At 45.9% G+C, this 133,790-nt stretch overlaps 1 protein-coding gene across 1 annotated transcript; it reads left to right on the top strand.

Moving 5' to 3' along the window:
- The first annotated feature begins 15,784 nt into the window (after positions 1–15,784).
- CHSY1 (chondroitin sulfate synthase 1) lies at positions 15,785–72,128 on the top strand. Its single transcript, XM_040493809.1, is given in 3 exon segments — positions 15,785–15,823; positions 15,825–16,292; positions 69,095–72,128. Coding segments are annotated over 3 exon segments (2,085 nt in total). The 5' UTR covers positions 15,785–15,799; the 3' UTR covers positions 70,688–72,128.
- The last annotated feature ends 61,662 nt before the right edge of the window (positions 72,129–133,790 follow it).

Below are 133,790 nucleotides of genomic sequence, written 5' to 3'. Positions count from 1 at the left end.
CCCGGCAATGTCGGGCGTTGGAAGCTGAGGTCAGTGGTGGGGCGGTGAACGCAACGCACAAGAGCACGGGCTTTGGGGTCAGGCCGACCAGGGTGGCCCCCGTGGGTGTGGTCCTCAGCCCGAATTTGTGCAAGGCACTTTAGCTTTCCACGTCCAAGTCCTCTGCTAAATGGGTGTGATTGACCATCGCTCTCTCATAAGGTTGTTTGCACCATACCTGTGATAGTAGTGACAGTAACGGTTATCGTTTGATTCTCTGAAATATGCACCTTTGCTTTTGCAGAGCTAGAGCCGAGGTCAGTTAATCTGGTTAGAACCCTTCCATAGCATACTTACAGATTTCCCTGGTGGAGGCTCTCCTGTAAATGAAAAGGGCTGCCCACTGCACTCTTGACCACACCAGTCTGTTGAGTTAATGGAAAGAGAACCTTGGGAAAAGTAGTTCTTAGCCCGTGGTAGATTCGGGGTTAACTAGCTCAGTTTAGGGATGTGTGTGTGCGTGTGCGTGTGCGTGTGTGTGTGTGTGTGTGTGTGTGTGTGTTATCCAGTATCTGGGTCCTCATTGGCCATATGAGTCATAAAAGTGGCTGGAATCATGTTCAGGATTAACAAAGGGATTAACCAAAGTAATCTTTAGAAGGGCGATGATTTTGGAATGACAGACTTGTAGTGGAGTGAATTTGAGGTAGGAGAGGAATGTAGACTCAGTAAAGGGATTTAATGGGACAGCGTATGTGTGAAGTACAGAAATGCTTACTGTGTGGGTAAGATTTGGGATTCATCCAGCCACAGAACAAACCAATGCAGGGAGGTCCCCTGAGAATGAACTTTTAGAGGAGTCAGTGCTGAGCAAGGCCAAGCTGGTTACTGTTGGTTTTTAATTTGTAACCAATACCTTTGAAACTTTGGCTTTTAAATCTAGTGCTGTTCTAAATGTTCAAGCATTAGATGTGAGGGGAAAACATATATGGATACTTGTTCCTCTAAGGGAGGAAGTACAGGATTGGGAAAGAAGATAAAACAGCAGTTGAGAATGTCAGTGCTTTCAGCACATTGATCCCGCGTTCCTATGTGTTTCCATTAGGATCTTGTTTAAATCCAGAGCCCAGCTTCTGCCAGGAAGGGTCCTGAGTGTCTGAAAAGCTTAGAGGATAGCCACTTAGGACAAATTTAAACTATGGTAGTGATTTAGGAACCCGCAGATAAAAATTTTCTCCCGGATCTCCCATGAATTACCTGGAATTTTATGCAAATTGTGCTTTTGGACAAGAGAAATGTCCACATCTGAAATTGAGGATGAGCTGTATAAATTGTTTACAGAATGGTTTTTTTTTATTTTTTTTTTAAATTTTTTTTTTCAACGTTTATTTATTTTTGGGACAGAGAGAGACAGAGCATGAACAGGGGAGGGGCAGAGAGAGGGAGACATAGAATCGGAAACAGGCTCCAGGCTCCGAGCCATCAGCCCAGAGCCCGACACGGGGCTCGAACTCACGGACCGCGAGATCGTGACCTGGCTGAAGCCGGACGCTTAACCGACTGCACCACCCAGGCGCCCCCAGAATGGTTTTGAAAGTAAGTCCACATGACTGCCATTGGGTGAAATCACACCTTTGGAGATGATTACCAAAGTAGTTCAAATGCTAGATTGCCCACCAAACAAATACATTTTTCACGGATTCAGAATCAATATATACAAACCAGTAGGGGTCCTGGTACGCCAGAAAATGTAGCGCAAACTTGACCTACCCTTCTTACACTTGGAGAGTCCTTTCCCTAAGCCCATGCTTGACCCTCTTACTTTTGGTCTCCTTTAGCAAATCTCCTACCTCATCTTTTTTGGATGTAGGACTTGTATCTCACTGTTTATTAACTTTCAGACAGTTGAGATAAAGTAGAAACCCAGTTTGCCCTCTGGTGCCAGTTCTTCCTTTTTTGTGACCACTCTGCCTTTCTGGTCAGGGAAACCTTTCCGGGGAAACAGTGTACCTGCTCAGGCATTCTGTCGGCTTTCTTGCAACTCTTCTCTTTTCTGTCTTGGATCCTAAGAAGTCCCATTACTTGAAGCTTTGGAGTGGACTTACCTTTCCGGTTCCGGTCCTCTGCTTCTCAACCTGTCAACCGTCTGTTTAGACTGGCTGCAGGAGATGGCACAAGACGATTTTAGTCTTAAAGAACTTTTGGGGAAGGCCTGAATTGGGGCCGAGGTTACAGTGTGTAACTTATGATTATGGCTTTTGCTGTGCTTTGCAGCCCAGGCTGAAACTCCACACTCGGCTCTTAAAATGGAAATTTCACACACAGTTTGGCATAAAAGTCGGCCTGAATCTTAACAGCACTAGGTAGTTTGGCAATGGGTGTGCTCAGTTTTACATCTCCCCTAAAAGACACACTCATTCTTTATCTTAAGAAATACTCTAATGTTTTTAGTTTTGTTTTTGTTTTTTTTTTAATGAAATTATTGTTTGGCTTATGGCTTGAAGGAGATGCCAACATTTTTAGTAAGATGGCTGTATGGTGTACTTTTATCCTAGGATATTGAAAATGTCAGAATTTAGGTGTAGGGACTAGTAACTGTCTGAGATCCAGAAAGGAGCTTAAAAAGCCTTTTGGAAATTCAGTGAGATCTGACTTTCTGCACTAACGTTAGTGGACTTTAATGATGGAACAGCCCCATCGTTATAGACTTTTATTTTCCGGACCTGCTAAATGGTTGAAGTGGGGAGAGGGGCCACCAAGGGATGTTAGCAGCGCAGTGACAGCTGATGGCAGGCAAGAAACAGATTTTATTTTATTTATTTTAAAAAAAAAAATTTTTTTTTTCAACGTTTATTTATTTTTGGGACAGAGAGGGACAGAGAGAGACAGAGCATGAACGGGGGAGGGGCAGAGAGAGAGGGCGACACAGAATCGGAAACAGGCTCCAGGCTCTGAGCCATCAGCCCAGAGCCTGACGCGGGGCTCGAACTCACAGACCGCGAGATCGTGACCTGGCTGAAGTCAGACGCTTGACCGACTGCGCCACCCAGGCGCCCCAAGAAACAGATTTTAAAAAGGAGGCAGAACAAAACTCAAAGTGTAGTTGATCAGAGACTGAACAGGGCTAACTTCTTCCTTAGGCCCTGAGCAGACACCATAGCTGTTAAGTCAAGGAGTAAAAATATGGTTCGTAAAAATATTCAGTTACAGGGGTGCCTGGGTGGCTCAGTCAGTTAAGTGTCTGACTTCAGCTCAGGTTATGATCTTGTGATGATTTATGAATTCAAGCTCCACATCAGGCTCTGTGCTGCACGTTCTCTCTCTCAAAAAGAAACATTATTATTATTTTTTTTAATATTTAGTTCTAGGGGCGCCTGGGCAGCTCAGTTGGCTAAGCGTCTGACTCATGATTTTGGCCCAGGTCCTGATCCCACAGTTCTTGGGATTGAGCCCTGGGGTGGGCTCTGCACTGGGTGGTGCGGAGCCTGCTTGGGATTCTCTCTCTCTGTCTCTCCCTGCCCCTCCCATGCTTGCTTTCTTTCTCTCTCAAAATAAACATTAAAAAAAATTATTCAGTTGCACTTAAGATTCATTCCTTTGTTTAACAAATACATGCATGGCTCCTCTGGGTTCAGACCCTAAGTATTAAGGACACAGTAGTGAAGATGTTTGTTCTCATGGTGCTTTGCTTCTGTTCTAATGGAAGGGAAGACACTGAAAAGAGGGTTAATGATGGGTACTATGGAGAAAACAAAACAAGGTAAGGAAAGGGTGGGGTGGCATCTGGAGAATTTGGTATTTTGGGTGCAGTCTTAACCATGGTTGTGTGAATATCACTGATGAGCAAGGGAGGAGAGGGAAGAGCTGGTAAGTTACAACTTGATTCCAAGTTACAACCAACTTGGAATCAAAGAAGGCCGATAAAAGAAAGCGGATGAGGCCTGATAGTGTCTGGTCTCTTATTCTCAGTGAATTAGAAAGCCTTTGGAGGGTTTAGACAGGAAGGGGAGGTGATTGCATTATGTCCTAAATTGTGAGTTCTGCCCGTTGTGTGGAGCATGGACTGGAAATAAGCAAGGAGATGTTAGGAGGTGGTCAGGTTGGATGTGTGGGTGGCAGGGACTGGTGTAGCAGTGGAGGTGGAAGTGGATGGTTCTGGGATATATGCTGGGGCCAAGGTAAAGTGGTGCTGATGGAATGCTAGTGAGGGGTGAGGCAGAGAGGAATCACGTGCCTCCTGGGGTCTTGCTTGAGACACAGTGTGAGTGGTTGTATCATTTATTGAGATGGGGAAAATGAGTCAACAGGTCTGGTTTTGCGTAAGAAGTTTGAAGAAGGCTTTTAGACACACAGGCAGAAGTATCCTTAGCTTCATAAATGTAATGAATTTACAAAGAAATTAAGAAAAGGGACCCCTGAGTGTCTCAGTCGGTTAAGTGTCCAACGTCAGTTCAGGCCATGATCTCACAGTCGGTGAGTTCAAGTCCTGCGTTGGGCTGTTTGCTGACAGTGTGGAGCCTGCTTGGGATTCTCTGTCTCTACCCCTCTCCCATTCGCTTGCCCGCTCTCCCCCTCTCTCTCCCTCTCTCTCCCGCTCTCTCTCCAAATGAACTTAGAATTAAAAAAATTTTTTTAAAAAGTAAAAAACAAGAAATTAAGAAAAGATTTATATCTGAGGTGGTTACAGTGCTAGAGCTCTGAAGCTGTCTTAAACTAAAATTGCCTAAGGGTTCTGCATAGCTGGGGTTTTACAAATATATAAAGAAATTCATTTTGACTCATATCCTAGAGTATTTGTTTTCTCGGCAATTTCACTTCAGAATGGTACCTTGATTCCTCCGAGTGATTTGTTAGGTCATTTAGTGACTGATCATCAGAACCCTGTGTTCTTTGGGTCTTTTGTTATTAGCTACAGTTCATATTATTTCTATATTTTATTCTTTGTTCTTAGTTATGGTGTTTGATACACAGAAGTTCATGTAGTTCAGTCTTTACCTTTCTGATTTTAGGGTCCCCCCCCCACCAAGCTCAAGCTCAGAAGGTTATTGCCCTGGAGAGATTGTTAAAAGCAACATTTTTTTGCTGATTCTAGAAGGGGTAGAAATAATCTTAATCTCATTTTTTTTCCCCCAAATAGTACATTGTCTCAGTACCATCTGTTGAGTAATCTCCCATTTCCCTACCAATATGAAATGCCATCTTCATCATACTCAGAATTCCTGGGTATGTTTTTGGACTTCTTATTCTGTTCACTGATCTTTCTCTCTGTTCTTGTGCCAGTACCACCCATTGAAATTATTGGAAGTTGAATAATTTTTTAATATCCGGTAGACAAGTTCTTCTTTGTTCCTCTTCTGTTTCAAGCATTTCTTGGCTACACTTACCTGTTCTTGCTGGGAGAGTTTTGATACCGTTTGGGTTTTCTTTTTAATTAATGGTTTGATAAAAAAAACAAAACAAAAACCATACATACTTTGCTTTTTAGTCCTTTCTTATGCCCAGAACGCTAAGCTAATCCAACACCTTTCATTTGTCTTGATTCTTACCTCCCCTGGGCTGAAGGTGGGGAACTGTTTTGTTCTTTCTTTACTTTCTCAGAGGAAAGAGGTGGATGGTTTCCCTTCTTTGCCCTGGGAGTGATAAAGGGCACCATTAAAGATTAGCATCAGTCTGTAGGGAACTGTGGGAAGAAAGTTTGAGAAACACTAGCTGGAGATATAGGAATCTTGTTGCAAGATGTTGTTATACCAGTTAATGGCCTCTTCCTAATGCTTTCAGCGAAGGCACCCTGTTCTTTTACCAATCTTAATGAGCAAACCTCAGGGTTCCTTTCCTTATTCTTGAACCCAGTAAACCGTGCTTATCTCGAGACAGTTTAGAGCAATACTTTCTTTCTCAGATAGAATTCAGTTTGGCAAAAATTTACCGACTGCCTTCTATAATCCGAATAATCAACCTGTAAATGAACTTACGGAGCACAACCCATTTCACATTGTGAATTGCCTGTATAAGATGACCGCTGGAATACGTGATCCTGATAAAGAGTTTAGTTTTCTATGCTGTGCTTTCAGAACTTGATGCCCTCAAATAGAATGTTCCAAGTTAGGGATAGCTGTGGCTGTCGACAGAAGATGATACAAGGTTGTATTTTCACTTCCCCTGTCCATTCATTAAGGTGGTCTTTATTGGAAACGAATTAATAATTCTATCCTTGCAGGGTTTGTCATCCAGGGAAGGAAAGAAATGGAAATACTTCATGATAAGGGCTCACTGGGTGCCTGGGCTCACTGGGGTGGGAACACAGGAGAAAGAGGCCTGTGCTGATTTATGAAGGGGATCAGGAAAGGCCTCACCCACACTCTCCTGCCCCCTTTCCCTCACTTGGTCTTGAAGGATGAATAGGAGTTTTTGAGGCAGAGACAACAGATTCCCAGAAATGTGGAATAGCAGGAAGTAGTGAAGGAACGAGATTGTTCATTTTGAGGCTGGGACCTGAAATCTAGCATTTCCTCTAGAATTTTTCAAAGGGATTTAAAGATGTGCTTCAAGATGTATGTAAGGAGTGGAAATTTCTTTTTTTTTTTTTTTTAATTTTTTTTTCAACGTTTTTATTTATTTGTGGGACAGAGAGAGACAGAGCATGAACGGGGGAGGGGCAGAGAGAGAGGGAGACACAGAATCGGAAACAGGCTCCAGGCTCTGAGCCATCAGCCCAGAGCCCGACGCGGGGCTCGAACTCACGGACCGCGGGATCGTGACCTGGCTGAAGTCGGACGCTTAACCGACTGCGCCACCCAGGCGCCCCAGGAGTCGAAATTTCAAGTGTCTTTGGTGTCCTGCGTGAGGAACTGTGGACCTTAATTGATTTCCCAAGTTTATCTATACTGTGATGTCTCTCTAGCCACAAAAAATCAAGTGGCTCGAATATGTTGACTGAAATGAAGAGAGATTCACAATATACTTAAATTTAAGAGTAGGTTATAAAATTGTATGCCTGGTATGGGTTCCATTTTTGCTTAAAATCAAAATAATCTTATGTTTGTGTAGTGTAGAAAAGAAAGTGTGAAAGCATCTATACACAATGATGCCGAGGAGTTTTCATACTCTTCTTGGCCCTCTTCTGTACTTTTGTGTTTTACTATAGTGAGCAATTATTTTGTAATAAATCTATAGAGCTACAGTTAAAAAAAAAAAAAAGAGGAAGGGGGGAGGAGGGGGAAGAAGGGGGAGGAGGGGGAGGAGGGGGAGGAGGGAAGAGCCCTTTGAAGGAAATGAGTGCAGTTTCCAGCGAGTTAGGTTGTAGGTACCTGTAACTTGGGCACAGCAGGCTCCCTGGGGCTGGGGTCAGAGGTCATTTTTTGCAAGTAACAGTTAATCCTGCACTGAAAAGTATTTATTTGGTTACTGTAACTGTATTTTCCTCAGTTACTCTAACTTCCCAGTCCCCCCCCCCCCCTTCCATATGTGGATGTCGGTATCCGTGTTTCCATCTGCCAGTGTCTTTTTGTGGATGTGGGTGGAATTGGGAGGAATAAAAAACTTAGTTACGACATATAAGTCCTGAAACTGTCCATCTGCTTACCTTAATTCAGTGTCCTTTCTGAAGCATTTATAGCGATGGTATTTGTTCTGTAGCTGAGGACCTTGGTTTGTGGATGATTAAAAATATAAGGTGTCCACTGCTCTGATTTGATGCAGTCCTAGGCTTGCAAACCCAAAGCCTGAAGACTAATGAAAATGTGGTTATTAATGCCATTAAAACGATTGCTTTGTAAGTAGAACCCAGGTGTGAAGGCGGCTTTTGTGTTGGGGTTTTCTGTGTTTCCAACCTGCTGTGGGGAAAATGATTGGGCAGGATTTACAGTAGCGAAGGGACCTACACGGAAGGAGGGTTTCAGAAGCTACCATTTGAGTAGAGTCTTCTGACCTTCAATTAAATCCAGCTTAGACTCTGAAGAGGTGTCCTCAACAGGCAGGTTTCTGCCAGGCAGACACAGTGGAAGTGGCTTAAGTAGTTGTAAGTGTGCTCCCCGTGTCTGTGATGACTCTGTTTTCTCAGCCTTATCAGTGGAGTATAGTCTGCAAAGGAAATGTGGGTGCTAACCTGGAAATAACTGTGCGGGATGAAAAAGCCAGTAGCTGGCCAGCAGAGCCTTTAGAGTCAGACCCCATTTGCATTCTGGCTTCGACTTTTATTAGCCTTGTGATCTTGGGCAAATTACTTACCTGGCCCTGAGCCTCCGTCCCCTCATCTGGAATATGTGGGTGGCAATACCTCAACACACCCCATTGAACTATCACAGACTGAGTTACTTTGTTTTGCTTAAAGTGTATTTATTTTGAGAGAGAGAGCGGGCGCAGGAGCATGTGTATGCAAGTGGGGGAGGGGCAGAGAGAGCCCAAGCAGGCTCTGAGCTAACAGTGTGGACTTGAACCCATGAACCATGAGATCATGACCCAAGCTGAAGCTGACTTGGACACCTAACCAACTGAGCCACCCAGGTGCCCCCATAGGCTGAGTTTCAAATGCCCTTAGCATGGTACACCACACTAGGTAACTGCTTGGTTGCTGGGTGGCCGTGGGCTGCTGTTCAGTGGTTCGATACCAGGAAGTGCCTTGATAACTTGTAAGGGGGTGGGCCAAAATAGGTTCGGGTGGTTTTATTGTTTGCATTAAGCAACACTTTTTGCTGTTGTTGTTTGGGTTTTTTTGCTTAGAATTAAATTTGAAAACGAATTTTGTTCATGCGTGATTAAGAATTAGTTGCATATTTATACTTTTAAGTGCACAACAGCAAAATACAAACTATATAAGGTAGCTTTCTGACATTTGAAGCTTTGGAAATGTATCACTAGGTTACATTTTGCCTTCTGTTATTAACACTCCGAATTTTGATTCTTAGGTTCCAAAGAGGGCGTTTTTTTGTGGTCTGTACTGATGAGTATTCCCATTGTTTGCTGTGAGCCTGGGCTCAAAGGGCAGGTTGCTGTTAGCTCTTAATACCTTGGAGCTGCCTCCTGGGCTAGTGGCCAGGCCATTGTGGAGGTGGGAAGCTGTAATCCACCCGCCAACGGCTTTATTGAACGGAAAAAAGTCTCCTTAATGCTTGCTTTCACCTTTAGTGTGCTTTTTAAGGATTAATGGTAAAGAGTATAATTTGATTTCTTTTAAAAAATATTTTTCCCACGATTTGTATTTCTTTTCTATTTCCCCATGTAATTCTAAAAAGAACTGAGATTGCTCACGTCATAAGGTGTTGCAATAAGACAGTTAAAGACTTTACAAGAGGAAGCCGTGTATCCGGAAGGCAGACAGAGGAAGGAAAAGCTACGGCTAAGGGTGCTGGCTGCAGGGCTGGTCCCTCATCCTAGGACAGGGCAGAGGTAATGGACTGAGTAATGCTTGCAGCCTCCTGCCAGAGGGCACTCCTTCAGGGCCAGGAGAGGCCTTTAGCCTTCACTTGGTAGCCTTGGAAGACCTCTGAGTTTTCACTAGGCCTGGTCAAGTTCAAGTGCATGGCTGCTCTGCCTGCTCAAGTGCATGCTGTTCTCCACATACTTTTTGGGAGGGTGAGCTGAGACTGCTTGCTGCTTCATCAAGCTTGCGCTTCCTGTGACGATGCTCACCACGTTTGCCCTACTCTCTCTACCGTGGCCCCGCAGAGAAGTTTCTGTCAGGTCTCCCTGTCTGGAAAAGTTACTTCACTTAACCCTGAGCAGTGGGACACAGTCCTGTGACTTCTCTTGGTTGCCTGCTGGAAGGCGTGCTGCCGATTTGGGCCACTGTTAGCGGATGTAGAGACCACGTGATGGCAGTTGGTCTCATCACGCGGGCTCCCTTGTTCTAGTTGGCATCTTTTCAGAGGACTCCCCTTGGTTGAGTGTTTCCTGTGGGCACAGCGCTGAGCAGGCAGCCCCTCCCAGGCAGGGTTTTGCCTTCCCTGGTATAGGTACCACTTTCCTGCCTTGCTCCCACGACCCTACTTTTATTTTTCTTCAGCCTCGTTTTCTCGCTTCTGTTATCGTACTGTATGCCTTTTAGTTAGGTTAGCTGAAATCTTTTCTGTAATGCAAGAATGGAAATACATACATTCAATTCCTATTATCTATCAGTTCTACGAGGGGAAAAACTATATTCTCCCTTCCTTCCGTGACTCCAGGTTCTGATATGATTTGATCGTGAGTCCTTTCATTTTTTTTTTTTTTTTTTTTTAAAAGTTTTTTTTTTTTTGGGACAGAGAGAGAGAGAGCATGAATGGGGGAGGGGCAGAGAGAGAGGGAGACACAGAATCGGAAACAGGCTCCAGGCTCTGAGCCATCAGCCCAGAGCCCGACGCGGGGCTCGAACTCCCGGACCGCGAGATCGTGACCTGGCTGAAGTCGGACGCTTAACCGACTGCGCCACCCAGGCGCCCCGATCGTGAGTCCTTTCAAATGTATCACTGTAACTGTCTGACAATGTATTTATTTATTTATTTATTTATTTTTATTTTTTAAACTTACATCCAAATTAGTTAGCATATAGTGCAACAATGATTTCAGGAGTAGGTTCCTTAATGCCCCTTACCCATTTAGCCCATCCCCCCTCCCCACAACCCCTCCAGCAACCTTCTGTTTGTTCTCCATATTTAAGAGTCTCTTATGTTTTTAAATGTATTTAATCGTGATTTTGGGGAAATCACAGAAGAGCTCCTCTTTTTGTAAGAATTACTATAGCTATTCAAATTCAGAAAATGTGCAGGAAAAGTACTCACTCAGTCTTACTGAGTTTTTGTCCACTGGATAGAATAGAAAAATGTTTATTATAAAAGTAGAATTTTCTGTTGTCATATCTTTTCATTTCTTTGGATGCTTTTTAGCTTAAAGCTTTTCTCCAGATTAAAAAATTTTTTCCCAGTTCTAAATACACCTTTCTGTTGCAGAAAATTTAGAAATGTAGAAAACATGAAGAAAATTAAATGCCTTCTGATCCTCCAACCACAAATAACCATAGTAAGCACTTTGGGGCAAAGTTGTAAAATATTTTATTTTTGTATATGTACTTTTGTTCCCTTAATAGTCCACATCACAAGTATATACTCTTGCCTGCTTTTTGCCCATGGATTACGAATGTGTACTTAGGACAGGAGTCCTGCTATAGATGCAGTTTTATACAGAAATGTATTTTATGTAGTTTTTCTTAAAATGGTAACCGAATGGGAAGGGGGACTATATGAAGTCTTAAGTCAGCAAAGGCAACCCTTAGCGAAGCTAATTATCATCTAGCTGCATTACTTAACAGTGATTTAACTTGGTGGAGGGATAGCGTTTAGAAGCCCCGAGGAAGGGCTGATAGCTTTCTTGGCTCTCTCAGATTTCAGTTGTCTTATCTGTGCCTTTAGCTAGAGTTGGTTATCGGTCCACTGAAACTTGAGCTAGCTGGCGAGGGCCTCTGCAAACGTTCTGTGGTTTCAATCAAGTGAGAGCTCTTTGCTCCTGGTAACAAACGTGTCAGTGGCAAGGTTGACATTTGCTTATGAAAATTAAGGAACTGGACCTGGTTCTCTCACGGAAGGAGGGCCAGCCTGCTGCTTGAGCAGCGTGCTTCCTTCACTTCTTAGCCATTATTACAGCCCCCCCCCCCCCCGGTCCCCCAGGATGGTGAATCATGATCTCTGTTCCAGAAGCCTTTAACTGGATGGAGCTCTTGAAGCCAAAGGCACCCTAAGTGAAAACGGTCATCATTTCTTAAGATTGGAGGATTTACAGAAATTCGTTCTGAGAGATTTCCCTCAAACTGCCAGTCATTTAGACAGAAAAGGGCAGCTTGAGGTTTTTCCCTGGGTTACCTAAAAAGGAAAAGATAATAATTGGGTGGAGTTGCCATAAAACTGCAGAGAGGCTTTTAAGGATGGTTTGAGGTTAGATTGTCTGTTTTTAAAATTAATTGGCTTCTCTTCTTAGACAAATTACACCATTTCAAGTCACAGTGCGGGCATTAATCGCCTGGGTGCCGGTTGTACCATCGGCACTTTCTCTGCCTGCTCTGTCCGCGGGGGCACGGGCGCTGCGGGCCCGGGCCGGGAGGGGTTTCCATCCTCAGTCTCCTACAAAGGATTCCAGCATTAAGAAGTGAAAAAACTTTTAAAAGTTGAAGTCTCCTTAGACTTATACCCTGATGTTGTCAGAGATTGACAGCAAAACGGAATTCTAATAGCTGGCTTGAGTGTCGGGTTTTCAGCCAGCAACGTGAGAAGCAGCATTTTCCACAGCGCCTCCGCGCTGGCGTGTGATCCTGTGACGGGCTTTCCCGGGTCCATCCCACGCTCCCTTGTGTCCTTCATTTTCTCTTTCACCATCTTATTTGCAAACTGCTGTCTTCCCCAGTAAGTCACCCTTCTGTTATGCTTACTGCGTGCCAGGCCGACGTCTGAGCACTTGAGATAGAAGGGTCCGTCTGACCCTCACAACATCCCTATTAAGGTAGGTGCCATTATTACCCCATCCCCCAGCTTGCAGATGAGGAAAGGGAGGCACAGGGTGGCTCACCCAAAGTGGGGCCAGGACCGTCACCCCACAAGCCTGATTCCGGAGCCTGTCCTTTTAGCCGTGACACAGCGTGTTGTGTCTTGAGTAGGTTATTCTTTTGAAGGCGGATGTTGTCTTACTCATCCCATGTCTCAGTATCATGGTGCTTTAATATCTTAACAGCTTCTGAGCTCACCCGACCCCAGTACTTTAGTACTTACTGGTTTGAACTTGGTCTGTTTTATTAATCACATTTTAGTTCAGAAGCAGTTGGGTAGAAGCTGAAGTTAGGTTGATTTTATTCACTATCAATGTGTAATCAGTTATGAGATAATGCAGACTGTTTAGCTTTAAACTACATTTCAGAGGGACCATGGACGGTAGTATATTTGAACTCCAGCAGGCCTGTGAATTTTACCTCTTGTTTTCTGGTTGGGTCTGATTAAGTCCGGTTCTTCATGTAGGAATGGCAGGAAATGGTAGAGTGTTATGGAAAGTGATTAGAAACTCACTTGGAGGTGTCTCAGAGACAGAAATGGTTTCTGCTCTTTTCTGCGTGGAGGTGTGCTCACACTTGCACACACACACACACACACAGCACTTTTAAGTCACTTTTTTTTTTTTTTTTAATTTTTTTTTTTTCAACGTTTATTTATTTTTGGGACAGAGAGACAGAGCATGAACGGGGGAGGAGCAGAGAGAGAGGGAGACACAGAATCGGAAACAGGCTCCAGGCTCTGAGCCATCAGCCCAGAGCCTGATGCGGGGCTCGAACTCACGGACCGCGAGATCGTGACCTGGCTGAAGTCGGACGCTTAACCGACTGCTCCACCCAGGCGCCCCTTAAGTCACTTTTTTTAATGCAAGTGAGCAGGATTTATTGACTTGTTATGTGCCAACCACTGAAATTATTTACTTTTTCAAGTAATATGACTCCCAAACAAAAATCATTTCTCTTAGAGGAAGGAATCAGAGGCTCCTTGCCCTGGATGGTGGTCCTCTTAGTACATCTTCATTGTCACCCACCTCCTGGGGCTGGGAAGTCATCTCCCCTCTAGATTACCACGTCAGGAGGGTGTCTTTCAGTTATTATACATTCTGTGTAGACTCTGGTTCATTCTCATGCTTAGAATTTTTTTTTTAATGTTTATTTATTTTTGGGGGGAGGGAGGGAGGGAGAATGAACGGGGGAAGGGCAGACAGGGAGACACAGAATCCGAAGCAGGCTCCAGGCTCTGAGCTGTCAGCAGAGAGCCCGATGCAGGGCTCGAACCTGCAAACCATGAGATCATGACCTGAGCCAAAGCTAGACGCCCAACCGACTGAGCCACCCAGGCGCCCCCAGTTCATTCTCATTTTTAAATAGACTTATCTCTTTATGGAAAGGGTTGGTTTCTCCTTAAATTAGTTGCTACATTCCTGCCATGTTTACTTTTCATCCATTCTTTTGGGTGCTTATCCTTTGTGAAAATGGGAGTACAGCATCTGTAGTCCCATCAGGTACCATATATGCTGAGTTTTGTAAATGGCATAAGACTCCATAGGTCCATTTTAAATCCACAGGCATTAAGGGAAAAACATTACTACGACTGTCTTACATCATTCTAAGATGCACATTTCCCCCCACATTTTAACATCTCTGAAACAGGATGCGTTTTACAGTTGCTGGCATCATGTGATTATGATTGGCACTGTTTTTTCCTTGTTATTGGCACAAAAAACAATTGTGTGTCTTACAGTCGACTTCCTAGCTTTGATGAAAAACGATATGTATTTAATCCTTGGATTTTTTTGAGAAGCATGTTTGACAAGTTCATCGAATTCCTCTTCTGCTTGAATGAGAGAAATTTGAAGTCATTTTGTATTCCTTACATTTGGGTTAGGAGAAGAATTAAAAGCCAGTAATTGCTTTTTTAAGTAATTCATTGTAGATCATTTATAAAATTACAAAAATAATACTGTACTTTAGAAATTTAGTTTTGCAGATGAAAACATTCTGGAGATGCATGGTGGTGATGTTGAAGAACAATATGAATATGTTCAATGCCTCCCCACTCCCCTACTTCTGTACCTCTCCTCTGGGGGTTGGTATATGTCTTTTACAAGAATTTCTCTCCCTAAGACCTTTCATGTAAGATGTGTGGTTTTCATTGACCCTTCAAGTTCACTTTTCACTATAATACATATGATTGTAATGGATAAGCAAAATAAAAATATATTGGAGAGAATATCACCTGGGAACAGACCTTTTTTGATCTGCTTCATTTATGTTCTGTTTATTGACTGCTTCATTTATGTTCTGCGATGTTTTTCCTAGAAGTAGTCTGTATAAATGCATATTTGTAGCTGGACCGCTTCAGCTCTTACTACATAAAATGAGGAAGGCATAAGGAAAGTTGGAACACGATGGCCTTAAATCAGTTGTGCAGGAGCAGGATTCTTTGTTTCCTTTTTGTTCATTTCTAATCTCTCCTCTGACAATGGGACGTGCAGTTACCCTTGGCACCCCCCCCCCCCCCCCCCCCCCCGTCCAGGCTGCTGTGGCAGTTCCCACCCAGTGGCCCCAACCCTCTCCTCCACCCCCGAAGACCGTGGAATACTCAGCGTTCACCCGTTTCTGTGCCATCCCTTTCCTCTGCTGCATCCTGGGTCTGTATCTCATCCTTGACATTCACCCTGTCTCCAGGAAGCATTCTCTGCATTGTGTGTCTTGTTTGTGATCTTTCTGTGTGTTTGCTCTTGAAGGCTGTGTGCCTTTCAGAGCACTTGTTTTAATTCATAATAGTATGTACATTTGTGTGTGACTCCTTTGATAAACGTCTATCTCTCCTGATGACTGCTCTATAAGTTGGCATCTGTGTTTTGTTCGCCCTGCATCCCCTGGCTTAGCACATACTTGGCATTGATATGCATCCAAAGAAACTTTGCTGAATGAAGAATTTGATTTTTAATTGTCTTCTGGAGTGGAGGAGTTTATAGGTGGAGGGTTGATAGTATCAGAAAATTAACCTGGGTGTTGAAACCTTGGTGCCCCGGCAATTTGGTTTTCAGCCACAGCTTAAAACTTAGTTATCCCGGAAATATTTTAACACTTCATTAATCTTTTTTTGGTGGGATTCTTTTGAAAATGAACTTGGGCCTTGGAATACCCCATAGCCTGGACTTCTGTTAAGGGGAAGCAAGCAGATCAGGTAGCTTTTTATCATTCCTTCTGAACACACAGTGCTTCAACATGAGTAGATCTGTGGATTTCTGGAAATGAGAAGCTTGAAATAAACTGTTCTCTCACTGATGCTTATTTTAATTCCAGAACATGGTCCAAGACAATTCCTGGGAAAGTCGAATTCTTCTCTAGTGAGGGTTCAGACACCTCGATACCAATTCCGATAGTGCCACTACGGGGCGTGGACGACTCCTACCCACCCCAGAAGAAGTCTTTCATGATGCTCAAGTACATGCATGACCACTACCTGGACAAGTATGAATGGTTTATGAGAGCAGATGATGACGTGTATATCAAAGGAGACCGCCTGGAGAATTTTCTGAGGAGTTTGAATAGCAGTGAGCCCCTCTTTCTCGGGCAGACAGGACTGGGCACCACGGAAGAGATGGGGAAACTGGCCCTGGAACCCGGTGAGAACTTCTGCATGGGGGGGCCCGGTGTGATCATGAGCCGGGAGGTTCTCCGGAGAATGGTGCCGCACATTGGAAAGTGTCTCCGGGAAATGTACACGACTCACGAGGACGTGGAGGTGGGAAGATGTGTCCGGAGGTTTGCGGGGGTGCAGTGTGTCTGGTCTTACGAGGTAAGAACAGAAGAAAAAAAAACGGTTAATTTCATCATCAGTTATGCGCCAATTGCAGGAAACTAGTTGATGATACCTTCTCTAAGGCTTGAAGTTGGTATTAAGTTATTACACATTCTTACCTTAGTTTTTTAAATTTGAATTCCTTTTTAGTATCTTTCAGCCTTCATTTGTAGGACATACCTTCTATACTTTTGTCCTCATACCTTAGTTAATAAATCATGGCATTTGGAGCCCAAAGAAATGATACGTTTCACTGTAGGTCACCGTGATATTTTCACAGTTACCTGGAAAATTCATCTAATCTGAGTATTGCTGAATCTGTAGATGTGATTACAATTGTATCAACTTTCCCTGTCCCTGTTCTCCCAAAGGCCTGACTTCTCTCATGTCGTTTGTTGACCCACACAGTATTGAAGCTTAACATGTTTAGAATTGATAAAATGAGTAATGATATTTTAAAAAAAGCCATTAGCATTTGGTTTTGCATTTATTTTAAACCTTGACATTTTAGACCTTTATTTGTAGTCTGTAAGTTTGCAGTAAGGTTGTTCCTTTGAGGATAGTGGGTAGGCAATCCCTGACTTATCTGGACACACAAATGCAATTTTTTGTAGGAAGTCTACTTGTAGATGTTTTCTCTTTAAATGCTCTCGAGAACATGAGTTAGCTTTTGACTTTTCTCTGTTTTTATTGGCAGATGTGCACCTCTTGCCTGCAGTTACAGGATCTGATATTAGTCAGAATGGAAAAAATTATTTAGGTTGTTGTTGTGTTTAAATTGATAAACTACTGATAGTTGTGATGAACAGAGGGAATTTCTAGACCTCTGCCCAAGAAAAAGAAACCTACTTTCTGATGTGAACTGTTAGCTTTTGTTATGAGTTAATTTTCTCAAGGGCTTGAGTGAAGAAATTGTATTCCTGCCAGTACTTGCCTTCTGCCCCCAAGACTTGCTTTTAAAGGTTTCCTAATAACTGGTTCTTTCATTTGAACTGTTAGGGAAGTGGACATTTTCAAGAATACCGGAAGTAGTTTTCATGTTGTTTTTAATTATAAAAGGTACATTCAGATGTCATTTGAGTGAAACCTCTGATCTCTGTGTGTGTGTCCTCCCCGCCCCCCCCCCCACCTCCTCACTGGATCTAGGGGGGGTTTCTGTTGCATTGGATTTTTGCAGCGAGGAAACTATTTGGGGATGTCATGCAGTTTTAAGAATATAGCTGGCAGTGTTTCTGCATTTCCTCCCATCCTTAATTTAGTAGTTGTAACCTTAACATGCTTCATTATAGTTAAAACATGCAGTGCCTTGTGTATTTTGGAATGTTTTACCCTCTCTCTCCCTGATCTCTGAGAAGCTAGCCGTCCTGCTGAATTGTAGACAATAGGCCTACCTTTGAGAGTGAATTTTTAACAATCTGTGTCTTAGTGTCGTGGCGCTGTTATATCTTACATCCTGCTAGATAGATGTCACTGGGGCCAGCGTCTTGTTTATCCAGAACTCTCAGCTAGCATTAGTGCCAGGATGTTGTTAGAAAGTATTGTCCTAGGGCTTCAGGGGCTGGGAGGTAGTTTTAGGGCTGTCCTCTCGTAATCGCCAAAGTTCTCTAAGGCCTGAACCTGGGTGCTGAGAATCCTCCTTTCTGGACACTGGAGGCCACCTCTTTGCCTGGAGGCACCTGGTGAATGATTTTATTAGTTAAAGGGATCTGGTGGAGAGGAGGCTCCCTCCCTGCCAGTTCCCTGTCCCTAGGATCTCTGGGGGGTGTGGAGGACATGTGTGCAGCCAGGGGACAGTCAGCTCTGGGTGGTGTCGCTGCTACTCTCCATGTGTTTACAGGCCTGATGATGACAGAGCTTTTCCTGGGTGCTGCCAGTTTGTGAGCTCCTTTTGCAGGGGCCTGTCCTCTCCCCAAAAGTGACTCGTCCTTTCCCTTTAAATGTGGCTTTACTTCACATGCAAATTGTGAGTTTTGAGTGTAGTTTAATTTCTCATTCTTCTCCTGTATGGCTTGTGCTTTTTTGTGTAAGAAATTTTCCCTTCCTGGAGGGATGGGAATTGTCTCCCGTATGGTTTTCTGTAAATTTAAAGTTTTGCCTTTCATGTGTAGTCCTTCATCATTGTCATTTCTAAGAATTAGATCTATTGGGACATGTACCATTTTATTAGACCTTTGATTTCTGTTTTCTTTTTTGGTAGGGCTTTAAGTGCTGTTAACCTACATTGTTAGCTAGGATTTATCATTGTGTTTGCCACTCAAGCGAGATTAATCCCTCGTGTGGATGAGAACTTTTATTAAACTTCCTGTAAATCTAGTTTCTCCATTAAGGTTCACATTATGAGAAATTACTGAGGTGGAGTCTTATGTTAAAGACAATTATGTTAAGCTTTAGGTCTTGGAAGGTACTTATTTAGCTCTTATAAATCTAGCCAGAAGGTGTAATTTTTACTTTTTTTTTGCAAATTGAAATAGTGCCTTGGCATTAAAATGCGTCATGAGAGGCAACTGTCATAATCAAAATCCAGATTCATTTCTAAGCTTGTTTTGATTCTTATTGGTAGTAATTTATTAATACATGGTTTTAAAAGACTTTATTTGGAAGTAATTTTAATTTCACAGAAAAAAGACCAACACAAAGCACATCCACACACCCTGGACTCAAATTAACCTGTTAACATTTTACCCTATTCGCATGATCATTTGCCACTGCTGCTGAGTCTCCCCCTGTTCCCGCATACAGGGACATAGACCTGTCCCTCATTTAAGAGTAACTTAACATTGTGGCCCTTTACTTTAACTAATATCAATTGTATTTTGATTAAGAGTGGGGAGGGGCGCCTGGGTGGCGCAGTCGGTTAAGCGTCCGACTTCAGCCAGGTCACGATCTCGCGGTCCGTGAGTTCGAGCCCCGCGTCAGGCTCTGGGCTGATGGCTCGGAGCCTGGAGCCTGTTTCCGATTCTGTGTCTCCCTCTCTCTCTGCCCTTCCCCCGTTCATGCTCTGTCTCTCTCTGTCCCAAAAATAAATAAAAACGTTGAAAAAAAAATTAAAAAAAAAAGAGTGGGGAAATGCTCTCATATGACCATAGTATAGCCTAAGTTCAGTTCAACACGGAGACTTCAACCTGCCATTTATTTTCCGATTTTACCTGTTTATGCAGCAAAGTCCTGGGTAACAGTTCTCCCTTCTCCATCACAGAAGCAGCCTCGGGTCAGGTGTTGGATTTGACGGTCACGCCTCTATAGGTAGCCTCCTTCTGTCTGGACTGTTTGCACAGCCTCCATCTGCATCCTTTGTGACTTTGGCATTTTTGATAAGTCTTTAAATACTTTCATTTTCATAATTTAAAAATGTAATTGCAATGCAGTAAACCATAAGGTGGTTTTTAGTAATGCTCCTCAGTGCTTACTGAACCCTCCCAGCCCAGAGTGAGAATGTGGGACTGGAGGCCGTTACTACTGATGGAGAAGCAGAGCAGGCAGACCTGAGCCCCCTTGTCACACGGGCTCGGCATGACATCTCAGTCATAGGAGGTTGCTTTTGAGAAACATTGCTGAACAATTTGAAACAATTTTTTAGGCAAATAAATGACATATACTGGCCTTTTAATAAGGGAACAAAAAGACAGTTGACCTAAGTAACCTTTTCATTTTATGTTTGACTTTTTATTGAGGTATATTATACCTGTGGAAAAGTACACAGATCATAATTAAGCGTAGAGCTCAGTGGATTTTCACAAAGAGAACATAGCTGGCTAACCAGCAACCAGATCTTGCTTTTCTTATTTTAACCCAACATTTGACTTAGTCATAAAGGTGTTTTGCATAGAAAATAGTCATTACTAGGCATAGGTGGTTTTGGCAACTTCAAAAAGTTTATTGGGGTGCCTGGGTGGCTCAGTCGGTTAAACGTCTGACTTCAGCTCAGGTCATGATCACACAGTTCATGAGTTCCAGCCTTGCATCGGGGCTGCTGACAGCTCAGAGCCTGGAGCCTGCTTTGAATTCTGTGTCTCCCTCTCTGTCTGCCCCTTCCCTGCTCACACTCTGTCTTTCTTTCTCTCAAAAATAAATAAACATTAAAAAAAATTATTGGGGGGCCCTGGGTGGCTTAGTCGGGTTGAGTGCCAACTCTTGATTTCGGCTCATGTCATGATCCCAGGGTTGTAGGATGGAGCCCCACGTCAGGCCCTGCACTGAGTGTGGAACCTGCTTGAGACTGTCTCTCTCTCTCTCTTTCTCTCCCTCTCTCCCTTCCCTTTCCCCTTGCCCTCCCTGCCTCCCTTACCCACTTTCTCTCCCCCTCTAAAATAGAATTCAAAAAAATTTAATGCCATCACATGCTTTAAAATTCAGAAGTTCAGTGGGTTCATTGGGATAAGTTTTCCCATCTCCATCTCTACCTCCTGGGTTCCCTTCAGGGCCAGCCACTGTGGTGTACCCGTAAAGGCGTACCGTATGCATAGGTAATCCATGAAGTGTGTGTATCCTCCTTATTACGTGGATGGTAGCATGTTTTACATACTGCCTGGATCTTGCTGGCTTTCACTTACGTGTCTTGGAAGATTTTCTAGTTGGTACGTGAGGAGCTTCATCTTTTTTATGGACATTCAGTCTCTTTCTAGTTCTTTTCAGAAGTGTTTCTAATTAGTCCTTTAACCCAGGGTTTTTTTGTTGTTGTGTGTTTGTTTCTGAGAGAGAGAGAGCACACATGTGCAAGTGGGGGGAGAGGGGAAGAGAGAGAGAGAGAGACAGAGTCTTAAGCATCGATGTGGTGCTCAATCCCATGATCCCACGACCCTGGGATCAAGACCTGAGCCGAAGTCAAGAGTTGGATGCTCAACTGACTGCCACTCAGGTGCCCCTCAGCAGTGTTTCTAATTAGTCCCTTAACTCAGTGTTTCCCAGCCTTTTTCACATGGTGATGCACACATTGAGGTGCTCCTGCTACCCCAACCTCTAACCACTGCACCCCCTGCCCCAGACCCAAAGGGATTGTTATCTTGGCACACCTAGAAGTTGTTTGGGACACACCAGTATATTAGGACACACCCGTATGACCCTCTGAGTTAACCAGTATTTGTTAAGGGAGCATTAATGAGCCCAGCACAGCTCTCTGAGCGGGCAGGGAACTACAAAAAGGAGAATGAAACATGAATGGCCTTTTTTTCCCCTCAAGGGCTTTAAGTCTGGTTAAGGAGACAAAAACATGTTCATGAAGCAGTTTAGAAAAATGTGAGAGCGTAAAACCCTGTGATAGTGATTTTAAGTATAAAACAGTACAGGGAAGGGTAAGATTGATGTTCTTTTTATGGGAAGGCATGTCCTCAAAGGAAATTGGAAGTTAGAGCAAAATATGTAAAAAGAGAACGTCTTCCTTTTGTTAGTCTGACTGGCCTATAAAGGAATGTTGAACATCTTTATATCAGAAGGCTGGGAATTTTTTTTCCTTAATAATGGAAGAAGTAATGTTTCTTAACCGCTGGTTGCCATGGAACTGATTTGCATTATACTGGTGCCTTCCTGGGCCTTTAGGCTGCCCATTAACCTTGCCTGCCTAAGAACTAGGCTGGCTCCTAGGTGGCTAGAATAAGATGCTCCAAATACTGATCCCTAATGCTTCCTGATTCTTCAAGGCAGAGCCCCTTGTGGTTTTATACTGAGCCTTATTCTTTTGTTCTGCAAGTTCGATGGTTCCATCTCCAAACTTCTAATAGATTATAAGGGCAAATTAGCATCTACAATGGCGGTGGGGGGGTTACCATACAAAGACACTGTCAGCAGTGAGTGGGAAGGATATGAAGAAGTGAAACACAAGAGGAAATGAGACTGAACAGCACAGCAGTCTAAGACCCACCATTGTGTTACTGATTTTTAATTTCATTCGGTATGGTTGGAGAACATACTTTGTATTATTTCAGTTCTTTTAAATTTATTGAGACTTTTTAATGGCCTAACACATGGTTTACCTTGGAGAATGTTTTGTATGTGCTGGAGAAGAATGTGTATTCTGGGGGTACCTGGGTGGCTCAGTCGGTTGAGCGTCCAACTTCGGCTCAGGTCATGATTTCACGGTCTGAGTTCAAGCCCCACATCAGGCTCTGTGCTGACAGCTCAGAGCCTGGAGCCTGCTTTGGATTCTCTGTCTCCGTCACTCTCTGCCCTTCCCTTGCTCATGCTCTGTCTCTCTGTCAAAAATAAATAAATATTAAAAAAAAATGTATATTCTGCTATTGAGTATTCTGTGGGTATCTCTTAGGTCTAGTTGATTTGTATGTTGATTAAGTCTTTTTCCTTGTGTGTTTAGTTATTCTATGCATTATTGAAAGTGAGATATTGAAGTCTCTAATATTGTTGAATTGTGTATTTCTGTCTTCTGTTGTGTCAGTTTTTGCTTCATGTATTTTGGGGCTCTGTTGTTAAGTGCGTATATGCAATTATGGGTGGACGAGCCCTTTTATCATTATAAAATTCATTCTTTGTCTTTAGTGACAAATTTTGTCTTAAAGTCTGTTTTGTCTGATAGTATAATCATTCCAGCACTCTTTTGGTTACCAGTGCATGCTATATCTTTTTCCAGCCTTTCACTTTTAGCCTTTTTTTTTCAATATTTATTTATTTTTGAGAGAGAGAAAGAGCGCACGTGTACGCGCATGAGTGAGGGAGGGGCAGAAGGAGGGAGACACAGATCAGAAGTGGGCTCTGGGCTAACAGCAGCGGGCCTGATGCAGGGCTCAAACTCCCAACCGTGAGATCATGACCTGAGTGGAAGTCAGACACTCAACTGACTAAGCTACCCAGGCACCCCTGGTCTGTTTGTCTTTGAATCTAAAATGTTTCTCTTGTAGAGAGCATGTAATTGGACCAGTTTTTAATTGGAGTGTTTAATCCATTTACATTTAATGTCATTACTGATAGGGTAGGATTTATGTCTGTCATTTTGCTCTTGGTTTCCTAGGTCATGTCTGTTTTGTTTCTTTGTTCCTACAGTGCTGCCTTATTTGTGTTAGATAGTTTTTATACATTTTCACTCTCTTGTCATTTCTTTTACTTTATTTTTTCTGAGTTATTTTTTAAGAGGCTACCCTAAGTGTTAACAGTTAACATCTTAACTGGTAATAACATAGTTTGGGTTAACACCAACTTTGCAACTAGTATACACAATCTTTGCTTTGATATAAAGCTTTATTTCTCCCTGTTCCCCCCTGCTATTATTGTCACACAGATTAACATCTTTATACATGATATGCCTATCAACACAGATTTATAATTACTGCTTAATGCAGTTATTTTTTAAATCAGATTAGAGAAAAAAATGTTACAACCTATTTATACCGTCTTTTATATTTACCTATGTAGTTACCTTTTTTGGGCTCTTTATTCACGTGTATTTGAGTTAATGTTTAGTGTGCTTTCATTTCAGTCTGAAAGGCCTCTTTTAATATTTCTCATAGGGTAGGTTTGTTAGTGACAGATTCTTCCAGTTTTTGTTTATCTGGGAACGCCCTAATTTCTTCCTCACTTTTGAAGGACAGTTTTGTTGGTAGAGAATTCTTGGTTGACAGTCTTTTTCTTTCAGCAGTTTGAATGGAGGCTTTCTGGTATCCGTGGTTTCTTTGGATGAGAAACCAGTTGTTAATCTTACCGAGGATCCCTCCAATGCGACGAGTCTCTTCTCTTGCTGCTTTTGAGGCTCTGGCTTTCAGTAGTTTGATTATGACGAGTCTAGGTGTGGCTCTCTGAGTTTATTATGCTTGGAGTTCCTTGAGCTTCTTGGGCATGTAGATTGTTTTTCATCACATTTGGTAAGTTTTCAGCCATTATTTCTTCAAACATTTTTGCCCTTCTCTCTTTCTCGCTCCTCTCCTTCTGCCACTGCCCTATGCATATGCTTGGGCTCTTTCTTTTCCTTTTTTCTTTCAATTCCTCAGACTGGATAATCTCAATTGGCCTATCTTCAAGTTTACTGATCCTTTTGTCTGTTCAGATTGGTTGTGGATTTTTTGTTTTGGTTATTATGACTTTCAATTCCAGAATTTCTGTTTGCCTCTTTTCTTTATAATTTCCACCTCTTTATTGGCTGCTTCCTTCCTGCCCTACCTACCCCCCTCCCCACATTAATGGGCCGTACCTTCTTGTTTCTTTGAATGTCTCATAATTTCTCGTAGACAACAGAACATTTAAAATAATACAGCAGCCCTGGAAATCAGATTCTGCACCTTCCCCAGGGGTTAATGATGTTACAATTGTTTTAGTGACTTTTTGGAAAATTTTGTAAAGCCTGTAGCGTGTGTGTGTGTGTGTGTGTGTGTGTGTGTGTGTGTAGCCACTTAAATCTCTGCTTGGTTTGCTTAGCGGTTAGCTAATGAATGGATGAAGATTTCCTTAGATGCCTGGAACTAAGTCTCTCAGTCTTTGCGTAGGGGCTCTGTGTACTCATTGGTGCTTGCCTTTAATACTCACCATGCAGTTTTCAGCTCTTCCTTAGCCTCACCTCCTGCCTGTACACAGCCCTACGGTCAACCAGAGATGAGAGCTTAGGGCCTTCTCAGGTCTTCCCTGGGCATGTGCACAGCCCGATGCATGTTCATGGCCTTCTAGGTTCCCAGATATATATAAAAGCTTTTCAAAGTGCCGTATGGACATGTCATACCCCTACTTTTCTTTTTAAGCTGTTTGGTTAGCCTGTGTTTTGCCCATACTGTTAGCCACATCCTCAGGCAGCATGATATTCAACAATTACCTGTGATTATTTTTAACAAATACTTCCTCCCCTCCCCACCAAGAGACTTTTTGCAATAGGAGGGCTCTGAGTCAGGTCAAATAAAGACAGCCTTACAAGTAGGGTCTTCTAGGAAACCACCAGGCAGGTCAGATAATGACAGTTCTCTGGGAATGGGGCTTTGAAGGAGCTCCAGCCCTGCCTGCTCTGTCTCCTTCCAGTGGCTGCCAGTTTGCTGGTTTTCGGCATGGTTGTGGATGTTGGTTTTCAAGGTTACCACCACATTGCTGGGGAATAGGGAATGGGAACGGACAGTTAACATGCCACAGAATTCACTCTTCTTACCAAAATTTCACTGTTTTTCTTGCATAAATGCTTCTTGGGTTACTCTAAGCCTTTGGTTAATATCCAGAGTCCTGAATAGGTGCCGGAAACTATTTTGGCCCAAGTTCTCTTTGCTTTTATGGAGGAGAGAATTTTTGGAGGTCTTTACTCCACCATTTTCATTTGGTATCACCTAAGACCATCAATTATGGAGCCTTAGCTTCACAGCTTAAATTTTGCTTTCTCCAATTAGATAAATCACTCTGAATATCCTCTTATCCTCTGCATAAGAGGTCAGGGAATTGTGCCCTAAAAATTAGGAAGATTTTCAGCGAGTCAGTTACAATATTCACACATACTTACTTTTCAAATAAATCGTGAACGTCTGCTATGATTAAGACACTGTTCTAGTTGGGGACGCAGCAGTGCAGAGAGCAGAGGTCCTGCTCTCTCCTGTTCCTGTGGGGCTGGGCTGGGGCGCAAAGAGACAGTAGAGTAATGTATGAGGTGTTTAACACATCACAAAGGGACCAATGTTTTTGGTGTGGGGTGAGCAAGAGGAGAGAGGTGTAAGCTGAAGCCAAGTGGCACAAAGGTTGAGGGGAGCAGGGGAGTGAGTGGTGAGGACATGCTTTAGGATACAGTGGGCTGGAATCTCCCAATTCATTCGGCATTCTTCACTAGCAGTGTCATCCTGGGCAGCGAGTAGCCTAACTTCTCTGGACTGTTAGCTCCTTTAAAGATGGCATAAGGGGCGCCTGGGTGGCGCAGTCGGTTAAGCGTCCGACTTCAGCCAGGTCACGATCTCGCGGTCTGTGAGTTCGAGCCCCGCATCAGGCTCTGGGCTGATGGCTCAGAGCCTGGAGCCTGTTTCCGATTCTGTGTCTCCCTCTCTCTCTGCCCCTCGCCCGTTCATGCTCTGTCTCTCTCTGTCCCAAAAATAAATAAATGTTGAAAAAAAAAAAAAAAAAAGATGGCATAAGACATTGCCTACCTTGTAGGATTGTCTCAAGCATTGAGATGCTGCATATTATCGTAGCTCGTGCTTGGCACAGAGTGAGTGCTTATGAAATACCCAAGTATCTGGAAAACTAAGCCCTTCAGAACTCATTCCCTGAGGACTTTGCATAGGTTTTGACCTGCATAAACAAGTACTTGGATATGACTTGTAGGAACACTGTGGTGTTAGAATCCTTGGTTTTTGCTGTTAAAATTTAGAGAAGACTGTTCTGACAGAACACATCAGAGTTGACCTAAAATGGAGAAGTTAGTTGCTTTGGACCTGTAATTATTTTACTGTCAAAACCTTCTGTAAGTATACAAACATCTCTGAAATGGTGTCCCCATTTGTTATATCAGAGTCTTGTGCTTGTGAGGGAGGGGGTGTGGTCTCAAGGCAAAGTGCTTTGTTCAAGTTTGGTAGGAGTGTGTTAAAGATGTTCGAGACTTTACATGTTCATCATCTTTCTTATTATAAGGTCATCACTAGACATACCTAATTTAGGTTGAGTTGACAGAAAAGGGCTCCTTAGCAACATTATCAGGAAGTGGGATCAGAATATCATTTTCCTTATCTTAAGCTAATAGCTGAAGAGTATTTTCTGTGTAGATGAAAAGATTGAGATCACATGTGCCATCAACTCAATTCCTATAATAAACTGACAGTTTATTTGAAGTGTTAGATGAGACATTTTGAGGTAATACGAGTGAAATGAGCTCTGAGAACTTATTTTCACTATGTGAAAAGGGACTAATCTTTATGAAAAAAAAATACCTCACTGCCTAATTATAGTAAAGCAACAATAAACCAGGGAAAAATAGTGTGAGCTGCACAGTAAAGTGTGGAGGGCTGTGGGACTACTGGCGCAGGGTGGAATGGTTTGGGAGGGTAGCGTTGAGGAGGCTTGCATTGTGTGGGTCACCCTTTCTCTAATTGATTTCTGGACTGTTTTCCACTGTCAGGATGGTATCCATTCACAGTTGTAAGAGATCTAGGGATGGCAACAGCAAAGCTTTATAAAGTTTGTAATTCCAGTATTTAATCATCCTTTCTGACCTGAACTGGTAAGACTATCTGGCACCTGAAAAATAACAAGTGAGGGGACAAAGGCAGGAATGAACTTGATGGTAGCAGTGTTGTGTGGGTCAGAAAGAGACCTTTGCGGTAGAGCTTTGTAAGGCGTAACGGTGTGTTGTAAGTCAGTTTTCCAAGCCTTTTTCAGTGGGAAAATTGTGTGTGTGTGTGTGTGTGTGTGTGTGCGTGTGCGTGTACTTCAAGTATTAGCATTGTCCATAGGTCTTACACTAAGTTGCTCTTTCTCAAAGGGAAGCTATTTAAAAGAGAATCACTTGAGGTGTTTGTTACAGAGCAAATTTCCAGACCCAACCCAGAACCAGACTCTTGGTAGGTGGAGTCCAGTGATCTGCACTATTTATAGGCTTCTCTGATCATTCTACTTGCTCATGTGTAAGAACCCTAGATGCCGTTAATACTCTTACAACATTGCTTATAATCTAATGAGGTTTTGGAACTAGGTGGAGACTGACATTATGTTTTGATTAATTGGCATCATCTTATTTAGCCCCTGTTCAGTGCAGAGCATTTTGTTGGTGGTGGAGAAGACAAAAAAGGAGTTTGGACTTTGGTCTTTCCAGTAAATGACTTACAGTCCAGTTGCAGGGAAGCCATACTTGGCATACGGTGTTGCCCCATCATACATGTTTGACAGACTACTGCTTTATCATTTTCCCCCTTTCTTCTCTCCTATGAGCCATGTTAATTGCCATGAGTTGCATAGCCGGATAAAAGTGAGTAAGGATGAGAGCTGATCAGCAGTAAATCTTGAGTAATGACAAGGGTAGGAGCTCTATTTGATGTGATGACAAAAACAAAGAACTTTTGGCCAGAGATAAAACTGACATGCTCTAAAGCTAAAATCAAATGATATTTTTAAAAATCTTTTTGTCTCTGCAGTTGATGATTTCACAAATGTCTGCCTATGTGGTCTAGTTATAAATCTTCTTTGAGCCTTAGCCTTTTTTATTTCTTTTTTGCCTCAACTTTTGTTTGTTGCCATGAACCATAAGCTGAGATTTGTTTAGCTAAACAAATTTCATTTAAAAAAAAACAAAAGAGGGACTTACAAAGTATTCATTAATTGCCATGGTGGTTTTAACATTCACAGATTTTTGAATAATCTTCCCTCCTGGTGGTGGAGCTTGATTTCCTTCCCCTTGACTGTGGGTTGGATTCATTTGTAATGGATGGAGTAGGGAATAGGAAAAATAGTAACTTCACAGTAGAAAACCTGGCAGACACGACCTTAACATGAGCAGTATAAAGTCATATTTATATCATGTACTCTCAGGTATGATGGGATGAGATGGCTCTTCACCTGTGCCTTAGTCCTCTCAAAGCCGTAATTCCAGTCTGGTCGTGAGAAAACATCAGACAAACCCAACTTGAGGGACATTCTACAAAATACCTGACCATTGTTCTTCCAAGTGTCAAGGTCATGAAAAGCAAGGAAAGACTGAGTGATTGTTCCAGATTGGCAGTGACCAAAGATATGACAGCTGAATGCGTTGTGGGGTCCTGGACTGGAAGAAAAGAGACATTAGTGGAAAAACTGATGAAATCTGAATAGATCCTGTGGTTTAGTTAATAGTGTTGTATGAGTGTCAATTTCTTAGTTTTAATATGCATAGGATATAGTTACATAAGATGTTGACATTAGAGGAAGTGGGGTCAAGAGATGGGATCTCTCTCTACTGTCTTTACAGCTCTGCTATAAACCTGAAGTTATTTCAAAATAAAAAGTAGTTAGACCCCAGAGATGATCTGATTGGACACACAGAAGTGGAGTGTATGGCGTTGACTGCCCAGTGCCCTGGGAAGCTGGGGTGAAGCCACAGAAGACAAGATCTTCTGTGAGTCTAAGTGGATATTGTACAGGATGTGATTTTTAGCTTATTGACTTCTAGGAAATCTAAGACAGAAAGGCCTTTGTTTGAGAGGGCTGCAGACTTCTAACCCTCATAAAGAGCTTATCATTTGAGCAAGCTTATAATGTACCGTGTTATTACTGTAAGAAATTTGTAATGGTACCATTACAGCAAAACTTCTCCCTGGCTAAAAAGAGTCCTTCAGTGTTCACTCAGCAATTTTATGCTAGCGCTCCTACCAACGTCATCCTGGTTAACCCTATAGTGTTTCGTTTCTGGGTTTTCTCCCAGTGAGCCTTGTGAGGATAAAGAAATCAGTATAGAGTTTTTTTTCTTTGCTGCCTGGCACTTATTTTTGAAGATTTTTTCTTTTGAAAAATACTGCACTACTTTTCTTTTTGTACATGTTCACACCTGTGCATTCCCCTTTGGCAGGAATATTCAGTTTAAGGGCAGAAGCCATATTTTTATTTATAATGATGTGGTCCATTTAAGGCAGAAAGAGGAGTACATTCTTATTTTTTACCACCCGAGGAATGCCTGTTTGCTTTTTATGTTGCTATGAACAGATTCTGCAATAATTTAGAATTCTTGTAGTTTTATGGGGGGAAGATGGGCATGGAAATTGAAATATCCCAGGTGATACAAACAAATCTTTAATGGTTAACTCACTAAATAAACTATCTTTTTGCCTGCTCTGTGACAGGCCCTGCTCAAGACACTGGGGCTACAGCAGTGAGCACAGCAAAGCCTGCTCTCCTGGAGCATTTACTTCTTTATGGGGACGTCTGAGGAGACAAATATATACTGGCAGGTGGTGCCAATACCTGCTTGAAGAAGTACAAGCATGGTGAGGTGACAGAGTGATGGAGGGGTCAGGGAGTGCCAGCCCAGCTGAGAGAGTGAAAGTGAACTTTGCTTACATCCAGGGAGGACCATCTCCAGCCAGAGGAAATGGGGCATGCAAAGGCCCAGAGGCAGAGATTGTGTGCATGATTAGGACAGCAAGGAATCTGCATGGCTGGAGCACATGAGTGGGAGGGTCCGGATTGTGGAAGGCCTGTCCCTGATAAAGGCTCTGTGTTCTATGCCCAATGAGCTGGGCAAGCACTGGGGGTTCGGGGCAGAGGAGTATAGGGAGCTGTTTCAAAAGGACCCCACCAGTTGGTGTTTGAAGAAGAAACTGCAGGGGAGCAAGAGTGGGAGCAGGGAGATCCATGAGCAAGCACTTCTGGTAACTCAGAGAACGGAAAACAGTAGCGCTTGGTGCAGGTGGCAGCAGTGGGAGTGGGAAGAAGTGGTAGCTTGTGATGAATTTCGAAGGTACAGCTGATAGGACTTGTTGAGGGATGAGATGTGGGAGAGAGGAGAGTTTTCTGAACAGTTGGAGGGATGGGGAAGACTTGGAAGGTCAGGCTAGAGATACCAATGTGAGTCCTCTGCATCTTGACAGTATTTAAAGCCGGAGGATGAATGACATCCATGAAGATAAAGAAAACTCTAGGGCTGAGCCCAGGGGCTTCCAGGGGCTGGAAGTCTGAAATGAGGAGGATCTGGCAGAGGAGACTGAGCCAGGGAGGCCAGTGAAAGAGGAAGAAACCTTCACCTTTGATTTACATTTGCTTAGTTTGAACTTGAAGTGTTGGAACACTCACCATTTAGACTTTTTTAATCTATTGATGACTCATGGGGTGAATAGTTCCTAAAACTGATAAACCTTAGGGGACAGCTGAGAACCGGTGGACCACAGATGGCTGGTGGTCAGTATCCAGGCAGAAACTGGAATGTTGTTTGCTTGGAGTAAGAAGCAGTGGGGCTTGTGTCCCAGTGATACAGAGGTCTTATTTGTCATGGAATTTGATGTTCATGTATGTTCATTGAAAACTACATGGTTTTACTTATTAAAAAAAAAAAAAAGCCACTCCATAGAATTGCATATGTCATCACAAAGTTGGTCCACATCCTTAACTAATTAATAATAGAAATGTAACAGGGGCTTAGCCTTTCTGTTATAATCTTTGGCCTATACTACTACTACTAATAGACAAAGAGTTTACTGATCATCAAGTGATCTAAGTCACTTTGTAATAGTTACAGTAGATCAATGAAGTTTCCAAATGGGCACTTACCATGGAAGGCAGAAATCCCTGTTAATTTCAGGAGACAGTTATAATTGAACATTGATTCAGTTAAGCCTTTGTATTAAAGAATTTGTTTTTGGAGGGATAGGTTTAAAGGACATCTTACACTTTTGGTGTGGTGAGAAAGTGTGTCTAAACTCTGCTTTCGGGGCGCCTGGGTGGCACAGTCGGTTAAGCGTCCGACTTCAGCCAGGTCACGATCTCGCGGTCCGCGAGTTCGAGCCCCGCGTCAGGCTCTGGGCTGATGGCTCGGAGCCTGGAGCCTGTTTCCGATTCTGTGTCTCCCTCTCTCTCTGCCCCTCCCCCGTTCATGCTCTGTCTCTCTCTGTCCCAAAAATAAATAAAAAACGTTGAAAAAAAAAATTAAAAAAAAATAAATAAATAAACTCTGCTTTCCCAAGTCTCAGTTTCCTCTTATCTGAAATGGGAGATCAGTTAACGCATCCTGGATTGGACAGATGGTAAAGTGCTCAATTCAGAATTTGAATCCAGGCAGTTTGGCTGCTGAGCCTACAATTCTAACTCTAATGAAATAAATTTTCTTTTTCTGTATCACACTGTGCTGCACTCTACCTTTTTATTGTAACTGTTGCTGGTATTTGTTTGAAAAGAATCAATTTAAACTTTAGACAAAGGGAAAATTTTCATGCTCCTTACATTTCTTTGGTGCAGTATTTTCAGTATACTCATAATGTTTAAGATAATATTCAGCTGAGAGCAATTAGACCGCATAGTACTCTGTCACTTTTATTTGTTAGACCCTTGCCAAGCTAGTGTAAATGTCTAGCTGAAAAGTAGTGGTTTAAATGGGTTTAAAGTGGTGGACCTCAACCCAAGAACAAACAAAAGAGGTATTTGATCTCCAATCCCTAGATTTACTCTTAGGAAGTTTTTAATGTAAGAGAGAGCAGCAGAACAAACATTCCTGGATCAGTTTGCAAGAGATCTTTAAGCTAAATCTTCAATTCTCAAGAAATCTTTAAACTAAAAATCTTTCATTTTAGTCTTAAAATTTCTCAAAAGTCACTTTAAAGATCCCGGTTTGTCATAGTCATCTAAAACAAGCCCTCTGAAAACTCTGCCCTTGATGAAGGTGTTTATTAACTGTGTAATTGAATTTTACGTAGTTTAGGAGATGGTAATACTCTACATCCACAGTTGATTTTATGTAGTGTTCTGTGGTCATCCCTGCAGGAAGGAAACAACTGCCAGATCCTTGGTCAGAAATCTTCATTCTCTGCTATAATTTTGTAGGGGAAATCCATTGATATCTTCTTGACTTACAGCGTGTGTAGTAGGTTGAATAATGACCTCCCACAGGTATCAGGTCCTAATCCCTTAAATTGGTAAATATTATCTTATTTGGAAAAAGGGTCTTTGCAAATGTATTTAAGGAGATGAGATTACCCTGGATTATCCAGTTGGGTCCTAAATGCCATCATGAGAGTCCTTATAAGAGAGAAGCAAAGAAAAATAACACAGACACAGAGAAGACAGAGACTGGAGTGATGTGGCCAGAAGCCCAGAGTGCCAGGGCCACCAGAAGCTAGAAGAGGTGAGGGGTAGAATCTTCCTTGGAGAGAGCATGGCCCTGTTGGATTTCAGACTTCCAGCCTCCAGAACATTGAGAGAGTAACTTCTTGTTGTTCTAAGCCACCTAGTTTGTGGTAATTTGTTAGAGCCACCTCAGGAGATGAATACATTACCCAGAAATGAGGCCCCTCAAGAGGACAGGACAGAGGCTCCACAGTCCAGTCATGTAGCTGTGGCCTGAGGAAAACTACTCTCTTTCTCTAATATGGGGGTGTTTCTTGTGGTTATGTTGTGGTAAGTACCTGACACATGGTAAGCATTCACTAAAGGCCTTTCTTATTGCTTGGCTGGCCTAAAGCAGTGATTCTCAAAATGTGGTCCCCAGACCAGCAGCCTGAGCATCACCTGATTCTGAAGTCCCACCCCCATCCTGTATCAGAAATCAGAGCGTCTGTGCGTGCAAATGTTATTGTGTGTCAGAGTCACGGAAGGGGCTTTTTAAAAACACAGATTGCTGAGCCCTATCCCTGGACCTGATTCAGCAGGTCTGGGGCAGGGCCTGAAAACTGGCATTTCTAACAAGCTGCCAGGTGGGTCTGATGCTGCTGGTCTAGGGACCACACTTCGAGAATCACTAGTTTGGTGGTTTAGAGAACAGTGGTTGGAGTGAAGGAGATTTTGGTTTGTTTATTTTGTTTTAAAATAAACTTTTGACTTTAGGAGAGTTTTGGATTTACAGAAAAATCATGAAGATAAAGTAAGTCCATACTTTATTCAGATGTTTTTAGTTTTTACCTGCTGTCCTTTTTATCATTATATCTCCTGAGGCTCCTATGGTCTGTGACAGTTTCTTAAGCTTTCCTTGTTTTTGATGACCTTGATGGTTTTGAGGAGTATTGGTTAGGTATTTTGTAAAATGTCCCTTTTTAGGATTTAACTGATGTTTTTCTTTTTCTCATGATTAGACGGGGGTTATGGAATTTGACAGGAAGACCACAGAGGTGAAGTGCCGTTCTTTTCACATCATGTCAGGAGTAATATTGTCAACATGACGTATCACTGTACGTTGACTCCCAGCTGAGGGAGTGTTAGGTTTCTCCTCTGTAAACAAAACTCTTTCCTCCCCTTTCCAGAGTGTGCTTTTTGGAAGGAAGGCACTAAATACAGCCTACACTTAAGGAGTGACAGGTTATGCTCCCCCAACTTGAGGTTGGACTGTCTGCAAATATTATTTAGAATTCTGCACAGGAGATTTGTCTCTTCTTTCCCATTTATGTATTCAGTTGTGAATTTGTATCAGTATGGACTCATGGATATTTATTCTATATTTTGGTTATATACTACTTTATTTAGTTGCTAAAATTGTTCCAGCTCTGGTCATTGGAAATTCTTTCAGCTGGATTTCTCCCCTCCCCTGTCCTCGCCTCTCCTCCCCCTCCACCACTTCCTCCTCCACCTGCCTCTACCTCTCCTCTCTCTTGAGTACTTCCCTTACTCTCTGGCACTAGAACGTACTGCAGGCTCATCTTGTAAATTTTCTGCCAAAGTCCTAGAATCAGCCATTTCTTCAAGGAGCCCACGTTCTTTCTATTGGAAAATGGCATTAGAAACCAAGACCTGGGTGCTCGGTGTCCGTTGCTTCTAGGCCCCCCTCATATGACAGAACAGGGAAGCTATATGTGTATACTGGCCCATGCATATATACAAGTGTATAAATATTTCTGTGTGTAACCATCTGTGTCTATATGAAACTAGACGTGTGTTGATACTGACGTCTCCAGGTCAGATCGTCAGCACACGGATCATTTTAGCCTCCTCTCTTTGCTTAACTGTCACCTCCCACCTCAGCACTGAGAGCTGTTGCTGTCACCCTCCACCATCCCTTTAGTATATTGTTCAATCCCTGTGTACACATACAGTCGTTTCTGAATCTTTACCACGTATCCCCGTGAGAAACTTTATCAATGATATGGCACTCTTGTCCGCTTTCATTTGCCTGTAGCCTTCATTTATGCTTCGTTACACTTAGGTCAGCAACCTTTTCCCCACTCCCTTTGGTGTCACTGTTCCATACATTTGTAAAACTGTTTTTGTCATTGGCTGCATTCCGTCCTGGGATCCCCTGACCTCTTTAAAAGACTTTCTTTAAAAAATTTTTATACGTTAAGGTTCACTCTTTGTGTTATATCTAAAGTTCCATGGGTTTTGATGAATATGTGTCATGTGTCTGTCATTACAGTTGAATACAGAAGAGTTTCACTGCCCTAAAAAATCCATGTGCTTCACCTGTTCAGGGTTCCTCCCCCCACTAAGCCCTCGGCAGCCACGGATCTTTTTATTGTCTCTATAGTTTTACCTTTTCCAGAATTGGAATCATACAGTTTTTTCAAATTGCCTTCTTTAGTTAGGAGTATGCATTTAAGGTTCATCCATGACTTCTACCAACTAATACTCCATTGTCTGGATGTACCACAGTAGATTCATTTGTTGCAGGACATTTTGACTGCTTCTAGTTTTTGGCAATTATGCATAAAGCTGTTATAAAACATATGCGTGTATGAGTTTGTGTGGACATACGTTATTAATTGGGTAAATATGTAGAAGTGTGATTGCTGGATGTATGGTCATAGTGTGTTTAGCTTTGTAAGAAAGGGCCAAACCGTCTTCCAGAGTGGCTGTACCACTTTGCCTTCCCACCAGCAGTGAATGAGAGTTCCTGTTGTTCTTACCCTCTCAAGCGCCTGGTGTTGTCATTGTTCTGGATTTTAGCCATTTTAATAGGTGTGTAGTGGTGTTTCATTGTTGTTTTAGGAAGAGGTTTTTAGTACCCTATTTATGGTTTAGTCCAGGCAGACATGCTTTTATTTGGTACTCTTCTAACTGTGTATAATTTGGGCAGGTGGCTCTTTCCATTTCTGTATTTTAATAATATTAAGCTTGGACAGGTTTGTGCTTGACTATAATGAGGATATGGAAAATTGTTGAATTGATCTTCCCAGAGGTTGGGTTTGATTTTTTTCCCCCCCCTCCCTGTTCTTTTTTTTTTTTCTTTTCTTTTTTTTTTGGGTATTCATGCGCCTTAGGCATGTGGAATATTAATGCAGAGAACTCAACCTTAACGGTAATGGCAAAAGTTTTTAGAACAAGTCTGAACAACTTACAGAAGATGATCACATTGTGTGTTTCATACCTAGGTGAATATTAACAAAAGCTGAGAGTGATTCTGAAGAGATGAATATGAATTGCTTATTCAACAGGCAGTTAATAAATGTGTACCATGAAATAGTGGGGTTGTGTGGCAGGGGTACTAAGGTGGTAAACTTGTACCCATCCTTGCCATTGTGGAAATTTTCTAAAGGGAGAGACGGGATATATAAACTTCTGTGATTCATTCAGCACTCAGCAAAATCAGTACTTAGCAAAATGTTGTGTGCTTGCCATGTACCTGGTACTGAGGAGTCAGGGGTGAGCAGCGAGGAAGTCCCTGAGCTCTGGCGCGTACGTACGTCTGTGCAAAGGCACTATTTCATTCTTTACAGCGTTGCTGCCCTGTACTGCGAAGACAAGAGTACAGAGAGCTGTTAGCAGGCTCTGTAGAGCAGGCAGGCCGACCTGGGGCAGGGCGGCCTCCATGAGGAAGCATCTAAAGGAGGAAGTAATGAGTTCAGTGGGTTCAGGTAGGGAGAGGGGAGATGAGGAATGTAAGGAGTAGAAGGAGCCAAGTTCAAGTTAGATAGTAGCGCCTGGTAGTGTTCTATAATCAACTTGCTTTCAGTTTGATGTTTTCCCCCATGAAAGGCTGTTTTAGTGCTTCAAATCCCAACCCTTTCCCATTTATAGGTAAATAGAGTGCCAGTGGTATAATTGAACATACTTCTTGCAGACTGAATTTTTACTGTCCAATAGAAACAGTACAGACTAATGTTAAGAGTAAAAAGCATTCCCCTCTTTTTAGCCAGAGGATCAAAGATGAGTGGGACAAGAACCTTACTTTGAAGTAGCCCATCGTCCTGCATGGGAGAGATTGTGTTGTAATCACACGTATCAGAGAGAAGTAGTACTGACATAGCCGGGAACAGGGTGTTCCAGGAAACCAGCAGCAGACTGCTTAGGGTGGAGGAGAGGGTGGCAGGGAGAAGTCCACGTGGGGGGCTCTTAACCCAGAACCTTGTTGACCCCAGGGGCTGTCCCAACCTTACAAAGATGGGGCATCCTGTCAAAGGAACAGTGAGTATGAAGTCACAGGGATCTGGGACAGTCCAGCCTGTTGTGAAAACCACACGTGGCTTAGTATGACTGGAGTGGTGAGAAATTAGACTGGAGAGATGGGTGGACAAAGTAGTTAGTTTTTATTTTAGGGGCTGAGGGCATCCACCATGAAACATGCTGTATGCAGTCTGCCTTGATGTTTTAACTAAACTTCCCTGATTCTTGTAACAAATAAACCAACAGACCTTTGTATGGAAAAACTGAGCCTTCTATAAACTGCAGTAAGGTCATTACAGTGAAGAGATTAAAGATTTCCATAGTTTATTTACTAAGGGAGGTGTATGTGCCCAGCATACATTGCCTGGTCCATCCAAGTGAATTTGTAATAAAAATCATCCCGTGGTGTGATAGAGGAAATAAGGACTGTGCATTTTCTTCGGCAGTTACAAAACTATGTGGAAAAAGCCAGTGCAGAATAAAGTATTATTTTAGTGGAATTGAAAGGTTGTGCTGTAGTCTTACCAAAGATGTTCACTGAGCTGCTTCTGCTCAAAGACAGGAGGACCCTAAGATCTACATCTTAACCACCCCCCACCAAAACGAGTGGATCACAAAATTATTTTTTTATCAGAACTCAAAATTTGAAAAACCTGTGGAAAAGTAAGCAGACTTATGATTTGTTTAGCAAAGTACAAGAATTCAGACTCAAAGAGAGCAAATGACTCAAGCAGTTGGCACCTGAGAGTGGAACTGAACCATATTTCATTGATTCTAAGATGCCAACCATTATAGGACACCACGCTATTCTGTGTACCGGTGAGAAAGAAGACACTGCTGCGCGGTAACTGTTCCGGGGTGCTTTCTTACGGGTGATAGGACACATCCTGACCTCAGAGATGCTGAGATGTGGGAAACTTGAAATGGGGGCAGTTCTCTATTCCCTATGCATACTAGCCTACTGGATTATCAGAGTGATTAACTATAGTCTGTGGATACCACGTTTTGTTCCCCTTGCCCTCAATGCTTAGTATAGTCCCTGGCACATAGTAAGTGTCCGATAACTGAGTAAGTACATAAGCGGAAGGAAGGATGGATGGGTGGATGGATGGACAGACAGATGGACAGACACATGAGGTAGGGTTGAATGTGGATAGGTAGAGAAAGTATGTGGGGAAAGGTGTTCCGAGCAGCTTGAATTTTTAGAAAAATTACTAAAGTAGCAAATTTGACAGAAAGATTGAATACTTAAATAAGTGCTTGGCCCTTAGAACTTGATGTTTACTAATTCATTTTATCATCATAACAGTTCAAGAAGATAGGTGCTATTATTCCCCATTTTACAGACAAGAACACTGAAGCCCAAGATCATAGAGCATTGACTTAGAAGCATGTAATAAGAATGCTGGCATAGAAATACTGTAAATCTGTTTACAGTTGGAAATTATTTTGATTTTAAAAAATCATTTTGAAAGAATTTACTTTTCTCTGTATTTTATAATTATGTCAGTCTGTGCCATGGCAACTCCTTGAAGGGCTTACTCAGTAGCTACTAAATATTATATACTTACCCTTTCGTTTTTTAATGTCCTCTCAAACTTAAGTTTGCTTGCGCTGTCTGACATTGTAAGCTTTTATTGATACTATACTCCAGAACACCCTTTAAATTATTGGCTCCATGAGTTATAGTCTTCACCAAGTATTTGCAGCTCTTTGTACATCATTTAATATACATCATTTAAGGGGCCCTGGGTGGCTCAGTCAGTTGAGCGTCTGACTTCAGCTCAGGTCATGACCTCACAGCTTGTGGGTTCGAGCCCCATGTCGGGCTCTGTGCTGAAAGCTCAGAGCCTGGAGCCTGCTAGAGATCCTGTGTCTCCCTCTCTCTCTGCCCCTCTCCCACTTGCACTCTGTCTCTCTGTCCCTCAAAAATAAACATTAAACAAAAATTTAATGTACATCATTTAATAAAGTATATAACATTTGTTAAAATTATAGAGGATGTACCTGGTTGAAATTGTTACTGTTTTGTGTTTTGTTTTTTTTAAGATGGCAGATGGAGACACAACTTGTAGGGTGAGGTTGATGCAGACCTTCCTTGGTATATAGTCAGTGGTCTCCCTAAAAAAGGGATATAAAAATTATATTGCTTTTAAGATATAAACAGGCCCTGGTAAGTCTGCGTTGAATGCGTTTGGGGGTGAGGGAAATAAGAGGTGCCCAGGGACATGAAGTTGCTGTTCTCCACTGCACCCCTACACTTGAGATGCAGTTCTCCTTAATCTCTCTACTTGCTTCTGTTCTGCAGTCTACTTAATTGTTATGATTTTTTAACTTTATTTTAAGAGAGCGAGTGTGTGTGTGAGAAGAGGGGGGGGCAGAGAGAGGGAGGGAGAATCCCAAGAAAGCTCCATGCTGTCCGTGCAAAGCCCGATTTGGGGCTTGATCTCATGAACAGTGAGATGCTTAACCGACTGAGCCACCCAGGTGCCCCTGATGTTTTTTTATTACAACTTAGGTCCCAGTTTCTCTCGACTCCCGGAAGTTATTTCTAATTTGAAAACTTAAGAAAACTTAAGAAAAACTTGAGATTCAATGCAATATCTTTCCAGCACCCATGTATCTTTGTATGTATCACTTCTAGATTGTTACTTAGAGTGAATTTTTCTGTCAAATGCAGTGTGTTTGTAGTGACAAGAGTATGATTTCAAGAGGCTGATGTTCAAGGTGTGGTAGAGCCTTCAGCCTCGCTTCCTCCTGAGCAGTTCAACTACGTGTGCTGTGCAGAATTACGGCTGTTAGTATGCCATACTGACAGCTGCCTGTGGCCACAGGTTTAACAAGCCTGACCAGTAAAAGGTCCTGCCTAATTGCAAACTGTTTAATGAGTAATTACAGTCAAATCTTTTAAACCAGTGTAAAAAACAGAGATCTTGTTTTTGGAGCTTTCTTTTGTTTTTTTGGCTTTTTTTCTTTTTCAATGCTTTTTACTAGAAGCCTTCAGAAAGTTTTCCCAGGGCTAGTGGGTAGATGGGAAGAGAAATTATAATTTTTTTTTTTTAATATTTATTCATTTTTGAGAGATGGAGAGAGACGGAGCATGAGTGGGGGAGGGGCAGAGAGAGAGGGGGACACAGAATCTGAAACAGGTTCCAGGCCTTGAGCTGTCAGCACAGAGCCCGACGTGGGGCTCTGACCCACGGACTGACTGCGAGATCATGACCCGAGATGCAGTTGGATGCTTAACCGACTGAGCCACCCAGTTGCTCCTGGGAAGAGAAATAACTAGAAGAGAAACCAGAAGTCCAAAACAAGTACTTGGAGAAGCTTGATCAGTATTTTAACAGCACTACCTTGTAGGAATCTTAAAGAGTCGATGTTACAAAGTTGAAGGCACTTTTTATATTTTATGTGTTGAACTTAGCCGTTTAAATGATCTTTTAAGACAGCTTGATCACATGCCAATAGATTTGTCTTTAACATAACCCTCTATCCACCCTCACCTTCCAGGAGGCTGAAGTGTGCTACTGTGTGTGTTCTAAACAAATAACGTTTGTCTGTTGGAGTGGTTTCTGATTTGTTTACAGCCTATCCTGGAAATTTAGCATAGAAGATATAGAAAGATTTATTTTTACTGCCTTTTCTCCTCCTTTGTTGACTTCATGCAAACATATCTCATTATTGTTGCATAGCAACTGACTTTGTGTTTGTGATTTTTGTTTAGCAGTTTTTTTTCCTATGGAACATTGAATTTGTATAACAATTTCCAGTCTCTGAAGCATCAGCGATGAAGATTTATAAGTTAACTCTTTTTCCTTAAAATAGAAAAAGCTACGTGGCATTCTAGGTATAGATCCCTTTGTTCCTTTTCTAAAATCTGTATAAATTGAGATTCTGTTTAAGTGTTTGACGTTTACAATGCTGTGGGTGTTCTCTTTAGTCACCTTCAATCTGAAATAGCAGCTGGCTTTCTTTCCTTGATGTTTAGACCTTGACACTTAAGGGGATTTCAAGCTGGTGGAATGTTTAGCTATTTGGATTTGTTTATTGTTTCCTCATGATTAGATCCAAGTTCTACATTTTGGGCAGGAATGTGACAGAAATAATGCTGTGTTCTTCTTTTTTTCCAACAAGTCATGATTTTGATTTGTTTTCTCATTGGTGGTATTAACACTGATCACTTGATAAAGGTGGTATCTGGCAGCTTTCTTCACGGTGAAGTAACTTTCCTTTTATAATTAAGAAGCATCATTGTGGAGAGATGCTTTAAGATGGTGTAAATATCCTGTTCCTCATCAGACTTCCAGCTGCTGTTTTTAGCAACCATCGATGTCTCTCAGCTGAATAAAGTATTGCTGTAATGATTGTCAAAAGGCACTTTTCTAATTCCATTCTTTCTTTCTGCTTTTATAATTAAAAGTAAGGAAAGCTTGTTCTTCCCATTTGCGTATGCATACATATGTTTGTCTGAGTGTAGGCTCTGTATTCCTGTTTTATTCGATGGGTTATCATTTTTTTTTCCCCTCTATTTCATGCCTCCTCTCCCCTCTGGCAGTCACCAATTTGTTCTTTGTATTTAAGAGTCTGTTCTTTTGTGTGTGTGTGTTTTTTCTGTGTTTTCTTTCTTAAATTATATATATGTATGTCATGGTATTTGTCTTACTCTGGCCGATTTGTTTCACTCAGCATAATACCCTTTAGGTCCATCAGTGTTGTCACAAATGGCAAGATCTCATGCTGTTTTATGGCTGAGTAATATTCTATTGTGTGTGTGTGTGTGTGTGCGCGTGCGTGCATGCGTGCACGTGTGTGTGCATGTACAAACATGCATATGCATACACACCACATCTTTATCTGTTCATTAATCAGTGGATACTTGGGCTGCTTCCTTGGCATTTGGGTTCTAATGTTTTACTATTATATATTTTTGTGTTTAAATCATCCCAGATTTGTCCAGTGGCAGCCCTTTCTTGCCAGTTTGTGTGTCTTTTTGTCATGTCTCTGTCATTCTTTGAGCAATTTCTTGCTTTCTGGCACAACAGAATATTTCAGGCTCCTATTTTTATTTTTTTCTGGCACAGCTCTGCAGTCTGCCATTTCTGTAAGAGACCCTGGTTCCTTTTAATGAAAAATATGTAGAAGCCAAGATCTAGGCTCTAGGTGTGCTCATTGTCGTTGGGGTGTTGCTGCTTCCAGTCCTGTTCAGTGAACTAAACCAGGGAAAGTGTGTGTGTGCGTGTGTGTGTGTGTGTGTGTGTGTGTGTGATGTGTATCCACGAGTTCACAGTGATAGCCCAAATCCCATTTCAACACTAAAGAATTTATTCTTGTCATCTCCCTTTTCATATTTTTATCTCCTTTCTTTGACAGTTGAGGAATCTTAACTCCCATTATTTATAGATACATTGGTAAATTTAGCAAAACAGCATTTCTGTTTTGATAGTATGTTCTTTGAAGATAGATTTTCTTTGAGTCTTTGCACCAAATGTTTGTCTTGGTCTTTTTCCTAGTAGATTGGGTCTTGTCTTAACCATTCTTTATTCCTTTTAAAGGCTAATATATCAGACACTTAAATGTTTGATAATTAGCATATATAGGCAATACAATAAAGGTACATTGAGGCTTAAGAAAAAAGTATTCTGTTAACATTGAAATCAAATATTGTGTATAGCTGTGACAACTAGCCAGCATCATGACTTGTACTCTCAAAATTGGAATGGATAATTTTTAAAATACTGTTGCTAGTTGGCAAACTTGAGAAGCACTTGGTGATACTAATTCTTCCCATTCTGAAGTTTCATATGGGTGTAACTCTTTCCTCTTATTTTAGCCAAAAAAAAAATTTTTTTTTGTTTCCAAAAAATGAGGTATAGAAGAAAAGCCTTTTATTCCCATTTTAGGTAGTGAGTGGTTTCTTTTTCCTTTTACCATAAATGCTATGTTAATATAAAAAACATTTTTCAGGAGTGGACTTTTTCCGGGAAGTGGACTAGACAAGATTTGTTTCAGAAACCCCCCTTCCAGTTTTGTTTCTTTGCTTTTGGTTTTATTTTGTTTTGTCTAGCCTTGTTGGTTTTAGATAAAATTTTACTGTTAGAATCAGGTTTCTCCAAAAGGGCATTCAGGTGTGTGCTGATATGCCAGGGCCAGAGGATAAACATAGCTTACATCCCTAGAACCCTAATGTTGTATCAAGTTGGGGAGCAAGAGAGACGTTTTTACAGTGAGACAGACATGGATATCATAGAGCATAATGCAAATTTGTATGAAATTTTAAGAGTAAAAATATGAAAAATGGAATTTAATGTTTACTGGAGGACTGCTTTAGCTATGTGCCCCCAGACTGTGGAATGTGCAGTCATTCTTCCCTGCCCTTTGGGTACTTCTGTGTGCAGAAAGTGAAAAAGCTGCATTTATTTTCTCATAGGTTATATTTTAGTCCTTTCTTCTTTTCTGTAGCCTGTTTAGTGATGTGGTCTAATGCCTCTGTCTTTTCTAGCTTCCATAGTACACTACCTTACATAGGACACCATATTCTTTCAGTGAATAACGTGAGAGCTGTTTATTTTCTGAAGTGTTACTTCTGTGTAGTTAGCTCACATAAATGCTTCTGTCCCAACCATTTTCAGAGGAAACAAATCTCCGTTGTGACCGTAGCACTTAGCCCAATTCCATCTTCAGAGCCCAGGGAATTAAACCAGCTGAGGAGTTTCTTACTCCCTGTCCAGGGTATTGTGAGGTATCCTGCACCGCACGGCCGTCCCCCCATCCTGTCCCTGTGGCTTAGTTGCTTTCTTTCAGGGACCACATGACTCTTTAAAAACAAACATCTGGGAGTTGGTTGTCCTGCAGCTTGGAGACCTGTTGAGTTTTCCGTCGTCTATCTAATCTCACGCCTGGCACGTGGGCCTGACTGTGCTCGTGTGGCCTCGGTCTGTTTCCTGGATTTTACCTCTTTGCCCAGAGACTGCCTGTAGGAGAGAAAGGAGAAAGGATTTGAAACTAAGCTTCTCATTTAGTCATGCAAACACTGTGTAACATCCATCAAAAATCAAATGCCCTTAAATACTATTATTTTAAGAATGGGACATGTTACTAGCTATACGTACTTGAACTAGAAAACTCTGCCATACCGTTACAAAACATCTTCAAAATTAAAGTTCTCTTTGAGCGGAATAAGTGTATGTGGGTTTGTGTATCTAGATATCAGAGCGGCTCATACTAATAGTCATCAACAGACACGTCAGATTCCTAACGTTTTGTTATCACAATACCCTTTAAATTTTTTTTTTTTCCAACGTTTATTTATTTTTGGGACAGAGAGAGACAGAGCATGAACGGGGGAGGGGCAGAGAGAGAGGGAGACACAGAATCGGAAACAGACTCCAGGCTCTGAGCCATCAGCCCAGAGCCCGACGCGGGGCTCGAACTCAGGGACCGCGAGATCGTGACCTGGTGAAGTTGGACGCTTAACCGACTGCGCCACCCAGGCGCCCCATCACAATACCCTTTAGATGTGAATATGGATCTCTCAGTGAATAGCTCAAATAGTGGCTGGTAGAGCTATTTTTTTCTACTTACCAGGAAGCTTTGTAGGCTCCGTGTAGGTTGATGGCTGCTTTATATTAAGGGGAAATACAAGAACCAGTCTTTTTCTTGAACAGCTGATGGGTATGCCGGTTCCAGTAGTACATACTGGCTTCCCCCCCTCTGAATCATCAGCGTGTATGGTGGTAATTTAGTGACTAGGAGGCACTGTAAATTATTGGTTATAATAAATTGATGTCATGCTCACAACATAGCAGGCAAAAAAGGATGAATTAGAGACAGAAATAGTAACAGGTTTTTGTCCAGGAAACCTCAAAGAATATAATGAAGTATTGCCATGTTGGTTATTTTAAAAAAAGAAAAAGGGAAAGAAAGATCCAGAAGACAAAATGTTGAAACCTTAGGTTTAATAAAACAGATTATAAATCAAAGGCTTCTTGCTTTACACTTCTGAAAATCTCTGAGCAGCTAAAGAACGTTTAAGAAATCTCTTACCAGAAGTTAATGATTAATTTGTGGGTGGGTGGAGTATACAGTATTGCAGAAAGCCATCACTGTCATTTTTAACCTCTCTTTTTGGTAACTTTTTTAGATTTTGAAATAACTTTAGAACAGTTTCAAGAATATTACAAAGAACTCCCACATACCCTTCACCCAGATTCCCTTATTAACTTTTTCTACATTTGCTTTATCATTTTTTTCTATGCGTATATATTATTTTTTCTTGAGAACCATTTGAGAGTAATTTATGGACATAATACTCTTTTTTGACCCTAAATACTTCAGCATGTATTTCCTAAGAAGGATATTCACCTATATAGATACAGTGCAATAATCAAAATCAGGAAATTAATATTGACATAATACTGTTATCTAATCCACAGACTTTATTTATATATCACCAGTGTCCTAATAACATCCTTGATCACCAGTGTCCTAATAACATCCTTGATAGGAAAAATAAAAAACAAACTAAAAGCAAAACTGAAAAAAACCATCCAGACTGCAGTTCAGGGTCACATGTAGCATTTACTCAACATGTCTCTTAAGTGTGATTTAATTCTGACCTGGACATTGTCAAAAAGTACTGACCAGTTATCTTGCAGTATCCCTTAGTTTGGAATTATCTGTTGGGTCCCTGGCTAAGTGAGGAGTGTCCTCCTCGATGTGTCATCTCAGGAGACCCACAATATCATTGTGACTCCAATGGGCAGGATTAACTGATCTCTTACTAAGTCTCCACTGTAAAATGGCCGTTTTCCTCTGTTAATTAATATATACATTATAGGGACATATTTTGAGACCTATTCCTATTTGATTCCTCCTCTAGCTGCCATCCACTAATTTTAGCATCCATTGATGATTCGTACCTGAATTGATTACTCTATTTGTCAAATGATGGTATGCTTCGCTCCACCAGATGGTAGTTTTTTAGGCCCAGCAGCTTTATAATGGGGGCTTTTGGAAATTATTTGCTTTGTTAGAAGTAGTTTGAGTTCTACTCAATACAAATTGAGTATTTGTATTGTATTGAATTAAGTAGTGTCTCTCTTGTCCTCTGTTGTCCTGTTCCCTTGGGCGTATCTCCGGCTATGGAACGGGTGGAGACGGTGTGTGGCCTGGGGGGACTGTGGACAGGATCTGCCGAGTGCCCTCTGGGTACCTGCTCTGCTCTTCTATATTCTGCACCCCTCATTTCCCTTTTTCAGGGGTTTAGGGCTCTGGAACTCAGCGCATTCCACGTTAAAGCCTGCTTTTAGGTGTTCGGTTCTTAACACAGTTGATCTGTGGTTGCTTTCTTGTTATCTTTAATTATTGGTCCTTACTTTATAGTCTTTAGCCTTTGGTCTTAACTACCTCTCCAGAATTCCTCAACATGCAAACTAGTTATTAATCAACCTTTTTAAAGTAAAAAAAAAAAAAACAAAAAAAAAAAAACAAAAAAACAGCCAACATCCTAAATTGGGGTCACCTTGTCCCATCTGTACCAGTGAGTGCTGCCAGTGGTCACAGATGCCCTGGTCCTTCACTGCAGACTGTACCCCTGAACTTCAGACCCCACCGCCCCTTCCAGGCTGGTGCGTCCTTCCTCTCTGGGGCCAGGTAGGAAGAGAACTTGTCATAAACAGTGTCTGAAGTTGCTAAAGCTCATGGAAATGCAGTCTGACCCATCACATTAGCTCACATTGAAAGCTAGAGTGTGGGCGGAGGGCTGAGGGTTGTCCTCAGCTGTGGTGTTGGGCCCTGGCTGGCTTGATGCTGACCTGAGATCACTTCTAACCCCTCCTGTCACAGCTCCATGGGCATGAAGGCAGCCTCCAGTTCTCGCTCGGGCTCAGCTCAGGAAAGGTAGAAGGTGACAGTCTTCCTTTCCTTCCTTTTCAACTGGTTAGCCTGGTCTCCCTGAGAGAATACGTCCCTCAAATCAAAAGAAAAGGGCAGTCCCTACCAGCCCAGGGCCACTAGAGCTGCCAGGGAACGCCTGTCTGTATTTCTTTCCTGCCGCTGGTCCTTGTAACCTTTTGTAATCTCCCCATTCCGTGACTCACAGCTGTAGCCTTCAGCTGAGACTTAGCTCCTTTGACTTGGTGCCTTCCTGCTGCCCTCCCCACTTGCCCAGCGTTCTGGGAAGGAGCCCTCTTCTCCACTCCCTGAGTGTAGCAGTTTAGCCTCCAAGGACATTAAGAGTGGAGGCTGGAGATCAACCTTGAACCCTTTCTTAGGCATGTTTCTTATGCAGTGCTTCCTAGTCTGTCCATTTGTCCTCCCTTGTTCCGTAGGATTTGAGAGGTGGTCCTTTCTGCGAGAGCCCCTCCATGTTGATATTCATAGAAGGGGACAAGGGGGAAGAATAGGCAACTCTTCCTGAGGTCCCTTTGTGCAGACACTTGCCTCCTTATATTCTTTATGTGGTGGGTTTTGCCAGGGATGTGCATTAGAATCCCACATGGTTCTGCCATGTGCCCCTGTTGGAGAATCACTGCTCTGTAAGAAGAATAAAGGAGATTGGTCTCCTATATCTCATTGGCTCTCCCGACACACACACAGCCTTGTAGGCACATCTGGGAGATCCTGGGAGAGCAGTGGGGTATTGTGACAGAAAGTACACAGGCCCTTTGGGGCCCACAGCCCCGGGCTCAGGGAAAGATGAGTCCTGGGGAGGCTGACCAGGCCTGGAGATTGGCTTGCATAGAGAGTGGAAACCTGCTGGCCCAACCACAGGCTGCCACAGAATTGGGCCTGTTGGACGTAGCTGGAATGTGAGGGGACCTAGGGATTACACAGAGAGGTTCTTTTGATGGAGTCGGTTATTCCCAGCAAGCAGTTCAGCAAGCAGGCAACATGACCAGAGTTCTGTATTTGAAAGACCACCCAGCAGGCCTAGAGGAAGGTAAGGCAGGGGGCAGGGAAGACAGGAGGTTTCTACTGCAGCCAGGTGGGGAAAGAGGAGGGTCAGAGCTTAGCTGATGGGCTGCACGAGGGCTGCACGAGGGTGGATGCAACGGTAAGACCCAGGGGCTGCATTTCCCAGAGTTTGGTCACCTGCAGCTTGTCTGTTTTTATTGGACTGGAGAGCAGGCTTCGCATGATCCTTCTTAAACTTGTCCATACTATTAATTTGCCCTAAATTGTAACCCGGAAAGGGACTTTCATGTTTAGCCCCCTCATTTCACAGGTAAACTGAGATTTGCTTAAGGTCATCCAGTCTGTGACACAGAGCAGGCCCTGGCTTCTCAGCGCCTCGTGGGCATCATACTGAACATTGAGTGTTACAGCACGGTAGACCCTGATTTTGTTTATAGCTAGTATTCGTTCTTTGGTCATTGTCTCTCCCTTCCTCCCTCTCTGTCTCTCTCTCTCTCTTTTTTTTACCTTGAAACTCGTAAAAATGAAAATGAAAAAAGAATTCTCAAGGTAAGCTGGCTCATGAAATGACTCCAACTGGTGAAAATATGTTGTCTTACTCATCCTAGGTTGTCACCTGAGTGGTGATGATGAGTAGTTGAAATTAAAAATATTTACTCGTGCTGTATTGGATAACAGTACAGCTTTGCCTGGCATACAGTGGGCATTCACAAAATATTTGTCGTGTGAAATGAATTGTGTGTGAAGCACTTTCTTGTACCTTATTCACAGTGATGCTTCCGAGAGCTTTTGTGACTCATTCATATCCAGTTGCTGACGCAGCTGGAAAGCTGGTCAGAAGTAGGCATAAAATGAGCACACGCTGCTGGTTCGTGGTCTTTGAGGGTTCTATTTTGAGGAGCGCTGTGTCTGTTTTTAGTTTCTTGAAACTGCCTTTTATGCACAAAACCGAAGTAGCATGAATGTATACCACAAAGTATAAGGCATGCAGAATTTGATTCATTGTGTTTTCTGCTTCTGGTGCTATTGCTTTCAGGTTTTTAATTTAGCTTGAATCAAATATGTTTGTTTTTGAACAACTCTAAGATTTTGACTTCGAAAGTACTTTTTTGGAATGAGTTCTGTTAGCACTGAAAAAGTAGGAACACAGAGGCGTTGACTTGCACAGGCGTGACATGGTGTGTTGGCGAGATACAACCTGACACCGGTCAAGACAGGTGGGCGTGGGGTCAGGGAGCAGAGAGCTAGGAGACGGGATGGTGAACCACGTGGGGAGAACAGCACAGGTGGGAACAGGCGTGTTGTTTAGGCAAGTCTGCACGTGCTGGCCTACCTCTATTCAAGGAGGCACAGTGGTGGTGAGTGGCCCTAGATCGGGGGTCAGCGGGCTTTTTCTGTCAAGGGCCAGACAGTAAGTATTTTAGGTGTTGGTGGCACATAAGGTCTCGGTCTCGACAGAAGCAGCCAGAGACAGCTGCTAAGCAAATGCACATAGCGTGTTCCAGTAAAACTTCCAACAAGCGGCAGGCCACTTTGAGATTGTGGCCCTGAGGCCATGTTGGCCAACCTCTGCTCTGGTTGCAGACCTGAGTGTTTGGGTGTTTGACTCTGCTGTTACTCTGTTGCCTTGTCGGTTTGACCCATTTCTCAAAGTTCTTTTTCTGCTCTGTAAAATGGGAATAATCCAGTTGACCCTTGAACAGTGCGGGGGGTTAGGAGTGCCCTAACGGTCAGAAATCCACCTTCAGTCAAAAACCTGTGTATAACTTTTAACTCCCCCAGAACTTAACTGTTAATACCCTGTTTTTGATCAGAAGCTTTACCAGTAACAAAGTCAATTAACACATTTTGTATACATATTATGTACTGTATTCATAACAGTAAGGTAAGCTAGAGGACAGAAAATGTTAGGAAAATCATAAGGAAGAGAAAATACATTTGCAGGACTGTTCTATACTGATCGAAAAAAATCAGTGTGTCAGTAGACCTATGCTGCTCATGGGTCACCTGTACTGAAGGCTGGCATGAAGTTACGTGAAATAATATGTAAAATACTACTCAGAAAATAATAGTTGTCCTGCTTTTTTTGTGAGGTGTCATTTTGCAGAGTTGGATTTAAATCGTAGTTTGTTCATCGGCTCATGTATTTAATATGTAGGCAAATTTATAACTTCTATGACTTACAAAAGGGCTAAACACTGTAACAGACACCTGAGGAATGCAGTGGAGCTGGGAGGTAGGCATTCCAGGATACTGGGACTCTGTTCCTTACGGTCATTTAGGGACCCATGTTCTCCTTTTGCTTCCCTGCCATCGCCTGCGGCATCCTCCTCAACTGTGTGGTTACGAGGCTGAGGCTGTGGGTACAAGAGCCACAGGAGTGGACAAGAGCCTGGGGACACAGAGCCAGGCCCGGAGGAGGCACCAGCTGGAAGGGGAGCACATCGCTTCCATTCACACTTGCGGGAGAGAACTCGGGTGTGTGGCCACACCTAACTAGATGGGGCAGGCGGCTGGAGCCAGGCCACCGTCTGTCCCCACGCTGGAAGGGAGGACAGATGCTGGCAGTCAGGTCACAGTCATTGCCATACAACTGAAAGCAGTCTTTACATCCTGTAGTGAATCTTTACATCCAGAGTAGCCTTTCCTCTATGGTGGATTTGTGGATTGAGTTCCTCAGGTTGCAAGTGCAAGGCGTCTGAATATCACTTTTAGAAATCATGGCAGTGTTGGGGCGCCTGGGTGGCGCAGTCGGTTGAGCGTCCGACTTCAGCCAGGTCACGATCTCGTGGTCCGTGGGTTCGAGCCCCGCGTCGGGCTCTGGGCTGATGGCTCGGAGCCTGGAGCCTGTTTCCGATTCTGTGTCTCCCTCTCTCTCTGCCCCTCCCCCGTTCATGCTCTGTCTCTCTCTGTCCCAAAAATAAATAAAAAACGTTGAAAAAAAAAAAATTAGAAATCATGGCAGTGTACCCAGGTCAAACGTTGAAGAAATACAATTGTGTAGTACAATTTAATTTTTAACTTTTAGGTGAAAACGCACCTAATTATGAGGTCTAAATAGGAAATAGGCTTCTCCCAAGGATTTCCATTGGCAAGAATCATTGCCTGTTAGGAACTGTTTGTTTTATATGACGCTCTTATAATTTAACTTTGTATAAATGCCACCATTTGGGATGTCCATAGATACTTTGCCTAAATTTTTCTCTTCTAGAAAATCATTCTGGCTGTAACAGTAAGGGTATAAAGACCTGGGGATACTTTCAAAATATAGAATGAAACCATCAAATCAGTCCAAATGGGAAAGTTTCCCTTAAGGTGTTTTCTTTTAAATTTATATTATGTCGCTTTTAGCTTTATCCTTTCCATAACATGGAGACTGGGGATGCATTCGTGATTAAATTTGCATCTGGGGAATGTGGAAATGCCTTACTGGTAGTTATCAAAGCTTAACCTGATGTTTAAAGAAGGAATGTAATTAATGGGCTTGCAGTCAAATTCGTCAATAATTTAAGGAAAATCTCTAATTGGATTAACACTACCTTCTTTAGGAAGAAAATAAAGTTTATGATTCTTCAGTATTTATTTAGTTACATACTTTTAAGGTAAAACAAAGAATAAAATAATTAAACGTAAACATGAATTGCTCCTTTGTATTCTAGGAGTATGCCTATAGTTCATTGTGAACTGCTAAGCTTTCATACACCCAGTGTAACATTTTAGCATGTTAGACCAATGCATTTGAAGAAACCAGGGCATTCACATTTAAATTTATTTTGACATCAGTTGGACCCTAAGATAGTAACAGTGGTTATGGCCGGGTAGTAAGAATAGAATTCTTGTTTTATTTTACCTCTCTTGAGTTTTCCTGGTTTCGACCAGTGAACAGGGGTTGTATATTAAACCTCTCCCCACTTTGCAATGGCACAGTAATGTCTGACACCCGGACTTCACATCAGTATGGGACACCAGAAAATTCCTGACCAGGAGGCTTGTAAAGAAAGAGGTTTTCATTTCTTTCAGTGCAGTTCATACTTCCAGGGTTTGATGAGTGATACATTGTTTATTTAGAGTATGCTTATTTCACAGACACATCTACTTTGTATATTTATAGATGACTTATAGATTGACTTACTTGGGTCAAGATAATGTGCAACTAGAGGTGCCTGGGTGGCTCAGATGGTTGTGTTGGACTCTTGATCTCACCTCAGGTCTTGATCTTAAGGTCATGAGTTCAGGCCCCTCATTGGGCTCCACATTAGGCCTGGAGCCTACTTAAAAAAAAAAAAAAAAAGATAATGTGCAACTTGAATTTGAACCTATGTGGAATTCTCTGGTTACTGTCCCTTACCGCTTTTGTGAAAAAAATTTGTACTTCTCCCCTTTGTTTGACATATGATTTATTCCTTTACGTTACCCTATAAGTTTGCTCACGTCTATGAAATGTTTGCTTTTCTTGTGGCTTATAATTTTAGTGTTTCTTTTTCTTTGGTTCAAAGGTCCTGATTTGACAAATAGCAGAATCGCTTGATTTTAGTTAGGAGTTAGTGTTGTTAACTATATCAGGAAAATAAATGTTCAGAAGTAGAATTACTACTCCAATAGAATGTACTTATAAGTATATACATACTGTATAGCCTGCAGAATGTATTTGGTTTTGTTACCTTATATGTGAGTATGTACATTAGAATGAATATTTGTCAGATGTGCCCAGAGTAGGTTTGTGATTCTCCCTCTTTTCAGCATTTTATAATGAATGCATATTGTTTCATAACAATAAAAAAAGATTTAAAAATAGTAATCATGTGATTTGAGTATTTCTACAAGATGGCATTTTAAAAATCACATGGCGGGGCACCTGGGTGGCTCAGTCAGTTGAGCGTCCGACTTCGGCTCAGGTCACGATCTCACGGTCCGTGAGTTCGAGCCCCGCATCGGGCTCTGGGCTGATGGCCCAGAGCCTGGAGCCTGCTTCCGATCCTGTGTCTCCCTCTCTCTCTGCCCCTCCCCCATTCATGCTCTGTCTCTCTCTGTCTCAAAAATAAATAAACATTAAAAAATTAAAAAATAAATAAATAAAAATCACATGGCTTGCAGTGTAGACAGTAAATGCTCTTTGTAAGACTACACTTCATTTGTGAAATCCCCCTTTATTTCGGTGTACTTGATCTTTGTTATACATGTTGTAGAATCTGATCGAAACTTTGAGCAAAGAAGTAGATGAGATCTTATCTTTTTGTCATCCTTTTCAGAAGTGTCCTTTTGAAAATAGAAATTTGAGGGGTGCCTGGTGCCTCCCTCAGTTAAATGTCCTACTTCAGCTCAGGTCAAGATCTCATGGTGGGTTTGTGCCCCGCATCGGACTCTGCTGACAGCTCGGAGCCTGGAGCCTGCTTCGGATTCTGTGTCTCCCACTGTCTCAGCCCCTCGCCCTCTCACACTCTTTCTCTCTCTCAAAAATAAATAAACATTAAAAAAAATTAAGAAAATAGAATTTTGACTTTTCAGAGCTACCAGTGGTTATCTCCCACCCCTACCTGTCACAGCTCTCACGGTCTCGCCTTTCCCCCAGGCAACACATGTGCACACAGAGTCAGAGGTTGCTGTTTGATTTAGAAATAGAGGCAAAATTTGAAAGTCTGAGTGTGCAGGGACTTGGAGACGGTGCGTGTGCAGTGTTTCCAGCAGGAGTGGAAAGTTCTGGGTGTGACTGACGAAACACCGCTGCCTTTCGCGTGTAGCATCAAATCTCCCCATCTCTTCCTAGCACCGGATTGTTAGTTATTTAATGGTGCAGAATATTAGATAGGAAGCAAGGACTCACTCTAAGGGCAAGAGTGATGGCTAGATAGTTGTATTGGCCACAGACTTCAAAGCACAGTTAAGACATTCTCATCTAAAGTGCTGTAGTGAAAATGTTTCATTTCAAAATAGAGTACTTTAAAGTGTTACCCTGCTCCACTGTTTCTTGCTGAGGTACCTCTGTAAAATGTGTCCACATGAACAGGGCAAGGAAGAAGCAGGCGAGTAAATCGTTGAATTAGTTGAGATAGCGTTACCTTGAATGAACTTTTTCATTCTGTTTGCCTTCAGCCTAGAGTGCTGGAGGCCCATGTGTAAATAAATGTCAGTAATAAAACCAGTTGCCCGTTCTTATCTTTAGGAATGTCTTTCTTTTCTTTTTTTCTATGGTAAAGATCACTTCACTACCATTACCAGTAATGGCTTTACTGCTGAACACTACCATGGGGCACGGGGCGGGTGCAGCTGCTTAGTCCTTTTGAGTCACTTCCACTTTAAAAGACAGCTGGGCTGGCATTGGGAGCCCACTTTGTTCTGGTGCTGGGCCAGGGCAGGGCAGTGGGCGGCTGCCCATAAGTGAGGGAGGAAGTGGGTGGAGAGAGAGAGGTGTGGAAATCCGTGCTGAATGGTTCCTCCTCCTCTGCCCCCCCCACCACCACCCCAACACCCCCATTGTGGAGACTCAGTCTGTCTGCTCACAGAGTGAAAATGATCCTACCTTTGCCTAGAGAGCGGGTTTTCTTAGAAAGTGAAGGTCCCCGTCATCTTGGTGTAGGAGATTGGTACTGTCTTCACCAGATCTTCCTTTGCCCCAGGAATGTTTGTGTTGTGTGCACATTAAATAGGGGACTTTTCGACTCTTGCTTGCTTTGATGCTTCATCTGGCCAAAATTTGGTTCCATGGAGTTTACATACTTGTTCAGAAAGTTTGGGGTAACTTTTAAGCCTTCCTTATTGATTATACCATTAAGATACCTCCCCCCTACACTCACTCCGTTACCTAAACCCCAGACTTCTGCTTGGCCCCACTGCACACATGCACGAGCCTTGCCGTGAGCATGGAAGGGCTGGCACAGAGGGATGGGCAGGTTGGGAGGGGACTTGGCACCGTGTCTGGAGAGCTCCTGGGTGGACCTTCAGGCCGGTGTCCTGGCCACGGTTCCTGCTATTTGCCCCCTAGTGTGGCCCTTGCACAGAGTATGTCAGTCATAGTTGCTGAAGAAATGAATGTTCTAGAGGGAGTACCACATATTGTCTAGTCTTTGACCCACGGTGCCTTTGGAACTCTTCCCTCCCCCTCGCTTCTGTCAGGTCACTGCTCGGATTCCCCCTGCCACAGAGGCCTGCCCCTACCCGCCACTCCCCTGTCCCCTGCCTCCCCACCCTCTGTATTTCCTTAGGGCTCCAGTCTCCTCTCTTGAGTTACCTGCCTGCCCCAGCCCTGGAGTGTGAGCTGCAGGACAGGACCTGCCTGGCCATTGTGTGTGCCCTGTACCCAGAGCAGTGCCTGCAGGAGAGCCCCCGAGCTGTCATGAAATAGCCCTCCGGGCAGCTGGGACAGTGGGGCACTGGGCAGCTCAAATCTCCTGATTTGAAAATGTGGATAATAATCGCACCACCTCATAGGCTTGAACGAGTGAGTGCGTGGGAAGTGCCCGTGGAGCTTCTGAGAGGTGTTGCTTATCCATGTTCTAAAATCATAAACTGTTCAACTTCCATTAGGTTACAAGGATTAAAAAAAAAAATCAAGTACCTCTGAAGGGTCAAAGGACACGCTTTCAGTTCAAACGTGTTGCCTAACATGTAACTAACAGAAAGGTTCTGTTGATGGTTTTGGAAGTCGGGTAGGTTATTTTAGAAGTGTAGGATGATTATGTGCTCAGTACACTAAAATTCTCAGCTGTTTACCTTTTCTCCTTTGGGTCAGTGTTTATTAAGGGATTGTGTCCCATGCCGGGCTCTGCTCTGTGCTGGAGCTGCAGAAATAGTGGGCGAGGTCTGCCTTCAAGGAACTTCAGTCTGGCGGAGCAGCTAGGGGGCCCTACGTGAGATTTTTGAAAATTCTAGATCGATCTTTTTTTTTTTTCTTTTTGTTTGTGAGAGAGAGAGAGAGAGAGAGAGAGAGAGAGAGCAGGGGAGGGGCAGAGAGAGAGAGAAGGGAACAGAGGATCCATAGCAGGCTGAGCCCCGATGCGGGGCTCAAACTCTCAAACCGTGAGATGACGACCTGAGCCAAAGTCAGACGCTTAACTGACTGAGGCCCCCAGGTGCCCCTAGAAGATCCTCTCTCAATGATGCTTTTCCTCTTTCATGTCTCTGAGGACAGAATCTACACGTTCAGGGGCTGTCTTCTGAGGTCCTGTTGCCGTATCTGTTGGGAGTTGGGGAAGCGGGGGCCAGGGAGGGGGGAGGGGTGGGCTGAGTGTGTGTCTCGCCTTTGACTGGTCTGCCCACCGAGCCCTGGACGGTCTGCCTGGGAATGTGAGGGGCAGGGTTGGCTTGAGGACAGGGGTAGCTTTGCCTGGCACATGTGGTAAGATGTAGCTTCTCTTTCCTAAAGTGTCACCTCTTCCGTTGGGTAAGGTGCTTCTCTGTGATTGTGATGTTGAAATATCGCCTGGAGCCACTTACAGTGTTAAGTGATTAATCTTTTTTGTCCTCATTTGTAAAGTAGGAGAAATAACATCCACCCATTCATTTATTCAGCCAGTGCTTATTGCGCAACTGCTTGTGTTAGGCACCTACAGCAAAAGTAGGTTTTGCCCTTAAGGGGTTTAAAATTGTAAGGATTAAAATGAGTGTGTGCGTGTAGGGGGAGGAAGGGGGGGCAGGAGGTACACTAATGAGATGTTCAAATACTCAAAAAAAAAAAAAAACTCTTCTTTTTGTATAGGGCTTTCTAGTTTGCTGTCTTCAAAGACCAAAAAATCTTAACTCATTGTGAATTGTTAATCACTTGGATTTTGTTTCCACATATCTCTTTCCACAAGGATCTGAATCCTAGAGTATTTTATATATTCCTCTAAAGGGTTTGTTTTGCTTAGAGCAGGGAGTAGACTAATGAGTGGAAGGGAAGAACAAAAGAATTGATTATAAATAACAAGTCAGAGAAAAAGGATTGACTATCTTCCCCTGGAATCTACTTTTATTAACATAAAACATTAACATAAAACATAATTTGAGGATTTTTTTTTCCTGCTAGGTTGCCTGTGAGTTTTTAAAAAATTAAGTCACTATTTTTTAGAGCAGTTGAGGTTTAAAGGGAAGTTGAGCAGACTGTAGTGTTCCCATATACCCGTCTCTCCCCCAACCCCACGATCACGTCATCAGCACCCCAACAGAATGGTACATTTGTTACAGTCGGTGGGCCTGCACTGACACATCATAATCACCCAGTCCCTAGTTTACCTTAGAGTTCCCTCTCGATGTTGTGCATTCTCTCACCATTGTAGTATCATACTGAGTAGTGTCACTTCCCTAAAAATCCTCTGTGCACCCCCTCTCCCCTAACTCTTGGCAACCACTGATCCTTTTATTGTCTCCATGGTTTTGCCTTTTCCAGGATGTCCTATAGTTGGAATTGTACAGTATGTAGTGGCCTTTTCAGATTAGCTTCTTTCGCTTAATGATACACATTAGAGCTTCCTCTGTGTCTTTCCGTGGCTTGATAGCTCATTTCTTTTTATTGCTGAATAATTTTCCGTTGTCTGGATGTACCACAGTTTATTCATTCACCTGCTTGAAGGACACACTGGTTGACTGCAGGTTTGGGAATTTATGACTAAAGCTGCTACACCTTGTGTGGACGTAAGTTTTTGATTCAGTTGGTTAAATACCAAGGAATGTAATTGCTAGATCTAACAATTAAGGGTACGTTTAATTTTGTAAGAAACTGCCACATGTCTTTAGAGGCTGTGCCATTTTGTGTTCCCACTATCCATGAACGAGAGATCCTATATTTTTTTATTTTTTATTTTTTTAAGTTTTATTTATTTTGAGAGAGACAAAGACAGCATGAGCAGGGGAGGGGGGTAGAGAGGGAGAGAGAGAATTCTAAGAGGGTCCGCATCGTCAGCACAGAGCCTAATGTGGGGCTGAAACTCACGAACCATGAGATCATGACCTGAGCCAAAACCTGAGCCACCGAGACGCCCCATGAGAGGGTCTATTGATCCATATGCTTGCCAGCAGTTAATGTTACCAGTATTTTGGATTTTGTCCATTTTAATAGGTCTGTGGTGGTATCTCATTTTATTTTGCATTTCTCTAATGTCATACGATGTTAAACATCTTTTCACATGCTTATTGGTCATCTGCATATCTTCTTTGGGGAGTTTTGAAAGTTCTTTGTATATTTTGGACACTTGTCCTTTATCAGATATGTTTTTTGCAAACATTTTCTCCCAGCCTCTGGATTTTCTTCTCATTCTTTTGACATTGTCTTTTGCAGAGAGGTTTTTTAATTTTGATGAAGTCCGGCTCCTCAATTATTCCTCTCATGGATCACCTTTGGTGCTGTATTAAAACGTCATCTCCATACCCAGGGTTCTCTGGGTTGCCTCCTGTTATCTCCAAGGACTTTTATAGTTTTGTGTTTTTACATTCAGATCTGTGGTCTGTCTTGAGTTAATTTCTGGGAAGGGTGTAAAGTCGATGTCCAGATTGATTTTTGTTTGTTTGTTTTTTCTTGTGAGTGTTCAGTTGCTCTGACAACATTTGCTGAAAAGACTATCTTTGCTTCAGCTTATATTGCCTTTGCTCCTTTGTTGGTTGCCTATGTTTAGAAAATGTTTATTTGTATCACTTCTCTAGAAATCTGATACTGTAGAATTTAAGAGCTTCCCCCCTTCCCCCGGAAACACTCCCTTTCCTTCCCCTTTCCCCATTTCTTAAAGACAAGTGTAGGAACTCAACCCTTTGTAATTGCAGAGTGAGAGCCCCTTCTCAGATTTACATGGGGTTAATTGCAGGATTATTAAGCCTGGGAGTCCCCATGCAGACTCCCTCACCACCGTGTGACAGAAATACTGACTTGAATGTGTGAAACAAAGCCATGATATCTACCATCAGGTTCTCAAGCAGAAGCTGTACTTTCAAAAGGCTGGAGTGAACGGGAATTGGGCTGTGCTCTTGCTCCCCCTCCAATGGCCTTGCTGCCCTCCTCTGGTGGCCTCGTCTTGTGACTGCAACTCCACTGGGTTGTCCTAACTCATTAGACTTTCATCATTAAAAAAATTTTTTTTTAATCTTTATTTTTGAGAGAGAGAGAGAGAGAGTGTGTGAGTTCATACCTGAGCCGAAGTCAGATGCTTAACCAACCGACTGTGCCATCCAGGTGCTCCTGGACCTTCATCATTCAAAGCCTGCTTGGATCTTTAGGTGTGTGTGTGTGTGTGTGTGTGTGTGTGTGTGTGTGTGTGTGTGTGTAAGATATTACTTGATAAATGTGGCAAGTTAAAATGGTTTAAAATGTCTTTATTTAGAATGAGATTCCACAACAAATCAGGAATCTTGACTTCAAAAAATCCTAGAAGGAAATGAACTTGTATGCCACATTTGGCCCACAGGTTCATTTGGGCTCATATTTCTCTGTCTCTCATTCTAACATTTGAATTGGTGGCTAACAGTTAAAAATTAGGAAACTTTATGGGCACCTAGGTGGCTCAGTTGGTTGAGCATCCGACTTCGGCTCCAGTCATGATCTCACATTTCGTGAGTTTCAGTCTCATGTCAGGCTCTGTGCTGACAGCTCAGAGCCTGGAGCCTGCTTTGGATTCTGTCTCTCTCTCTCTGCCTCTCCCCTACTCACACTCTTTCTCTCTCTCTTTCAAAAATAAACATAAAAAAAATAAAAAGTAGGAAACTTATACAAAAATAGCCATATTTCTACCTTTTCTGTAAAAAAAATCATATCTGAACCCACTGGGCCTGTGTTCCTATGTGTCCCTGTCCTCCAACTTCCCTAACCTGGTGCACTTCCCCAATATTGCCCCGTAAGATTGTTTTTAGTTTTATTTCTGTTTTTGTTTGTTTTTTGGCAATCCCTTAGGCTATAGCTTAAGTTGCTTTTCCTATGGTTATTTGCTCCAGGGTGAGAGCTGTATGTGGCCACAAAGGGACTAGCGTTAGGAAGGAGCACTGTGAGGGGACGCGTATGTGGTGGCCAGCTGGTGGCCAACGGTGACTGGACCCGGGCACCTGCTGTGAGTCAGGTTTTAGAGAAACACCTATACAGAGGGAGAGCCCTTCATACACTTCCCTTAAGAGCAGGCTGAGGGCCCAGGTGGTAGTGCTGTGCACTGTGTGCTTTATCTTTGTGTGCAAGCTTATCTTTTCTTTGTACTTGACCTTTTAGATTTTCCCTGCCTCGTAGGGTGCCTTTAATGTGTTCAGTAAGTATTTGGTGCCACATTTGCGCAAGACTTTGTTCTTTTGAAGATAATTGTGCATACATTCATTCTTCATAATGCTGCCACATTGCTTCTTTATCTATGGTAGGGGGTGGGGGGGGGTGGGGAAAGGCAGTGCCCGGAAAGCTTAATTGACTCCCACAAGGTCAACCGTTAGTAAAGAGCAGAGATGGAAGTTTAGATAGTTTTCTGACTAGCAGATAAAGGCGTTCTCTTTCCACTGCCGCTGTTGACTATTCAGACCACGAAATGTTCACCCGCAGACTCTATTGATTTCAGTTCGATCACTTTGCTTATTGTTTTATGTAGAAGTATTACCTTACTACGGACAGTTTTCATAATAGTTTGCCAAGCTGAGTTCTCAGGTCTTTTGAAGTGCGTCAGACTTCTCAAAAAGGTATTTGGATTTCAGATTTTGGCACTAATGGATCAAGACACAAACATACAGCTCTTATTATTTTTCTTTCTTTCTTTCTTTCTTTTTTTTTTTTTTACCACTAGAGGCCCAGCATAATTCCCATGAAAAAATTTGCTTTTTTAAATGAACTCTTTAAAATACAAAGCACCTAATCATTGAATTTATTAATTGAATGCATATTGGCAAAGCCTATACAAACGCATTAGGAGAGAGACCTAATAGGGGCATGTGGAGTGACCATATGTCCCGAGAGCCATGGACAGGCCAGTTTACGCCAGTGATCTTGGCCTAATTTATTAACACATTTTCTCTTTCATCTCTAAAGGTCCTGCTTCAGCCAGTAAATTCTCTGGAAAAACCCTACCTATAGGTATATGAGAATGTTAATTTAAATATTTAAAACTGTGAGTGAGATGGTTTTGAAACTGTTACCAGTTATGATCTCCTGACATTTAGGCAACCCATATTTTCTTTGAAACATTTTTCAGCAGAAAAGGATAAGAAAAATTCTCTGCAAAGAATTGAAATGCTGCATAAATCAGAATGAAGAAATATCCATCGATCTGGAGCAGTGATAGTCTGTTGATGCAGCTGAAATACATATTTAATGATGGACACTAATGTAAACAGTTAATGGGGAGAACCGTGACTTAATGAGAATGTTGGCCTTCCTTGCAGAGGATGCCAAGGACATTTGCTAATGAAGACTGTAGCAGTCGCTATTTGTTAACTGAAGATTAGATGTGGGTAGTTGATGGGTGTTCCCAGCTGGGCTAGAAGTTCCTGGGAATAGCGTGACCTTGATATTTGTTAGCCCCTCTCAGATTTACCATAGAATGAGTCACAGTTCTGAAACATCTCACAGTACAGGAGATGGCTTTTCCGGAGTCCAAGGTTATGGGGACACTTTTTAGAACAAAGCTTAAGAGCTGTATTATGGACACTGGAAATTAAACCATCAGTGGTGCTGTATGTGTTTTAAAAAGGCTTTCTTCCTTGTTTTTTATGCAAGAAATGACCTTGTGATTATAAAAGAAACCTGAATGCCAGATTTGTGTTTTCTCCTGCAGTACTTTTTAACTTCCCATTATGTAATATTCTTGGAAGGAATGTGCCGAGTGACAGATTATTGAACTATACTACATAATAATGAAGTTTTCTTAAAATTTAAATTTGAATGCTTTGTAACAAACAAACTACATATTTGTTGCCGCATGGAATTACTACAATGACCTGTTATGAATCTCCTATCCTTAACTATTTTTATAGCAGAATTGGAGGTTTGCAGGGCCCCTGGATGGCTCAGTCAGTTAAGCCTCTGACTCTTGATTTCGGCTCATGGCATGATCTCATGGTTGTAAGACTGAGTCCCATGTTGGGCTTTGCGCTGAGCGTGGAGACTGCTTAAGATTCTCTGTCTCTTTAACTCTGCCCCTTCCTCGCACTCCCCCCCCACCCCCCAAATAAGTAAGTAAGTAAGTAAGTAACCATTAAAAAAAGAAGAAGAATTGGAGGTTTGCTTTTATAAGACGGGAGCAGTTAACTGGGATGTAGTGGTATCTTTTAATGCTCCAAACAGTTTGACTCAGTGAAGGTAGAATCTTGTAACGTTTCTAATGCTGTATCTTCAACCATATCAGGATGGATGGGTAGAACATCACAGCATGACTTTAGAATCCTATGTGATTGGTTATGAAACTAGCACGTAGATCCCATCTTAGAATTCTTCACACTGAAGGAACCTTTAGTACGATATAGACATTCAATAAACGAGAAAACTTTGAGACCCAACAAATGCAAGTGACTCCTCCAAGGTCTTACAACTCACTAGTAGCATAAAAGCGATAAATGTCTCCATATAGTCTTATTTCTGAATGTTTATTTTAAATTGTTACATTCTGAACTTTCTCACAGAGAAATAGTAGTTTATTTCTATTACCACTAAATTGCTAAACACTTACTTTAGTCACGTAATTATACCTCTTAAAGGTAGAGGACTTCATTCCTGTTGAATCTAGGCAATTGCCTGGAGTCCAGAAATTAAATGGTACCTGCCTCTTATCTGCTTAGTGGGGAACATTGTAGTGAACAGCACGTTAGCCATAATTTGAGGAAAAGAGGGACAGTGCATAATAGAAGGTACAGATGTTCACCTTAATGATCCAACTGTTCCTCATTCAAGTGCCCCAGAGCAAAATGGCTTGATTTCATCTCACCTGCAGCATTCTTAAATGCAACCAGGCATCTTTAACGGCAAAACCCAAATGACAGCAGGAAACTAGGAACTAGTGAAGATAAAAACAAAGATAATTTGAGGAGAACTTCGCAAGGGATCCCCAGAGCAAAAGCAAATGCCTAAAATACTACAAAGGCAGACATGAGATCCAAAAGCACTAAGATCCCTTGATGTGAACAGGTGGAAAAGGTGACGGGGTAAAAGTGGAAGGGGATAGATGGAGGGGGGTGGTGTTGCGCACTCACAACCTTTTTCCTTACCTTTCCTCCGAAGCCATTTTGTAATAAGGCTTTGTATAGAAGTTGATGGCATTTGTTAAATGTGCTGAATGAACAAAAGGTGCCACTAGAAGCCGATTTGGGCAGGGTCTTAGTATCAGCATCAGTACCCTTCTGTGGAGGTGCATGGCCTCACCTGTAGACATTCTGTCAGCTCACCTGTAAAGTGCTCTTTTAGACAAGGAGCTATTTATTTAGATTTTTCTTAGGATCATAGCAGGTGTCTTTTCCATCCAGTCTGTCAGGTGGGTGGCTTCTTTGTCTAAAATGTTTATTTTGTAGTAATATTAGTGTACTAAGTAAATCCTTTGGGGGTGATACAGGAGGGGAGAGCACGAGCTAGTCTGGGCCTAGACTTGGCCTCATTTGTAACAAAATAAGTGCTGTTCCCCCCGAACACACACGCTCACGCGATCTCTGTCTTGTGAAAGATTTCTTCATTTAAAAAGAAAAAAGGATATAACATAACATTCCTTTCATTCAGATTTTTAGAGGTTAGTCAGAAGATACCTACAACTTTCCTCTAAGTTCACATTCTCAGTCTGTAATCGTTCCTGGGGATTTTAAGGCTTCCATAAGCCCGTTAGTCAAATGTCAAGAATTTTCTTTGTGTTTATGCCTTTAGCACACATACTCTGTTTTGGGTGAAGCTTGCCGAGACGTCCGACACTATGAAAGTCATAGCCGCAGACGGCCTCTAAAAGATGTTGAGAAATGTAGTCCTGAAAGTGTTCGGGGATGTGATGTCCTGGTGAGCCTGTAAGAAGCAGCAGTTATGTGCAGCAGACCATGCACTGCACAGAGGACTCCCTTTGGAGATCACTCTCCATGCATAGGGTTTTGATAGCCAAGAATAAAATGTGTAGTCACGGACTCAGTTTTCTAGGGAGTAAAGGACAAATAACAACTACATCCTTTGTCTGGAAGGGTACTTATTTTTCCCCAAAATACACTGCTGATTTTTACATTCCAAAATATATTCTAGCCAGAGGGACCTCAGGCTTGTCCCTCATCGTTAGTTACTGAGGATCTCGTGTCTGTCAGCCCTCGTCATCTGTGTTCTTCTGCATTAAATCATGCCACAGTATCTTGATACCTGCTGTGCGTAAAGACTTTCCTGTTTATCATAAATTCACCAAATACCTGCTGAGCGTCTTGTGTCCAATGTGAGCCAGACTCTGGAGATGTAGTGAATGTCTGGATACCAGTTCCCCCAGTCTGCTCTAGAACTCTTTGTCTCAAGTCTGTCCTGGCTGCCAGAGCAAAAACACTGTCAACTGGGTGGTTTAAACAGCAGAAATGTATTTCTCACAGTTCTGGAGGCTGGAGGTCTGAGATGAAGGTATCTGCATGGTCAGGTTCTGGTGACGACCATCTGCCTGGTTTACAGACCTGCTTTCTTGTGTACCGTCTTGGTGGGGACTGAGTGCTCTGGTCCCTTTACCCCCTTATACAGGCCCCCATCCCACCGCAGGGGCCTCATCCTCATGACTTCATCTAAATTCAGTCACCTTCCAGAGGTGCCACCTCCAGATAACATCACATTGAGAGCACTTCAGCATGTCATTTGGGGTGAATTGGGAGTCCGCAGACATCCAGTCCATTGCACTCTTCTTATGGGGCTTACTTGCACTGTCTTTCTGGGGCTCTCTTTGCTTTCTTCTCTGTTGTACCTTTTGATTCCAGGATCCTATGTGATCATCTTTCTAGATGTATTCCCTCACTCTAGAGGGGCATATCCTTTCATAGCTGGGATGGAATGAGTACGAGGTAAAACCGTCCTTGAATGTCTGAAGATCTCCCTTCTACCCTCCTACTTGATGGGTCGTTTGGTTGGGAAGAGAATTCTCCATTGAGAATAACTTTCACTCCCCCCCTGCTTTTAATAAGGCATTGGTCTTTCTCTTCCAGTCAGGACAGAGCACTCTAGTTTCAGGTTAATTTATACATGGCCCTTTTCCTCCTCTTTGGAAGTTTTTCAGATTGCTTTATCGTGGTGTTCTGAGTTTGTACTCTTAGTACTAGGTAATTGGGGTTTAATTCAGCAACTGTGTCTTTAATTCTGAGCCCATTTTCTGTATTGTTACTCTCTCCCTCATGTGCTTTTCTCTTTTTGGAATGAATACTTTTCTGTTTCCTGATTTTGTTTTCATCTCTCTTTTCTGGGATGTCCTTCAGCTTTATCCTCAAACTCTCCTTTTTTTCTTTGGCTATTTTATGTTTATTTTCAAGAGCTTTTTTGGTTTTTCTGATTTTTTTTTTTTTTTTTTACAGTATTCAGTTTTTGTTGCACGAGTGCCTTGTCTCCTGTGTGAATGTGCTACAGGTTTGTTTTTTGTTTCCGTTGTTGAGTTTCTCTTCTGTTCACTGCATTGTTTCTCTTTCCGGCAATCTTTTGTTTCTGTGTTCTGTCTCCATCTTTCCTGTTGGAACCCTCCTTCAGCTGCCTGATGGTCCCTGGCTGTTGATGATCAAGGAAGACTCAGGCATTGAAGAAGCTAACTGAAAGCCCTGTAGGCAAGATTCCTTAAACTAGTGTCATAGCTGTAGTGATCTGGCCTTGGGCGATCCCTTCTGCAGGAGGACTCCAGATAATCTATGGGAATGTTTAATTGATGCAGAAAAGACTCTTCCAGTCTCCTACTGGGAATGGAGAGTGGAGGGTGAGTGCTCTGAGACCCAGTTGAGGAAAGGGCTGGGAGCCCTGCTCTTTAGACGTTCATTTCCCTCAAGCTGTCAGCCTTGCTTTCATCCCTGCCCAGCTGTTCAGTGAACTAAGTCCTAGAGGAGTGAGGGAAGGAGCCTGTAGACAGATCTCTTCTGGAACAACTACTGTAAATGATGACCGTGTTAAGAAACCTCCAATACTTGCTTCTCGTGCATCCCGATTCCGTTACAGTTGGTGGGCAGTCCTAACATGAATTTGGGCAACACCCCCATCATCTAAATGGCAGAGTAACCTGGAGCATGTCTTTGAAGATGCTGGACATCTGCCAGCGCTCTCCTCCCTCCATGTGCCTATGGTTTCGCTGGGTCCAGCACTGGGCCTCACCCCTGCCTTTCACAGCACCTTTCCTGGGGTTCTGAAGGGCACATTGGGTTACTGTTTAGAGCAGGCCGTTAGCTGCCATCTTCCTTGGCTCCCTTTTCATGTCCTCAGCATTTGGGGGCATCTCTTACCTACTGTGTTTCCTCTCCCATTCTCTTGGTCCTTGTGGGTTTATTCCTTTCTTTCTTCTTTCTTCTCTTTGAAGAGATAATTTGGAAAGAATCATATAGGTTCTAGGACTTCATTTTTAGCCATAAGCCTCTGATTTGTATTTTAAGACCATTTTTGCTACTGTGTCAAAATGGCCCTGAGGGAAGGAGAACAGAATTCTGCAGGGAGCCCCATTGGGAAGCCCTGAGGAGGCATAGCCCAGCCTGGAGAGAGAAGAGAAGGCCTGAGACCCCGGGGAGGTGGGCTGGGCAGCACTAACTGTCTGCAGGGGGCAAGGGCCGGAGGGGGGAGGAGCACCACCGGCTTCAGGCTCTTCTGACCTAATTTTGGAAAGCAGCTTGTATGGTTCATTGTGTTTACATTCTTGCAAATGGAGAGACCTTTAAAACAAGCCATGGTTCTTCATGCCCACTGTTAAAAATTTTAAATGGACAAAATGAAAATACTATGTCATCATAACAAATACATATAAATTATTACATAGCTTTCCGTCTCTCATACAGTAGTTGTTTTACTAGTCCGCAGGCATGGAGCCCTGGGCCATTGCTGATTCCTTTGCTGTGGTGGTGGGGGCACCGCTGTGTCCTTTCCGGAGCTCCCCTGCACCCAGGTGGCATCCTCAGGGGAGGGGGGAGGCAGCAGGACTCAGATAACTGGAGGAAGGGCCTCCAGGCTGCTGTTGGGGCCCACAGGGGTAAGGGGAGTCCGGGCGCCCTGCTTTCCCTAAGCACATCCCAGACTGCAGCCTTGCTTCTGCCCGTTTGAGTCCAGCATTGGAGTTTTGCTCTCCCGCATTGCCTGGTAAATGACAGAAGACGTGTGTAAAGTCGCACATCAGTGAGTGCCTGTGTTGTATGCTCTCCCCTGGGAGCAGAAACTACGAGGGGCCCTGCAGGCCGGTCAGGGAGCACCCTGCGTGCGCCCAGCGCCTCCTGGCACACCACAACGGCGGGGATGCTCTCCCAGGTTCGGCACGCTCTGCCTGCCTTCTAGCTTCTTTGACACCTGACTGCTTTTTCTAATTAATTTAAAATTTGGGAACTACCTCAGTGGCTGATCCCATGCACCCAGGTCACATGTTGATCACAGACCTTGTGGGAAGAAAGTTGGAAACAGGGCACTTCCGAGATGTTGTCTTATTCCAGGCTAAGTCCTGCTCTGAGAACGGACCTCACAGGCGTCCAGAAGAGCAAAGGGCCGAGTTTGAGAAGGTCAGCATTTGCCAGACTCGTGGCTCCCTGAGAATTGAGCGAGGGAGTGAATATGGGTGGAGGCCTTGCTCAGAACCTGGCCTGTATTCTTTGCCCCCTCTTCCTCTCTGTCTTTCTCTCTCTGTTTCTATCTCTCTCACCATTCTGTGGAAGTATTTCCCCTTTTTTTCTTATTGGCTTTATTTATTGGTAGTTTGTAGTATCATATCGAAGAAGAAAACCGGATGTAAAAATGCTAACCCATATTTTACTGTTACATTGATTGCCATGTCTCAGAAAAAAAAAAAAATAAGACTTTCCAAAGGCACATAAACTGCTTGGTTCACATACATATCACCCTATCAAGCATTAGTATTTAGCAATATGAACAAAACCCCAAAATGACCCACAAATGAAACAGGACTAATTTATCACATACCAACTTCAATATTATTGAATGGTTTTTGCAGATTTTTATTCTTCGTTCCAGAAGGCTTTGTAGATACTCATCATCTCACCGCTCGGATGTTCAGGGGAATTAGGTATATTCTCTATCTGACTTAAGGAACATGCCGCATTTGGGCTGATGGACCTCAAACCTTTGTCCCCCCTGCTCCCCCCAAGCCAGTGTCCCAGGACAGGGGACAAGTTGGTGGAATAATGGGCCCGTTTGGGTTGCCTGCCTTTTAGCTGGACATTCTGAGCCCGCCGTGTGCTGCCCTGTGCCAGTGCTGGAGCCCCGGTGCTAAGTGAGCAGACCCTCTCCTGCCTGCACAGAGGCCGTGGGGAGGTGCACTTGACACTAGGAACAAGCAAGTCAGAGTGCTCACTTCCAGTGACCTTGCAGAACCTTGGCTTGGCCTGCAGCATGCCCTTCCAGACGGCAGGCCTCCTCCCCTTTCCTTGTCTTCAGCTCCCTGGAAGCAGTGTTAGTCCTGCGTCAGGTCCCGCTCCTGGAGTTTTTCTCTTTACACCATCAATGCGGGCACTTCCTGTGTCAGGGTAGCTGTAGGGTCTGCTCTTCCAGCTGGGCAGCAGCTCCCACCGGGGGCCAGTCTTCAGGAGGGGGGACCTCGGCTCTTGGGTCCCTTACATGAGCTTGGTGGGGACCCAGGATGACATTCTCTCCCAGGTATGCTGACTGTGATCTGAAGATTACACCTTTTCTATAGGAAAACTTTCTTAAAATTCGGTTTGCCTTCAGAATTATATTGGCCAACTCTGGTTATTGATGAAGGCTTATTTCTTGATGCAGTTCATATTTCTTACTCATTTCATCCCATTAGACTGCTGGAGATTGGGCTTTACCTAAGGCTTCTGGTATGCCGTGGTGGCTCATTTGGAAAGGTTTCAAATATTTAGATTTTTTTGAAGACTTTGCAGGTGTGTAAGGAAATGCGAGACTAGAGGGACAGAGTCACGTGATACTAACCTAGCCATCATCTTTTTTTGTTTTTCCTTAACAGATGCAGCAGCTTTTTTATGAGAATTACGAACAGAACAAAAAGGGGTACATTAGAGATCTCCATAATAGTAAAATTCACCGAGCCATCACCCTGCACCCCAACAAAAACCCACCCTACCAGTACCGGCTCCACAGCTACATGCTCAGCCGCAAGATAGCCGAGCTTCGCCACCGCACCATCCAGCTCCACCGAGAGATCGTCCTGATGGGCAGATACAGCAACACGGAGATTCACAAAGAAGACCTCCAGCTGGGAATCCCACCTTCCTTCGTGAGGTTTCAGCCCCGCCAGCGGGAGGAGATCCTGGAGTGGGAGTTTCTGACTGGGAAATACTTATATTCTGCGGCTGAGGGCCAGCCGCCTCGGAGAGGGATGGACTCCGCTCAGAGGGAGGCCTTGGATGACATTGTCATGCAGGTCATGGAGATGATCAATGCCAATGCCAAGACCAGAGGACGCATTATTGACTTCAAGGAGATACAGTATGGCTACCGCCGGGTGAACCCCATGTATGGGGCCGAATACATCCTGGACCTGCTCCTTCTGTACAAAAAGCACAAAGGGAAAAAAATGACTGTTCCCGTCCGGCGACACGCATATTTACAGCAGACCTTCAGCAAGATCCAGTTTGTGGAGCACGAGGAACTGGATGCAAAGGAATTGGCCAACAAAATCAATCAGGAATCCGGATCCTTGTCCTTTCTCTCAAATTCCCTGAAGAAACTTGTTCCCTTTCAGCTCCCTGGATCAAAGAACGAGCACAAAGAACCCAAAGAGAAAAAGATAAATATATTGATTCCATTGTCTGGGCGTTTCGACATGTTTGTGAGATTCATGGGAAACTTCGAGAAGACGTGTCTCATTCCCAATCAGAACGTCAAGCTCGTGGTTCTGCTTTTCAATTCTGACTCGAACCCTGACAAGGCCAAACAAGTTGAACTCATGAGAGATTATCGCATTAAGTACCCTAAAGCTGACATGCAGATTTTGCCTGTGTCTGGAGAGTTTTCAAGAGCTCTGGCCCTTGAAGTAGGGTCTTCCCAGTTCAGTAACGAGTCTCTGCTCTTTTTCTGTGACGTTGACCTCGTGTTTACTACAGAATTCCTTCAACGATGTCGAGCAAACACAGTTCTGGGCCAACAGATATATTTTCCAATCATCTTTAGCCAGTACGATCCAAAGATTGTTTATAGTGGGAAAGTTCCCAGTGATAACCATTTTGCCTTCACTCAGAAAACTGGCTTCTGGAGAAACTATGGGTTTGGCATTACTTGCATTTACAAGGGAGATCTTGTCCGAGTAGGCGGCTTTGATGTTTCCATCCAGGGCTGGGGGCTCGAGGATGTGGACCTTTTCAACAAGGTTGTCCAGGCAGGTTTGAAGACATTTAGGAGCCAAGAAGTGGGAGTAGTCCACGTTCACCATCCTGTCTTTTGTGATCCCAATCTCGATCCCAAACAGTACAAAATGTGCTTGGGGTCCAAAGCATCCACATATGGGTCCACACAGCAGCTGGCTGAAATGTGGCTGGAAAAAAACGACCCAAGTTACAGTAAAAACAGCAATAACAGTGGCTCAGTGAGGACAGCCTAAGGTCCAGCTTTGCTGGAAGAGACGTTTTTAATTATCTAATTTATTTTTCAAAAATTTTTTGTATGATCCGTTTTCGAAGTCCATACAAGGATTATATTTTACACATGATTTTCTTACAAAGGACTCCTTGATGATTGAGCTTTTTGAACAAAAATGTGATCATGTTTGCCTTTGAGCACATTTTCTTGCTGAACGTCATGTAGCAGGCCTGCTTGATAATGACTTGAAATGTACCTGATGGACAGAACTTTCTTGTCGTGTTTCGTTGTGTTTTATGCGTTTCTTTTCAGACCCCTTTGCTGTGGTCCTATGGTAGAAAACATGAACGTTCCTGCAAAGTATTAATGTAACAGAACACTGTAACTCTGGTACATGTTTTGTTGTAACTGGTAATGTTGCACAGATTCGACCTTTTGTCTTTTTTTTTTCAATGGCGATTTTTTTTTTTTTAAGCCATTTCATGTTCTAATTGTAAAATAAGGAAATGTGATAATAAGTTGTATCATCATTGTCGGGAGAGCTTTCCAAAGTTGATTCTTTCCCCCAACTTGTGCTCATTGTGGTCACGGAGTTGTTTTAAAAGCAAGGGGAGAAAGGCACAGTAAGATGAATGGCTGTCGTCGTAATTTGTGTGGCTTAATGGACCTGGCATTAAATTCCAAGAAGGATTTGTTTTTTTGTTTTTTGTTTTTTCTCATCTTTAAAGGGTACACTATTAATATTTGGAATGGCAAGGAAGAATTATTGTAATAAATCTAATGTACACAAGCTAAAACAGAAACAAAAACCCGCCCTAATGAAAGCATTGGGGGAAAATGTATTTTGGTTTTGTTCATCCTGTCTGTGTTACATCGGTGGAGTTGGCTGTTTCAATCTTTAATTACTGTTTTGTTTTATTCTTTGTATCTGAAATACCTTTAATTTATTTAATATCCATTGTTTAGAGCTCGGCCATTTCTCAAGTACCTGTTTAGCTATTAGTATTTATGTGTATCAGGAGTGTGTTTAGTGTTATTTTATTTGCAGTAAACTGATCTCCAAAGATTTCCTTTTGAAAATGCTTTTCCCTCCTCAATTTTTACATTCCTTACTGTTTTACTAAATATTAAGTGTTCTTTGACAATTTTGGTGCTCACATGTTTTGGGGACAAAAGTGAAATCTGTCATTACACCAGAAAGTTCGTTTGTTTTAAAAACTCACAGATCAAATGTGCCTTAATAAATTTTCTTTTTCATTTAGATTTCAAACAGTAATAGACTTGCCATTTTAATACACATCGTTGGAGATCTGCTTATTTGTAAATAGTCTGTTGCTCATTCGGGAAAATAAACCAGTCAACAGTATTTTTCTATTGTACTTTTCAGGACCATTTTGTCTCATTACTCCTGTTTTAGCTAAAGAATTGTATAACATTTGGAGAGTAAAAACATGAAACACTGATTTATAAAGTTTTTCAAGTTATTTCAGGGGGAATATTTATGTAGAATGCAGTTTGGGAGTGAAATGAAACTTTCAAGTGCCTCTTCCTCTCCCCCCACCCCCCTCCAGTGAATCTGTCCTTTGTTCCTCTTCAGCTTGTCCATTCTCTGTTCTCTAGAACAAGGGTCTTCAAACCCACTCCATGCCCCATCTGGCTTCCTGGTACGGATGCACCTTCCTGGCCCCATATTGGACTGACTACGCCCATTGGAATCTGCATTTTAACCAGTGCCCACGTGCTACTGTGTGCACGAACGTTCTCGGGGTTTTAGGCTAGATCTAACTACAGGATAAATTGTGTATGGTTGCTCTATAATCCAAGAATCAAAAAAAGTTTAGATCTTTGATGCCAAGGGAGCAAGCTGTGTGGATGCCAGTTCCAGTCCGGGACAGGTACTTACCGTGTAATGACAGTTAAGACCCAGTATAATAACATTGTGCTCTCGGGAGGGATTGCTGCCATTCAGCCTAATTGTCATTTACTTTGTGGGGATGTTTAGTTTTCCTTTGGAAAAAAAGCACAGATGTTTTTATTCTTCAGTAAGGAAGAGCACAGTATGCGTCCTGATGACAAAGTAAGTTCTCCATCATACTCGTTAACTAGAGGGATTTAGGACGGGGTATGAGCAGTTTCCTTCTCAAGCTTGAATGGCCATCCAGTGTCTTGGTGACGCTTTGTTCAAGTTCACTGTTTCCTTCCTACTCCCACTCGTGCTCGTCTATTCCACTTCCTGATGTCGTGTGGATGTTTACGGAGGTGCTGCCCTCCCTTCCTCGAGATTCAGTCTTTAGGAATGCTGCTGGACCCCTTCCTTCTGGTTCCCTCTTTGGTGGTGCCATGCCCAGACTCTGTGCTCACTGGCCTCTTGGTTCGCTCTCCTCCTGGCCTCTCCTCGTGTATCCCGCCAGGATCTCTCTTCTCAATCAGCAGCTTTAGTGTCTTCCTGCCTGGGAGAAGACTGTGAGCCCCCTCCTCAGGAGCCTCCAGCCAAACTGGGCTGTAAGTTTGTGGGGTCATCAGTCTCTTTCCTGCTCTGGCCTCTGTCTGGAGCACTCTCTGCACACCACTCCACTGGCCACCCGGACTCATTCTCCAGGAGCCAACTGAAACTCTCACCCTGACCACTCTGGGTTCATCCTGGACCCTTCCAGCATAGATGTGACCCAGCTGGACTTCATTCCATGGTCATGTGATAATGTCTCCCTCACTCCAGCCCCTCGAGTGCATCTGGATCTCTTCCCAGCGGTACCCTGGCACGTTGAGCCCTCTTGTCTGTGTCCTACGCTGTCCCCAGCCTTGCTATTAGTGCATGGTGCCCCGTCTGTATGCGTTCCTCCCAGTGGAATGTCCAGCTGACCTGCCTACCTGTCACTGCATTGGCTGTGACCTTGTGGCCCATCCATACCCATGACCTGGAAGTAATTGCTTCTTCCCTTAAACCTCTGAAGGCCCTCTACTTGAGATACGCTTTGTTTCATTGTTACTTTATTTATACTTAGTATGCATTGCTTTATTTTAAATATAGAGAAGTATTGAAATGGCCCATAACCCCACAAACCAGATAGCCCTTGTTAACAGTATCTAGAAATGAAGAATATGTGGAGATGGTTGGAAGGGGGAAGAGATCACAATGCTGCACAAAGGGGGGAAATGGAGCCTTCCTCCTCCTCTAACCGTCCAGCCCTGAGGTCCCTCCCACAAAGAACCACCGGCTTTGTGTGTCCTGGTGGGGAATGGGTGGTGCGAAACGTGTGTGAACTAGATTGGTAGCATTTGAAACAATTCATTTACACAAATGAGAACCACATGCTTGCTGGGGCACCTGGGCCTGTGTGAGCCTCTTCTTACCACACGACAGCGGTGGACCTGGTCCGCTCATGACTGGTGGACATATTTCTGGAGGGCAGGGCGGGACCGGTGGGCTTTGGGGCGTTGTGGGGACACGTGTGGGAGCCCTGTCCGGAGTGGGAGTGGGAGAGGCTTGTGGGGCAGACGCTCATGGCACCTCCCCTCTGGAAGGTGGGATTGTTTTCCCAGTCCTGCTCTTCTGGGCCAACATGAGGCCATAGTATGCATGTGGACCATAGCATTTCAGGACTTTGGTGTTTGGAGACCAGGCCATGTGTCACAAACTGTAGGTCACATGACTGTCCGTCCCTCTTGGCTGCAGAGTGACAGCTGGGAGTGAAGGGGATGCATTCCCTCTCACAGGGTGCTGAGGGAGAAGGGGCAGGTGCTGCTGGTGCACCCACAGCTGGGGGAACACAGAAGTAGCCCTGACCTTTCCCTAGTCTCCCCAAACTCCCATCAACCCAGCGGGATCAAGCTCTTGATCTCTGTGGGCCAAGACTGTGCTCCCTTCCTGCCCAGCCTTTTGACACATCCCATTCACAAAGCTCGCCCAGCCTCACCTCCAATTCAGCGGGCGTGTGCTTCCTCTGCTGCTCAGACAGCAGGTGCAGGGACGCAGCTAACGCACATCTTCACTCCCAGCAGGCTAGAGACGCTTACCATTGTCATGTGTGATTGAGCAAAATGACAGTCACATTTTGCCTCAATCCTATGCCCTTGAAGGGTCACGTGGAGGAGGACGACAGTAAAGGGGAATGGTAGGTTTTCAGAGTCATTCTGATGCCAGGTCTCTTGCCTTTGAACAAAAGGTCCATCCTCCAGGAAGGTGAACTGTCACCTGCGGGGCTGCCTGCCCACTGGACTTTGTCAGCCGCTGAGGGGCTCTGCCCTGGCCCCAGACTTCAGGGTCTCCCCTTGTGCTTTCTTGTCATGGTGGGGAGCAAGTGCCAGCCCTCCTGCACCTGCACTGGCGCCCGCCCTGGGGGATTAGGCTGTGTTACTGCATATAAATTGCTGTAATCTGTGCTGCAAAGGAGATTATGTGCCGCAGTGACTGGGGGCAGCAGGGAGGGGACCTGTTTGCTATGGTGGCTGCACAGGCCTGCACCCTACCTCAATGGGTCCCACTGTGCTCTTCAAGCCCTGAAAGGATGGGCTTCTGTTCCATTTGAAGGAGAAGGCTGCTCATACCAAATCTGCTTCGTCAAACTTGTTACAAGTGCAGTTGAAGTGTAAATGTTGCAATGCTTTGGATCAAATTACAGCAACTCATTTTGTATGACTTGCAGTAGGGGGAAAAAAAAGCTTCTCATGTTAGTTTTGCTATGCTTCAGCGTTTTGGGGTTTTTTTTGTTTGTTTGTTTTTGTTTTTGTTTTTGTTTTTGCAGAGATGTGAAGGGGGTGGATCGGAGAAGGGGGAAGAAAGAAAAACCTTCAACAGTACGGCAAACCATATTAAGGGCCAGCTTGTCACCAATGAGTTAAACCATTTACATGCCTGTTGTCAGATACTTTTTAATGCATTTATTTACCATTAATTATATTCCAGTTTTGAAGGTTTTCATGTCTTACTACAACAATCAAAAACAAAATTTTGGGGACACCCAGGTGGCTCAGTTGGTTAAATATCTGACTTGATTTCAGCTCAGGTCATGGTCTCACGGTTTCATGAGTTTGAGCCCCACGTCGGGCTCTGTGCTGGCAGTATGGAGCCTGTTTGGGATTCTCTCTGCCCCTCCCCCACTTATGCTCTCTCCTGTGTCTCTCAAAGCAAATAAACTTAAAAGAAAACCCACAAAATTTTGTCCTTTGGAAAACATTCTAGCTGCATTTTCTTTAAAACGAGTTGTCTGGCTGATGAGTTGTTCCTGACTGTTTGTTTAGTTTATGTATTTATTTTGAGAGAGAGCATGAGCAGGGGAGGAGCAGAGAGAGGCTCTCAAGCAGGGTATGCACTGTCAGCACAGAGCACAACTCGGAGCTGGATCTCCTGAAATGTGAAATCATGACCTAAACTGAAATCAAGCGTCGGTCACTTAACTGACTGAGCCACCCAGGTGCCTCTGCCAGACTGATTTCTTTTTCTTTTTTTCTTTTTAAAAAATGTTTTAAAAATTTTTGGGAGAGAGACAGAGCGCAAGTGAGGGGGTTTGCAGAGAGAGAGGGACACAGAATCTGAAGCAGGCTCTAGGCTCTGAGCTGTCAGCACAGAGCCTGATGTGGTGCTCGAACTCGTGAACTGTGAGATCATGACCTGAGCTGAAGTTGGACGCTCAACCGACTGAGCCACTCAGGCACCCCTATGCCTGACTTGATTTCTAATGAGAAAGTATAATAAGAAATTGATCAAACCATTTAGTGATGCAAAATAGGTAAGCTCTGGAATCTACTTAAATGCATCTGTAATGCATTTCCCTCTATCACGAGCCGGTGATGCCTCTGGCCTGCCACCTTCTCTTTCTTCTTGCTGATGTGCTGCAACTCAACATCTGTGTTGGGCCACAGCCCACTGCATACCCAGCTTAATGCTACATACACATTCCCACTGGAGGAAGGAACACGGTTAGAGCCAAATCTCAAAGGCACCTTCAAATTTATTCTGAATTAAGTTTGGGGCTTTCTCTAGGCAGAGGCTTACCTCCTGTTACAAAACTAAAAGGGAAACCTCAATCATAGGTTCAGAATGCCCTCCCAAAGCTAGAAATGTTCTAGCATACACATTCAAGTTGTTGTGAAGGGAGCATTTTGGACTTTTAAATCTGTCTCCCCTTGTGAATAGCAATGTGATTAATCACAATATGAAAATATGTATACAGGGAAATTGAGTCAAGAAGGAAAGATCTTCCTCTTCCACCAGCCCGTTCCCACTTTGGCAGGTTCCTCTGGAGTTTTTATTTTTTTTTTTTTAATTTTTTTTTCAACGTTTTTTATTTATTTTTGGGACAGAGAGAGACAGAGCATGAATGGGGGAGGGGCAGAAAGAGAGGGAGACACGGAATCGGAAACAGGCTCCAGGCTCCGAGCCATCAGCCCAGAGCCCGACGCGGGGCTCGAATCCACAGACCGCGAGATCGTGACCTGGCTGAAGTCGGACGCTTAACCGACTGCGCCACCCAGGCGCCCCCCTCTGGAGTTTTTATAATGCACTTACAGTTTGATGCAATGGCGTATGTTCAGTGAGGCAACTTTCTCCTTGCTCCCACACCACATACCCTTAAAACCCCTTTTTTGGTCGTTTGAAATCACCATTAGAGGCTGCCTCCTCTGTTAAAGTTGAGAATTTTCCCAGTGTTGACCATCCCGAGTGCCCCATATTGTATCCCAAGTAACGCTGCAGTGAGCATTTTGTACTTGGACCGTCAGATTCCCGGAAGTGGGCCATCCACCTCGAGGGCCTTGGGACGCGGTGTTTGGCTATTTCTGACACAACACTAAGTCGTTTGGTATTTTACTTGGTCAACGCTGACATTTTGTCCCTACCAGCACTTCTAATAAAACCTTTTAAAAATAAACTTGAACTCAGCCAACTGGCCTTCAAGAAATACTACAGGCATATTGCACATGGTATCTTGGTTACGCCATCCCATGGGAACAGGCACTCTGAGAGTACACCACCGAATCACTACGAAGTGAGAAGAGAGGCAGACAGACTTATTGATGAGTCAGGCAGGGAGCGAAGAGACTCAAGTTCCAGACAGATGGCCTGTTTGGGAATAAGGTACATTTCTCCACCCCTGGGCCACAGGCGTTCTTCCCAGGAGACCGAAGGGCAGGGGTCAGGAATGGACATGGCCGGCTTGAGATCAAGAGCGGCTCTTTCCAGACTTCACAAGGCAGCGGGGGTGCCGGGCGAGGTGTGGAAGTGACCAGAGGCGCCAGGCATCCCTCTGTGCAGCCAGAAGGGAGTCTGCATTTTGGGGTGGGCGATGGGTCCATTTCACACAGATGGGAATTAATCTCAATATTCAGAGATGAAACTACTGACCACTTACCTATGTTCCAGGCAAGCTTTGAGGATTCATTATATACTTCTATCATAATGATGTATTGTCATTTGGCATCTGTGCTGCTTGGACACCAAAGCCTGTGACTGGGTTCGAAGGCCGTATTGGCTGAGGGCTAGTTGGGGACTGAATGGTCACTTGTAGGAGCAGGCCATGAGGGGAGATGTGGGGTATCTCATGGAAGCTCACTGTTGGTCCCCACTGAGCTGGAGATCTCTGAGAGAGTGTCTTGGGCTCAGGGAAGGCCAGTGCTAACGACAGGGACCTTCACGGCTTTTCCAGCAGCTGGAGCAGGCAGAGGGCTGAGGTGGATCACCATGCAGTCATGGGTAATGGAGCCGTTTAGGTTATGATTCATGGGCTTTCTTTAAAAATTAGATTTGGGGACGGGCCTTTCCTTTTCCCAAAAGGATGTGGCTTCCAGCAAAAACTCGCCAGGCCCAGTTTCTTTGAGAGGCGGGCTGTCAGCGCAGTCCCTTACTGGGCCATGTCCTCATGAGGATGTGACCTTTGTGTCCTGCCAGCTTGGCGGGATAGAAAAGCCCTGTCCAGCCCCAGACGGTGTCCCCTGGGTCTGTGGGGAGGTGCCAGGCAGTCTTGGCCACTGTGTCTGCTCAGGAGCTAATCCTGGCTGCCAGGTCTCCCCTGAGCTAGGAGGATGCTTGCCTTGGCTTCCATTTCCCACCCCACTGGGGACCCTCCAGTTAGCTCCTGCCCCACAGTGCTGGGTCATCTCTCTCGCCTCCTGGCCAAGGAGGTGCCCTTCCTCTCACAGTCATTGCTGCAGCCAACAGCTGCTCCCGTGTTGCTTTGGGAGGTGAGTTTCTCACAGAATCACTCCATTTCACCCCAAAGCCCATCCCCTCTTTCCCCATAGAAATGCATGGTCGGGAGGGTTCTGCTTGCCCTATTTCTGGCACCACGTGTTGGCCTTTGCTGCCTCCACACAGTCCCAAATTAAGAGGAGAATGTCCACAAACTGCAAGATTGGGGAGAAAATATGGCATGTACAGACTGGCATAGGTTTGGCACTAAAATGCTGCAGATAGGGGCACCTGGGTGGCTCAGTCGGTTAAGCGTCTGACTCTTGATTTCAGCTCAGGTCATGATCTCATGGTTCATGAGTTCCAGCCCCTCATCCAGCTCTGCGCCGATAGCGTGGAGCCTAATGGGATTCTGTCTCTCACTCTCTCTGCCCTCCCCTACTTGTCCTCTCTCTGTCTCTATCAAAAATAAAAAAGTGAACAGTTTTTTTAATGTTTATTTTTGAGAGAGAGGCAGAGAGCGGGAGGGGAAGGGGTGGAGAGAGAGGGGGAGACACAGAATCCAAAGCAGGCTCCAGGCTCTGAGCCGTCAGCACAGAGCCCGACTCGGGGCTGGAACCCACAAACCGTGAGATCATGACCTGAGCTGAAAGCAGCCACCGAGGCGCCCCCTAAGTTAAAAGACAACATATTTTATTTTATTTTTTATTTATTTATTTTTTTAAAAGACAACATATTTTAAAAATGCTACAGATCATCTTAAAAGGAATCGTTTGAGAGAACGTGGAGTTGCCCACTTTGATGACAGATGCTGTGCAAACTGAGCCCGTCTGCAGACGGTGACGCCACGAACACACTTGGGACGAGAACCTGCTGCGATGGGGCTCTGAACGGTGAACGGTGAGCGGCTGCTGGCCCTGCTGATGTGGGAGTGCTGCCAGGCGGGTGTGAAAACCAGCTCGCTTCGGCTGCAGCTATTTCACATGTCCTCTCAGCAAAGAGTGTCTCTGTGGGAGATTCGCTGCTTGAATATGGCTCCAGCAGAATTCACCAAACCACGCATCCTGAAATAGCAAGGCCTGGAGGGTGGGGACAGATAGGGGACAGTGAATCCACCCTGCTGTTCCCTGTGGCCCATTTGATGCACCAATCTGTGGTTCTAGAAACCCCAGGGAGTTTGGGGGGAAGGGCAGGGAATAAACATACAAAGAATTGGGTTAATAGTGAGGTGTTTGGTTTGGCATGCTGGTGGGAGAAGCCGCCCAGAAGCAGGCAGTTTGGGTCAGTGGTGGGCTGGAATGGGCTGGTGCTGGCTAGCACAGGCTAGTACCAGTGAGTACTGGCTGGTACTGGCTCACGACAGTCAACTGTGGGCAGCACCCCCAGCCCCCATTCGGTGACCTCACACCAGGTAGCCTGCAATTGGCTGGGGTGGGAGTGTGGTGAATGAATGCTTCAGGTCAGGATTTCTCTTCTTTCCTTGTGTGTTTGTGGAGTTGGCTTTAGCACAGCACTGGTTTGCACCGGTTGGGATCAGGCGCACAGGCGATGGCCCAGGCCCTGTGTGACTGTGCCAGCCACTGGGGGACCTGGGACAGGTTACCTGCGCCAGAGCTCCGCTTCCTCCTCTGAAATGGCCAGCTATCGATGAAAGAATTCACAGAACCTGGTTCAGCTCCTGTCGCTTGGTTTCTGTCAACGCGTCACCTCCACACTGTGTCTCCACCTAGAACTTGCAGTTGCTCAAAACTCCTTCCAGACCCGTATCCGGTGACTCATCAAATCCCTCAATCCTCCTGGATATAAAGGCACCAGGGTGGCCCCTCCTCCCACCCCATCGTCTCCCCACAAAGCGGCCCCGCATTGGGCAGGTCCTGCCCATTTCCTGCTCCAATCCAGTTGCTTCTTGGCTACTGGACTCTTCTTTAAAAACACAAAACTTAATCCATATTCTCCCGCTTAGACACGACCCCGGTTCAAGTCCAGACATAAGCCCTGACTGGCCCGAGGCTCTGCTTGGCCAGCCTCCAGAGGGCCTCATCTGAGCCCAGCAACCCCTGCCCCCATCACCACACCTCCCTGCCCAAGAGGAGACAGGAAATCCCTCTTGAAACTGCAAGCCTTGGCCCAGATGGCATCCTGTGCTTGGAATGCTGGCCTCCTCTGTCTGGAGCAGATTTGCAGATTCGGTGGCAGTGTTACCCTCTCATCACTCAGGCCCGTCTGGGTATCTTAGATGGGGTTTCATCACGCTGCCTCACCCCATCCTAGGTCCCCTTTCCACTCACCCTTGCAGGTCCTAGCTCCTAGCTGGGGCTTCTTGTCTCCAACTGCTGGGAGCCCAGCTGCCACACCAGACTGGCCCAGACTAAGGCTCATTCACCTTTGTGACTCACCAGGGGCCAGTGTTAGTTTCCCTTCTATTCTAGGCTCTTGGCTGGGTTATTTGCCAAGGGGAAATAACTAAGATGAAATATTTCTATACGGACAGCCTGGGACATCCAGTTTTTTGGTGAAAACAATCAAATAGCTTTCAGTACGAACTGTAGGAACAAGAACCTTACTTACTTCAGAGATGTGGAATGCTCTCCCTCTTGAGTCATGAAACTAACATTTATGGAACAGTTACTAAGTGCCAGGCATTTTATATGTTACTTCATTTACTGTTCCCTTAATCCCTGTGAGATCAGTATTCTGACCTCAATTTATAGGGGAGGAATGGAAGCTCAGAGAGTTTTGGTGACATGCTCAAGGTCACAGAGCTAGTAAATGGCAGATCCAAAATTCACACCAGATCAGGCTTCCACGCCCCCACCAAATCCATGTCTTGGGGGGTGGAAAAGGCAGTGTATCTACTTGTCAGGGAAATTTAAGGTCCTCTATTTAGAGCACTCACAGAGTACCAGGATGTGAGAACCCACTGAATGGGATGTTTTCAGAACCATAAAAAAAGACAATGCATAAATACTTTATCTTTTAATTTTTGTCTACCTTTTTAAATGCTGAATTTCTTTGAGATTCCCAAAGCATACAATTCAATATAGGTAGAGTAAAAAATTTTATTTTCAATATACACAGTATTCAGAAGAATTAAAGTTCCTGTAATGGTGGAGTACCTTGTATCAGACTCATTTTTCCATTGATAGTGATGATAAACTGTGGACAAAGCAGCAAATGCATACACACAGAAAAAAATATTTGAAGGTTTGAAGGCCCTGGAGAGTGACAGAAATCAGGCAGCTACCAGAGGAGATATGACCCTCAAAGATGGGAACTGCATATTGTTATTATTACACATATTATTTATTTTGCTCTTTCCTGGAGAGCACTCTCCTGGCCACAGAGCACGGGGGGATAGGGACTCAGAAAGTTCTACTATTTATTAAAGATGGAGTTTAGAGTTGACAGAGAAGCTGAAGGTGGAGGTAGGAAATCCCAGGAAGCAGGGAGACATGAAGGAGGCAAACCCCAAATCTTCACATCAACTCTGTTCCTGGAATCAGTTACTCCTGAGCTGTGCTTGCAATGGGGAGACCCCAAGGAACACAGTGGAAAGTAATAAGCAGGAAAAGCTAATCAAAAATTTCAGCTGCTTCCCACTGCAGTGGAGTGAGAGTTGGGAGTTAGAATCCCACTAAGTTGAAGGACATTTCCATTAAAACCCCAAAGGGGCTGCATATTAGGAGCAAAGACTTTGTCTCAGATTTATCCTAAGACCAATAGCAAAATCAAAACAGACTGCCCCTAATAAGTATTAAAAACGAGGCTCCACAAAATCAAGATGATCAGCTAGGAATTTAACAGGTATTCACAAAAATCAACACTCTTCAGAGGAAGATAACAGAATCCAGAGTTTGTACAACCTCACTGATGAGGTCTAAGATTTCCCTCTCAGTCATAGGTTTATTAGTGCCTTTGGCAGAGTTTCAGTCATGGCTCCCTATTCCCATCCTGAACCCCCTTTGAGGTTAAGTTCTAATACTTATATGGGGGCTTCTTGTCAAGATCTGCTGCTTGGCTGGCTGCCACACCAGACTGATAACTTTTGATTAGTAGACATGTGTGAAAAAACAGAGAAATGTGACCTGCAGTCAAGAGAAAATCCAGGCCATAGAAACAGACCTGACATAAGCCAGGTATTCAAATGACCAGACAAGTGTTTAAATTTTTTTTAATGTTTATTTTTGAGAGAGAGACAGTGTGAGTCAGGGAGGGGCAGAGAGAGAGAGAGGGAGACACAGAATCTGAAGCAGGCTCCAGGTTCTGAGCTGTCAGCACAGAGCCCGATGCAAGACTCAAACTCATGAACTGTGAGATCATGACCTGAGCAAAAGTTGAACACATAACTGACTGAGCCACCCAGGTGCCCCAAATGATCGGACAAGTCTTTAATGCAGCAATTATAAAATATTCAAGGAGTGACTATATGGAGAATCTTAATTGAGACATAGAAAATAGAAAAAAGAATTTCATAGATATTCTGAAAAATATAATATCTGAAATGAAGGATTCACTGAATGGACTTAATCACACAATGGAAATTGAAAAAAGTTTTTTTTTTTTTGTTTTGTTTTGTTTTGTTGTTTTTTTTTTTTAAGACTAAAGAAATAAGAGGGTGCCCGGGTGGTTCAGTCAGTTAAGCATCTGACTCTTGATTTCGGCTCAGGTGATGATCTTGTGGTTTGTGAGTTTCAGCCCCACATCAGGCTCTGTGCTGACAGTGCAGAGCCTGCTTGGGATTTTCTGCCTTCCTCTCTCTGCCTCTCCTCTGCTTGCATGCTCTCTCTCTCTCAAAATAAATTCACAAAAGGATTTTTAAAAATATTAAAGAAATTAGCAAACCACTATAAAACTGATCAAGAGAAAAATAGGACAAAACACAATTTACTAAAATCAGAAATGAAACAGAGGATATCACTACAGATCCTGCAGTGATAATTACTTACTAGAGTGATTAATTACTGTATTAAATGAGTAATATTAACTTTATGTTAATGAATTCAATAACAAAAATGAAATGGAAGCATTTAAAAACAAAACTTACCAAAATTGACACAAGATGAAATAGATAATCTGAATAGCCTTTCATATAATAAAAAATTTAATTTGTAATTAAAAATCTGGCCAGAGAAAAGCAATAACAGGCCAGATGGCTTCAGGGGTGAATTATATCAATATTTTATGAAGAAATGATAAGCAATCCCACAGAAATTGTTAGGAAGTGGAAGAGGAGGGAACATTTCCCCTCTCATATTTCAGACCAGCATAACCCAATACCAAAACCTGACAAAGATACTGGAGGCCTTGTAGAGTGGAGTGTCTGCTGAGGTGTCCTAGACTCTGGCTATGGGTTGCCCTATCATGTCCTCCATTGCAAGGCCTCTCTTCATGGGACATCCTTCCTCACTTCCAGAAGTGCCACTAGCCATATTCAGGAAACATTTGTTACCTTCTGCATTTCTTCTGCTTCACTGCTTCACACTGATGCTTCATGCCATCCCTCCTGAGGATGGGAGCATCAGTTCTTACTGATCTTAGATTCCCAAGAAACTAAGGATTCAAGAGAGATGGTCCAGAGACAGGAAGCCCACCCCAACCTGTGCTCTGCCCCTTGCTTCTCCTCCTCCTCACCTAAGGGATTTTTATGTCCTCTCAGGGGCATCTCATCTCTGACTTATCTGTATCCTTTTGAAATTCAAAAGTCAAGGGGCACCTGGGTGGCTCAGTCAGTTAAGCGCCCGACTTCGTCTCAGGTCATGATCTCACAGTTCGTGAGTTCAAGCCCCACATCGGGCTCCGTGCTGATAGCCTGGAGCCTAGAACCTGCTTCAGATTCTGTGTCTCCCTCTCTCTCTGTTCCTCCCCTGCTTTCACTCTTTCTCTTTCCCTCTCAAAAATAAATAAACACTAAAAAAATTTTTTTTGAAATTCAAAAGTCAAGAACCTTGACTATTTATCATCTACGTTCTGCTGCAACAACAATCCCTTGAGGAAATGGGTGTCTCATAGGCCAGCTGTTTGAGTGAGGGAACAACATGGGGCAACAGGAAATAGTGGTGTAGAGGAAACACTTGTCTTCACAACATGATTCTGCCCACACTTTTCTGTAATAATGACTGTGTAAATAAAGCCTGGGCAGAGGGAGAGAGAGAGAGAGAGAGAGATCAATGGAACAGACTAAACAGCTCAGAAGCAGGTCCGTGCATATGCAGACATGAAATGTTACAGGGTGGCCTGCAGATTTGTGGGAGAGGATTGACTTCTCAATAAATGGTGCTGACACTCAAAGTTGAGTAGAATATGACCCCAACCTTATGCCGTGCGCAGAAAACTCACAGGTGGCTTAAACACCTGAATGTAAAAAAACAAGACCATAATCCTTTTAGAAATTAACATGGGAGAATATCTTTTTGATCTGGGGGTTAGGGAAGGTTTCCTAAACAAGATCCCAAAAATGTACTAACCAAAAAGGCAAAGACTAATAAATTTGTGCACATCAAAAGGCATCATAAAAGGAACAAAAAGACAAGCCATAGACCAGGAAAAGATATTTTCAACACATATAACTGACAAAATACTTACATTTGGAATACGTAAAGCACTCCTACAAGCCAATAAGAACAAGACAGATGACCCACAGCAAATGCGCAAAAGTTCTCAACAAGAATTCCACAATGAAGGAAATTTAAATGTCCATTAAACATGAAAAGACATTCAATTTTATTAGTACTCAGGAGCATGTGAACTAAAACCATATTGAGAAACTCTCACACACCAGTAGAGGAATAAGACATTTTCAAGTCTAAAGAATGATCCCTAGTGTTGGTGAACACAGGGAGGAATGAGGGCCCATCTCTTGTTGACAGGAATGTATATTGGGATAGACACATTGGAAACAAGTTTGGCATTATCTAATCAAGTTGATGACACATCTATTATCTTAGGAACAATTCTCATAAGTAGAAATGGATGTATGCTAGGATTCATATGCAAGAATGTTCATAATAGTATTGCTCATGATAGCCAAATATTGGAAACAACTCAATGGTTCTCAACAGTAAAAGTGGATGAATAAATGGAGTAAGCACATACTGATAAAAAGAATACCATATATAGAAATGAAAATTAATAATCTATTGTTAAACGTGACACTAGATGAACCTACAAATGAATGAAAAAAGTCAGCAGGAAGACATTATATTTCTATGCACATCAAATTAAAAAAAAAACAGCCAAATTAAACAACATTTAATTGTCTAAAGATGAATCCAGAGATGGTAAAACTACTAAGAAAAAAAAGGAGAGAATTATCATAAAGACAGTATAGTGGTTGAATCTGTCAAGAAAAGGGTTTCTGGGGTGCAGTAAATATTGTTACATTACCTGAGCCTTCCTATTATAATTACAACTTAAACTGTACATATGCTAATGACCTCCTTTATATTTATTATCCATTTCACAGAATAAATGAATTAAGAGAAAAAATGAACTATGGCACTGTATGCTGTATTTACTAAAGACCATCTTACTGAAGACAATTCTACAACATGGGACACCGTTCAAGTATTGATAAGAATAGGAAGCAAGTTACAAAACCATATACACAGCATGAGTGCAGCTTAGAAGGGGATGTATATATTCACAGAGAAAAGATCTAATAGGAAAACCTCAAAAATGTTAAGTGATTCTTTTTTTTTGTATACTGTAAAGTGATAACCCAAATTTGCACAATGAATAAGTGTTAACTTTCTTGTTTTAATAGGAAACCAATACATATTATGTAAATTCTCTGCAGAAAGGTCTGAAATGAAACTTACCAAGTTATTTCTATCAATCAGGATCTAGTGTAGGAAACGGAAGCCCCTCAAGGTATTTCCAGAAAAAGTATTGAATAGAGGGGCTTGGGTGCCTGCTGTACTGGAAGACTAGAGAAGCCAGACAGTATGCCCGGACTGATCTGTAAGAGGGTACATTACTGTGGCTTTGATTCAAAAGTCATCACTGTCCAGGCCACTACTGCCACAGACACATCTCACACCCAGGAAGAGATTTAGCAATTGGTTGTGGTGGGTCACAGCTACACATAGCTGCCAGCAGCAGGAGCAGCCACAGCTGGCCTCCACCTCAATCCCACCTTGTAGATCACACGAATGTCTCTCATCAGTGAACCTAATATGTATGCAGAGCCCAAGTGGATGAGTCTAGTGAATGGAGGTTAGAGCATTGTGTACCCTGCACGTCCATGGGGATTGTCCTCAAGGGGGTTAGAGAGGATGTGGCTGAGGGGGACATCCTTCCTTGAGCTATTATGTATGTATGTATGTATATACGTATGTATGTATTTTTAAAGTTTATTTATTTATTTTGAGAGAGAAAATGAGATCAAGGGAGGAGCAGAATGAGAGGGGGAGAAAGAGAGAGAGAGAGAGAGAGAGAGAGAGAGAGAGAGGAAAAGAAAGAGAGAATGAATCTCAAGCAGTCTCCATGCCCAGCATGGAGCCCAACAAAAGGCTTGATCCCACAACCCTGGGATCATGGCCTGAGCTGAAATCCAGAGTTGGACACTCAACCAACTGAGCCACCCAGGTGCCCTTTATGCCCTTTTGGATTTAATGGTAGGGCTACCATAAAAAATAATGCCATAGACTGGGCAGCTCAAACAACAGAAATGTGCTTTCTCCCTGTGCTGGAGGCCAGAAGTCCAAAATCAAGGCATTGGTAGCACCAATTCTTTCTGAGAGCTGTAGGAACACTGTTCCAGGCCTTTTTTGTTAGATTATAGATGGCTATGTCTTCACATGGTCTTCCCTCTATCCATATATCTGTATCCAAATGTTCTCTCTCTTTTTTTTAGGTTTATTTGTTTAGAGAAAAAGAGAGAGAGCGCATACTTTTTAGGTTTATTTATTTATTTAGAGAAAAAGAGAGAGAGAGAGAGAGAGCATACGTGCTCACATGAGCAGGGTAGGGGCAGAGAGAGAGAATTCCAGGCAGGGTCAGCACTGTCTGTGTGGAGCCCGACCCAGGGCTCAAACCCATGAACCGTGAGATCATGACCTGAACTGAAGTCAGTCACTTAACTCATGAGCCACCCAGGTGCCCCCCAATTTTCTCTTTTATAAGGACATCAGTCACATTGGATCAGGGGCCACTTCACTCCAGCATGACCTCATCTTAACTAATTACACCTACAGTGACCCCGTTTCCAAACAAGGTCACTTTCTGAGAAACTGGGGGTTAGGGCATATGAATCTGAGAGGGGGACACAATTCAACCCATAACAATACGTTCAAGCTGCTGCTTCTTTTTTTTTTTAATGTTTATTTATTTTTGAGACAGAGAGAGAGACAGAGCATGAATGGGGGAGGGTCAGAGAGAGAGGGAGACACAGAATCGGAAGCAGGCTCCAAGCTGTCAGCATAGAGCCGGATGCGGGGCTCGAACTCACGGACTGTGAGATCGTGACCTGAGCCGAAGTCGGACGCTCAACCGACTGAGCCACCCAGGCGCCCAATACTTTCAAGCTTCTTACAAAAAGCATGTATAATGGAGGGAAAAAGGAAACCTAAGATTCTCTGCAGATTAATCATGGAGACTTTGACAATGTGCTGTGCTGGGAAGGGCCCTGTGGAGGCTGGGACCCTGGGGCAATTTTCAAGGCCAAAGGTCAGCACCAAGGACACAGATGTCAGCCTTCCGAGAATATTCTTCCAGGTGATCGCTTTGTTGGCAGCAGAGTCCAAGAACTAACATAAAAATCCATCTGCCTTCTGCACCACCTGGGGGGTTTATTTTGTGTGGGAGGACGCCCTGTCTGAACCCCCCCAGCTGCCATCTGGCTGGACGCACCTTGGAGGGGGAGGAGGGAGCCAGTCCCTGGGGCTTGGGGCCCCCACACCTCTTTATTATTCTGGGTCTGGCTCTGGGCCTAGGAAAGCTTTGGGAGAACAGGCAGAGGCCCTGGAAGAAGGCCCTGTCTTGATCTGATCTGGCAGAGACCTGGCCTCAGAGCGGGGGCACATGCCTGCCTTCCTCCCTGAGCTGCTGCAGTGTCTCTGCACAGAAACGGTCTTGCTTCTCCAGTGGCCATGGGAGTAGCTCCCGAGACACCAGAGAGGCCTGGGCTCCCCTCCCCCCTGCTGGGACCGTCCCCTTGAATGATAAGCGGTCATCTGTGGCCAGAGGGTCGGAGCAGAGCCCTGTGGCTCCCAGCGAGAGTTTCACGTTTCCCTTCCAGCGGCTGTTGGCCGGGACTGCACGGATGCCTTTGTCCCCGCGGGTCGCTCCGAAGCTTGGATTCCATCCCTGGCTAGGCCCCAGAGATGCCGGCTGGTTTTCTCCGGCGGAAGAAGCTGTTCTTTTTGTGTCTGCAGATGGTCCTGTGGCAAGTGCCTCGGTCCGGGTCTTTCTGGAAGAGCATGCCAAGATGAGCTGACGTTCCCCTTCCTTTGAGAGGGTGCTGCCGGCTGGGGTGGAAATGACCTTGGGGTTAGCGGGGTTCTGTTCAGTACTTCTCTGGGGATCAGTCACCCTGCCCCTCCATGCTTTGCTTCTGTCTCTTCCTCTCCCTTCCTCCTCTTAGCCACATGGACAGGACGACTCTGCAGCCATCCTGCACACCACTCCAAAGCCTTCCTCTGGCCTCCTGCACAGCCCTGCTCCAAAACCTTTTATGGCTCCCTATTGCCTAAAGTGGCTTTTCTCAGACTGAGTGCCTCAGACCTGCAGACTTGTTTGTAGGTCATAAAAGATCATCCCCTTCCAGCTCCCATCCCGGACCCAGCGATCAGACCTCCAGTGGTGGAGCCCAAGGACTTTAACTTCTTAGGTGACCTTTTGTTCATTCGTATATATACATTTTTTAAATATTGTAGTAAAATACACAAAATATGAAATTCACCATTTTATCCATTTTTACATATACACTTCAGGGGAATTAAGTACTAGCATGGACTGAATGTTTGTCCATATGTTGAAGACCCAATCTCTGTTGTGATGGTATTTGGAGGTGGGGCCCTTGGGAGGTGCTTAGGTTTAGATGAGATCAGGAGGGTGGGGGTCCTATGATATTAGTGTCCTTCTAAGAAGAGAAAGAGAGATCTCTCTCTGTGAGCATCCACTGGAAGAAAGGCCATGTGAGTGTAGCCTCCAGAACTGAGAAGGTAAGTGACGTTTAAGTGACCCGGTCTGCTCTTCTAGAATAGCAGCCTGAGCTGCCTGGGACAAGTACGTTCACACTGTTGTGTAACCATCATTACCAGCTACCCCTGGAGCTTTTCTTCTCCCCCATCTGAAACCCTGTGTCTATTAACACTAGCTCCCCATTCCTCCCTCTGCCCCTTCTACTTTCTATCTTTATGAATTTGATGAATATAAGCAGAACCATATAGTATTTGTCCTCTGTGACTGGTTGATTTCACTTACTGTAATGTCCGCCATTTTGTAGCATGCGCCCACATTATCTTTCTTTTTTTTATTTTAATTTTTTTCTTTTTAAAGCTGAATAACATTCCATTGTTTGCAGAGACTACATTTTTGTTCATCCAGGCATCAGTCGATGACACTTGGGTTGCCTATGTGTTTTGGCTCTTCTGAATAATGTGGCCGTAAACACGGGTGTATAAACGGCTCTTCCAGACCCTGTCTTCAATTCTTTTGTGTTCATATCTGGAAGTAGAATTGCTGGATTATACGGTAATTCTATTTTTTTTAAGTTTTTAAAATTTTACTTATTTTGAGAGAGATTGAGGCAGAGAGAGAGGCAGAGAGGGGAGAGAGAGGGAGGGAGAGAACCCCAAGCAGGCTCCAAGCTGTCAGCACACAGCTGGAAGCAGGACTTGATCTCATGAACCTTGAGATCATGACCTGAGCTGATATCAAAAGTTGATGCTTAACCAATCGAGTCACCCAGGAGCCCCGGCAATCTTATTTTTAATGCTTCTGAGGAACCGTCATACTACAGCGGCTGCACCATTTTCCATTCCCACCAAAGGCACACAAGTGTTCCAATTTCCCCACATCCTCACTGACACTTGTTATTTTCTGTTTTGTTCATTCGTTTGTTTTGTCGGTTTTTGGGGTTTTGTTTTGTTTTGTGGTAGTAGCCATCCTAGTGGATATGAGGTGATATCTCATGGCAGTTTTGATTTACATTTCCCTGACACTCAGGGATGCTGAGAATCTTTCCATGGACTTGTTGTTCATTTGTATATCTTATTTGGAGAAATATCTGTTCAAGTCCTTAGCCCATTTTTTTAAATTGGATTTGGTTGTTGTTGTTGAGTTGTATCTATATGTGATTTTGATGGGAGGCAAGGTGAGAGATCATTGGATGAGAAAACGAGCCCTTTTTAGGGCGTCCAGGGCCCTCTGCCCTGCTTTCCATCTCATTTTCTGCCATTCCCAGCAAGAATGCTTTCTTTGCTCTAGCTGGGTGTTTCCATCTTCTGGCCTTCATTATACCATTCCAACAACATGGACTTTTTCAGCAGACTTTCTCTTGCCTGCACAAGAAACACCTTCTTGCATCTCCTCTTGAGATAGTTCTGCTGGGACTGTGGGTCATGGTGTCCCTCCCCCTCCTGGCTGCACATGACCCAGTCTTGCCTGATCCTAGTGCTCCCAGCACCTTGGTTTAAGGGCTGGCCTACAGGGTGGCCATTCAATCCATGCCAGTCAGGCCACAATGTGGCTATTAGAGAAGTGTCTCTTTCTGCCTGGCATACCAAACTGGGATGATACGAGCCTGGGAAGCTTGTGGATTCTCTGCAGGCAGAAAGAAAAGGAGGACACGCAGTATAAGAGGAGTCAAGACAAGGAGAGTGAAGGGAGAATGTGAGTAAGAGAGAATGATATTGAGTCCCTGGATCCAGCAGTACCTGAAACTAGCCCTCCCTGGATAGTTCGAGTACACAAGCCAGTCGATTCCCAGCCTAAGCTGGCCCGGGTGCAGTTTCTGCCACTGGCAACAAAAAGTTCTGATGACTGCAGAGCCCCCTTCCCAGTTCTTTCATCTGTTCCACGTGTGGCCACCTCCATGCACCCCCCTCCAGCTTAGATCCACCCTCTTTTCTGTCGGGCGAAGGGCTGCGCCCTCTAGGGATCTCCAGCAGTCCAGAGGTAAGGAGATGGCTTTCTAGGTGTTCTCATTTTCAACTCTCTGCCTGCCCAGTCCCTCGAGAACTTCTGTGTCAGACACTTGCTGTCTGTACCTTGGGTAACAGGGTAAGTGCAAGGAAAATCCTTGTGGTGGCTGGTGTGAACTTGGGAGAGAGACATCCAGCATCTCCACATTCCCCACCCACACCTTGGGGGCAGCCTCAGGCAGAGGCCCAGCCCCAGTGGAGGCATGAGGATGAGGAATGAGGAACATCCTCCTCCACAGGGACTTACTGAGGGAGGGTGTGAAAAGGTGAGTAAGTGCGGAAAACATGAGGTGGTGTCTCCTTCTTGTGGGTTTCAAGTGTGTGGCTTTTCTTCTTGCAGCTGTGCTCTCCCTAGAGGGTTTCCCACCTCCAGCCCAGGAAGGGGAAGCCACCCCCGGGTGTCGGAAGGGGCCGGGCCACCCCCATGGGGGACACTGGTCTTTATGGTTCAGTCCCTTGGAGGGGGGCTGCTGCATCCTCGGAACAAGATGGAGGGTGGAGCCTCTGGTCAAAGGTTTTGGGGGCCGGCCTGGCCACCCTGAGCGAGAGGAAGGAGATGGGTGTTGGAGTCCTGCTCAGTGGTGAGCCCAGCACCCTGAACAACCCACCCCCAGACAGCATTTCCTCTGGGCGGTAGGAGTGCGGGGAGACCTCCCTCCCCACACTTACGTAGTTTGGGGCTTGTACCGTGCAAATGTGTTCCGGTATGACTTGCTCAAAGACCATTTTTTTTTAAGTGTAAAACTTGATTTAGAAAACAGATGTTTCTTGCACGCAGGTGTCATGGAGCAAGTTGTTAGGTGCAGCACGTTCATATGTCAGTGGATCACATGGTACCTTTCACGTTTCTTTCTTTCTTTCTTTCTTTTTTTTTTTTTTTTTGCCAGTGCTGTGTTGACCACTGGCTGTGTACTTGGGCCATTAATTTAGGGATGTTCCTGTCCCAATTTCCCCAGTCGTTTTGTTGAATCCTGCTTCTACTGCTCTCAATTGCCCGCGGCATCGAGAGCCTGGCCTGGGAGAAATGCTCAAAGGGCGTGAAGTTGGCAATAATAATAATAATAGCTAATAACATCTATGGTGGGCTTTGTATGAATCAGGGACTAGTTTAAGTTCTTTACAAGTATCATTTCATCAAGAGTTGATACTGAGAGAGATCCTAATTTTGTAATCTACATAGATGTGCATGGGCTGTTACTGACCCCTCCCACCCCCGCTAAGGAGCCAGGGCTCGCCGTTCCTTCTGGAAAGCACGCTGAGAATCTGGTGGGTTTATTCCCAATGTTGTTCATGCCAGTTACACTTGTTACATTAAGGAAGCAATCTAAATATGATGCAAACTAATGAGCTACAGGGTAATAAGACTGAATTGTTGTCTTTATGATATGTAGATGAGATGCTTTGGAAACACTTGATAAAGGTGAGTCACCTTATAAAAATCTCTGTCAAGCTAGATGTGGGCAACACAGCTATGAAAGATCAGGAAAGCCCAGTCGCCGTGACCCTGCCCACGAGCCGCTCGCTTCACACGGGTTTGCAAGTTCTGGCTCCGCTTTGAGGCAAACCAAGTGGAAAATCATAGATGCACATTATAGACACAAGTGATGCAAAAAAAAATAAAAGCGGACGTGGAATTCTATCAAGTGGCTCCTTGTTGCGGGCTTGAACCTGAATCAAAGTGTAATTACTAAGTTTGCTTTCAGTTAGAAGCTTCAACTTGTAAGAGTGGTTTTATGATTCCCCGCTTTAACTGTCTTTTTAAATTAGCCCACCTACTGTTTGGGGGAGGGTTTGGCCACAGGTATGTATGGGTGTGGAAGAGGGGTCCTGTGCCTACCACTGTCTTTCGGAGGAAGGTTCCTGAGACATTCCCTGGTTTGGTTCCTATCCCCTTGTCGGGGCAGGATTTTTCCTTCACACCACCCCCACCCCTCCTGGTATCCAGGTCACCTGCAGGCCCAGGTCACAGGAGAGTCCCTGTGATGACTCCAGCTAAACTTGACCCCTCCCTTCTCCCTGGTCTCCAGGAGACACCCCTCATCTGGCCCTATGAGCACATATCCAGATCTTTCTGTTTCTTACTCTGGCACCTTCTCTGAGACTTCATCATGAGCTGGGAGAGGGAAATGGCCCTCGGGACACCAGTAAGTCAGAGGGGAGAAAAGTCCACAGAAAACACTCAGCATTTGGACAAATGGATGAACAAAATATGGTCCCTCCGTATAGTGGACTAGTACTCTGCCTTAACAAGGAAAGAGATCCTAACACCTGCTACAGCATGAGAGAGCCCTGAGGACATTGTGCTGAGTGACATACGCCAGTCACAAAAGCACAAATCCTGCATGACCCCACTCAAATGTGGTACCCAGAGTAGGCACATTCACAGAGACAGAGGGTGGAATGCTGGTGCCAGACCTGGACTGTAGGAACAAGGGAACCAGGAGTCGGTGTCTAATGGTGCAGAGTTTCAGTCTGGGAAGATGAAAAATGTCATGGAGACGGACAGTGATGGCTGCACGACAGTGTGAATGTCTTTCATTCTGCTGAACCATGCACTCAAAAATGGGTAAAATGGTAAATTTTGTGTTGTGTATAGTTTCACACACACACACACACACACACACACACACACACACACGAACCATGCCCTGCTCTTCAGTGCTTCACCTCAGCGGGAAGCACCGAGGTTGTTTCTGGTGGATGGGATTCTTTTCTTTCTTTCTTTCTTTCTTTCGTCTTTCTTTCCTTCCTTCTTTCTTTTCTTTTTTCTTTTCTCTTCTTTCTTTCTTTCTGTCCTTCTTTCTTTCTTTCTTTCTTTTCTTTTTTAATTTCTTTTCTTTCTTTCTTTCTTTCTTTCTTTCTTTCTTTCTTTCTGTCTTTCCTTTCTTTCTTTTTCCTTTTCTCTTCTTTTCTTTCTTTCTGTCTTTTATTTCTCTCCTTTTCTTTTTTCTTTTCTCTTCTTTCTTTCATTTTCTTTCTTTCTTTCTTTCTTTCTTTCTTTCTTTCTTTTATTTCTTTCCTTTCTTTTTCCTTTTCTCTTCTTTTCTTTCTTTCTTTCTTTCTTTCTTTTCTTTCTCTCTCTCTCTCTCTCTCTCTCTCGCACAGGAGGGGCAGGGAGAAAGGGAGAGAGGATCCCAAGCAGGCTCTGTGCTATCAATGCAGAGCCCAATGCTGGGCTCAAACTCATGAACTGCAAGAGCGTGACCTGAGCTGAAATCAAGAGTCAGAAGTTCAACTGACTGAGCCACCCAGGCGCCCCTGGTGGATGGGATTCTGGACATCTTAGTATTTTCCCTTGAGCCTTAATATATTTCCCCAACTCTCTGCAAAGAGCACTTATTACTTTAAAAATTGAGGGGAGGGTGAAGGGCACTTTAAGAATTCAAAAGGCAATAAGAAGTAAGGGAGTGAATTGTCTGGATCTCATCCCCAGCCCCCACTGCCCAGGGCCTGAGTCTTGTGCCTGTGGGCAAGGTGGCTGGATATGCCCTGAGGGTGGACTAGAGTGTCAGGGGGGCCAGGAAACCAGGGTGAAGGGCAGTTTTCTAGCTATCAGCCCTGACAATGGCCCTTGATTTAACCATTAGATAAATAGGTGCTACAAATTTTAGGGCACCAACACTGGTCCGGTCACCAAGGAGGGCTTTATAGGCATTATTTTTGAAATTCTCACAGAAATCCTGTGGTGAAGGATCTTTATTAAAAAAAATTTTTTTTAAACGTTTATTCATTTTTGACAGATAGAGCACAAGTGGGAAAGGGGCAGAGAGAGAGGGAGACACAGAATCCAAAGCAGGCTCCAGGCTCTGAGCTGTCAGCACAGAGCCCAGTGCGGGGCTCAAACCTGTGAACCATGAGATCATGACCTGAGCTGAAGTCAGACGCTTAACTGACTGAGCCACCCAGGCACCCCAGCATCTTTATTTTAAATAATTTTCCTTGTAAAATAGATGCTACAGATACAGAAGCAGGTATAATATATTTGTACATTTATTTTTGAGTTTTTAATAGGAAATTAATTGCATTCATCAGGGTGACTACTGTAACAAATAGGCCCCCGTATGTCTAATGGCTAAAACACAAAGACCTTTGATTTCTACCCACCAAAGCAGGCCAAAGCAGGCCAGGGCAGTGGAGGCAGGCAGAGGAGGGGTGGGCGGCTGTTGTCCACACTGTCACTCAGGGATCCAGGCTGCCGGGGGCTCTATTTCCAGCTCAGGGTGTATGAGGCTGCCCTTGGCATGGACAGGCAGCGGCTTGGAAAGGAACTCACAGGGCAGAGTTTTACAGCCAGCCCTGAGAGTCATGATGTAACTTCCACTTATGTTTTACTGGCTGAAACTCACTCTCATGGCCAAACCTAACTGCATGAGAGACTAAGAAACACAGTCCAGCTGTGCACTCAGGACAAAAGAGAAATGGCTTTGGATTTGGAATAGGGTGACACTTGTAATTTATCATTCAAACTAAGGCCCTACCACCGACAGGGAAGAGTGTGACTGAATTATGCCAGGAGAGCAAGCCCAAACCAGAATGCGGACAGACATTCTGATTTGGGGGAGCAAGAGCAGGCGAAGAATATGTTTTCATATTTTTCTTATTTTCTACAAAAGGGGAAGACACGGCACATAGCCTCTTCTATACTTTGGCTTAATTTCTCCGACTTTGCAGCGTATCCCGGAGATCTCTCACGCAGAGATCGTGCATTGGGTGGTTGCTTGCAAGCTTTGGTACGGTGACACTTGGTGAACCTCAGTCCCTACCGAGCGACAGAGCTTTTTTCTATCTTTTGCTATTACAAACCATGGCACAACAAGTCATGCTGTACAAACATCACTTTAGATACATCTTAAATAGTAGGAGTAAAATGAGCACAGGCTGTTAGCACCCTTGTATGTGTGCATCTCAGATTAATGCACTAGATGGTTTTCTCTAGTTTTGTACCTTATAGAAACAAGAATAGATTAAATATATTCTTTTTAAATTCTGTGACTCTCCCCCCATTTTTGCACAAAATGGCTTTGTTTGTTTATTTGTTTTTTTGTTTTTGAGAGAGAAAGAGAGAGAGAGAGAGAGAGAGCTCACATGTACAAGAGCAGGAGAGGGTCAGAGGGAGAGAGAGGGAGAGAGAATCTTAAGCGGAGCTCGATCCCATGACCTTGAGACCATGACCCGAGCTGAAATCAAGAGTCAGATGCTCAACCGACTGAACTACCCAGGCACCCCTCAAAATATTTTTGAGATTTATCCATGTAATGAATGTTGGATTCCATTAAGTGAATGCACTGCTATTAAAAAATAATTTAGTCTACATTTGAGGATGGTTTGCATCATTGCTGGTGTTCTAAGCTTTGGACAATGGGGAGTGAATTCCCTGGCCTCGAGTGCACTGTGCATGTTTTCTGTAGGGCTTACACCATCATAGGGCAGGAATGTATAGCCTCATTAGATGCTGCTAGACCATCCTCCAGGCTGGATGTGCTGAATCGCACTGGCATTTAACAGACCCCCACCACTCCACATTCCTATCTTAGCTTTCTTTTGCATTTAGAGTTAAGCAAATTGTCCTTTCTTTGTGATTTGAGTTTCTGCACTTGCAAATGCCTCTGTGACCTTTGCCCATTTTTCCCACCAGACCGATATCATTTCCCTGTTGGATTGGAGGAGCTCTTTCTCCACATAGTGAATACTAACTCTTTGTTGGTTATAATCGCTGCAGATACTGTCGGTTTGTGACTTGTGTTTACCCTCTTCATGATGTCTTCTGATAACAGAAGTTCCTAATGCAGTGTGGTCAAATACATCTTTCCCTTAGGGTTGGTGTTCTGTTGTTTCTTTGAGAAGCCTTCCTAGTCTGGGTCTCAGTCCCCAGTTCACATGGGAGCAGACAGTGGTTCAGATGTTTGGGTAATGTGTTCAAGGCCAAGATTTGGTGCCCAGGTTCTGACCTAGCCTGCTCCTCCTGAGGAGTTTCTAGCACAAACCTGGCCACCCAACGTCCAGAGTGAGGCTGGGAGAGACCTGCCCCTTCCCAAACCTGCCAGGGGCATGTTGGAATCTCTTGCTACACAGGAACCCTCTGGCCCACTCTGCTGACCACCCCAGGCCAGTCTCCCCACCTTCACACACCATCATCGGCTCCTCCTTCGGGCCTGGAATTTTATTTTTCTGTGTAACACGCTTCCCCATGGTGGGACCAGCCTGTATTCTTTGGGATACAATGCAGGATACAGTCCGGGATGCATCTAGGTGACTGCCACATGGCACCTTCCTGGGCAGCTGCTCTGGGGCTGGAGTCTCCAAAAATGTGGTTTTATCGGGGGAAATGGGGTTTAGCATGGTTCTGGCTTTAATGACAACAGCAGTGGACATGATGATGCTTTTTGTTGTTTGGATTGCACACGGGCTGAGAGGTAGAGCAAGGATTTTGACACAAAGAAGAAAGCTGGGAAACAGTTTGAGGGCATTTCTCCCTCTCTCTGCCGGCCAGGAGGAACCATCATGGGGGCTCTGGTCTCTGCCTGTTGAAGACAGACAGAAAACCCAATGGCCTCCTTTACAGGCAGGAAGAGAGAGTGAAAGAAAAAAAGAAAAGAGGGAAGCCAGGAAGGAGGGAGGGAGGGTCCCCTGCAATCCCCAAACCCCAACACACAACCTCCTTCCAGGTCACGGGCAGACCTGTTTCGTGTCAGTTACCGCACAGACCATTTTGTGTTGCTCTGTTTGTCCTCGTGAAACAGACATCATTTTCCACAGCCATACAGGAAGTCATTGAGTCGATAGTCACACACTAATAACAGCCATCTTTCTGGTGTTTGGACAGACATGAGGCCATTTCCAGAGTCATCTTAGATGAATTTAGTCAAAACCTGCAGTGGGTGGCTTTAACTGTTACTCTTTTTTTCTTCTTTTTAATTATTACCTTAAGCTACATTCTCAGAAAATGAGGTTTCTGGGTAAAAGGGGATGGGTTGTTTTTATGGCCTTTTAAAGATAGTGGCAAATTTCTTTTCAAAGATGCTGTGCTAATTTGCAAAACCCAAAATAAGTTTCATACAGTTTTCTAAAGCTAGAGCGAGGCAGGAAGAGCTCACGAGAATGTCTCTCCAGTACCTCCCGGAGGGGCTGTGGCCTTAGTGCTGTTGGAAGATTCTAATCAGTGGTGCTATTTTTGTGTGACCAGGCTGCAGCAGACGGCAAGGCTTTGTGGCTATCTGGACTGATAAGATTATTGGAGGGCTGTTTCTGGGCAGCCAAAGTGCCCGCTCTGCAGGGCTCCAGTCTGGGGGCCCAGTAAGCGGTGACGGGGCCCTGTCTCCCAGATCTTCCATTTTAAGTGAGAGGTGAAGCAACCAAGAGGATTGCCAAGTAGGGTCGGGGAGCCTTGCTTACTCAGCACTCTTGTTTGGTCTCAGAGGTGCAGGCCTGGGTGGTTATGGCCAGGCCCAAGGGTACCCTGAGAGGGTCTCGGCCCTCAGGCCGGTGGCCCAGCCAGGGTGGCTGGGTCCTGGGGGTTAGAGATGAGCCGGACCCTTAGGGAAACAAAAGGAAGGTCCAGGCAGACCAGCAGTGTTTGGTACCAGCGAGAACATTTCCCTTTGGTGGCTGGGCCTTCCCAGGACAGACAGGGAGCCACAGCTCAGGGATGAAGGACAGGTGTCTCCACCCTGGCTGGGCCACAGACCCACACGCATCCTCCATCAGAGGCGGCTGATCTTTTTGCAGGTGCCTGGCGTGAACCCAAGCCCACTTTTTGGCCACCCCAGAGGCAGGCCAAAACCTCAGCAGAGGCCTGCCCAGGACAGGATCATCAGTTCACTTCCCCTTGGGGAGCAGGGTGGGAGGCCGTGTGGGGACGGGAACCCTAAGAGATCTGAACACTCAGAGCAAATGTCACACAAAATTAACCGCTTCCTGGGTGAGGGTGGGAGGGCGTGCAGCACCTGGGGTGTCGGGGCCCAGCTCACTGCCCTCCACCCTTGCCCTGCCAAAGTGGGCTTTTGGGGCTCCGAGCACCCGTGGAGTTCAAGACACCCTCCCCTGTTACTGCCTCTGCCACACGGTTTCACAAGCTTCTCCGCCCACTCTGGCATTATCAGCCACAATAAAAATAATAAGATAGCAATCACTGATACGTCCCCCGCCTGCCAGAGCCATAGCACTAAGTGCCCTATGTCGCCTAGCTGGATGCTGGATGCTGCTCTCATTATTCCCATTCTACAGATGAGGAAAGTGAAGCCAGAGAGGTTAAGAAACTTGCCCCAGGTCACTCAGCCGGGGGGTAGCAGAACTGGGAACCAAAACGAAGCTGCCTGTCTCCCGAGCCTGGGAGTTACCTCACCTTCAGTACTGTAAGGCAACAAATGCCCACACATGTTCTCTAAAGAAATTTGTAGGTGCCCGCGACTGGGTCTAGGGGCACAGTGGTGGTTCCCAGCCCTGACCCAGGACGGCATCCCAGCACGGCTGCTACCAGCCAGGTGGCTGTGCCTAATTACTGTGTTTCTATTAACCTGTTACTTGAGGTGAAATGCGGTATAATCCCCACGTCACAGGAGGCTGGGAGGATTAAATGAGATCACATCCGTGACCATGAACAGCCCTATAGCCCCCGGCCCTGGTGGACATCTACGAAGTGTGGGCTCCGGGCTCCAGTCCTCTTCTTTCTCGTATGTACTCTGAGGGTCCTCTCACTGTCCTAGGTGCAAGGGAGCATCCACAAAACCGTGACAATTCTGTGCATCTTGCCACATGAGGCTGTTGGAAGAGGCAAATGCACTCAGCATCATAAGACTCCATGCACGAGGCTGGTGCCCTCTGGAATTCTCTACGAAGCTGTGAACTGTGGGGTTCGGATAATGTTTTTCTGACAGTTCCCTGCCCGTGTGGAGATCTGTGGATCAGCTGCCTGATGTCCTGCTCTTGGTTTTATAGTTTCATCAGATGGCCCCTGGGGACTAGCCAGCCTGCAAGCCCAGGGCACAGGATTACGTTCGATAATCATTTTCTTCTTCCAGATTCACCTCTTGAATTCCAAAAAGGGCCATTGGGGAATTTTACTCATCTTCCTGACCTCCCCATTCTACAGCAAAGTCAGCTTGCCTGGCCAAGGCGAGAGTGAAATATTTATTAATACCATAAAAATTTAATGCTAATTTAGATTTCAGTTTGATTTTTCGATCCCGCTTAAAAAGATTGGAGGGTTGCAAGTGTGTATAGCTCGCTGTGCCATGAATATCACTGATGACATTGTTCCTGTTTCAGATAATTGATGGTATTAGAAGATGCTTGGCCAGGTCACTTACTTGCCTGGGCTGCACTCTCTTTCCCTCTGTGTGTCCTTCTTCCTTGTATGTCCCCACAGTGCCGTGTGCTCCTCTCTGAGCTTTGGTTCCTTGACAGCGGTGTCGTATCTGACTTTATTGGCCAGTTTGCTCTTCCACTCACAACCATTTCATGTCTCTCCTCTCTCTCCTAACCTCCCACATCTCTCTGGCTCCCTCCCACTGGCTGATGGCCTCCCTTCACACCACATCGCCACAAGATGGCTGCTGCATCACCAGGCATCACATCTCCTTTCTATGCAGGAAGAGGAGGAAGGGGGGAGAGTCAAAGGAACACAGGCAGTCTTTCTTCTAGCAAGGCTTCAACTTTTTATCTAAACAGGGTTCTTCTCCCCAGAAACTTTCACCTACATTTTGTTGGCCAGACCTGTGTCAGTGGCCACCTCCGAGAAGATGAGTGTTTTTAAAGTTTATTTATTTATTTATTTATTTATTTATTTATTTATTTATTTTGAGAGAGAGAAAGTGAGAGAGCAGGGGAGGGGCAGAGAGAGAGGGAGAATTCCAAGCAGGCTCTGCACTGTCAGTGCAGGGCCTGATGTGGGGCTCAAACTCATGAACTGCAAGATCATGACCTGAGCTGAGATCAAGAATCGGATGCTTAACCCTCTGAGCCACCCAGGCGCCCAGGGCACACTTACAATCCCTTCCAAACCAGGACTCTGTTAGTGAGAAAGAAGGGGCGGCTGGGGGGCGGGGGTGGGGTGGGGGGATGGGTGCTGGATAGGCAGTAGCAGTGGCCGCCTCACAGTCTGCCCCCTTGCTAGCTGACACCTGTCACTCCCTTCCCTCACACACAGAAAACATGTCTGTCTCCCAGGGCAGACAGCCAATGTCTCAGCCTGCTCCACCCGGGACAGGCTTCTCCATAATGTTCCCGGTGGTCCTGCGACCTTTCAACTACGAGATAAGTTATCTGCTCCAACGTTCTCCAATTAGCATTGGTGAGAAATGGCAGAATGCAGAAGCAGCTTGTGTTCAGGAAAGGGGAGCACAGGCAGCAGTAAAATTCTCCTCTGCGAGGACGCCCGGCTCCTCGGGGGGCCACAAGTTGCCTTCTCTGCTCCTGGGAGACTCTGCCCATAGCCCCTGTGGACTCGGTTCTGCCCTTCAGAGGGGTCCTCCTTGTCCGTTATTCTCCATGGCCACACCAGAGGCATGCCATCTCTGGGGGCCACGCGGCCTCCTGTTGGTGTGAGTTTGGGGACCTGGGGGTAGCTTCAGGGATTGGTCTTGGGTTATTTGGGGCAATACATTTCTCTCAAAAACTTGGTTGGCTTCTGGTCTTTTGGTGGCAGGGGGAGGAGGGGTCAGTTCCATTTGAGAGTAACTCCAGCCAAAGAGCTGTCTGGCCAAGCCTTACATGTGACATCTCCAATTATGTGCCCACTGACCCCTGCGGTGCCTTCACCCTAACTGAATGGTTACTGTTCTGAGGCAATTCAAAACAGTGACCTCAGTGGGAGACTGTCCCTTTATATGCTCTTTTCCAGGGGCCTCTGTTAGTTGGAATTCTTAAGAGAAAGTTCTGGAAAAAGACTTTGTGTCTTAATTTCCTCTCCCACTATGGCTGTCACTTAAAAAAATTTTTTTTAATGCTTATTCATTTTTGAGAGAGAGAGGAAGAGAGACAGAAAGAGAGAGTGAGAACAGGGGAGAGGCAGAGAGAGAGGGAGAAACAGAATCCAAAACAGGCTCCAGGCTCCAGGTTCTGAGCTGTCAGCACAGAGCCTGACACGGGGCTTCAACCCACGAACCATGAAACCATGACCTGAGCCAAAGTCAGACACTCAACCAACTGAGCCACCCAGATGCCCCCATGGCTGTCATTTGCAGGCAAGAACTTGCTTTAGTCTGGGATAAAGAAACTGTGTGTGTGTGTGTGTGTGTGTGTGTGCGCGCACATGTGCAAGACTGCAAGACTCTAAACTCTGGAACATTCCATCCATTCAGATGGCAGGCCACTGGCAATGGGTGCCTCTCTCAATGCTGTCACGTTCCTTTCTGTCACTGCTTCACATCCATCACTGGTCTCAGCCCTTCCTCTCTTGTAAGACATTGCCCAAAGTAGCCAACAGCAACCCCATTCTGGGTTTTCCCTCACATTTCCCCAATTCTACAGACCCAGTTTGCATATAGTCTGTGTCCCACCATGCAGCAGGCAACCGGTTGGCCAAATGTCTTGCAGAGGTCGCCAGCTTTCCATCTTGCAGTGCTGGGGTTCTCAATGCCTGCCCCTTCCTCCCCCCACAGCCCATCCCTGCAGTCCTCCACTGCCAGCTACCAGAGTTTGGCTTAGTTAGAAGTGCACTTGGCTGTAAGAAAACATGAAAACTGGGGAGAGATTTATTGGTCTCATGCAACAGGAAGTCTGGGGCAGTCCAGGGCTGGCCCAGCATCTGAGAGTGACAGGCACTCAGGCTCTTTCTTGCTTTCTGTTCTGCCCTTTCTGTTCTTTCTAGCCTTTGAAATCAAGCATAATTCTTAGTTTGGGCAACAGAAGCCAAGTTAAGAACATTGAACAAAACATGAGTTTATTAAGAGGAGTTTTGAGGAAGGCTGGAGGAGCAGGCTGGAAACCAAACCCCAAGGATCAGCAACCCCCCTCCCCCCCCAACGCCATGGAGTAGCTAGAGAGGAAACCACTACTGCTGCTCCACGGACCACCAGATGCTACAGTGGGTCCACTGCCTGGAACTTGACCTTACTGAAGTTGGCATTGGTGACACCACCAGTGCCCTTTGGTACTTGGAGCTCAACCACGGCTGCCCAGTGGAGCTTCCTTCTGGACTGATGCCATATGTGCTTGAATCTGATTGGTGGAGCCAGGTCACATGCCTGTGCCTGGCTGCAAAGGAAGCTGGAGAGAGAGTTAGAAATTTCATGAGGTTGCATCTGCTTGGTTTGAGCCCTGGGTGCAAAGGAGACCAGGAGAAGAATTTTCTCCAGTCTGCCTCAGGGGCACGGGACACCCACAAACATAGCCTGAGTGTTCTCAAAGTATAGGGCAGCCAGAAAACATGACGGGTGTCACCCCATGCACCATTTCCTGTTCGTCACCTCTCGGTCACTATTCTCTCCACCCCCATTCACCTCTTGTCCCACAGCTACAATGGAGCTGCTCTGGTCCGGCACCAGTGGCCCCCTGTGACCATCCCCAGGCAGGTCTCTGTGCCCGTCTAACTTCTCAGCAGAAGGGGACATGTTGACCTCCTCCTTAGAACACTTGTCTCCCGCCTTCCTCAGCACCCTATCTCCCAGGTTCCTCTTCCTCCTGTGGCCACTCCTCTGGCTCCTCAGCTGCCTCCTCCCTTTCCTCCCCCTCCTCCTCCTGGCTTCTATGTCTGAGGGGTCCTGTACCACCTAGATGATTCCACCCGTGAGTCATGGCCTTACATTTCCATCTCTAGGCCAGACCTCTCCCTTAAGACCCTAACACTCCCTGTGTGTACTTGTTCCACAGACACCCCTAACTTCCTCTGTCCACCGCACAGCTCCCGATTTCCCTCTTTAATTTCTCAGTCGGCGTACCCCGTCCAGTCACTGACACTGCCATGTTAAAGCCAGCAGCGTAAGGGGTTCTCCTTCTTTCCTTCCAATCTCAGATCCACCCCCAGCAGCAAGTTGCATTGGGCTCTATATTCAAAATCATCCCAGTTCTCCCTACCTCACTGCTATCCAGGTAAGCCTTGGTTTTCCCCCTGGAGTGCTCTGAAGGCCTCTCTGTTCCACTTGTGTCTCTTCCAGCCCATTCTCCACACGGCAGCAGAAGACTGGCAGTGGGAAGATGTGGGTCCTCTGCCTCAAACCTCCCAACAGCTTCCCATCTAACTAAGGAGGAAACCTACACTCTTTATAGCTTGTGTGGCCCCGATCATCTGTTCCTGTGTCTCTTTTGCCTGCGCCAGCCGCCTTAGTCTCTCTCAGGGAGTTGAGCGTGGCAACTTCTTCCCTGCCTCAGGACATTTGCACATGCTAGTCTCAGTCTGCAATGTTTTTTCCTTGCATTCTTCCATGACTGGCTCATTCTCCAACTTCCTATCTCAGTTTAAATGTCCTGCTGTCAAAGAGGACTCTGATCGCCTAGTGTTATAATTGTCTCAGTCTGTTTATCTTCTTGACAATACTTGAGCATTTATGGATTCACAGTCATTTTATTTATTCAACCGCCTCCTTATCTGCTCCTCAACTTGAATTGCAGGCCCATGAGGGTGAGACCAACCCTGTCTCACTCACTGACTAGCAGAATACTGGGAAGAGTAGGCTCTCCACAGATTCAAATTGCTTGAATATTATCTGTCTGTCCCTCAAACATAGCCTGGCACCTGGTGCTCCAGAAATCTTTATCGACTCCTCTGGCTTGAAAGCTTGGGCAAATGTTGCTTGTAAGATATGTTCTTGTGGGGGAGAAGTGGTTTGGCAAACCCTGTGGCCCACTCAGCTCTCAAAATGCATTTACAACGAATGGATCTGATCTTGAACCTTTTAATAACCAGCAGTGAAATGCAGCCAACCAGCTCGCCCTCAGGTGTGCGCAGGCCCAGTCTTCCGCCCACCAGGAATCCAGGCTCCGTGGCTGTTCACACGCTTGTAAAAGGCGGCTCCCCGGAGGCCTCGGACCTCCTGGTTGTTTGGCACGTTGACATGTGTGATGAAAATTCTCCAAAGACTCAGGTGAAGTGTGTGGGGGAGCAGATCTCCCAGGCAGGTCAAAGGTGTTTTGATTTATGATGTGTTGCCCTTTCCTGTTGAGTACAGGCCGGAGACCATGTACAGCGTGGTTTTGTTCAGGCTTTGCGAAGTTACAGGAGCAATCCTGCGTGCCTCAAATCTCCAGTTTATAGCATTAGAATTATGTGAGAGTGGAAAGGGAGCCCTTTGCGCATGGTAACCATGTGTAGCATTTGCTAGGCGCCAGCTGTATACCAGTCCCCAGATAGGCCTTTATTCACACCATCTGCAATCCTCTTGCGATTCTGAAAGGTCTCTACATTCTACGGAAGGAGGCTCTGAAGCTCTGAGCAGCCCCTCCCCCCACCCCCTGTCCCCCTGCCAGCTCGAGTGTGGAAGAACTGGGACTGTGGTCAGGTCCACCTTTTCCAACCCCCCTGAAGGGAAGCTGAAGCCGAAAAGGCAGCCTAGGCCAGGCTCCTCTTGCAGGTGAGGTCACCCCTTGGGGGTTCTTGGGTTTGTTCCCCTTGTGGGGGCGGAGACTTGGCAGCCTGGGAATGGGACCACAGGCGGGCAGGTGGGGGGCTGACCTGGGTCCCACCTTGGCTGAGTGGCCTGACCACACCAGGTCCTGGGAGGTCACACACCCTCCCACAACACCCTTAGGGTGTCTGGTCCAGTCCCAGCATGTGGATTGACAGCCTCGCTTGAGAAGCGCCCTCTTGCAGAGGAGGAGGGACCTGGGCGGGCTCCTTAGCACTCATCAGTCTTTATCATTTGCTGTGTCTCCATGGGGCATTCATTCCACACTATCAGAGCTCTTATGACACCACCCAGACACTTGCTGTTGTTCATTTGTTTTTGTACCCACAATACTTGGAAGGTAAGAGTATGGAACAAGTGGATAAATGGATGGATGAATGGAGAGATGGATGGCTAGGTGGGTAGATGTATGGGTAGATAGGTGGTTGGATGGGTGCAGGGGTGGGTGGATGGATGGGTGGTTGAATGAGTGGGTGGGTGGATGGGTTAGTAGATGGTTACATGGGTGGATGGATGGGTGGATAGATGGAAGGGTGGGTGGCTGTATGTTTCAGTGAATGGATGGGTGGGTGGGTGGGTAGATGAGGAAGTTGAGATCAGGGAGGGGATTTGCTTCCACTTGCCCAGCCAGCCATCACAGAGGTACTCCAATTCTCAACTGTCTTCCTCCTGTCCCTGTTGGTCTCTCCTCCCTTTGGGCCCCAGCATCAGGCCAACTGTCCATTCCATTGGTGGGTGTGACAGGGCCAGGGTGTGGTTCTGGTCACCAGAAGTGGGGATTGTGGTGAGAGAAGAAGCAGGTGTACTGAATGGGGCCCACAGCTGTAGTTCCCCAGGTGGAAACTTGAGGATTCTGGACCCTCACCCTCTGGGGCAGAACTGCCAATAGAACTTTCTTCAATAATGGACTGCTCTATGTCCGTGCTGTCCAATATGGTAGCCACTAGCCCACGTGGCTATTAAACACTTAAAATGTTGAAATGTTAGTGTGATAGAGGAGCTGATGTTTTAAATTTATTTAATTTTCTTGTTTATTTTTTATTGAGATATAAATACATATAACATTATATTAATATACATGCAATTAACATCCATCACCGCACATACTTACATTGTTTTTTCATGATGAAAAGTTTTAATATTGGCTGTCATAGAAACTTCCAAATATGCAATATAGAATTATTAATTATAGCCACCATGCTGTACATTACATCCTCAGGACTTTTTTTTTTTTTTTAATAACTGGAAGCGTGTATCTTTTGACCACCTTCTCCCCTTTCACCCACCCCCATCCCCTACCCTGGCAACCACTAATCTATTCTCTGTATCTATGAGTTTGGTTTTGTTTTGATTTCACGTGTGAGATCATATGGCATTTGTTTTTCTCTGTCTGACTCATTTCACTTAGAAGAATGCTCTCAAGGTCTATCCATGTTGTCAAAAATGGCAAGATTTCCTTCTTTTTTATGGTTGAGTAATATTCTTGTGTGTGTGTGTGTGTGTGTGTGTGTGTGCACGTGTGCCACATTTTCTTTATCCATTCATCTCTTGATGGACACTTACATTGCTTCCATGTCTTGGCTATTGTAAGTAATGCTCAAATAAACATGGGGGCGCAGATACATTTTCGAGTTAGTGTTTTCCCTTCCTTTGGATAAATACCCAGAAGTGGAATCACGGGAATCATATGGTAGTTGTGTTTAATTTTCAAGGAACCTCCACACTGCTTTCCACAGTGGCTACACCAATTCACATTCCCACCAAGAGCGCACAAGGATTTTTCTCCACATCCTTGTCAGCACTGGTTATCTCCTGTCATCCTCATACCTGAGAGCTGATGTCTCATTGTGGTCTTGTTTGCATTTTCCTGATGATTAGTGGTGTTGGGCACCAAAATCTATTTAAGTTTAATTTAAATTTATATTTCAACAGCCACAGATGAGTAGTGGCAGTGAACCATTTGAGGAGGCACAGCTCTGGTGGGCTGGGTCAGCTCTAATTTGTAAGACAGCCTCATTCAAGGAAGAGTCCCAGGACAGGGACGCCCCTGACTCCTGAGCCTTAGAACCCAGAATGAAGCAGGGGGAGAGATGTCACTGTAGCATAGACATGAGCAGGCACAGCCTTGGGGGACTCAGGTGTCCTTCCCTGTTTTGCAGAGGCTGGAGCCTATCAGGGCCGGCTGAGCCTGAAGGTCACCTCCGCCACATCCCTTCACCCCCTCCAGAACTCCTGGCTGAGCTGGTTCGTGGCCTCCTGAGCTAAGACCACGTGTGTTCTCAGCCTCCGTGGCACTTGGGTGGGTGTCTTTGTTCTGGTGGAAAGGATGAGAGCAGAAGTGCTGTCAGGCAGCGAATGTGGAACATCCTGAAGACAGGTCTGCGGGGTGGCCTTTGCTGAGCGCAACTGTGCTGAGGTCCATCTCTTGTTATGAGGATCAGCAAACCCCCCCACCCCCAGGGATGATGGAGGGGAAAGCCAGAGGTGGCCTGGGCCCCATATGTAAGCACAACTAGCTCACCTGCTGTGGTGGGAAATCCTGGCGGGATGAGGCTTACCAGGCCCGACTCTCTTCTGTCGTCTCCTGACTCCACAGGGGTTCCGTCCATTCACCTCCAGCCCGTGCACCCTCGTGCCCTGGGCTGAGGGGCTCAGCGCGGCCGCTGCTCCTGCTGCCCGCCACCCCCTCCTCCTGGACAGATTTCTTCCAAGTGGCTTTGCATGCATCCTTTCTTTTGTATGGTCTAACGCCTGTCCTCTGGCCAAAACCCGAAATCAAAACTTTCTCTCTCAAGCTGGGCTCTTGCAACGTGAAGCTTTGGCTCCTACTGTCTTTCCTCTTCCCCGAGTCTCAGCAGCCAGTAGTGGACATCAAAAGTCTACCCGTGTGTGTTCTGTGGTCCCCCCTCTGAGGACCACCATTCTGAAATAACCTCCTTCTGAAAGGGCTAATTGATGGAGTAAACATAGTGTACAGAACACCCCCCAACAGAAAACAAAGCCCTTTGATTAATATGTCAAGGTAGTATCCACAGAAATAGCTCCCTGTGGATTGAAAACAACCCTTTCCCTCTTTCTGTTAATGACGAAGAACCTTTTGGCCTAAAAGGTATTTGGATCCCCTGGGGAAGAGTTGGGAAGGGCAGAGTGGAGGGGTGGGGTGAGCCCATCTCAAAGGTTGTAGCCCCTCTGAGGTCTTCTGGGGCCTACTCCTCAAAGCAGATGCAGCCCGAGTCAGGCCCCCCAACACCTCCCCACCACACACACACACACACACACAGACACGGACAACGCCCACACACCCGCTCCGCCTACCACTTCTCTTGGCTTGATGTTTTCACTTCCTGCCTCTCAGTTCTGTCAAAGAATAACATTTCCATTTGTTGGTACTTTGTTAGGCCCTGGAGACTAAGGCGTTGTGGTGGAAAAGGAAATAAATGAGATTTCTTCACTGACCATCATGAGTTTAATGCATTGTAGCCATAAAGGGCGTCTGTGCCCAGCAGAAGCTGGGTGTTCTACATCTAGCCCCAGGAGCCCCAGGGGGGTCTTGGAGGTTATGAGGGGTGATGCATTTTTTTCCTAGAGCAGTGGGTGGGCAGGGGGTTGAGGCTGCCAGATTGTGACACAGGTCTATGCAGTGGTGCCCCAGATCTAGACGGTCCCCAAGGTGTGTGTAAGTCCCCAGGCCCCTCCCTAATGTAGGGTGGCCCCTCTTGCCAACCTTGGGGCCCAGGCATCTCAGGGTCATCTGTCCCATCGGTGACGTCTGCTCTTAGGAACACTTGAACCCTTAAAGTGAACTCCTTAGGGAGGTTGTACTTGAACAAGGATCTACTCCACATTTAGCAATGAATGGTGGAATTTGAGGCGTCAGCTAGTGGGTGGGCAGCTCTGTTTCTGTGACTGGCCTTTTCCAGTGCTCTTGAAATTACTCATCATCTGGGTTTAAGGCCCTGATTGCAGGGTTAAGACCAAGGATATGAAAAGGACTCTCACAAGGCCTCCCTTGGAGAACCATGAGCTGCAGGTTGTATGCCTGGAACTGACCAACTCAGCAACGCCTCCCCACCCCAGAGAATCTGTGGAGAGTCAAGGGGCTGGAAGCTTAGTCCCCACTCTTTCCCAGCTGCCTGTGGGAACTGGGGGCCCCCAGACTCTCTCTGCCATCAGATCTTTCCTCTGTAAAGGGAAGTGGGCCACCTCTGTAGCAGTGAGCACACTGAGAGCCAAATCCTAGGTTCTAAATCCTGCTCCCATGCTGGGGACCCACGGCTCTTAGGGAGACCAGCTGGTCCTAGATCTGGGGCAGGAACAGCACGAGGCAGGTCTGGGACATCTTGTGCCAGAAAGTAAGCAACTGCTCAAAGATTTCTGGGGCAATTGGAGCACTGGAAAGCATAATGACCATAAGTGAGTGGAAAGAACCATACATACAAATCATGGGCCCACTGTGATTATCAAGGAACGAAAAGAAAGAAAGAAAGAAACAAAGAAAGAAAGAAAGAAAAGAAGGAAAAAAGGAAGGAAGGGAGGAGAGAAGGAAGGAGAGAAGGAAGGAAGGAAGGGAAAGGAAGGAAGGAGGGAAGGGAAGGGAAGGGAGGAAGGAAGGAAGGAAGGAAAGAAGGAAGGAAGGAAGGGAAGGAGAAAGAAAAGCCCATTTCCCACCATTGGAGGTGAGCATGACACATTTTTAGAAGAAGCACTTGTTGCCCCGGGGGGTAAGGGAAGCTCTTCTTCACAGAAGAATGTCGGATAATGTAGAAAGGAGAGAATCAGAAAGTCACGGATCTGCAGCCCTCAGTGTGTAACTGATTCAGGCCAAGACCATCGGTGGAGGCTAAAACCATTTAGTGAGATGTTCCTGGGGATTGGGGTATCCACGGGACATGGAAGTGTCACCCTGTGGATAACTTGACAATCACAAAAGCAAAAAAAAAAAAAGCCCTTTGTGAAAGAGATCTAGCCGTCTCTGAGCTGACAAAGGGCTGCCCTGGGCAAGGGTCCCCGCCCCAGCTTCCCAGACCCCTCTGTTAGTCCTCTGGAATGGAGGGCAGTGAGTCTGGTCACATGTGTGGCTCCAGGTACAGGGACAATCCATGGTGTTGGGGACTGGGTTCCTCAGAGATGCCTTCCTCTGAGCAGAGAGGTTTCCTTTGAGGGTGGCGGGCAGGGCCCTGGGGGTCTGACTCTGTTCTCCCGAAGGGTGGTCTTGGAGCAGGCTCCGGACTTCTTGGCCTCCTAACCTGGAAAAACATCGCTGCCGACTCTGGACAGAGTTTCTCGGTCTTTCTTTGCCTTGAGTGATGTCTGAGATAACCCTGCAGTGAACTGGCCCTGTGAAATTTGGCGCTTCCCACAGAGGATGTCCTGGTGGCCGGGAGGAGCAGGGTCATCCCTAAGTCCTGGTGTTAAGTAACAAAAGCAGGTTGGATCAACACATATGCTAAGAGCCAATTACATGCCTACACACACACACTCCTCACTTGGGGTGCTGAGCATGTGTACTAAGTATAGAAGAACAGGACCCAGCCCACTCTGCTACTGATGGTGGGGAGGGATCAAGGGTTTGGTGTGTGTGTGTGTGTGTGTGTGTGCACATGCATGTGCCTGGCTTGGTGTCCTGTATGTTATCCGTGGAATCAGAAAACTAAAAAGGGAGGCCCCGTGATCTGGCATGTGTGTGGAGCAGGGAATCATAAGAAGGCGCTGTATGTGCCTGTATGTTCAATGTCTCTGTCCAGATCAGTCTCCATCACATCCCTGCTCAGGAAGCCATGCAGCCACCTCAGTGACACCGCCTTCTCTTCCACCTTCACTAGTGCAAATGTGGCGACTTGTGGCGTCATGTTCCCTCTTAGCTTACACAGCACATCATACCTTGACTCCCCACCTCTTCTCAGAGGCAGGCTGGCTTGTTAGGCCCACTCCACAGAGGAGAAAAGTGAGGCTCAGAGTCTTGGGGACTTGTTCAAGGTCCCACAGCTGGGAGCGGCTTCTCCCAAACCCACATTCTTTCCATACCCCACGCCAGGCCCCAGGCGGCCCCTCCGCTCAGCTCCTGCATGGCTGCCCAGCCCCCTGCTCCCATCCTCTGCTTAGCGGCTCAGCCCTGCCCTCTCTGTGTCCTCTCTCCCAAGTGCCATCCACACTGCCTGGTGCCAGCTAAGACTGCTGCTCCCTGTGGACCAAGTGCCCAGGGCTTGGTCTCTGCCCTGCATTCACTGCCCACAGGCACTACTCAGGAGATGTTAGATCTAGGAGTTGAGAGGCATGACAGTGACTTCTTCCTGGAAGATGCATCTGGTGCATCTGGGACGAGGTGTTCCTCTCAGAGGCACAGAAGCATGAGGTGTGTGTGTGTGTGTGTGTGTGTGTGTGTGTGAGATGGAAGACTGCTTGAGGCCGCTGGAAGAGGGCAGGTGACACCGAATGACACCAACAGAGGCCCTCGGACTCCTGCTGCAGGAGTGGCAATAGTACCCTGTGGGCAATGCATGGGAGCTGAGCTTGGCTTTGCAGAGATGGGCAGGTCTGGGGGGCCCATGGCGCCTGCAAGACCTCCTCCTAGCCTTGGTCTCTAACTTGGGGGCCTGGATTTCAGGCTCAACAAAATACTGAATTACTAGATTATGGTAAGGATGAACGCTGACACTTAGCACTTGTGATTTGCATGGCACTGACTAAATGCTTTCCCTGTATGTAATTCATCTTTGTAGGTACTATTTTTTACTTTTTCAGGGAACTGGGCATTACTACCCCTCTGGGTCCCCGGGGGTGTTGCCCACAGGAAAGACAGGGCACAGCAGGGCAGGGCAGGGCAGGGCCATGTCCTGGCTGTAGCCCAAAGCAATGCCTCCCCTTGGCCGGCCTGTGGCTGGCTCTCACTTCGGTGCAGCCTGTGAAGTGAGTCTGGCGGTGGAGAGACAGCGTGACCCTGAGCTGAGAGCCCAATGCTGAATAAACGGGCCCTTCCCCGACCTGTGTTCCTGATGAGAGTTTGCTAATTTCCCCAAATGCTAGGGAGCCCTTTTGACAGTTTTCTAAGCCTTTTAAAAAAGTGGGGTGTGGGAGCTGGGGGAGAAGATCTGAACAGATACTTCATCAAAGAAGATGCACAGCTGGCCAATCAGCACATGACAAGATGGACTGTCATCAGTTGTTAGGGGAAATGCAAAATAAATTCATGATAAGATGCCACCGTACACCCGTTCAAACAGCGGAAATGAGAGGCACTGAGAACACTGAGTGCTGGCGAGGAATGCGGAGCTACTGGAACCCCCTTACGCCGCTGCTGGGAACATAAAGCAGAAAAAACACTCTAGCAAACAGTATGGCTGCTTCCTACAGAAGGAAACATATACCTACCATATGACCAGTAATCCCACCCCTAGGTTCACCCACGCGTTGAAAACGTACGTCCTCACAAAAACGTGTGCGCGGGGTGCCTGGGTGGCTCAGTCGGTTAAGCGTCCGACTTCAGCTCAGGTCACGATCTCGCGGTCCGTGAGTTCGAGCCCCGCGTCTGGCTCTGGGCTGATGGCTCAGAGCCTGGAGCCTGGTTCCGATTCTGTGTCTCCCTCTCTCTCTGTCCTTCCCCCATTCGTGCTCTGTCTCTCTCTGTCTCAAAAATAAATAAACGTTAAAAAAAACAAAAAGAAAAACGTGTGCGTGATGGTTCCCAGCGGCACATTTCACCGTAGCTAAGAGGTTAAACAGCCCAATGTCCCTCAAGCGGTGCACGGAGAGACAAAGCATAGTGTAGCCACCACACAGGGGAACACTACCCAGCAGTAAGAGAAGGAAGTTCCAAAGCAGGCACTGATGTGCAGGAAGCTCAAAAACACTGTGAGAAAACTAGGCCCGCTTGTTTTATGGTTCCAATTATATGACAGTCTGGCAAAGGTAAAACTCTAGGGATGGAAAAGAGATCAGCGGTCGCCGGGTTTGGAGAGGCGGAAGGATACTGACCACAAAGGCACAGGAAACGTTTTGAGGCGGTGATGTTGCCTCCCTAGATTGTGGTGGTGGTTACATGACCATGCGCTTGTCCCGAAGCATCAAGTTGTACACCGACAAAGGCTGAATTTTACTATATATAAAGGGCACGTCAATAAATTTGATTTAAAAATAGTTCCGCCTGGGAGGCGCCTGGGGGCTCAGTCGGTTAAGCATTGGACATGATCTCATGGTTTGTGAGTTCGAGCCCTGCATCCAGCTCTCTACTGTCAGCACAGCCCGCTTCAGATCCTCTGCCCATTCCGGCCCCCCCCCCCCCGCTCCTTGAACATTAAAACATTAAGCATTAAAAAAAAACTAGTTCAACCTGAAGGGCCAAACCTCACCGTATGATCAGCTGTCAGGCCATGCCGGTGAGCGACCATCTCCCGTATAGACACCCGGGATGGAGGAGGCCACAGGGCAGAGCTGGGAAGGAGAGAATCATACTCACAAAGGAATCGGGGTTCTATCTCCCAGGCTCTGGGGAAATGGCTTTGTCATCTGCTTCCTTTACGGGAACACTGGGCAGGCCCATCTCTGGGGAGGGATTCTGTCAGGACTTTTCCAGGCTAGATTCTAGAAACATCCAGCCTGGGAAAGGCCCGTTTCAGCCCAGCCCTGCTGGCTACTCGCTGCTCCCCCACTGGCTCTGGGCAGGGGACAGGAGCTCCCTGGGGGTAGGCCAGGCCTGTGTGGCAGCCCCCGCCCTGCCACTCCTCCTTCCTCAGCCCCGGGGCTGCCTGGCAGCCTGCAGTTTCCTGCCAGGTGCTGCCCCCTCCCACCTCAGGCCCAGTGTCAGGGAATTAGAAACATGTGACTGAAGGTCTTGGCAGGGGAGATGTCAAGAGGTGCCGGCAGCTGTGGCCCCTGCCAGACCCAGACCCTGGGACACCGGGGCCCTGTCAAGCTGGAGCATGAGGCTGTGGTAGAGGAGGGTCAGAGGAGAAAGGTCAGTGAGCACAGGGACTTTGAAAAGAGCAAGTGGAGAATACTGCATAAGCCAGGGAAGAGCTGCTAGTCGTGCAGGGCCCCTGTGGTGCTGGGGTCCGTCGGGCCGGGCCAGCGTGGCTGCTGTCTTGTGGGGCTGACCAGAGTCTTTTTCTAGCACATTGTGACCAGGTTTGGGCTGCTGGACTGTGGAGAGTCACCCCCTAGTCAGCCCCAGGTGCGGGGGTGCATAGACCCTGTGCCACTTGGACCCATGGCCCTTAGCTTTAGTGTCTTTATCCTTGACCTCAGGGCTGCTGTGAGGACCGGCAAGGCAAGGTGGTGTGACCTGTCACTTCACTCCTGTCTCAGCGGTGGGGGTGGGGGTGGGGGCGGTGCTCAGGTGAGAGGGGCTTGGGGGCCTGGGTTCCATTCTCCTTCCAGGGGACTTGGCCTAGCCTCTCTGGCCTTTCTTGGATGGACAAGGGCAGTCACAACACCCATCCTCCATGAGCGGCTCTTGTGAAATGCCATGGTCCGATGGGGGGGAAGGGTCGGAGCTGGCGAGCCTCCTGGAACAGGCCAGGGGAGAACAATGCACCTGCCCCCTCTCTGCCTGCTCCTGGCACTCACTTCCCTTCACTCTCCAGGCAGCTACAGGAGGTCAGGGCCAAGGGGAGCTTCTGCCTGGGTGTGGAGGAGAGACAGCAAGGGGAGGAGGAGAGGCTCCTTGTGGGGAAGGATGGAAGGAAGGGGAGAGGGGCCCTGGTGGGCGCTGCAGCCGAGCCGGGCCCCCCTAACCTGGCCCAGCAAGGCCAGCTGAGGACATCTACATGCGTGCTTCGGCGAGACCTGCCCGCTCCCAATTGCTAAGCCATCTGTTCCTTCGAGCGAGCCTTTGAGTTTGTATGATGTTTTAGTCACCGGGATGCCATGAAGCAACTGTGGTGGCCTCTCCTGGCCAGAGCCGAAGCCGAGGAAATAGCAGTGGCCAGCATTTATGAGCTGTGTAGCCCCATGCCATCATCCACACCATGGGCCGTGTCCCCTGCAGTCCCCACAGCACTGTTTAGAATGGACCAGGCTTGTCCCTCAGGCCAAGGTGAGACGCAGGCAAGGGTAGTGACGGCCGGGCCAGGACGTAAGCCAAGCAGGGACTCCAGCACCCACACTTGCCACCGCTCTTACTGACTGCTAGCACCACTGGCCTGCCTGTCCTCCCCACGGAGATCAGAAGTGGCCTTCCTGTGGATGCCTGGGGTGGGGGTTTTATAGAAGTGTCTGGTTTGGGGTCCATTCTGGGCCTGAACCCCTGCCTCGCTTAGGATGAGAGCCCCCCTCACACCTAGGTTTGTGCGGTCGTGCATAGGTTATGGCCGCCCCCGAGCTGGGTGGTCGCCCGTGAAGACACTGAAGCCACGGGGATGAATGACTCTCTCAAGGTCAGAACAGGCCCAGGCCCCCGTGTGCCCCGAAGTCCAGCATTGATTCCTGCAGAAAAGCAGGCATGTAAGGTGGTGCTGACTCTTCCAGCCCAAGCTCTGCTCTTCCCTGGCCAAACACCACATTCCCATGGCCGATGTATTATATTTCTGCAACCATTAAAACAAATATTTTTGAACTGGCAATAGTTGTTCGTTGGTACAAAATTCAAAATGTATCAAAAGGCATATGGTAAAAATCTCCTTTCCCATCCCTGCTTCCCCCTACTCTCCCCTGGAGGCAAACCTTTTGCTTGGACTCATTTTCTTGGGTATCTTTCTAGAGACTGTTCTACTTAGCTAAGTAAATACATTTATAGATTCCTTTGACTGCTTTCAACTTGAGTGACAGTATACTATATACATAATGATTTGGAAAAAAATCCATTTTTTCATTTAACATATTATGGAGGGTCTTCCTTATGCTTATAGAATTGCCTCTTCCATTTTCATGGTTGCATAGTATTTCAGTGCAGGAGTCAGTATTGCTGTTCGTGCAACTCTGGGGAGGTGTCTTTCGCATGGTATTCAATGTGGCCCTGGATAGACGCACTATAATTTATTTGACCAGTTCCCTGTTCATTGAAATTTGCTTGGGTATTCATCTGCTTGGGCTGCCGTAACAAAATACCACAGACTGGGAGGCTTCACTCATTTATTTCCTCACAGTTTTGGCACCTGGGAGTCCAAGAACAAGGTGCTGTCATGGTGGGTTCCTGGTGAGTGTTCTCTTCCTGGCTTGCAGGCAGCCACCTCCTTACGGTGTCCTCATATGGCAGAGAGAGTGAGTGAGCTCTGAGTCCCTTCCTCTCCTAATAAGGACACTAATCCTACTGGATGAGGACCTCACCCTAAGATCTCATGTAACTCTGCCTCTTTAAAGGTCCCATCTCTAAATACAGTCACACTTGGGGCTAAGGCTTTAATATATGAATTTAGGGGGAATGCAGTTCAGTCCATATAGCTTATTTCTGTATTTGGCTATTATTATTATTTACATGTTTATTTGTTTTTGAGAGAGACCGAGAGAGAGAGAGAGAGAGAGAGTACATGTGTGCATGTGCATGTGCAGGGAAGGGGCAGAGAGAGTGAGGGAGACAGAAGATCCGAAGCAGGCTCCGTGCTATCAGTCCAGAGTCCCATGTGACGCTTGAGCTCACAAACCATGAGATCATGACCTGAGCCAAAGTCGGACACTTAACCACCTGAGCGACTCAGGTGCTCCCATATTTGCCTATTATTAAATAAAAACCCAAAACAATGATTAGGCAGCCAGAAGGTCATGCTGGCTAAGGAGACAAAGCAGGGCCTGGTTGTTTGGCCCTCTGGTCTTACCTCTTCTCGATGCACTTGCCAGCTCCTAGGGGCTGACAGGCCCCCATCTGGCTCCTCTGGGCCACGAAACTGGGTAACTTTGTCTAATTAATAGCCACAGATGTACGGTGTCTTGGATTTGTTTCTTTTCTTGTTTTTTCTTTTTTTTATTGTTGTTTCTTGTTATTTCTGAAGAACAGTTGGCCTCTCTAAAAATTGTCTCTAGGATTATTGTGCCTGGAATTTCATTGGCTGCAGCTGATACGGAAGTAACATGTCAATGATCATGGCAACTGAAGCCGTAATCTTGACCCTAATAGCTGCCTCTTTTCCTAATGAGCTGCTTATGCAAGCCTTCTTTCCCTGCTGTGGACACACATCAGCAATTTCCAAACCCTGTTTTGAACCAACACACTATTTTGTCACTTTGCCAGTTCCCTTGCTGGGGGGTTAATACATTTCGACATATGGTCAGGAGCAATTTGTGCTGAGAAATGTAGCTTCAGCACAATTACTAACAACCCCATGACATAATCAGTCGTAGGTCATTCCGCACACTTGTGCGTTTCCTTCAAGATGCAGTCCCGAAGTGCGGGGGATGGGTGGTGACTTGGCAGCGGGCATCCTTACCACCTTCTTCTTTCTTCAAAGATTGGTAAGTGAACAGCTGCATTTCCTGCTTCCCTTGCAGCTAGAGTTCTAGTTGTGAATTGGGCTCTGCCCAGTGGTGTGTTCAACCAGCTCTCAAAAAAAAAAAAAAAAAAAAAATTAAAAAGTACACTCTGGCCGTGTATACTCCGACCGTGGTAGGTTTCAGTCAAGCTATTCATATTATGTCACTGACTGTGAAGCTGGATTGCTGTGTGCCATCGACCCTTGCTGGGTGAGCCGACTTCAGCACATGCCCAGCTCTGCCAATTAGTTGCATGGGACTATACGTAGTTCAAGGCCAAGAGCATCCCCCCCTGCTGCTTTTGGCTGTTCCTGCTGGCAAGCAGGGTTGTGGTGGTTGTTTCTGCTCCAGTGGAATCCAGGGTCCATTGAGTCCATCTGTGGGGTCAAGAGGCAGCAGGGGTGACCTCCTCATCCCCACCTGGCTGCTGGGGCTGAGGCAGCAGCACCCGGCCGCCTGGTCCCCAGGCATCGTTCTGGGCATCTCTCCAATCGTCCTGGCCCACGCCTGCTCCTCCAGCCCTTTCAATAAAATTGTAAGCCCATAATTTCCTGTCTAAACTCCCTTTTGCTTAAAATTGTTTGAGTGGTTTCTATTTCCTGTAAGTAAACCCTGGATGATATAAAGTTGAATCTGAAATCATTTTTTTCCTCCTTAAAACAGATAGACATTTTTCTAATCTGTTCCCTAATCTGTCTGTGCAGAAGCATGTTAATGAGTCATGAGGTCTGAGAGGACAATAATAAAGACATCGGCACTTGATGAGCTCGGTAAATCTGGCAACTCTGGAGGGAAGATCTGAGTGCACTGAGGAGGAAAGGCCCCCCTTCCAGAGCGTTCTCTTTTCTCTCACAGCCTCTTCTCCTGGGCCCTGCTCAGCCTGCCTGCATTCACAGGCAGAGGCTAAGCTGTTGGATGCTAGCTCCAGTTGGGGAAGAAGCTAGATTTTCTTGGCCCCACATAACCAGACACATGAGAATGTGTCATGCATTTGTTACTCTAAGTGCACTTTGAAGCTGAGTTGTCTTTGGGGTCTCTCTCTTTATCCTCAGGCAGAACTCACGTCTGGGGAGCAAAATACTCCTGAGGTGATATGGAGGAGGAGGGATGTGTTATACGGATGATTCTGGCAGCCTAGTAGAGGCATTCTTTTGGCTACTTACGAAGTATTCCCTTTGTTAAAGGCAAATATCTCCTGAGAAAAGAGGCTGTTATCAGCTCTGGGCACCTTAGTGTGAAGGAATTCCCAGGTTCTATCTAGGCTTATAACCGACACTGAGCTGAGGACAGTTTCCTAGGAACATGACCCACCTGGGGTGAGTCTGACAGCAGAAATATGGTGAGTAGACCAATCAGTGGCAGCAATGAGAGAGGCCAGTCTGGGTGGGGTCCCACAGGTGGGAAGCTAGGCCCTGAACCAAAATGGCAGACCTGGCTTCAGGCTCTGATCCCTCCTCCTAGCTCCTACACAAACCACTCACTCTCTGGGCCTCATTTGTAAAACGGGGACTATAATAGCTAACCTCTTAAGTTTCTCCATAGGGTTGGCTAAAATAAGAACTATAAGGCATTGGGGAACAGAAAGTGTAGGTGGTGAAGCAAGGGCAGAGTGATTGAGCCTTTGGCTTGGGTTTAGGCAATAAAGAGGGGGCCATCTGTAGAAAACTGGACAATAATGACACTGACACCAAGTCAGACTGCTATCTTTTTTAAAAAGTTTTTTTTTTTAATGTTTATTTTCAAGAGAGAAAAAGAGAGAGAGACAGAGCATGAGTGGGAGAGGGGTAGAGAGAGTGGAGACACAGAATCTGAAGCAGGCTCCAGGCTCTGAGCCATCAGCACAGAGCCCAATGTGGGGCTCGAACTCACTGTGAGATCACGACCTGAGCCAAAGTCAGATGCCCAACCGACTCAGCCACCCGGTGCCCCAATTTTTTTTTAATTAAAAAAAAAAAGTTTATTTAATTTTGGGGAAGAGACAGACAGACAGGGTGTGAGCTGGGGAGGGGCAAAGGGGGGGGGACACAGAATCCGATGCAGGCCTTTAAATTTATGGATATACCATAGTTTCTTTATCCATTCATTAGTTGATGGACATCTGAGTTGTTCGTACTTTTTGACTATTATGAGTAATGCTGCTGTGATGATTCATGTACAAGATTTTGGGGAGACATATGCTTTCATTTCTCTTGGGTATATGCCCAAAAGTGGAACTGCTGGCTCATATAGTAACTCTACGTTTACATTTTAAAGGACCCACCACACTGTTTTCCAAGGTGGCTTCGTGATTTTGCATTCCCATTAGCAGTGTTTAAGTGTCCCAATTTCTCTACATTCTTGTAAATACTTATTATCTGCCTTTTTAAAATTAGAGTAATCCTAATGTATTTGCAGTAGAATCTCATTGTGGTTTTGATTTGCATTTCCCTAATAACTAATCATGTTAAATATCTTTTTGTACATGTTTTTGTACAAACACTCATTGTAAATCTTCTTTGGAGAACTGTCTATTCAAATCCTTTGCCATTTTAAAGCCAAATTATTTGTCTTATTCTCAGTTTTTAGAATTCTTTACATATTCCAGAAATAAATCCCTTATCAGATGTATGATTCATAAATATTTTCTCCCATTCTCTGGGTTGTCTTTTCAGTTTTTTGATGGTGTGCTTTAAGACACAAAAGTGTTTAGTTTTGATGATGTCCAATTGATTTATTTTTTTCCTTTTTTGCTTATGGTATCATATCTAAGAAACTATTGCCTGATACGAGATCAAGATTTATGTCTGTGTTTGCTTCCAAGAGTATTTCAGCTTTAGCTCTCATTTTGGACATTTAAAAAAAAATTTTTTTTAATGTTTATTTTTGAGACAGAGAAAGACAGAGCATGAACAGGGGAGGGTCAGAGAGAGAGGGAGACACAGAATCTGAAAAAGGCTCCAGGCTCTGAGCTGTCAGCACAGAGCCCGATGTGGGGCTCGAACCCACGGACCGTGAGATCATGACCTGGGCCGAAGTCGGAAGTTCAACCGACTGAGCCACCCAGGTGCCCCTTGGACATTTTTTAAAAATATATTTTGAGTTAATTTTTTTATATGGTATGAGTTGGGGGGTCCAATTTCACTTCTTTGCCGGTGCATATCCAATTGTCCCCAAATCATTTTTTGAAAAAGCTTTTCTTTCACGTATTAACTTGTCTTGGCACCCTTAGTGAAAATCTATAGACCATAGATGTAGCTATTTGAAGTTTTATTTATGTTTGTCCCCTCCATCTTATTTTGAAAGATGTAAATTGATTTGGAGTGCTGGGTGGCTCAGTTGGTTGGGCTTCTGACTTCAGCTCAGCTCATGATCTCGTGGTTTAAGGGTTCGAGCCCTGCGTTGGACTCTGTGCTGACAGCTTGGAGCCTGGAGCCTGCTTTGGATTCTGTGTCTCCCTCTCTCTCTCTCCCTCTCTCTCTCTCTGTCCCTCCCCCGCTTGCACTTTCTCTCTCTCAAAATAAATAAATAAACATTTAAAAAAATTTTAAAAAGAAAAATATAAGTTGACTTGACCTTGACTCTTCTGTGTTGTTTCGGTGAGATATTCTTTCCAAACAGGTCAACAAGTGGCCCCACTCAAAACCCTGGTAGTTGGTTGGGCTGTCGGCTTGCTGCCTGGGTTCTCCTGCACGTGCCTCTCCAGCAGGCTGGCTCAGGCCTCCTCCCAGGGAGTTCCAAAGGAATGAGAACGGAAGCTGCAAGTGTCTTGAGTTTTTGCTTGGAGTCACACGGCATCATCTGTGCCACACTCTGCAGCTCAAAGCAAATTTACAAGTCGGCACATCTTAGAAGGGACACAGACTGTGCCTTTTGATGGAAGAAGCTGCAAAGAATCTCCAAAGTATCTGTGGCCATTTTGAATTCACAACAATCTCTAAACACACCAGTTTGTATCTTCTAAGAACAAGGAAATTCTGGATTATACATAGATTACACGAGGCTGTTCAGGGGGTGTCCCCCTTTTCAGGGAAGGGGCCATTTGATAGAAACCTGAGTGAAGGGAATGCAGCATGAGGAAGAGTATTTAAGCCAGGAGGAAGAGCATGTGCAAGGGTCCTGGGGCAAGAAACCATGTGGTGTGTTCAAGGAACAGCATAGAGATCAGTGTGACAGGGGAGAAGTGGTGCTGTTGTGAACATCAAATGGGAAAAAATATGTAAGCAAGTTATATTATGGGATGAGAAAGGTGGGCTACTTCTTATCACTGAGATTCTCCCAAGATATTTCCAGAGGGTGAGAGAAGACAAAAGAAGATACCCTTGGTAATAACATCCAGCTAGATCAGGGCCAGGGACGAGCATCAGGCATGCCACATTCCCCTTAGTGTCCAATGCCTGCTACCCAAAGTGGGCACTGCGTTGGGAACCTGGGCCAGTCCTCCCAGGTAGGCTGAGTACCTGCTTTGGATCCTCTTTCTTCCTGGTTTCTCAGCCCCAGCTAGGGGCCCTCTCATGTGCCACAGCCAGGTGGCTGCCCAGGCTACCCTGGCTTTCAGGGTCTCTGATTCCAGTGGCTTCTAAGGGGCAAGAGGATTCAAAGGTCTTAGCATTTTGGGGTATAAGACTTTCCCTGGGACTGCTGAAGGTCCTGGGGCCTGTGATGGGGTCCATGGGAAGCCTGTCATGCTCTCAGTGAGGGCACTTACAGAGCCACACCAGCCTTCTAGGTGACCTCAGGTTGGAGGCAAGTCCTGGCCACACTTGTGCTCTTGGAGCATTTCAATATATTAAAAAAAGAAAGAAAGAAAGAGAAAAGAAAAGAAAAGAAAAAAGAAAAGAGGGAAAGAAAGGGAGGGGAAGGAAGGGAAGAAGGAAGGAAGGAAGGAAGGAAGGAAGGAAGGAAGAAGAGGAAGGAAGAAGAAATAGATTCAGAAAAAAACAAGCCGGCAAGCATGGGGTGTGCTCAGCATATGAACAAACCTGACAGTGTTTTAATCCACAAGATACAGCTGAACAAACTAGCACGGTGCGCTATTCACAACACAGTCACGGGCTTCCCGAAAACCTTACTTCATAGCGCAGCCCAAGGCTCTCGTACCGGGTGAGCTGTAGCTTCTGTCCATCCCCTGTGTGACTCCAGGTCCAGCTTCATTTGGGGAGAGGTGGCCCGGGATGCCCTCCAGGGCAGGGTCAGCGAGTGGGAGCCGGGCCTCGGCAGCGGGGAGCTCTGTTCCGGCACGGGCTGGGGCATCAGTCCAGCAGGGCGGCAGCTCAGGGGGGGCCCGGGGGTCCAGCAGGGACCTGAGCGCCTTACTCCGCTCTCCGGCTGCCCTTACCCTGTCTGAGCATTAGAAGGTCTCTCTCCCTCTCCGTCTGTCTCTTGTCTCTTTCTATCTCTGTCTTCTATCTTCTTTGTGTGTCTTTCTTTTCTCTGTCTCTGTTTCTGTCTCGCTCGTTCCAGAGGCCTTCCTGCCTTCACGGCCTGGCCTCCTCACAATAAAGCTGCATTCGGACATCTCAGGGTTGGAAAACAGCAGAAGGTTGCCGGCAGGGTGGGGACTTTCTTCTCTCTGGCCTGGCTTTCTCCCAGCTGGAGGGCCTGGCCACCCCTGCCCCGGGACCCCCTGCCGTGTGTGGTGTCTGGCCTGGGCCGGGGCCAGGGTGCTGGTGTCCGATGTCTCAGTGGGGCCCCCACGGGCCAAGGATTCGGGGGAGGCGAGGGCATTCTTGCAGGGCCGCCCACACTCTCGTGTGGAGAGAATGCTCTGGAGAGGCGTTTCCTTTCTTGGTCTCCTTCTGACCTTCTTTCCGGATCAGTCAGTGTTTTCCCCAGAGGTTGGGACGTGGGGATGCGTGTGGACATCACAGAGTTTGTCCTCTTTCTAGGCCAGTCCTGGCCCCTCCAGTGCTGGAGGCACGAGGGTGTCATTGTCCCAGCAGGCTGAGGGGGAGCCGGCTTGCCTCTGAGGCCCAACGCGGCCTGGCCCAGCCACACAAATGTGGTGTTTAAATATTTATTTTTAGTGGCCACTGGTTAAATAGAGCCTTCACTTTGATGGGGGCAACCCTGAAAAGTAAAAATAAATCAGATCTTTGCCTTGTCAGTACATCACACTGGTCCCTGCTGGGTGGACCCTGAGCCCAGTCCTCAAATGTCCAGGGCAGTCATCAAGGCTAGTTGAGGGTCCCTCATGGAGCCAAGCTGGTGATGACCACAGCCCCTCACTGGGAAGACCTCAGCCCAGGAAGACCTCTTGGCCTGGGCCCAGCTCCCCTGCGTCATGCCGGGCCCTTCAGAGGCTGGCAGGCTGTTGACCGGGACCAGGGGCTTTGGGTCTCGCAAGGGCACCGGCTTGACCTCTCTGACCTCAGCTCAGGTCAGGAGGTCCTGCCTGCTCGGAGAGGCACACAAGAGTCTGTTGGCTTAAATGCTCTGGAAATTCATCTGTGTGACCTGATAGCACCAGCTCTCAGGGTTACACCTGCTGGAGCCCTTCGGCTTTAAGGTCAGGGGCGATAGCTTTTCTTGTGCTAGCACCGGAGGGCATAGGGGAGGCCGGGTTCACCCTTTGGTTTGAATTTGAGAGCGTCAGGTGACAGAGTCCTTGCCTCATAGCCCGAAGGGAAGCTGGCCCCTCGTGGGTCTTGGGGGCCACTGCTCCAGAGGCCCCCGCCAAACCCTGTCCTATCCTGCTCATCAGGGACCTGGCATCCTCACTGGGGAAGGGCTTTTCTTGGCTCAAGGTGTCTCTCCAGGGTGCAGCACGTCTGCCTTGGGAAGAGTGATGCCAGAGGATAGAGACCACCTGATCTTTACTAGTGCTCTGGTTTTCAGATGTGAAAACTGCCTCAGAGACTCCAGGTTCCTTTTCCCAGGTCAGAGCTCATAAAAGAATGTGAGTTCCAACCCAAAGTTGTCTCTGGGTTTTTGACCCTCTTCCAGGCTACTCCCTCACAAAGTCCCTTATTGATTATTGACACCTCAGACGGGATTGATTATTTTATCACAGTGTTTTTCTTAAGTTTATTTATTTGAGAGAGAGAGAGAGAGAGCACGCAAGCAGAGGAGGCACAGAGAGAGAGGCAGACAGAATCCCAAACAGGCTCTGCACCGTCAGCACAGAGACTGGGGCTTGAACTCACAAACCGTGAGATCATGACCTGAGCCGAAACTAAGAGTTGGACACTTAACCAACTGAGCCACCCAGGTGCCCCTTGATCACAGTGTTTCTTAAACCCAAATAATGCAGGACCCTCCCCACTCCCCTTTTAGAAGAAAAAATTATCTTGGATGCCTAGTACTGATCTAGATGATTTTCATTATATCGTTCCTTAAGTACATGAAAACGTGAAAGCAGGCATGACCCTCTTCTGTTTGTAGCTGTTATGGACCCATCCCCCCAAGACCGTTCAAAAGTTACAAACAAAAAAAAAAGAAGAGATTCCAAAGAACGGCATCCACCTGATGAGGTGGGTGATGCCATGTTGCAGAAGTGAGTCCCCACTTGCTGTGACAGGGTGACCACTTCAGAGCTCGCCGGGCCTGTGGCGTCTCCACCCGGTGCCGGCACTTGAGCTGTGGAGCCTGTTTGGTACACATCACACGGTGGTGTCACTTGGTCCTCTCCATGTTCATGACACGAGCTTGCTCACCTACCTGCTCCACAGGACAGAACACTGTGGGGGTGAGGTTAGGGCCTGCGCCCTGGCCACTGAGCAAAGCCCCAAAGACATGTGGGGTTGGCCAGGGAAGTGCTGGGGCGGGACTGGAACAGGGACCTGAGTGGCCAGTGTGGACTGGGAAGTGTGGACTGGGAAGTCCTGGGCTTGGAGCAGAGGAGATGCGGGGAAATCTTACAGCCAGAGTGAAAATCTCAAGGCCTCCAACCTGCAGGCACATGTGAATGGGTGAAATCAGAATGACATTCCTATCCTTGTCCCAGGAAAGTTCTAGAGCTCTCCTAAGCAGGTCCTCCGGGGGCTGCTGCCTGCTCTGGGCCCCTGGGGGTGGCCCAATTGGGCCACTGACTGCTACTGGTCCTGGAGGTCCTGTTGGGCCCTCACTGCCCCTGAGCAGCCCCTGTGCACCTCTGACAATGAAGGGGCACAAACTCAGATTACATCCTCAGTGAGGACCTTGCTGGGCTGAGGGGGCAGATTTGAGACAGCTCCACGCTGCCCCATGCTGAGTGTTAGAGAAGGGGGGTGGGGGAGGGGAACCAAATCAGAGAGGACTTCCCTGAGGAGGTGACATATGCCTTGAACTTGACGGAAAAGATGGGGTTTGGCTAGAGAGAGAAGAGGCCATGGAGGCACCGGCCAAGCAGCTGACAGAGTACAGAGTGTGTGAAGAAACCACAGGCAAGGAGCTGGAGGCCACTGTCCCCGGAGCCGGGGAGGGCAGGAGGACAGCGGCAGCCCCGGGCCGGCTCCTGCAGGGGCCCTGGGGTCAGCCCTCTGACTCTGTCTCTGCCCGCGGTATCGGTGTCGTCGGCTGGAAGAGACTGAAGGCAAGCTTGGAGGACATGCCCGGTTGGGGATGGGGGGGGGGAGGTGGGGAGGCAGGGGTTTGGGAAGGGAGGGATATGGCCATTTTCATTCCCCTCCTAATGGTAAAGAAACAAGTTTCCTCCTGCACAAGCTGGACTTCCTGCAGCTGCGGGAAAATGTACTAATGCCATGCCCTGCGATGCCTGGCCTGGCAGGGTAGGGCCACAGCAGGCTGGCGTGCTCGCAGCCAGCCCTGCTGCCCTTGATGGCACGGCGGCTGTCCCTCTGGCCCGGAGGCCCACACGTCCAGGCCGGAGAAGCTTGGCTCCACTTGCTCGTCTCCGAAGAAGTGGTTTTGATTTCACGTTCACCAGGGAGGAACAAAAAATGATCGGGGTCGCCGTTTTGTATATTACTTATGCGATGTTCTCCCATCTCCCTGCCCCAAAGCCAGTCACAAAGGGGTCTTTGTTCAAAGTCAGCTCCTCCAACGGGAAACGGATTGGCGATCACAAGGAGGAGACTGAGTTTTCCTGGCTGTCCGACCAGAAATATGGGACGCATCAGGGTTCCGGCAGGAGCCAGGGTGAGTGTGGTTTGCAGGCCGCAGAAGCCAGTGTGAATGGATTTCCAGTGTGAGCCGAAGGCGGGCTGTGGGGGGGCAGCCCACATCTGCCTCTCTCCCTGCGGCCTCAGCACACACCCTGCCGCCACTGTCTTGCTTCCCCACCCATAGTGTGGGGTCCTCATCCCCTGGAATGAAAGTAAATCAGAGGGTTTCCTTGGTTTCTCGGGCGCTTTTCAGAGGGGGGGTGTCTCATACAGGGCGGGCGGGGCTCGGGCAACCACACCCACGTCTACGCTCTGAAGTTTTGACTGAATGAACGTCCAGGTCGGACTTTAAGGAGGAAGGTTTTTCAAAGAAAGTTTGTAAAGGGCCGACCTGGCTGACCTTGAAGGCCTAGGAGGTGCTGGGCCCCAGGAGGTTGTGGGTGTAGGAGACTCAGAGCCCCGGGGATCTTGTGCAACCTCGAGCAAGGTGGCCAGCCTTTCTGGGCCTCATCTGTCCCTCTGGGAAGTGGAGTCACAGCTGCCTGATGGGAGCTGAGAGCAGGGCTGGGGACTGCAGGCTCAGAGGTGCAGAGGCTTAAGACCACCCCAACGTGGACACCTACTGCGTGGTCGAGCCAGCCTTTCCCAGGGTGGAGAGTGTGCCTGTGGGTACCATGTCTAGCGTAGGCCCCTTCCCAAAGCATGCCCCTCATGGACAGCAGGGGATCAGCCCTGTGGGCCCCGGGCTGAGAATCCAGCTTCAACCCAAAGGGGACACTCCAGCTCCAACCAGCCTGCAGTGGGGGGCTCGTTCCCAGTACCCCTGAGGAAACTGAGTAGGTGCACTTCCATGACCTCAGCGAAACTAGGCCTCCTCTCACGGTGGTGGTCCCAAGGGGGAGGTCAGCCCACAGGGCCCTCCATTGTCAGGCATCAGGACACAGCAGGCCCTCGGGGGCCCGTGGGGTGGATGCCTGGCTTCTTTGGCCATGAACCTGGCCCAGGACCCACGCGTGGCTGGGATTCTTCAAGGCAACGGCTGTGGCCTAGGCTACCCCCCACCCCCACCCCAGGACCCACTCCCTGGTGCCTGGCCTCTTCTTCCTCCCCCAGTGAGCCTCCCCTCCCTGCCATCCCCTGCTGGCCTGGCTACCAGACTGGGGTCTCACAACTCCCCAGCTTTTGTTCCAGCAACAATAGCCTAGATATTTGGAAGTTTGGTGGAGGAAGTGGTATGTCCTGGCTGCCTGGCCTGGCCTTAGGGCTCTTTTCCATCTGGGGGTGGGGGCTGATGGAGTGAAAGTGAGGCCCACCTGCCCTCCCCTTTGGCGGGGACCAGTGCTTCCTTGGGGAGGTCACCGGTATGTTTCTGTGCTCCAGGGCCTTGCTGGGACCGAGCAGGGAACTGAGGGTAGGAGTAGGAGGGGCTCCAGGGAAACCAGACCTCCCCCCAGCTTCCCCAGAGGAGAGGAGGCTCCTGAGTGATCTTCACTGAAACTAGAAGGAGACGGAGGGTCCCTCTGAGGTCCTCCTTACCGGGCTCCAGGGTTCCAGATCTTTCCAGAGCACTCATCTCAGGGCATTTCCGAGCAGAAGCCAGACCCATGTGGAGGCTGATACAGAGGCCCCTCCCCAGGCTGGGGGGCGGGGGGCTTTTCAGAAATGGCACTTCCTGTGGCTCCCAAACTGCCTCCCTAGTGGCCTCACTGTCACCGCTGCTGGCAGCCGTTGAGCTCACTGATAAACACTGGATCTGGCAGTTGAGACATCGGGGCCCATGTGAAATTCTGTGCAGGCTGGAGGCACTCCACTAAAACCACATCCCGGGGGTGGCCTCTCCACTCACACCGTTTATGCAGGAAAGCAACTGTTTTACAGTAACGGCTTCCGCATCCATGGAAAGGCCACCAGCGGAGTTGTAGGTGTATTCTCTGCAATCGTGGCCCTCTGTTCACACAACTCACCGTGGGAGGCCACATGCTCAGGCAGGCTCGCCCTGGGAGGTGCCGTCTTCTACCAGAGGATGGATCCTGATTCTCCCCATTTTACAGCCAGGGAAACTAAGGTTCACAAAGCCAGGAGGGGTTAGGATTGGGGCTTGGGTTCTGCTGGGGTCTGTTTGCTCCAATCTTGGGGTGCTCACAGGACACACTGCCTCGTAGGGAGCAGGCTCTACACCAGCCTTTATCTGGGTCTCTTCATTCAATATTCATACCACACCTGGACTGTGGGTATTGACCCATTTTACAGATAAGAAACTGAGGCTCAGAGAGCTTAAGTAACTTGTGTTAAGTGAACTAGGATGGAAACTCAGCCCTATTTGACCCCAAAGGTCTCACCCACTCCACCCCTGTGGGGCTTTGCTGCTCTCCTGTGCTGCTTCCCCTAAAGCTGTCCCTAACTATCCCCACGGGAGCTTACAAAAGAGCTATGTCTGTACTCCAGCCCCAGAGATTCTAATCTACTGACTGGGGTGTGGCCTGGATGTCAGGGCCTTCTGCACACAGGCAGCCACGACCTGCCCAGGAAAGCAGGGCTGGCCCTGGGCTTAGGTCCCTAACCTGCACACCCTGAAAGATGTTGAGTCTGGCTTGCCTAAGTCTTGGCCTCCTTGGGTATTCCCCCTTGGATCTGGGGTGATTGCTCTGAGTGAAATCTCGACGTTTTTGGTAAACACACTGAGTTTATTCGACCTCCTCTGGCCTCATGACCACCCAGCCTGACCCTGCATGCCTCACTCCAGGAACCTCTGGGTCCCACTGGCCCTATTCTCTTCTCACCACGTATCGTGAACTGTACGGACTTTCTCATTTATTTGTGTGCTCATTAATATCAGCCTCCTGTTGGAATGGATCCCTGCAGCAGGCAGGACCTTGGCTGTCGCACCCATCACAGGGTCCCTGGGTCATGCAAAGTGCCTGCCCCATGAAAGGTGCATGATCTGAGTGCGTGGACAAATGAATCATTGAGAAGAGGGGGACCCATTCATCAGGGTTCAGATGTCCTGTCTGGCTTGAGGCTGAAATACCAAGACCCCTGGTGACTAAGCCAGTCCTGAGGAACTCTTGGCCTAGTGGGCTGAGCAGGAAAACACCAGAGGACAAGCCCCCTGTGGGAGGGTAGTGTCTGCTGCTTTTGCCCCAGGGGCCCCCTCCCCCTCTCTGATGACCTTGGAAGGGCCAGGTCCTCTGAGAGCCTGGGGTCTTGTCCAGGACAAAGAGGGGCTGGCAGACCCCAGACTAAGCACCAGGTCAGCCTGCACTGGGCCCCAGGGATCTGGGATGTCTTGCTCACCCTCATACCCTAAACTGCCCCTAGGAGGGTTCCCTGAGAGTTTGGTAAGGCGCTGATGTGCACATTCCTTAGTGAAGTTAAAACAGCTCAACCTGAATATCGAATACTTTGATCTTTAAATTGTGCCTCTGCAGCTGTGCGGAAGGGTGTCCCAGATGTCCTGTCCTAGATCTCAGCACCATGGTGGGGCTGCACACACCTCCGTCCGGAGCGGGCAGCCCAGGCCCCCAGACAGGGAGCTGCGTACCAGCAATCGGTAACCAGGGCTCCCTTGACCGTGGTCTTGGTCAGGGGGGCTCTTGAGGGCCTGAAATAATGCCCCTTCCCCCCATCACTCTCCCCGGCAGGTACAGGGCTGGCTGGGGAAGAGGCTCAGTCTCCGGCCCTCCACTCTTGATGAGCCCTGAACCCCTGCATTGGAGGTGCTGTGAGCTCTTCCAAAGCCCAGTGCCCACGTCTCCACCAGGGAAGTCAGTCACTGCAGGTGGGACCTGGCTTCAGTGGCTTCACAGGGAAAGGACTTTTCTCCAAGTAACTGAGATGCTCTTATTTCTGCTGTTGGCATGTTTTTGTTCTAATCTTATGGGTGTGTTTCATTCCATGTGATTTCTAGGGCATTTGGATGGCACGTGGGGACACCTGGGTGGAGTTTTTGCTATAAGGATGACCTCAGGAAAGTTAGGGTGTCTGGTGACCTCCTGATAAGCATAAATGCCATGAGTGACAGAAAGGGAGGGGGTACCCCAAGGATGGCTGAGATGGGTTTGGGGAGGTCATGGTGGGAGGGATAGGGATTGAGCTGGGATGGAAGGTATGTAGCTTCTGGAAGGGAACAGACTGCACTCTAGGCAGGTGCAAAGGGCTACTAAAAGTGGAGAAGCGAGAGGCAGATGGAGTGTCCTGGGAGAACCCCGGGAATTCTAGTTTGCAGGTAAAGGAGAAAAGCGTCCACGCCCTGTGGTTAGGAACCAGCGAATGACCTGGATGAGACCCAAATGTTAGAATAGATCAGTTCTTGTGAAGGAGTCATAGCCTTCAGCATCCTGTGGGGTGAGTTGGACCCAGGCCTGGCCAGCCTCTGCAGCACCCATGGGAGCTGCTGGGAGCCTCAGAGCAGCTGCTGCTGAGCCTGGAGCCTCTCCCACAGTTCTGGGCATTCGCAAGCTATTCCCACCAGCCCTGGCAATGGTTCAGAGATCTCAGCCGGGACCAAAGACAACCAGCCACCAAGTACATGTCCTTGGGACTACAGCACTTGGCCAGCCTGGACCATAGGATGTGGTCCCTGCACCTGGCTGAGGGGGAGCCAGCTCCTTAAACTTGCCTCCCACCAGGCGGTGCTGAAAACTCCTTTATGGATTGTGCATGGGCAATTTCAAGTGAGGGCTTCATATATACACATATATATGAAGAAGGGTCATCCTTTCAGAGCAAACAAATGACATCCTTATTGGACAAAATTTTTTTTCAGGTTTGTAAATTTGTTATAAATAGTACAAAATCATTTTTACAAATGTATTACTTATTTACCAAAAATATATATAAATAAAATTTAAGTATGGTTTGTTATTCAGTCAGCAAAGCCACATGAAGAATGACATTGTATAAACAAAGATTGGAAATACTGCAAAGAACGCATCTGTGAATGGGGATATTTGAAAGTTTGAACTGGAAACTTTACCCCCAGCCCTCACAGTCTGGACAGGCTGAAGTTCCCCTTTCTTCAGATTAGCCTGGGGGGCACAGGGCCGCCAATGGATGCCATAATACACCACAGGATGGGCTTGGCGAAGGCTAGGCTTCCAGGGTAGGGGTGGGGTGCAGACCCCTTTCCTCTGTATCTACACCCTTCCTTCTGAGACTCTGCACCAGGCCACGCACCCTCGGCTGCCCTGGCGGGATTCATTGCTTAGCAGGGAACATGTCCCAGGAAGTCACCCAAGGTGGGCTGGGGGCAGGGTGGGGGACACTACATTCCTCCCCTGGGCACCTGGGCTCCCCTGGGCCTGCCCCTAAAATCTTCAGGCCCTGAAGCAAGGGCACGAGGGGACACACAAATGCGATATGCAAAAATATTTACTAAGTTATAACTTAAGTTATATTTTTAGTAAAATATTTTCTCCCCTCTTACCTTGGTAGATCTATTTTTTTGTAATGACATGAAAGGCCTGCTTCAAATAAGGGATTTTAGTGCTTTATAAATACTGCATGAGAAAGTGATAGAGAAGAGAGGTCTGGAACCCAGCCCCGGGCTGCTCCCCACCCCAGGCTCTGTATGTGAGGGGCCATGTGACCAGACATTCGAGCTTTATCCAACTTCCTCGTGTGCATCCTAAGCATGCACCGTCAATGGTGTGGCCTCCCTACAGAGGATGGGTCTGTCAAGAGGCCCATGCAGGCTTGTGATGGTAGGGGGGTGGTTCTGGGCTCTGGGGCAGGGGCTTTGAGTGGGCCTATCCCCTGCACCCACACACCACTGGCCCAGCTGGAAGAGGGCTTGAGCAGGCCTCACGAACAGTGCCTTCCAAGGTAGGTCCTACTGTTCCCACACTGCCTTTGGTCCCTGCTGCAATTGCTAACTGCTTGCTGG

Source organism: Herpailurus yagouaroundi, unplaced genomic scaffold (genome assembly GCF_014898765.1).
Source record: "Herpailurus yagouaroundi ecotype Mexico unplaced genomic scaffold, PumYag 185, whole genome shotgun sequence".
NCBI classification, from domain to species: domain Eukaryota; kingdom Metazoa; phylum Chordata; class Mammalia; order Carnivora; family Felidae; genus Herpailurus; species Herpailurus yagouaroundi.
This window is presented reverse-complemented; position numbering and strand designations above follow the sequence as displayed.